Genomic DNA, 114,420 nt, shown 5'->3' on the forward strand with positions numbered 1-114,420 from the left:
AATCACCAGAAGAGGATTCTGCTAGATTTCATGGAACACGACACGTCGATATGTCAACAAGAGTTTACGAACGGAGGGATGCTAGAAAACTTGACATTTTGTACCACGCTATTTTTATGCCAAACTTGTTATTCACTGTGTTGGATTTCATACTTATTTTTCAGATCTATCCATGAAGACTAACGAAACCAAAATGATGGATTTTTTAATGTATTTCAATCAATGCGAAAACTATTTCATACACTCGTTTCATGTCGTATCAAAAATAAAAGTAGATAAACATCGGAAACATTGCAGAATGTCCCTCATTTCTCGAAAAAAAATGTTAGTAGTCCATCTCAATAACTTTACGTTACACTGCATAGAAAATGCTTCGTTAAGGTACTCAAAATCACTAGTAAAGGAATATTTCTAATTATGTAATGTTAGTGGAATAAACTCCTGCTGTTAGAGAAAGAATGCGCTGTTTTCAGAAAATCATTTTGTATACATTTCTTGTAGTTTGTTTTTTGAACATTTAAATTTTTGCATACTTTTTAGCCAATTGTAGTATACTTTAACAACATTTACTTTCCATGCTCTACATTGTACTCAAGATTTGTCATAAAAGCAATGTCTATTTTACCTGTTTGTGATTATTAGTCTTGAAAGTACAACAAAATTCTTTTATCCATCAGTGAAACTTTGTTTTGCCTATTGAAAACAATTGCTTGATCATCTTTCCATTGCTGCTTTTGTTCACTAGTTTTGACGAGCCGTAAACATCACTTTTATCACCCTGAAATTATTGTTCTAGGAAATTAAACTGCAAAACCAAAACAACGCTTTTGATTACAAAATCTTTAGCCACGGAGCCCGGATTTCATGCGAGCATTCCAGCGGAACAATTAGAATACGCCGTAAAGAATGCCGAAGCATTTTCTCCTCCATCGCCCGGGCGGAGCATTTCCCCGCCGCCGCTGGCCATAATTCGGCGAACTCAGTGGGGATGGATTTCGCTGCCATGCCGGAAATTTGCTTTCTCCAGCGTCGATGAAAAAAAAGCGAGTGGCTGAAAATGCCAATCATTTTCACCCGAAGCATTACGCCCGCGGAAAGCAGGCGCGCGAGCGTTAAGCCAAACGTGGTGCCAAGATTTTCCCATCATCTCTCCCCATCAGTCGGCCGGTCGAGGGCGAGGGAGGAAGAGGGGTGGGCCGTTCTGTTCTATTTGAAAAAGCTTTAATCACATTACACCCTCACCCGGAAAGGTTCAAAGATTTTCCTGTCACCTTAAATAGCGTGTTCCGGGAAATGAGCGTTTTCAATTCGGCCCCGGTCTCGTTCTTTTCGTGCGTTTTTCCCCCCGTGATCCACAGCGCGTCACGGCTCAAGCACCCGGCAAATGGGAAAGCTGAATGGAGGGGAAAAAAAGGGGGATCATAAGGCATCATGTTATTAGTGTCGTAAAGTTCCTTTTCTTGTACTTTTCTTCATCGGTTGCTTCCCAACCGCCCACGACGCGTGCGATTACCGGGAGTTGTAGGTTTCCCGGGGAATCCAATCTCAATTTTTCACACGTGCGTATTGGGCGCCCGCCTGTCGGATTCAATTCAACCGAACGGACGGGTCTCGGACGAAAATGGAAGGCAACGCGCCGCCCGCAAAAAGAAAAGCCGAAAGGTCGACGCAAAACACTCCCAGGAGCCACCTTCGCTAGCATCGAATGAGTTTCGACGGCCGCCGGGGGCTGATGAAGTCTCGACGAGATCTCGTAAAGACAAATCCCTTAAAAGCCTCTCATACATATGTTTTACGAGGCTAGTGGCGACGACGACGACGACGACGACGACGACGACGACGACGACGACGACGACGGTGGTCTTTCGACCCTTGCCCTACGGCCGTAAATTCTAAGCAGAGGGACTGGCTTCCCGAACCGCTCCGTGCTTGACGGTGAACCCCTTTTTCGACCGAAACCGAACGACTTGCCAATACCGGGGTGGTTCGATACCAGCGGAACCATCTCTCGAGGAGCAAGATGGATTGAAACGAGTTCCGACAGGATGAAGGGTTGATGGCAGGATTTCGTTATAAATTTATTAAAAACAAAATTCGTCGGAAGAAAGTTCAAAGCAAAGTCCACCCCCTCTCCCGGGCGGTGGAGTCATTTTTCCGAAGTCGAAGGATTATTCACGCCAGCAAAGCCAAGCCGGTGGCGAGTGAAAATTTGATACCTTCTGATTGAAGTCGCCTGACGAAGGATCAATTTGTGACGATAATTATGACGAAAAGCGACAGACGCTGTCAATGATTTGTCGTCTTTGGTCCGTTGGGTGGGTTGAGAGGGCGGGGGAGTGGTGGGGAGAGGGAGTTCCTGGACACCTGCCACGGACAGACGACAACCAAATCCGGCAGAAAAGCTGATGAGAAGCGAACCAGACCAGCATCGATCGAAAGTTTTCTGCCGATGACTCGTGTTGCGAAACACTTTCAAGCAGGACGCGAAAAACGATACCCCCTCTTTCCCCCACCCCTTGATAGACGCTTGGTTGGTTTGAGTTTCCGGCGACGAGTTTCCGGCGACGGGGCGGCTGTTAAAATAATGTGCCTTTTGGCATTTCGCTGGCAGCCGGGGTCGTTTGATCATCCCCGGGCAGATCATCCACGGCGGGGGAACCGCCCCGGAGAGCTGACCCCCGACCACGGCGTACGCCGGTTGACAGTTGGCGCATGGTGTTTGATGGGCGACCCTTTGGTCCGCCGGCCGAAAGTGTTTAGCAGTTTTAAGAGCTTTGCTTTGGAATTGTTTTAACATAATTGAAAACATTTCGCTTCCCCATGCCATCGTTCCGGCTCTTCCGGACGGACTCATGGGTAAAGGGGAAGCACGCGCGCGGGGTACATTTATTTTAAATAATTTTTCTTCTTTACCAAATTATAAACCCCCTCCCCGCTCCACCGCTCTCGACGAACGTTTCCCTTCGAACGCGGCTTCAATGTTCCACTTAGACGTTCACGTTTTCCATGTTTTTCCCGCGTTCCCTCCCCGACGCTCGGAGGCTTTTGGGCGCGAAATCGCTTTAACAGTGCGCTTTATGGGCAAAGTTAATAGAATATGTTTTACGGTCCCCTGCGGCCATAAAGGAATAAAAGCATAATTTACTTGCCATAAAGCAGCGTTGCTCCCGACAGCCCGGCAGACGCGCTGGCGACACCCGTGATTGACATGTACACACGGATATGTCTCTGTGGAAGTGGTAGGCAGGGCAGGGTAGGGTGGGAGGGGAGAAAGTTTTCATTTTCATTTGGTGGACGAAATTCATCGATGGTAACCGCGGATAATGTTCCGGCTCTCATTCGCGTGGGCAGAAACAGATCGTGCGCTCCGAAAGTGGCGAATTATGTCCCTTGATGATCGTCGCCCTGGCAGACGGTACCGGACACAGAAGGTTTTCTCGATGGGAGAGGGAGGGAGGCTGGTGGATACAATGGTCCCACCCGAACCCGATGTCCATTGAGCGCAATTGTGCAAGCAACAAAAACTGGTGCTTTTTGGGCAATTTTTGGTCGAACGCAGATCCTTTGGTTGATTGTTTGTGTGAGTGTGTGTGTGTTCACGTGCCCTCTTCTCCCCTTCCTCCCCTTTCCCCCTTCCTAACCGAACTGACACCGAACCAAACACGGGCCCAACGCCGACAGTGGAAACGTGTACAAGCCGTAGCCAGTGTCCATGGAAGTCATTTATTCAAATTAAATTTCACGTCCACCCAGGTTGAGCATAATTCATATTTATTGTTCAACTTTATGCCCCACTGTAAGCCATAAACTTGCTGGGCTTTTCACGTAAATCGCTCCGGGCCCGGGGCCGGCCTACACCCGGGCAGCAATCCGTCGGCCGTTGCCATGGATTTCCATGATTTTGGGGAAGGCCGTTTTCCTCAAATGGTAGAGGAAAAATTGGTGAGAGAGAGTAACGGAGAGATTTTCTTCGAGGCCATGTTCTACCAAAGCCAACCCCAGACGAAAGTGGCTTTGTGAAAAAAGGGGGAACGAGTGCTTGCAGCAGTAGAATGTTTGTAAATTTAGCCGTAATTTATGATAATTTTTATTTGAGTACAAGGCATTCTCGCAAACCGATTTCGGCCGGTATGGGTAAGATTCTTTGCACAGGGATGGGAGCAAGTGACTCATTGTCAAATAGAGGAGCATTACTCATGCATGGCATAAATCGATGTCTCTTAAAACAAAATAAATCGAAATTCGAATTTCACTCAATTCTTTTCTGCAAGTTATAAATAAACAATTGCACTTACAAAAAAAAAAAGATGTAAAATAACATCACAGCAGACAGGGAAAAACGCAGCAAGCAAAAACAGAACCCATCGGCAGAGGCTGTAAATTGATTAAAAATCCAATCTGTCCGACATGCAATCCGATTCAATGTTATTTTCTGTTACAACAACTTAAGCACCCGATTGTCACGGATGGTGCCACCCGGCTGGCGTTATTTATTTTCCACCCGATCTCAATTGCATCCCGATGGTCACCGATCGTTATCATCAGTTCCCTTTTTGCGTGTGCTCTTTTTTTGCGAGCGCACCCGCGAGTAGATTGATTCATGAAGCCCACCGGGAGCGCAAGTGGGACGCCGCGGGTTGCATACAATTATTGTTGCAATAATGCAGAACAGCGGACCGGATAATGGGATGCGATTGTGTAATGAAGCCAGCTGATTATACGGGCCATCCCGGAGCGCCGCAACCGAACTCGGACCGGACACCGAACGGATGTCAAACGGGCTTACCCACCCTCACAAGTGTTCCGGTGGGGTTTCATTATTTGAACAGTGTTTCTGTTGTTCTACTGGTTTTTTTCTTCGCTCAGCTATTACCGACATCCATCCCTCCCATCACCCCAAAGGACCTTCCCAAAAGGTTCGACTACCGATGTTACACAATAACAATCGTAGCTTGGAGTGAGCGGCTATTTTTTTGTCGCACTTCCAAATGATTCCAACCCCGCAGGGGGATGCGATTTTATAATCGTTTTATCATCCACCCAATCTCGGCTCCACCCGGGGTGAAGTCGGTTTTCGGTTTTGCAACTTACTTCATAAACGATTTCATGGATTGAATTTTTATTGAACCAACTCCTCCATCGATGGAGTGGCGGCTCCATGGGTTTGGGTTGGAAGAATGTGGGAAGCAAAAAAAACTTGGTGCGGAAAAAAAACGCAAGATGTGCCTATCCAAACACTCGGAAACGTTGGGCCTTTGTTGTGAGGGGATTTGTTTAGCTTAGCGGTTCCGGTGCGTTGGCGAAAGGGGGGAAGGGGCTGGATGGACACTGGCGGTAGATACTGTTAAGCCCACAATTGGGCACGCCAAAGGACGAAATTGCGGCACCCGAGCCAACCAGGGTTGGCCGATTCGTTTCCTTCGCATTTAAATAAATAATGAGAAAGGATCAAGAAGGCAATCCAAACAAAGGAAGTGTACCCTTTTTTTATAATATTCCACCTTTTCGGTGGATAAATCCCACCCGGTTACCGGTTGTGCGGGAGCGGAAAGGCGATGCGGGGTGTGGATCCGAAATGGAAAACAATATGCGTCCCGGATCCCCGCGCCCAGTCCTCGCCCGGAGGGTATGAGTGTCCAATCTGAGGCTTTTGTTTATTTGTGACCCGGATTTTTGTTTTTTGATTTCGGGTAAGCGAAACGACACGGGTCCGACTCCACTGAACTCCTCCCCCCCCCCCTCCCTACCCCACTCGTTCCCTACCCTGCCTCTACTGTAATGGCTCGGTAATGGTAGATCAACGCCCGAAGAAAGGACATCCTCATTACGCGGTGCTCCCGGTTTGTTGTTTTTTTCTCTTATTATTCCGTGTCGGTAGCAGCAATGTGACCTTCGTGTTTTTATTTTCTTCCTCCGTGGGAAGAAAAGTACAATCTTTCAGCACCCGAAAAGGGGGGCGCAATCCGTCATTCCGGCGCGACAGCATCAACCGTGGCTGGCACCCGTCAAGAATGGATGAGCCTTTGGGTAAACCCGGTAGGAAGTGGGAAGCGGCATAAAAATGAAAAACCCGGAAACGAAAACGCACCCGGAAAAGCCGACAGTAAATGTGAAAAATGCTGACCCACTTCATGCTGGAAGCAGATGGTCAATCTTGCCCGCGGCCCCGGCTGACGGAAGTGACTACTGAAGGACGGAAATTAGTAGGTAATCAACTGAAGGATGCAAACGTAAGCCGGCGGCCATTTGGTTAGAAAATGGGGAGGTGTGGGAGAGGGGATGGAAAAAGATGGCTTGAAGTGTGTCCACAATCGTTCCGCACCCGCCGGTTTCCGTCCGGTTCCCTATTTTCCTTCCCTGAGTCGGGCCATTTAAATGAACCTATTTCAACAACGGAAAGATTTCTTCACCCTTGACGGGTGGGAGTGAAAAATCATGATGGCCACTTGCGGATGATCCGGGAGCCTACCGAGTGATTTGTGCTGGCGTCGGTACCGGCCCGTTTGTGCAGCCGTCCGTATTGTTCTTATCTTTCCAGCTCGCGTGCCTTCAGCGTGTTGGTGGCACGGGTAAGTTTGAATAATGACATCAAACGGAACATAAAAATGGCACCAACCCGAGGATAAGGTCGTCCGTTGTGACCGTTGTTTCGCGTCGGCCATCATGGATGCGTACGGGCCTGGAGGCGAGGGGGGCATATTACATTCACCGCGAGTGAGGACGGTGATGCAAAAGAACGCTTCGCATTCCGAAAGCGGTCCACGCGGACCGACATTAATCGGGTTACCTATCGGGCTAGGCTTGGGGGAGCTTGTTAAGAAAATTAGGTTTTACAGGAGATGGTGGTGGGGAGGTACCCCAAGGGGACAAATCAAAGTTCATGACACCGTAAAGACCGAAAGCACGGAGCGAATCCTTTTGAGCTGGGAAGATTAACTGCCGCCTGGCGATAAAGTTGATGCCGGTCCGAGTCTCGGAGGGTGGGCCGAAAATTTGCCGGCACACACACACCGACATAAGTGTTTAGAATGAATTACGCACATTAAATCGAGTTGAGTGTTTGGTTTTTATTTTGCGCTAGCCCCGTTTTGGACGACGCTATGGGAGATCAAGTAGGCGAAGAGATACATCAGAGCAGAAAATAAATCCACATAATGTGTACATCGGTTTGGTTGGAAGTTTCTTCGTTCGCAGCTTCTTATCTGATCCGAGTGGTCCATCACCCGACCGTTTGTGAGTCATTGGACAAAGCAACGAACTGCTCGTTTCACGCTCTCCCGGTTCGGTTGTCAAACAACAACTGTTTATGTTCACCGATGCCACTAGCAGGCATTGTTGTATGCGCATTGTCATTTCTCAGCTTCGACGCCATCGATGCTTTGATGCACTCGAGGTTGGTCCATTGAGGCTGGAACTTCAACCCCAGTTCATCGAAAGGAATTCCATTCTATGGAAAACCCGAAGAAGACCGGAAAGGATGGAATTTCTACTTCTCAAGCAGCCGGATGGAACCGTCTGCAGGAAATTGTCTCTCGGTGTTCGATGAGCCGTTCCGGACGGCGACGAGCGGTGTGTTTAGCCGACGCCGGAGGGCTGGAAAATGCCACATAAGTGGATCGTCCCCCCTCCCGTATGGCACTTTTTCCGACGGCAGCAGAAGACACGCCGGCCCGCTTTCTCACAGGTTTGTTTTCTTCGGCTTGCCAGTGGTGCGTGTGTTGACTCGGGTGTTCTCTTCTTGTGCCGTGTCGTCGTGTACAAACGTCAACCGTTCGCCGTGTGGGTGATGGACGTTAAAGGATTGGCCAACGGTAGGGCAATTGAAGGGCTAGCGTCAGTCAGATCGGTATGGCTCTAGGATGACCCCCGAGTTGGTATGACGAAGGTGAAGGTCTACAGGAGAAAAATCAACATTGCGGTGTTTCTTTTGTCCACGCTTTATTTGTACACCTTCGCTAGGGAAAATGATGCATTTCTCTTCGGATGAATTTTCTTGGCTGAACCGTTTGCATGAGTAAGGTAGCACATGGTTTGGAGTGATGCTTTTAAAATGTCAGTCGGGGAGCAAACATCTTCTTTAACATTTTCATTTCTTCCATGGGACGTGTGTTGCTTCAGTCTACACTTATTCGATGTCTACATAAAATGTGACTAAGGCCATCTTGAATTCCATTGAAAAACACTAACAGTTATTTCTGTTGATTTTTTCCTTCGATAATTACGGAAAACAAAAAAGTGGCCTCTATAATGCGGGAAACAGAAAGTGGCTGATTATTGGAAATAAAAACCCTCAAAATACAAACCGATTGGAAAGCGGAACTCAATGCAATCTCCCCGTTCGAACACGACCGTCGCTGGGAGTGAAACGATTTAACACCATCTTTCACAATCAATTAGCTGAGAGTGGTTCGGGTAGAACAAGACGCCAATGAGCTTCGTGCAAACTACTTTCACACGGTGCGGCACGATACAAGCGGTTAAGAAATCGTTTTATTGCCCCCGGGCCGAGCCCAACAATGGAGGGGGAAAGTAATTTTCCCTTTTCCAACCAAGCTGTTGCCGGCAAATCTTTCATACTAAGTTGGTTGTGTTAGCTGGTTGGACGTGTGCTGTTTTTTTTGTGCTTTTGTTTTTTTTGTGCTGTTTTTTTGTGCTGTTTTTTTTGTGCTACTCCACCGCTGGGTTTACTTTTTTTTCACCCAGCAAATGAGGCGAGAACGATTTTCCACCTAATTTCAACGCCATAAAGAAAACTCCAGCGGTTAGAAAACGGGGCCGGCGAGTGGAAAGTTTTGTACAACCGATGTTAATGTAAGAAAATGGTCTGGTTGTTCGAGAACGACTTCATGGTTTTTTGTTCTCCACTTAATGTTTTATGATTTCTTCGTAGCTTAAGCTGCTCCACAATAATAGATGAATAATGTAAAATATGGTGATGTTTTTTCTAAACATTTGAACCTAATCTTGAATTTTTTGACGTAATGTTATTATGACAAAAAAAATCCCACAGTTTGGTGGTAAAAAATCGATACCTTGAAATGTTTTTATTTCGTCGAAACATGTGTTCTCATTGCAAGAAAATTCACCGGTGGAAAACTGTTTCCTCTGTTATAAAAATTCCACCAGCAGTAGAATCATGTAAAACGTACAATTTTATGCTCTCGTTTGTTCCCTACGAGATGTCAGACCAGCACCAACCATTCCTTGTTCTCGATTATGTGTACGCAGACCACCCGTGTACGACCGGAACAAATTTTCCCTCCAACGGATCGCAGCGTGTTGGTGTGTTTTCTTGTTTAATTAAATTAAAGCAAATTGCTCGCTCCAAAGATTCTCGTTTTGGAGGCGCTGGACTACGGTCGGCCGCACGTAAATGTAGTCGAACGACATTGACGACCCCGGGCGACGCTCCGTGGCACAAGCGGCTAATGGGATCAGCACTTTTATCCGCTTATCCCATGTCCCTTTGGGAAGACAATTTTTGGTACGTTCTCGGTGAAATTTTGAGTCGGTGGGCTTGGCCGGCGGGGTTCCACGGTAAGCAGCTTTGGCAGTGGAGGTAAATGTTTGACATGTTCCGTTGTCGATGTTAGTATTTTTGAAGGTTTATTCATCGCAGAACATGTTTGCTTTTTAAAAATTAGCTGTTAAGGAGTATACTATATTTTTCACAGAGAAAAACAATTAAGAAACATCTATCTTCAGACACGATTGAATTTTTCACGTTTCACCTACAGCAAACCTTGTACGTTAATGACGCAATTCTGCTTGACCGAAAAAATTCACTGTTCATGTTTGCGGACAGCAAGTGAACCGTTCGGTTTGTCTTTGCATGGTTTCATATCGGTGGGATTCCATTACGTTCCAGATCGACGCACAAATTGGAGTCCGAGTCTTACACCGTCCGCCCAAGCTTTTGCGGAAAAGGTAATTAGAATTGCTGATATTCCCGTTCCCTTTGCAACGAGCGGACAAAGCTTCACCAGCTTGCTAACATATATCGCCGCTCCGTTCGAACCTCGACTTGAACCAGTTTCAACCGGAAAGTGATGGAACATGTGGCGATTGTACCTTTAACCTGCACCCTCGAGGGGCCGCTGACCACGGAGTCGATGGGATGGGTGGACGCGTCGGACGCATAATTAATAAGATTACAGAAGTGAGGCAAATGTGCACGGTTTAATACACGCACACACGTCCGCTCGGTATATGGCGGCAACGTTAGTTGGTAAATCAAGGCCCGGAATGTGATGAAGATAAAGGATCCCATCTTGGCGACTCGATGGCGATCACGATACGATACGTTGATTGTTATCGGCCCATGTTCCCGATCAATGGGGGAGGATGTCGGCACAGTTTGGTACCGGCCATGTTCTACCCGCACGACCCGTGTTCCCTTTTAATTAGCATCAGTCAAGGTTATTGATTCGATTAGAGAAAATTAGTTAATGCTCTCGGATTACGGTCGATGCTGGTGGGTGCCACTCGTGCAGCCTATGTTCCGGGGGGAGGGTTGAGTTTGGCTGGAAGAAGGGGTGATGAGCCTCGGCAATGAGGCGAAGTGAATTAAAGCAGCAAATTATTGTTTGCTCTTCTGGGAGGGATGCGGACGATGATGTTTTGTAATTGAGAAAAAAATGGGAGGTGATCAAATCAAACACCATCGGACTGTTCGCATCGGATACTCTCTGCAGGTGAAGGTTTCCATCCCGAGGGTTTTGGGGATCACTGAAATCTAATTCCATTAAATGTGACTTTCGATTGCACCAAAAAAACGATTCACCATGTTTGATATTTAATGCAACGACTTTCTTTAATTTACTGTTATATATTACTGCGTTGATCTTCTTTCCGAAGTGTGTTGTTCAATTGGTTCAACTAATGCTACATTTTACATGTTTATTACGAAAGTATGCTACTTCAACGTTTTAAGACATTAATATATAAAACTAATAAATATTTATATCAAGATTTCGTTAGAAGTATTAGGTTTGTTACTTTTGTTAGGATATCCAGCGAACTTTGGTACTATCTATTTAAATATTAATTTTAAACCAGCTTTAAAATACATGATTGCAAGTGGAGCCAAGTTTGCAACTTGTTTCTTACATTTAAAAATAAAAGCCTATTGATGGTAGTCGATTTGAGTGAGTTGTATAATAAATCAAGAAGAATAAAATAAATAGAACAAATGGAGTTTATTCAATTTTAGATAATCTATTGACTCGATAACAGAGCATAAAAATATGTCATTCAACCACAGTGGGTAAAACTCTTCCATCAACAATTAGTTCCACAAAATGCCATGCCATTCAGAAGACCAAAGTTCAGTCGTGGCTTTTGCCCTTCCGTTAAGAGGTGAAAAATTTGTATTAGATTAGGTTCTGTTGTTTACCAAAAGGCAATACGGCGATAGGTGATGAAGTTTCGCACAAGCGGACATCTTGTCCCCATCGATAAGAGTAAATCTGATTAATCGTTCCCGCAACCGTTGTTGTTCGCCGCTTTCCCCCCGGTGGGTTGCCTTAAACGAGTTAACGAGTTTGCAGTGAGTTTCTGCAGCACGCTGGGAAACCTTTGCGCCACACGGTGTCCCACGTGCCCAGCGCACACACACACGCCCGCCCTCGTTGAACACCATGTGACCCAGTAATGAACATATCACCGAACACAACCCACAACGTAGGTGATAAAATTCTATCGCTCTCGAACGCTATCGAAAACGGTGCGCGCCATCGAGAAAAAGGCAGGCAAGAGGTCAAATCATGCGCACGTGTGTGTGTGTGTGTGTTTGTGTGTTTGTGAGCACAGTTATGCTTGGCATGCCGTAGCGCCCCGTGCGAGTTTCTGCAGGCACGTCGTCGATGCTGGCCGACGCGTGTATCGGAGAGCGTTGAACATTGTTGATCGAACACGATGGCTCGGAGACGCGCGTCGGGGGCCAACCGTAAGTCTTCCAGCAGCCATTCGGCATAAGAGCATCTACCACCTCGTAGCATTATCGCACGACATAAACAAGTCTCCGGGAGACATTTGCGAGCCCATATAACGCAACCGTACGGCCGGTCGGTCGTTAGCCGTGGCCGTGGAGCCAGGCGCACACATTCCACTTTGCGACGCTGAACGCAACAGCGACGCGCGGCCACCTTACGTGATTCTCCTGCACCCGAGGGGGGAGCCACCGTATCGGAAAGGATAATAATAAAAATGAAGCTTAGCATCAACAGACCGACGAACACACGTAGTGCCACTCCGTTATCATCTTCACATCAAGAGGGTCGGGCTCGTGCAATGCGTGCCTCGGTCGTTGTTCCGCCAAGGTGGGAGCATAGTTGAGCATCACCTTTTGTTTGCTCGCCGAACGGCACGGTACAGTATTGACGAAAGTATTTTTCACTTTACTGCGTGTGGGAACTGTGGTGTGTATTATTTGTACGCTAGAAAGAAAAAGAAGGACAAATTGAATATTCTTTAGAATACAATTTAACGAGAAAATGTTAGCCTTAAAGAGTTGGTTGATAGCCACGTGTGAAATTTTACTCAATTGCTCCAATCAATATTTATAAGATGGTTTTAGTTCAAACAGTCCTTCGGATGACATACTAATGTTTTGCAATTAAAAGAGCTCAAATCTTTAACTTGCAAATACTGTAAATGCTACTGTAGTTTCAAATGCGCCCAACAAGCCTTGGCGGGTTGTAGAGATACCGCTTCGTACCTTTATCGTTTAGTTGAATGCCTTGCTCATGTCCAACACCCACCCATGTCCACCTCATGCGGAGGGAGCACTCTCGAAAGGATCTCGAAAGAAGCCCGCAACCGTTTCGCATCGGTGTTATTGTTTATTTACGATGCCTATCGTTTGCGGTGTGCAAAATATGAACATCGTACTCGCTCGTTGTTTTTGCCGAGACAATGTCGGGCACCTGTTTCCCGGCGTCACCTGGGCGAACGCCGTTCCCAAAACACACACACACACACACACACACACACACACACCCGAACCGTGCGTGTACGTGTGCGGATGGGGAAACGGAAAAGCGGAGACGCTTGCCACTATCGTTTTCACTATCTGCACGGTGGGGTGTGTGGCTATGCCCCGGGAAGCGAGTCGGGTGTATGTATTTATGTGTGTATAGTTGTGTGATTGGAGGGTAAATCCAATGCTCGGAAAGTTTATTAACAGTGCCTACGAGCAGCGAATGGAAGGAGAATCTCATTCCTCCGAGCCGGAAGGTCTTTCGCTGTGCGGGTGGGATGAAATTTTTATGCACCAAATACCATCAACAGACCCATTCGGCGAAAAGAGTCCCCTTGTGTGCGGGGAGGGGGGGAAGAGAAAAGAAAATGTACCGCTTTTTACCCCCGAGGGCACTGCTTGCCCCACGCAGCCTCTTCCCCACCCAAGACGCTAACGATAGCTTTCCTAACGGCCACCAAAAAGTAACGGAATACCCAACATACACACACACACACACATATGGCGCACGTTGCGGCTTTCCCGGTGCGGTGGGGAGTTTTTCTACCGCACCTCGATTTGAATAGGCTCGACCGCCGGTGGCCCCCCGGTGGAAAGCCGTGGGAACGGAACACCGCGCGTAAATCCGCAGTAAGAGAATATTAGGGGTTATCATGAAATCGTCGTTTCGTTTTAGCGGTCGCTAAAGGTGCTCATTTGTTCATTTCAGTCGCTAAAAGTTCATTATAATGAACAAATGAGCACCCTTAGCGACGAATGAGCGCCTTTAGCGACCGCTAAAACGAAACGACGATTTCATGATAACCCCTATTATCTGTTAAGTAAGCTAATTTTACGATCATAAATGTTTGTACCCTGCCGAGGGGCAAAAACGCACCATGAAAAAGGACGCGGCTGCCGGGAGGCTATCATATGTTATGGGAGCGCATTAGCTGAACGTATGTGGTGCTTCTGGTCGCTGAACACCGATGGAATGGGGACAGGAGACGACCGCTGGGATTGCTCGTCGCTTTGCGTTTTGGTGAGTCCTATCCAAAACAAACATTCCATAGCATCTTACATCTGCTGCGCTGGTATGGCTTTTTAAAGTTCATATCCTCACAAATATTTCATTTCAAACGAAGCTAATTTAATATGGATTAAGCGAAGTTATGAAATTCCCCGGGATGATGACGACTACTTAACGAGACGCTGCAGTAGATCGTGGGCAACATATGAATAAAATTACCTTCATCCACTTGTAACTGTGACCGAGCCATGGTAGCAAAGGAATCCGAAGCGATGGTCACAAGCAGGCAGCAGCGTTGGACATATGTCGCCGAATAGCAATCGCTTTCCCGCTTGCAAATCGTGCGCCGAATGTTCGTTGGATAAATTGGATTTTCTGTAATAAGTTGACTTCACTTGAGTGCTGGAATTTACGTTACAAACATCTTATTTTAAAATTTGATTAGCCATTTGAACAAACAACTTTCTTCTACAATGAAGACTGTTGTATTGAATTGAGGACTTTGTTGACTTTCAGTGTTTGGTGCTCTTTGTACAATTCATGGCAACTATAACCATGTTTATTTCATATAGTACAATTTTGATAATTTAATATAGCTAAAACTTTCCAAAACATTTCTTTGAATATTTTTAATTTATTTTCTCTGTGTTCCTTTCACCAAAGTAAAATAATAAACACATATCCGTGGGATGGTAGCGGATGACACATTCTTAGTTTGGCCCCGCGAACCAGGGTCATCGTCGGCATGGGAAATTCGGGCGTGTCATCAATGTACGCACATCTTCGCGCCGAACGGAAGCTCGTAAAACGCTGGGCTTCATTACCGGGAAGAAACGAAACGGCGAAAGTGGCCACGACCGAAAGGAAGCGCAGAACCGATGGTGGCGGTTGATAGCGTCGTTTCATAAATCGACCAGATGGAGGCATTAACTGGGATCATAAAAAATGGATACGGCCGATGCTGTGTGGGGCGCCTGGATGTGGTTGCCTCGGTGTTTACATGGCTTTGAGGCGCGGCACTACAAATATCGCGAGGGCGTTGACAAAAGCGGGCGCAATCCGAGCAGCCACCGAGAAGCTGCCATCGCCAAGATGTAGTAATAGGCGTGTTTTATGACTAATGTTCACTCGTAACCGGGAGTTAGGCTGTGTTTTAACTGAAGATCGACATAAAATGCGCCACTATAAACTTTTGCGGCTTACTCGATGACAAATGCCGTGCCGTTGCAGGAGTGGGCAAGTAAGCCAGGGTCATCTTGCTTGTAACCTAGCAAGTCTTGGGAATCTCTCTTACGAACTTACAGTATCGTTTTACCTTCTGCAGCTTCTTTAGCATGGAGTGAATAAATCAAACAATTATCCCAAAAAGTTCAAGGACTTGGCATACAGCGTCGTGGGAAATATAAATTCCAAAATGGTTGGCAATTCCTCCCAAGTTCACGCCCTCGTTCATCATTTTCCATCCCGAAATTGTTGAGCTCTCATAAACAGTTGAGGGTCCTTCAGTGTTGAGAGTTTGTTTGTTGATTAAAACAAATTAATACAGCTTTTTATGTGGCGGTTATGAAAGAGAGAGAGTCTGGAACGGTTGGAAAAAAGTGGCTAAGTGACGAACTCAACTAATCTTGAAAAATTAAACTTAACTCGCATGGGGGAAGCCATCGACACAGCTATGAGGAACGAAAACAAGATCATTCCTCGAGCAGCTGCTCGCGGGTGTTCTTGCTGGAACCCATGTGCCACACAGTTAACTCCAGCAATCATATGTACACACTTCACTGGAAAACATTGCTCGCTTGTTGAAAACTTAGCAGCACTCACCACCGGAGGGAATTTCGGAGCGGACGGGACGCCGCTTTGCCGGGAGACGCCAGAATTAATGGACTTTCTTCGCCCGGAATTAAAAGTTCAGGCCAAAAGTGATAGCACTCTTTGCTTGCTGTCCACACCCACGCCCGCACACATGCACTTCGCTTGCTCTCTTGTTAAACTCCCGCCATGTTGAGGTTCCTCCGGGAGGGAAAGCTGGCAGATAGAAAGCACATTCATTTTATCTAAGACGAGCAGCATGACAAACAAAGTTTAGTTTGCCATGTTGTTTTCGGTGTACTTGCACTCCCATTTGGACTCCCCCACCCGGCACGCCGCATCCCCCCGCCTCCCCAAGGGCCGCCCACTGTCCGCAAGCTTTACATCACGAAACTTAGCAACCTCACACTTGCCATTTTCATCCATCTCGAGACGGGAACTTTCTTTTCGATTTTTGTTGCTGTCAAAATTCCACCACCCCCTCTCCCCTCCCCACGTCCTCCTCTGGACATTACGGACGTGCCTCGGTGGGGACAAAGTTGGGTAGAAAGTTGTGAGCGCTTGTGTAAAGCAAAAATTAATTTAAGATTATTTTACTCTGCTGCTTACCACGCGGTGGTATCGGAAGTGTTCCGTATCCTTTAAGGGGCCGGCGTAAAAAAGGGAGAGTCGGTGCTAACGTCTTCTCTTGCAAATATTAACTACCTAATGGTTTTAAGCATCAATTTGCAGCAGTGTTGGTCTTAAGTGTTTTTATATAAACAGACAGCTTCTGACCATGGGAACTTTGGGATGGATCCCTGCACATTGGATAGCGTATCAGAAAGTGTGCAATTTCAGGAATTAATACTTTTGAAGCAGGACTATTTTGGGTAATACTATGTTTCGGAGGAACTGCTTATATTTTAATGTACACAATTTGTTCCTTATTCAGTTGGAGTTACTTTTTTTATTTTAAGGTTTATTATATAATGTTCAGCTCAAAATAAGCAGATACAATATGAATTCTGAATTCTGCGGTAAACTGGTTCCTCTACCCTTTATGCATAACACATTAAGAACTACTTTTCAAAACTGTATATAAACTAAATTATACTATCCTGTAATATCGGTCAATATGAAGATGTCTTCAGAATTTACAAAACCCCATACCCACACTCGACAACGGCAATGGCTAGGCCACTCCCGGAGCGGTCAATTTATGCCCGGAAGTTGCGCGGGAGGACTGACGCACGGGCGAAAGCGGGAGAAGCTGTAACAGTGAAAGCTCGTACCCGGGTAAAACTCCTGCCAGCACAAAATGCATTACTGACAAGATAAGAGATTAAATTTAATTAATTTAATTTGGAAATTAATGCGAAAATTTCTACTGCGCTTAAATCAGCTCGAAGCGAGCAGCCCCCGGCTTTTCGAGAGAGAAGGAGAGAGAGAGGCTGTGCATTCATTCCACTTCCCACTTCCACCGGCGTTCTAGTTCGTTTACTCTTGGTTTTTTCCTGCCGTGCCCGGCTGCCCGTCGGCCTGTCCAGCGTGTCCCGTTTGACCGGTCCTGTAGGACCCCGGTCCCAGAGCCGGTCGAAGAGCTCGGAAGCAGATGAAAGCGAAGATAGAGCCAAGGAAGGGCGAAATGAGAAAAATAAAAAAAGATTAGTTTTGGCCCAAAACGGGAAAAGCGTTCGTTTTGTCGCGTACCGTCAAACCGGCGGGGGCCTCCGGGATGGGTGGAAAACAAGTCATCGGTTCTCACGGACAGGAAGCGTTCACCAAGCAGCAGCAGAGGCGGGTCGGATCGGTTCGGTCAACGTCGGTGCGGAGGCTTTGGAATTTAGCGCAAAACTTTGCCAGGAAAATTCTCGGTTTTTTCTACCAGTTTTCCTCCCATCTCCCACTCCCTCTCTCAGCGGTTGAGCTTTCACTTCGGCTTGGGTGCTTGAGTTTTTGAATGTTCGCTCGAGAGACTGCACGCGAGATGGAACGCGCCGGCTCCGATAAGGCGCCCAAGGAAGCGGCGATGCAGCTAGGCCACGGAGGGGGGGTTGGGCTGGAGATGTTTCCAACCGGACGTGATGAAGATGTCGGGCGAAATATCGGCCAGAATGGATGCATTCCATAAACTTGGCCGCTTTATCGACAAGGAAACTTTTATCGAGCTAATCGCTTGTGAAGCATTAAAACTCCTGCCCACAAATCACCGGAGCGATTCGTATCGGGTTCTCCCTCCCCGGGGCCAGGGTTTATGATTTATTTCGCACCATGTTTTTCGGATGGAAAGTATGGGCAAAATCATAACTCTTCCGCAAGCGAGCGAATTTTTACGCCGGTTGTCTGCTCGTTCGATCTCGTCTTATCTAATAATCTACAAAATCTAACCATTTCTTTCCTTAACTTCTATTTTCAGGTGACTCTATTCAAATAAGTCGTGTGAATTGAGTAAGTTTATTGTCTATCTTTCTTATTTATATGTTAAGCACCGTATGTTCCTAAAGAAAATCCGATTTCTTTTAATTTTGTTCCATCGCTTACTGCTGCCAACATACGTGAGTAAGCGATGCAATCAACTATCTGTTATTTTTCTTCCTCCCCCCAACCCATGCAATTGATCGGGGCTAGGAAATCGTGGCAAAAAGGCAACTATTCGGCCATTGACACAAAAAAAAAAAAAACCACTCAGCTTCCATCACATGACTTAGCGCACACATGAGTAACGATTTATCATCAGCTTCCGCTGGCCAATCACGGAATCGTTGAAAGCTGGCGAACCGAAATCTTGGCGGCTGCTAATTGGATTATGAGATAATTACGCCTCTTCATTATCCTCTTGCCGAATGTCAGTGCCAGCATCGGTTTCCCCCCTTCCCGCGCATTGTGTCGTTGCGGAGTTGGAGCCCGATCCGAACCGGGTTCGATCTCAAGACGTGCGCCGACTCTGGCTCGAGACGCAAAAAAAAGGACGCACCCGGCTGCAGGGGAGCCAAGGGGAGATTTGTGTTGTGAGTGTTGCGTCCCGTCTTTGCCACACGAAACCTTGCTGGCATTATTTGGCTTCATCCACTTAAGCTTTCCTTCGTTCCCAATTACTGGAGCGTGGCACTAACACAGCCGAACGCACGAACATTCGCCCTCGAAAGCGGGACTTGCGGTGGCAAAGAAATGGTAAACAATTCTTCTTGCACTGCCAACGCCAGACACCGAAGCACACAAGCGGCGGGTGAAGAATGATTGCTTGACGCTGGAAGTAATATGTAGGTACTTGGTTCGAGGTTGCTCCCGAACTACCGTAGACCTGATGTCGACGGGAAACGCAAAAACGAACGTTGAACAACGGTGTTTGACGGTCGTACGGTCACGGGACGGCAAACGGACGAGATGAAATAAAATATAAAACACAGCGTTTTCCCTCCCAAACTGCCCCCGGGTTGACGTGGAAGACGACGCAAAGTCGCATCGAGAAAATGGGCAACGTTTGGCAGTTGGAATGAACTGTTTACACTCCCATGCGGTGGTTTGTTGCCCAGGTTACCCTCTTTTATTCTCCGGTAACGAAATAGAGAAGTACATCGAACCCCATGCCGAAAGGATCACCCTTGTCAACGGTTTTTTTTGAGTGAGATTTTTATATGGAATTGCAGACGATGAGTTTCAGTCGAATCGTGGATCGTGACAAACACGGCGGGGGCCAAGCGTAAAACGGGTGGAAATACGCAGGAAAGTCTCACGACACACACACGCATGTCAAGCACAACAATAATCCCTCGTTAGGTGGTGTTTCTCGTACGGTTTGTTGACACTTTAATGGCAAAGTAGATTTACCATCGGGATAAACACCGGGGTCGGAACGGGCATGGCTGCAAATGTGCTGTCGATTAGACGCTGACAGGCCGAGCACAAGCGTCTAAGCTTGCGCGTGTCATTCGAGGACGCCCGGCTCCACCCTCCCATACACCCTCGCACACGTTGAAGGCATATATAGTTTTATTCATTTGATGTTTTGAACGGAGTTTTGTTTTCGTGTGCGAACGAGATATGGTTGGAAATTAGATATTCCATTCGGGTGCGCTGACGTGAGCGGAAAACGGCGCCATCGAAGGTCCTCGACGGGTTGGGGCCTGCGACCGATCGAATCTTAGCACACATCCCCCCACCACCCCTGGTGGGGGGTTGAGTGAACATCGGAAAAGAAGAAATCATACATCGAATTTGGCAACACAACATAACACAAACAGAATAGAAAAAATCGGAAGGATATGAATACTAAAACATGGCGAATGAATCATTCATAGCTGCGTGCATTTGATGAGCGGCCGAAGTCACTTGCCGCCCACGAAATTCTAAAGCGTGTCGGTAGAGAAAAAAAAAAGAAAACAGATCATCCCATTCGCTTCTAGCCCGGGTTCGGTGGTTTAGTTGAGCCTCCATAGTTTTTTTTTGTTGCTCCTCTACATATTCATTCAACTGCCTATTCAAGCTTTCCAACCCAATCCACGGATCGCTCGGCAGTAGGCCTTGGGGCGGTGCGGTGTGTAGGAAAATATGACATGATAATCCCACTAAAACGCAAACATCACAATAGATCCATCAACTGCCACGATGAAGTGGGAAGCTTTTGGGTTCCGCTTTCTTTCTATTTCTTCGCCGTAACGATCTGTTTGTTTGGCGTTTTTAGTTTTGTTCTCGCCTTTTTTAAATTTATCAGTGTGTTCACAAGGCTCATAGAACGGCAATTGAAGATATATTCCAAACTGAAGTTATAGGATGCCGGTGAAATGTTTAAACACCCAATCAAAATGTCGTGTATTGCATTTTGTTATGATGGAAGTATATTCCTGTTGAAGGGAAAATAAGGCGACTTGTCTTAAAAGTACGAAAATTTTATTTTTAGTTATCAAACAATCAAGTTCCAGCAACTTCTACAGTCTCCAGTGTATAATCCCATGGGGTCCTTCTAATACCAAGTTGTAACTGACACCACGGTGAAGCTTTATTTGCCTAGCTTGCTGCTGGCTTTCAGGCTGTCTCTTGTCGGCAGCTTGAAAGCAAAGAAAAGCACAAAACCACCCTCCAGCTTTTCGTGACGTGAAGTTGTGCCAAGGGTTTCCAAGTGGTTTTGCAAGAGGCCCTCGCCAGCCTTCCAGTCATTATGATACCATCATTTATAACATTGTTTATTTATACGATTCGCCATTTGTCTGTGACTAATGTAGTTGCGCCTCCGTGTTTGCAGTGTGTTGATGAGCGGACCGGGACTCCCGCCCAATCGCGGAGCAGTCCTCCGGGAGCATCTCACGGTGGGGTGGGTGCACCACCTAAGACAAAGTGCTCCTCAAAGGAATCCTTCTGCCTATTTCCGGGCTATTTCCGCATATTTCCATTCCAGCCCGTCCGTCCGACCACCTTCCCACCCTTCAACCGTGCCCAATGGTTTGCGTGTAATTCGATATCGGTTCACAACCCACACACACACGTACACACACACTCGGTGCATGTGGGCGACATCGATGACGAACTGCGGGAGTGTGCTTCCATGGTTTGTGGTTCTGTTTTTCTCCTCGCGTCCGAAAGCAAAACCCAATCCCAGCCAACGCGCGCACAATGCCGGACGTTGGCTTCTTGCGCTGGCTGCGTTCACGGACCGTTCGGATCCCGGGACAACTGTCAGAAAAACAAAAATATGAATAATAAAGCGCCAAACATCAGAAACAAGAGTAAACGAACGTTTGAACATAAATAAAAATACCGGACCGGAAAAGCAACCACTAATTGGCAATTCGCCTGCGGTTGAATGGAGCTGCCGGGACGGTACCGCCCCGTTTGCGGGATGAGGGGGGGTGATGCCACCGAGACACGGATGGGGGTGCTATATGCTGCGTTGTCCCGTTGCGGGCGACAGAACTCCGACAAGGCGGGGAAAGGCGAATTTTATCCTGAGTAAACAGAATCCCTCCAATGGCTAGGAAAATAGTTTCCCACCCGGATCGGGTCACGCGCCGCGCCGCTGACAGCTTTCCTCGCGGTGCGCCATTGACCAAAGGCAGGCCCGGGCGTCCTTCGAACCCGGTTCCCATAGCGACGAAGCTGCCATCGTTACAATCGCCAAGGGAGTTTTTCGTACTTGTGTATGTGCACCCGTATGGCCGTGTACGTGTGTGTGTGTAAGTTTGTCGAAGCGAAAGTATGCAGCAGGAGAAGAACCGCAGCATGGTTCCACCGATGGAGGCGCCTGGTCGTTGGTGTGCGCGGAAAGGACGCGATGGTTCGGGTGGGCGGGTCCCAGGGTATCATTTGCTTCGAATGGTCTGCCGTTGTCATATCTTTTATTTCATTGGGCATCAGCGTCTTTACTGTTTGTGATTCCATTTTCCGACTGACTTTGCTGGTCCCCCTCCGCCTCCCCCCTCCTCACATGCCACATTGGTTAGCAGCTTTCGTTCACAGTGCAAGGCACACGGATTCAATACTGGTTCTGTGTGTTTGTTTCCTTTTTTGATTCCTACCCGTGTGTAGTAGTGGTTTTATTTCGCCGAAAAACTGATTGGTACCTTGAGTGCCCTTGACGATGTTGGCGTCGTAGTTTTGCAGCATCTAGGATTTGTACTCACGGTCATCTCTTTCGCTTTGGGAAAGGGCATACTCGAACCAGCCTTGGAAGACAAAAAAAAACAGAAGTAAAAAGCGATATGTTTACCGGAGACGAACAATGTCGGTGGAAGCTGATTTTAGAATAGAACTATGTGCCCAACACAAGGTCATTTCACATTTGGACCACCAAGAAATTACCATAAACATCCTCAAGAAGTATAAACCATACCTTTCGTTTCCATACTCACATCGGAGGTAACGTTGTCTTGTTTGTGCGAAGGAAAGTAAAGCTTCCCGCGCAGGACCAATTTAGTTTGGAAGTAAAATTTTACGGACCAACTAGATGGCACCACCGTAATCCGTATATTGTGATGTAGGTGAATGGTTTCATTGTAAGTGAATGTGGCCGGATCGTAAAAGAGGCTACATTGTGGTGGCCAACTTAATGAAGCAAACGAGACCGCAACATCTTAGGAAAATCCAACGACGGTGCATCTAAAACACTCTTCCAAATTTCCCCATCAGTATGCAGGGCAGAAAAGAAAGAACGCTTCTTCCAGAAAGTTCGACAGTTTATGTCTTAACACCTGCACAAAAACGCAAATTATTGGGCGGACGGTGCTCGGTTGTCTGTGAAGGAGTTTCATCAACCTTTTTCAATCTTAACCATCTTCACACTATCTGCTGTCACCTTTATTTCTGAGCTTAAGTGGTTTGTAGATTTTATTTTTCTTGTTCGTATTAAACATATTCAATCAAGCTCAACGATTACTTTTTCCCGTCATCCTTCACAATCAATTAACGTACCCTTCAAAGCGGGTGCATAAGGTTCGAATGGAGTCCGTCGAGATTCAGATTTGGAAATAATTTAGTTTTCAATCTGCATGAAAAGATCCGTACGAAACTGATTGAGCAAAGGCATCCACGAGGTTCGAAACGGAATATTCCCTTGAGGTGAAATACCAACGACGGAAAAAGAAACCTCCAACAAGCTTGCTGATTGAACGCGATGTAGTGTCGCAAACATTCCCTCGGGAGGCTGCTGGAATTTTCCTTCTCGAGAACCCGGACGAGTCGTTTCCGGGTCTCGTTTCATTCACCCGAAGCCCGTTCTAAGCTTAACTCTTTTGCAGGTGTGGGATGAAAGGGTGTCCCGTTACGGTTGCGGGAAAGAAAAGTTGAAGTATTCAGGCATCTTTCCTGGCAAAGCTTGGTCCACCGTTGGCCGCCGTCGCTAGATTAGGTTGCATTCTTCTACCATCAATCCATCCGGCGCTTAAATCTCCGTCTCCCCGGATCACTTTACATACCACACCACCACCACCGTGGGCGCCCTTGGTTTTCCCGAGCTAGCCCGCCGAAGTCAGCTATCCGTCCCGCAGGACAAGCTTTCTCGCTGAAGGGAGAAAAATCGTGCTTTTCACAAATGATCTCCATGATAAATTATACATTCTTCCACGGGGATCAAAACTAGCGACTGGCTACGGTATTTTTGTGCCATTGCGCCCGGATGCGAAATCTCAATCTTTCGCCTCCGCTCCAGGGGCTCGATGGGATGCTGGAAGACTTAAAACTTCGTTGGCTCACGGATTGGAAAAGCGATAAAGCGAATTCTTTGTGTTTGCGCTGCATCTGGTTTTCCATTCCATCTGGCGGGTTATTTTATCTCTTTAAAGCAGTGAATCACAAAGATAAAGGTTTGAGGATGATTAAAATTGATTTTTCGGAACACTATTTCTCTTGCAAAAAGTTTATGGTGAGCTTTTGATGTGCCTAGAGTTTATTTTTAGCTGTTGAAACTTTTCATATTCATGGAATATGTATCGTGGATGGTTTCTTTGATATGTTTAATCCAACCGTTTAAGCGCATACGCAAAACAAAGAGAAAACCCGGGCTTCCATATGGGACGGTAGTACGAATTGTTTGAGATCTCTCCAACCCTCAATAGGTTTAATCCTGGCTTAAACACGCTTTCCCATTCATAACCCCACGCTGGCCGCAACCGCAAGGAGAGCAAATTTGCCCGGATTTAAACTTTTCCGTGAAGCTTCCCCGACAAACAGGGGAAGAAAGAAGGCCTGAAAAACACAATACCTCCGGCACCCGCTGCGAAGGATTTCGGCTAGCTATCTCGACGCCCTTCCTGGCCCGCCGGCTTCTTCTCCAAAAACCGAGGACGCACCTGGCCAAATTGTGCCACTTTCTGTCACGTTGTGCGCTCGCACGGATTAAATCATTCCAACCTTCGTGCTTTCGTTGCCCCTCCGGGGTGGTTCCAAACGGACGAACGGGATGTGGACAGTTGGTCGGATAGGCTGTGGCGTGATTACGGAAATTTGATGCCCTTAGACATACACACACACACATTCATTCCGATGTCTACGGTGTCATTATCGTCCCGACCACTGGCACCGGTAACGATTTCAGGATGCTGCCTTTTGCATTTCGTCCGTGCACTTCCCGGGATGTACTCTTCCGTCTGTCGGCTCCCTCTCCCTGAGGACAGTATAGTGTCACAAAAGGGTGGGTTTTAGGCGAAGTGAATTTTTTATTCCATTTTTTTTTTCTAGCGCCCTTCGCTCGACAAACGCGCGTTCGGTTCATCCCCAATCCGAAGGTTACATCTTCGCGCGGCGCCATAGAATTTACGAGCTTCGTTTCCATTTCAACTGGAAAAGGCCCAGGGCGGGGCGTATGAGGGGACGGAAAGGATGAAGTACGGTCCGGAGAGTGCTGTACAGTCCGCGGGTAATCGAGAAGTTTTGCCGGTCGAGGGCTCGCGACCATCGGAGAGCGGAGCCGGTGGACGGAAATCAAATAAGTTTCAGTTTACAGCCCGTGAGCTGTTTTTCCATTTTCTCGGGATTTTAGGCACCCGGTATATTTATGGGGAACACAGCAACAGGGTAAGCAGCTCGCCTCGCTTTCAGCAATTTGGGGATGATTAATAGAGACGGGTGGGGAATGTAAACGAACCGGACAATATGGCGTTGATTCGTGCATCGGCGTGGTGAATGCATATTCGTCGAAATTGATCGAAATGGTAGAGCTTTATTCATTTGATTAAATTTGCTCTAGCCGGTAATTGAAAATTGATGAACACATCCGTGATGATCACGTTTTTTCTCTTTGATGTGTTCGACCGAACAGCTTATGAATGGGTTTTTGTTTGGAAAGCCATATATTTTTTATATTGTAATTTAAATTCATTTCTTATCAATATCAGCTCGAACAATAACTTTTTCAATGAATAAATATGCTACACTTCAGATACATACTCATTACACCAGATTTTGCTGTAATTGCTTTAGATTTGATATCATAGGAAGAAACCCTATTGTGGAATGTAATTAAGTTCAATCGTAAATCAACAGTTTCTCCTGCTCAACCCTCAACCATTCTTCGTGTGTCGCATCGATAACAGTAATAATATTTGTTTTTTTTTGTGTTCATTTCACAGATCATCCACCGTCATGGCATAACAGTATTGATGTCTTGCAGGCAATAAAGGTCAGTGCAAGCCTTTTCCTTCTACCACAACCACCGTATATGGGTAATTTCTGCTGAAACATTCCCAGGATTTATGCCTCACTTCATCCTCCCCGTACGGCTGCCTTGGAACGGGGCAGTTGAGTAATCAATCTAAATTCTTCAAATTAGCAAGCGTATAGCGTCTCGTTTTATCTATGCACACAATTCATATCAATTACTCCGGCCACGGCTGGCGAGCCATTTTGCTTATGCACTTTGCCCATGGGCGGTCATAACAGTTATTCGTTTCCATTTTCCGTTGAACCCATTGGTATCGTGGGGCTGAGCGATCCCACCGTTGTTGCCTTTGACCCCCTGTTTCCCGCCTGACGGATGCGCGTTGTTTTGTCGGAGACGGACAAAAGTGAATCACACATCGTCCCGCCTAGCGCATCCTAGTATCACTAAGCGTTACGTCGCTCTCCCTTGCGTGTTGTGTGTTTGCCATGCAAACCAACCATGGGGTCCTCCACTCACTCGCCAGCGAACCTTTCGTAACGGATTAATTTAAATATTTCCATTCAATATGGTATCGGAATGTAGTCGGTCGCAATGCTTTTTGTGCTAACCTTTTCCGACCGGTCGAGCGGTCGTCCGAACCGAGCAGATAGTATTTATCGAATGCTGCAGCTTCGGTTCGGACGGACGGACGTCGTGTGCGCCAAGCGAATGGGTTGAGGAGGAACCATTTTATCTGCTGCTTTTAACAAATGACTGCCGCGATACAGGAGCAAACCCGGGCCGGAGTGCAGCAGCGCTGGGTGGTGGACCGCCGACTGGCCAGAACAAAACGCCCAGGAAATTGCTAACAAAAGCGAAGCAACGTCCCCCGAAAAAGCGCACCCGATTTCCGTCCGATGGTCTTGTTGTGAGATTTTTCGGGGTGAAAATGTTTGCCTTTCGGTGAAGAAAGCGAAACCGCTCGGAAACGTGCAAACGGAGCACGGGGGCGAGTATCTGCTCAAGATGGATTGGAGGCGAGCATTCTGGACAGGATCGGAAATAGTGCAATTTATCTACGGTCTAGTAGCAACCTGGGGCAGAAAACCACGGCTCAGACCGATGTACTCACTCTTGTTCGATGCGGGAGAGTATTTTTTAAGGACAGGAATACAACGTTATGTTGCTCTTCCCTTATTCTCTTAAATATATGTCAACATTATGCAATTAGATAAGAAATGTTACCAATTCAATAACTTAACATGAGGTTAAATACAATATTCAAATAATTAGGTTTAGAAACGATTTCGAAACGAATCGAAACGAAGTCTTAATTATCAACACACTTATTTCAACATACTCCTGATTTAATATTCTTAATTATAAAACTATTCTCATAACATGCCAATATTTATCAACTGGGACACATAATTGTTTGGTGGAACTAGACTTAATTAAAATTATTGGTTAGCTTGTTTGTTTTTATTTCAACAATATAACCACCCGCTGTAGATATAGGAAAACCTCTTTCCATTTTGAAATTATCATAATAACTCATCAGACCATAGAAACATAGCTCTTCTGATTCAATCATTTTAGTTGGTTCAAAAGATTTATTCAAAAGATATAGCATTGCTCAAGTAATAATCGTAAGTAATTGAAGTAATCTTACATCAGATAGATGTTTCAACAAAGCACAATGAAATCAGTACGCTAAAAAATGTAATACGGTATTCTTAATAATATCGTAATGAACGATAGAACGAACAATGTATCTTAGACCTTGTAGCTTTTCCAGGAAAACTAATAACCATCCCTCTAAATGGAATCTACAACATCTTTTCCATTTCACTCGGCCCTGCTGGGCATATCATAATACCTGTGTGCTGCTGTTGACACCTGCAAAGAATGAAACCAATTTCCTAGTTGGCAGTATCAATCATGTTCTATAATTTAAACCAACGGATCCGTGAAAAATAACTACAACACTCGCCCCCTAAACCACTCGCACGGTGTTGTGACTGGAAAAACAGCGTGAAGCATGGATTTATTAAGAACATTCAATCGCTACCCGAATTGCGACTCCTAAAGTGCTATTAACTGTCACTGTCAGGAATGGATGTTATTTCCTGCTTGCTTCCCCAACCCAAACCGTACTAGTGATACATCGTTCCCGCGGCGAGAGGGAGAGAGATTGGGTGGGAAGAAAACTCTTCCCCTTGCGACGTTGTCGTTTGCCACAGTTCCGGTTGCGTGGGGCAAAATGGAGCAAAGTAATTTCTCATGCGGTTCCACTGACACAAAACTGTTTGGCTGGAATCGCGCGTGGAACCTTGACGTTGCTGAAGCTGTGCACTTCCTGCGGAGTGTTTGACGTTTTTCACTTATGTTTTTCCCCGCACTCTTTCTTTCTCGAGCCGGGGACGTCAAAGTGGCGCCCGGGTTTCGATGGGAATGGTGATAATTGGTTCGTACGCTGCTGTGCAATAGCTGTGCAGCCATCCGAAACAGAAAACGCATTGCAAGATGGTTGAATTGTGGCTGCAAGTGTACAGTTGTGCGCACTGAAAACCCGACTCATGGGACCTCTGGTTGCACTGGAATTCAAGTACGCGGCTGGAATGCGAAAGCTCATAATTTTAGCCACCACTCCAAGGAGGTACTTCGGTGAATATGGAAGGGCAAAGAAATGAACCAAAGCTACGCTCGGTGGGGAAGCGAGTAAATCCTTCAAGACGGTAGACAGATGCGAAGTCGGGAGTGGACAGCTCATCAGAAAGATTGGGGAGGACAATTTCCAGCGCCCTAAGACAAACCATTCGCAGGCAACGGGAATGACAAACACACACACACGTGCACGACAAAACTGTTGCGTAGTATGTGACCCCGGATGCATACACACCTTCCCACTGCCGGTCAATGTCACGCCGGCCGCGCCACGGCATGCTGCACCAAGCCACCATTCTATCGAAGCAACCATCCGGAAACGGAACCGAGCGCAGTCGGAAACAGCCGGCGGATAATTCGGTCGGTTTGAGGGGGGCACTTTAATGGAAATTGGAAGGAAAAAAGTGTGTTCCTGCTCACTGAGCAGGCGACAGTTTGGTTTTATTTCTCATCCGCTTCCCGTTGGCCAGGGCCCCTCAGCGGTCGCAGCACGCTTATCGCGGGCTTGCGAGGCCAAAGGTCCACCGCTCCGGCGTGGCATTAGTGTTGGTGATCCAGAAAATGCTTTCCACCGGAGGGTTAGGCTCTTGCGGTTGGCTGCCACGCTTCCGACTACTCCTCCGCTCTTCCAACGGAACGGCACGATTAGGTGGTCCGACGTCAAACGGGAAGCCGCACGGATGAGAGAGGGAGGGTGGGGGGGGGGGGGGTTGAGGGTGGCGAAAAAATAATACTGAAAGCCACTGGAAAGATGGAAAAGCATAAATGGGAAGGGAGGACGCCGTTACGGCTCGCTTGCTGCTCACATTGTTGTGGTGGATTTGTCGGTTCAGCAAAGCAGTCGTCGTCGTCATCGTCCTCCTCGGGGTGGGAGGACAGGGATGCAGGGAGGCGTAAAATGGCACTCACCCGAATGGAGGGCAGGATAGTGCAAGATTTTGGCCCACTAGTTTGCCCACGATGGCGGAAAGATGGAAGCAAGACGACGTCGGATTCCTGCCATCCCAGTTTCGGCCGGCTGCGGAAATGGGGGGAAAACAATTTGTCGTGTGTGGTATAAATTTTAAAGATTTATCTTCATTCCTGGGCAAACACACTCCAACATACACACACACACACACACACATAAACCTCCCACACGAGTCGTTTTTCCTACCGGTCGACGTTTTCGGGACAGGGCTTGCAGTAGTTTTCCTTCGAAGCCTTACTTTCACGGGCTTGCTTCCTGCTTAGAAATGGGACATACCAGGAATGGTGTGCCGTGGAAAGTAGCGATGCGCACACTTTCCCCCCAAACTTCTCGGCGATTCAGCAAAAGTTCGGTTTTATGGCGTAACCCGAAATACTGACATACTCGCTCACGGAAGCAACAAAATATCGGCCTGTATTGCGGGGTGGGGGTGAAAAATCCCAAATTGATAGTTTGCAATCCCTTACCGGAAGTGGCACCGGGGCCCGATGGATAAACCGCGATGCCCGAAGGAAGTACGTTTGCCGTCGCATAACGTTCGGAAAATGGACATCTTTTTTCGGTCATTTCATGTGGCGGATGAACCGTCCCGGGGAAGAAAGAAAGGCAAAACGATGGGTTCAACGCTTATATCGGAACATTTGTTGCACGAAGTGGAATTAAAAAGTAGAACTGTCTCTTCAACAAAGCATTGCAAGCAACAAAATACAAGGTTCAAGCCCATGGATGCCACAGGAAACTGCTTCTGACGAGCAGTAATGGAAGCAAACATGTTTGCTAGCGATGTTTTTTTTTTAATTCATAGAATTTTACATTTTCTGGACATTTGTTGCCTGACTTACAATGTTTTTTCTTCAAGTTTGATACTTGACGATAATTTTTAATTCATTTCATTGTGACATTTGAACATTGCACTTGCTTTCACACCCAAAGCAGCATGAAAAGGGAGAAACACAAAAGGCAGATTAAAAGCAAAAACCAATGTTTGTTCGTTTTAATGTAAAGTAAATATTGTTGCTGAAAAATGGACAGAATCTAGAATGATGTTAAAGCGGTAAATGCCATTTAACCTACAAAAACCACTAGTAATCAAGAAAAAAGCCAGAAATATCTTTTTACATTAGAAGGTATTTACATAGATAGTGTAGAATTAAATTGGTCTATGTTTTGATCCGAGGTTTGGGTCTAAAGCATGCAAGCAAACACATATGAGCACTGATAATTATGAGCGCCAGGATAAAAAGATAAAATTGTGTTCAAGTGAATTATAATACTTAAATACATCTTGGTTTAGTGCTTCACGTATACTGTTGATATTTTCCTCTCGGAAAATCAAACCAGAATAACTATGTTTTATGGAAGGAACAAATAAAAATACAATAGGTTGTCTATCGGCACACATATCTTCAGAATTCAATCACATATTTTACGTCCCGCTGTGTGCATTGTTCCTGCATCCTTTATCGGAGTTTATTCGCGTCTGTCAGTCATGAATCATTTATGCACCCGTGTAGTTCTCAATGCTATCAAGTCCTGCGTCCCTCTTTTGCATACGAACTATACAGCCATTCCGTACCTTCGACGATGGACGCTATCATGCTTATGGGTGGCGTTTCCATTTTACGGGCTCCCTGAAAACGGCTCTTCTGCCTGCCAGCTTTTTATGCGTCTTTTTTTTTTTGTTTCGATTTATTCTGCCCATGGCCTGGAGTGCGCTCCACTAGCGCTCCAAAACCGAAAGTATCGAAATCCTATAAAGATCAAATAAATGTCTTTCTGCTGATAAGTGTCTACGTGAGAGGCACTGTAGCCCGACGACGACTTGGTGCACACACACACACATACACACCCACACAACAGTTTCAGAACATGCAGCGAACCACGATCTATGCTCGCGAGCCGGTCGGATGTTGGAAAGTGTTGCCAAAACCATTATCGTCAGTATCGTTCGAGCGCGCCGAGTGTGAGCGACGCCAGGACTCGGGGCTTGGTGAGGGGGGGTTTTGGGGAAAAAAATGATATCAGGAAGCGATAATGGCTTTATTACATTTTCTACAGCTCTCCGAGGCGGAAACGGAATTTTTATTGCCAGCAATCCGGCCGACGGACGATGATGGCTGCCTTTCGCACGCTACCTTTTGCGTTTCGCGAGCACGGATCATCTCAGGGACGCCGTGATGAGCGGAACTACTGCGAACGGCGGAGATAGTTATCGGTTTGATGGAATCGAAAGACGGAAGAAAGAAAGCAAAACCGGCGGGACACGACCGTGCTGAAACTCGATTGCAAGCTGATTAAGCGGGCTTAAGCATCTGCCGGCAAAGTCGGCAAGGCAAGTGTGTGTGGTCGCGCGGAAGTGTGAACCGGAATCGGTCCCCGGTGGTTCGTCACGATTTCACGTTTCACGGCGATGGCGAAGACGATATTTGGGCCGGGAGGGCATCCGAGGCGGATGGAGGCAGGGGAAGTGATATGGCCTCCGGAAGCGGTAAGACATGCACAGATTGCTGTGGGAATCTGTGATGAATGGGAGATTATCGGCGAACAAGATTGTAATGAGATTTTATTTGGCTCACATGAGCTGTTTTTCCGTACCGTCGGTGAAGTGAAGATGAAGTGAAGTGGATGGGAAGTGTTATCATAATCATTTCCGTTTGCCTCACAAGGGGGTTTGATTTTGATGGCAGCGAGATAAATTGGAAAATTTAAACATAAAGGGAGTGAATGATTGGTTTGCCGACGTTATGGTTGGATTCGTTATTAGATTTCGTTTCGTTTTTCAAAGGAAAGGATGGCAATTTTCCACCTCGATTTAATGTGAAACGGGCAGTGATGTTGTGAAGTTTTGTACAAACAATATTCAAGCAAGTTATGCTGTTAAATTAAATATCAGCTTTTATCATTTCAAAAGGAATGAACATTCGTTCCAACATTTAATGTCAATTTTGTCTTATTTTATTTATCATCCCACTAGCAATTTACAAACCGTTCAGAACTACAAAATGTTGAGTACGAAAAGTTTCAACATTTTACGAAACACCTCCAAGTCACTTCGAAAACTTCAACCAATCTGTGCGTCAAAGATTTATTCGTCAAGCAAACAACATGAAAGCGATCTTCTTGATTAGAAAACCAACAGCGATGGGAAGGAAATTCAAATTCAAATTTTTCCTACGATCGGGGTAAGCAAATAAACCGGCATTGTCCCACTTGACCTTTTCTCACCCCGAACGCCCATCGGTAGGGGGTGAAGGGGGAGAGGGACCGGAGCAATCGCGTGGCTGATAAACTTATTTTTGTCCCATCGAATTTGTCCAAGAGATCATTGCTGTATTCATTCTACCATCACGGCCGTACGTGTTCGGTGTACCAATCCGGCGTCGGGCCGGGCTGGATGACATTCGGGGCAAGTAGTAACTCGCTGGGAGCTCCCTTTCCTTCTACGCCCGACCCCGCGAATCGGATTGTGTGGAGCCGAAGACAATTACAACGAAAAACCGTGCTCGAAACCCGGTTGGGGAAACAAGAATGGAGTCAGTTGATTTCGTGCGGGAGCCAGAAAATCAAACATTCACAAGATGGTTTCCCTTTGCCACCGTGTGTGTGTGTGTGTGTGTATGTGTGTGTGAAACTAGCGAAAGAGAAGTCACCAACCAATGTCTTGGCCACGTACGTGAGCAAAGGTGCTGGTGAAACTGATGAATCACGAAAACCCGCCGGCACAATGAACAATTTGGTTTGGACGAAAACTTTACCCAAACGTAAGTCACTCGCACTGGAGGAGCGCACGGTGGAGGAGTTTCCAAGAGGAAGGAGCGGTCGTTTAAGTTTGTAGGCCCGGTTCGAAGTTTGCGTTTGGTTTATTTGCGGCAACCAATCGATCCTGGGATGTGATTGGACTGTAACATGAGCTGCCCAGTCACGTTAGTAAGATTTTCACGAGACGGGAAGGTTCATGATAGTTCGAACCACCACGCATACTTGCTCCTTCAATATGTCAAATGGAATTAGGTTTTGGCATTATTTCGATACCGTAGGAGTTATAGTTGTAGCAGTTCCCCTTTTCATGTTCTGATTGGTCCCAAGTGAAATAGAAGTATGGTAATGTCATATTGGGATTTAGTTTGAAATATATAAATGAACCTAAATTAAAAATGATAGAAAATATTTGAGTGATAATTCATTTTAATTTTATATCAGTCCTTCATCTTTCTTTAAAATGTAAATAACAGGGACACTCCTTGAGTTAATTGCATAATTACATCCTTCACGATGTGAGCTTTGTGCAGACCATGAACGGATTCAAAATCACCGAAGCGATGCACTTCGTCGTCGGCTGGCGATTTATGAGTGGCTATGTTAATTTGTACACACAGCAAGTTTCTTTGGCCCCTTGTCGTTGGCCATTTTGCGCAGTGGATCTGCAAACGATCCCCGCTGTGTGCAGGCACCACTGCAATCACGTCATAGTGTAAGAAACGGTATGCAAACTAGGCCCCAACACCACCCAGTACATCCTAGGCAGCCCCGGTGGGGGGTCGGTGTGCCATTTTACGATGCGCTGCTGGTAAAAACATGCCCGTTTAGCGATACATTCTTTTCCCGCCTTGGGGAAAATTCGCTTTCTTTGCCCGCTCTTTTTTGCATAAGCCATTTCTCTCAGGAGCAGTCGACAAACTCGAGGTCATTTTACTGACGTTTTAATTCGAGGGAGATAGAAGTGAACAAAAAAAAACGAAACGTTATGATGAGCGAAGCTAACGGAAACGGTCGAAAAATCATACCATGCTTACACGCAGCGTAGCGATACGGGAAAAGAAGGAAAGCACACTGTTTGTTCCAACTACACTGAGGATTTAAATGTTATAAAACTGAAGTGGAGCACAAGTTTTTCTTTGCCAAGCTTCCCCGAGTGCATCATATTTATTCAACGCCGGCCTCAGCACTCGCAGCGTGTGGTAGCAAGCGAGCCTAAGGGATTCGTTTATGGTTGGCCATTGTTTGCCAAAACGACACCCAGCAGAGCGGCGCGAAATTCACACACCCCAAAGACATGACGAAAATAAATACTGCCATGAGTGTGGTGCAGTTTTTTCATGGCGCCGCTAAGGCGTCTCCGTTTCTCGGATTTCTCGATTGTTTTATCGGTATTTTTTCGCCGAGCGGATGTTTTGATTTTCTTCCTCCGCTCGTCTCCATAGCGACAATCCAATCGGGGGCAATTATGTCCAACACTCCAATGAACTAACGGGGCGGAAATTGTTTAATCTGATGAATCAAGGGCAGAATCATGGATAGAACTATTTTGCTAGGATATGTTTTATGCTGAGACAAAAGATTTTACAACTAACATTGGGTAGCACTAGAATCCAAACAACGGTCATTTTGAGCAAAACGCAATTTTCAATTTTAATTCTTCGAAAACGGCTGAATATTTTTCAGCTAGAAAAACAAAAAAATATTTTTATAGATTTTTTCAGATATTTCTGTTCGGCATGATCCAAGATCCAAATTGACTACGCTTATAATGCTTTTCAGCGGTCATTTTTAACTCTCTTTTAAGACACTATAGCTTCTTTATTTTTGAAGAGCAATTCGATCATTTTTGCTTTACACCGAGCTAGTGGAATGATGAACAAGGGCGTCAAAAAATTAAACACGCAAAAGAATTGTAAACAAATATTCTGAAAACTAGCCATTTACGGATAAGAAAAATGTTTAAAGTTAAAGTTATAGCGTCTTTAAAAGAGATTCTAAAGTAAAGTATTCTAGAGCTAATATAAGTTTTGTTTCAAAACATCCAAATCATCGCCTTCGTTTTGGCTACCTTTAAAACAAGGTTCCATCGATTTTACAGATTCCATTTCAAACGAGTTTTAGGTTGGAAATTTGAACCCTCCTTTAAAGGCTGACAATTCGCGTTTTGCCACGTGACACCGTGCCCCACAGACGCTGGGTACGCAAGACAAAGCAACGTTAAACCAAGGAACTGATTTCCTCACGCCCAACAAAACCTGACTCCACGGTGCCCGGATGTTTTTGCCATTTCCATGCGAACCAACACCGACTAACGAAGGCTTCCCGTAACATAAAGCCGCGCGTGCACAATGCCAACCATGGCATGCCACTTGCCGGCAGCTGCCACCCGAGCAATGCTGGCACAATGCTAAAGAGCGCAATCCATCCACACAACTCCCAAGTGCTCGACGTTTCCAGCGAACCGGTATCTACGGGGGGCTCTCGAGTGCGTCAAGCTGTCATCGAGCCGGCTTCAGCTAGCGCTGCCCGCACAGGCAACCGTCCCCTCAGCTAAAACACGGCATGGCGGGTGACGCCGTGGCCCCACGTGCACACACACGATGTAACGACAGCACCGGGTGGACCTTTGTTTCGGAGCATCACACAACGCCGCGCAAAACTTGGAGGGCTCAAGGACCTCGCACTACTGCTCCCGATGGCTCCGGTGGTCGGTGCACGGTTGAGCTGCATAATGCACTTTTAATAATGAATCAGAAGCATTCTCATCTTGTGTGGCGCCTTTCTTTCGCCCTTACTCACTTCGCTTTCTTCCGCGCCTTTCGGCGTGCGCCACTTTAGACAGCAGTACAGTTACGAAAATCTGTTGCACAGCCGCTTGTGTAAGCAAGTGCGGTTAACAAAAGCATCCGATTCGAGCCCTAAGAGCGTGGAGCGAGAAGGAGGGCGCACACTTTCAAATGTACAACAATGTGTCACGCGGGTGCGCTGGTTGCTCCAGTTTTGCCTTCGCTTTTCTTCAAGCTCCCGCTCGAAACACTTCTCATCCGAGGGAAGCGAGGCCGTCCGACTGACGGAAGGCGATGATGGTTTGAACATTTGCTCACCACATTACACTGAAGTGTGCACTCTGAGAGCGCACGGGAAGGGATATATTGTTACCTCGCGACAAGGGCCACGAGTCGATATGGTTCGCTGATGCGAATTATGTTACTCGAGGGCAAGGCAATCGACGTCAGCAGGCAGCTTACAGGGGCCACGGTAATGAGCTGCTAAGGACAATCGAGGTCCCGGGTGTCCTTTAACGGGTTTCTCTTTTTATTTTTCTACATCTCCGTCGAACGGATGTGTGCCACTTGCGCTGCCGGAAGCATATTAATTCTACCGTGATTAATGAGGGCGATGTATTTCACTTTATTTACAGGTACTACTACTGGCATCATTTTAACATGAATAAAAACAAGCCCGTTTCCGTTCCGAATCTTTCAAGAACCAAAGTTTTAACTGGATGCACAGAACGAAACAAATCCAAATTGAAATGTATCGCAAGGAGGTGGCTTTCAATAGCAGTTGCATAATTCTTCTCTCGTATGATTATTTCAAGCAGTTGTACTCAACAATTAGCTGACGCGAAAAGTATGTTTCACTTTTCAATTGCTATATTTCCTCCATGTTTGCTTTACTAATAGGAACATTTGTATTCCAAAATAGGTGAATCGATGAATTTGGAAAAAAATACTACTCTTGCAACTATTATTTCATACCACAATTTGGTGAAAGAACATAGCGATAAGAATTTTCAGGATGTGTACCAGCTTTGAATGTCACGCATCGAGTTCTCACTGAAATGGAGGCGCCTGGTTATTTTCGTGCACACGTTTTTAGTTTTGCTTTTCTCGAACAACAACATCTTCACACAGCATGATGTGAAACAATACAAACTAAATATAGACTGTGTAGATGTTGCGCGATAGCACGAAAGTTTGTGAGCATGTTGGATGGACGCTATGCTGAAGGTCTGAGGAAAAGAGCGAAGCGAAGACACCATAAAACATCCACACATCCTTTCGAAGGTACCGGTTTTCACCGGAAACTGCACGGAAAAGCTTAGAAGCCATGTAGAGGTGATTGTTGATGCTAGTGTATGTGTTTGTGCTATTTCTGTCCGTGTTTTTGCTGTTCCTTTCCACGTCGTGGTCGGAGCCGGAAAAGTGCAAGACGAATAACTTAATTAATTTGTATATAACAACGTAATTAAGTGAAATTTACAGGCCTATTGTGAACCCGTGGGCCGCTGGAAAACAGTTTCCCCTGCTCGTCCGGACAACGACGCGCTAGTTAGAATGGTTCGGGGTTATAGTTCTTTCAGCTTGGAGTGCCTGTCCTGGAGGATGCAGTAAGAATGAAGTTTCCCATTTCGCAGTACCGCTGCTCTTGCCTTCCAGCGCTTTTCACTGGCCAGATGATACAAACGCCGGACTGCAGCGAAGTTCGTGGCGCAACTTGCAAGGTCGAGTTGAAGCAAAAGTTCTACCCTGTACGGTTCTGGACGAAAGCGGCGTCCCCTAAACGGTACGAGGCATCGCGATCGTTAGCTTGGCGTGCGCATACGAGCGTAGTAATGAAAATGGACGACATCGTCTCCACGAGAAGCATTTTAATGATGAGCCTGTTGAAGTGGCACCTTTTAGATGCACGCGCTTTTCTTCGTGCTCTTGAGCACCGTACACTTCTTTTGTTCGTTTAGTACAACTTAGAGCATCGAAAGTGTCCACTTGGGAGCGTAGAAGTTTATGCTCTATTTTATTCAATTGTCTTCATTTGAACTTTGAAGATGCGGAAACTTTGTGTATTATGAATGTGTCGAATTGAAAAAGATGCACCCTGGGACTCAGTTGAACGCGTCTGGCCACTTTCTTTCCACATTTGAACCCACTTTGATTGGAGAATTGGCTATCAGTTTAAGTGAATCTCCTTAAGAGCCCGAAACCATCACTTGTAAATTTAAATTACACAAGCATTGTGTTCAGTTTGATTCGTCACCATGGTTATTTATGTTCATGGTTACGATGTTTAAGAATCATTTAACAATAAATGTTAAATGAAATTGACTATTATTTAAAATAGGTTTTAAAGTCTATTTATAAATAACTCAATACGGTAATAATTCGCAAAGACTACGAGCACATTTTTTATCAACCCGGCAATGTGGAATATCATGAACCATGTCAGAGAGGAACAAAGAATGTTAAGCGGAGCGTATCTGGAATCATTTTACCTTTTCATAAAATATCCACAAATAAACACACACAAGAGCGTTGATTCATTACGCCCGTTTTGACGAACTAGTTCGGTTTTAATTGGATATTCGAAAAGTTTGCATTCAAGGAGCAGCATTTCCCCTTTTGTTGACGTCCGGTCATAAATTTTCCTCGCCTCACGCAGACAGATATTAAATTACTTAACGGATGCCATAACTCACCAGGTAAATTCACAGTCCGGACTAAACCATCGCACAACAATGTCTGCCTCGGTCAGACACTTTGCGGTTCGGGGTCGGAGGACGTGGGGGGAAGTGAGCTCTGGAAAGGAGTTCAATTTTAATTTCTCCACCAGCCTCTTAGCATGCTCCGGCGTTTCTTTTCCTTCCCCCGGGGGAAACTCAAATCACCCGAATGGCGACCACCTGCTGCCGGCACAATGGCGGCGTTTGATCAACCTATCGAAATCGTTCATTAACATGCGCAAATGAAGATTCATCCACCCCTGGAAGCCTCCCGCCGGTTTTACTCCCACCCAGAGTGGTGTTTTTGCTTTCAGCGTAATTAAAGTCCGGTTTCATTAAAAATACAGATAATACTTTCCCGTTGCGCGTCGCGGTGAAGCGGAACGACTCGAAAAGCTAGGACTTCGAGACAGTTTTCCGTCTTTTCATCGTGAGGGTTTTTCTTGCTTTCACCGCTGTCGGTCGAAAGCCGACTCACCTGCCCACCCCTGTGTGTGTGTGTGTGTGTCGACGTTTGTCCATGTGTAAAGAACCGAGCGAGTCTTCGCAAACAGCAGATTATCGCAACCCGCACAGAACGGAGGATTAAAATGTAATCCTATTTTACAGTTTCCCCGGAACTGCGAGCGGCATAACAAAGACGTTCACCACCGAACGCTGGATGCGCCAGCACTGTCCAAACTGGATGCAGGATGTAAATCGAGGATAGACGCCCAAGCGGTGGCCAGTGCAGTGACGTGCGGGAGCTGACGACCGTAGCACAACAAAGCAGCTGAAAGCTGGTAGAACAACATCATTAACAACAGCCCGCCCGGTCGGGACGAGCCCCGTCCAGAGGGCAACAATAACACTAACTCCCTCACCCGCCCCACCACGACTTCCGCCCCCTTTGGATGCCAAAGTTCGGACATTTTGAAACATTTTCACTTACTAAAATGGAAAAATACGGCTTTCTCATCACGCCGGCCCCCGTGTTGGGTTCGTGGTTTTGGAGGCGTGGAGTTTGCTAAATCTTTTGGCCCGTTTCGCGCCCTTTCCCACTGATCCTAGATGAGGTTGCCGTTGGCCTGAGTCCACTCAGACCGGTACGCTCGGGGGCCAACCACGGGAACAACCGTACGCTGGACTGCAGCTAAAGTGGGCAGGTTCCCGGAACAATGCAGCGGGCAGGTGGAGGCGAGTCATCGTCTGCAACTCGGCGACTCTGCAAAACCGCGCCAACTGGCACTCTCGGGAGTAGCGTGTTTACGCTACCGTGGGCTCATGCATTAATTCATTTTCGTGTGCCTTCGGAAAATGCCGGGTGCAACTGGCTCAGTGTGCGGTCCTAGTATCTGCCCGTTTCATTACAGGAATGCTACTTCAATGGGGCGACTTCGGGTCGCCACCAACGGATAGAACACCCTTGTTCCGGGCAGCATCACGTTGACCAAAGTCCACCAGGGTTAGAAGTGAAACCCGATCGCACCAGACTATCCCGGACGGCCTATTCGTCCTGTTTTATTTGTCCCTTTGTTTGTTTGTTCGTTGAACAATCGCTTTTTCTGACCGCATTGTGTTTCAAGCATCCAAAAGTCCGTGAGTCCTGGAAGTATTCACTATTATGTATACTAACTCTCATTACTGGTAAGAGAATCGATTGTGCATCAAACCTAGAACAAAAATATAGTTCATTAGGTATTATTATTTTGCTCTCTAGTTCAAGTTAGATAAACTAAATATTCATCGATTCACTCGAACATGGAGGACGGGGAACCATCGGAATGAGCGGTAAATCGATGTGTTATCATTATGTTGAAACTTTGTTTATAATCCAATGTGTTTTTTGGAAAAATATATGAAAACAAATTAAATTCGTACAAATATTCTTTGGAACTTTTGAGTCAATTTAAATATGATAAACTTAACTTTATCAATTCCTATATTCAGTAGTATTTTAGAGGCGAATCGATGTTATTTTACTGTGAGTTACAAATACATTGGATCGTATACATACACGGAATTGGGTTTTAATAATCTATGATTTTTTAGGTTCGACTTATCGTTCTTATCGAGATGCTGAGAGTATGACAATTCACACATTCTCAAAACGATTGTAAGAATCTTGTAAAAATATGTAAAATATTGAACCAAAACTAAATGAGCATGTAGACTAGAGTTGTGTAAATCTGATTCAGATTCATGAATCTGAATGAATCCCTGCCTTATAAGGGATTCATTAATCTTTCGTCGAGAGATTCATGAATCCCAAACACACCCCAACTGATGAAAAGTCACCAACCAAAAATGGGTTGAGCGACCCCCTTTTTTTGTCGCATTGTCTACGCCTATGAAAGAATCAGGGAGATTCATGACAGAGCCATGAAAGATTCATGAAGATTCATTAGGGTTTCGAAAGATTCATTAAACATTGAAGATTCGAATCCGCAAAGATTCATGAATCCATCTGAATGAATCTTAGGTGAATGATTCATATGAATGAATCTCGCCAAAAGATTCATTAAGCACAACACTAATGTAGACATTTATTTTGTAATTTGTGAAAATCGTTGATCAATACCTAGTTCGGTTACATTGGCAAATTTCCCAAAATTGCTCTTCATTGCTCTTTCGTCGACAAACGTTTTACAAGTTTTTCGTAACAAACAGTTTTTATTCAAGTCTACTCCTTTTTTTATACTTTTCTTTTGATTCCTCTTTTGATGCTCTTATTCTTTATTTCGAATTTCATTCCCTGGTTCATCAGCAGTGTAAACTTTTGCAATCACGTCTTCTGGGGGTACCGCAGAGTCGACCACCCCCGTGCCGCAACGAACGTCAGCGGAAAGAGAATTTGAGTGAAGTGGGCTGATGATTTCCATTTCCTTCTTGCTGTGGTGAGCTAATTCCATCAGCCTTGTCGAGCGATGGTGGTTCGTGCAAAAGGGGCTTATCCGGCCCGCTTTCCAAGACGGTGTGAACTTGCACTGCTTAAAGCAGGCTTGTTGGTGCATCTTATGTTTTCTTTCTTCAACCTCGAGCCATAATGGTCGGCACGTTATTTTTTTTTTCTTGCTTTTCTGCACTAAACTGACGTGGAGGTTTTTTTATCCTCTCTGACGCCCACAGCACCTCCAATTATGCACAGTGTCCATTTCGCTCGAAAGGAAGACTACTTTTTCAACTTTAATGCCAAGTAAGAGGGAGCTCGGCTTTTTTCGTGCCACAAAAAGCAACAAAGTAGAGCCGAGACCGTTTGTGTGGAAGTTCGTGTGCCTTTCGTTTCCAGCCAGCGGCCAGCAGTGATGCAAAACTTTTTTTATGGACTTTCTTTCCACTGCAGCGTGGGCAGGGTTGAGGTAAAAACAAAATAATATTAAAAAGAAACCGGCAGAAAGCGTCGAAGAATTCCCGGGCTTCAAAGCGATTCCACTTCCGCTACTTCGAGTGGAGGCGCACGTTTTCGTTCTACTCGATAAATCCCATTCTTACTCGCTCGCATTCGGGGCCCCCGTGTGGGGAAGGGATGATGTGAACGCCTGTGAACAACTGGGAATGTACGGTGCGATGGGGGGAGAGGGAGGGACGGCGGAAGACCCAGCTGAAGGCTGAGATTCTTTCACCGTGCAGTTTTGTTCGTCCTCCGCAATTTGGTTCGAAAGGGACTGTGGATGGCGGAATGGGTGACATTTTTACGGCTTTCTTGCTTGCTTGCTTGCTTGCACCCCCTATGCACCCCCTGTGTCCCATCTACTTCCGTCCGCCCGAGTGCCATAAACCTTCCTGGGATGGGCCAGATGGTGCTGGCTGGTTGGGGTGTGCGTTTTTTTTTACTCCCCAGCTTCCATTCCCTTCTCGTTTATGGCAACCAAGAGAGGATTATTGTGATTATTATTTTTATGATGCGGGAGGATGTGAGTTATAGTTGCATTCCCACAAATGGAAGTTACGCTCCGGCGGGTGCACTGGTCATCGTGTTTGTTTGTAGTTTTTTTATTCTCTCATGAGCCAACCTACACTTTGCCGTTTCTTCTCCCGTTCTTGTGCCCGAACAGGGATGCACTTTTTGAGCCGTCCCATGGACAGCGACTTGTCAGGGCGCTGTTGTTGGTGACACACACTAAGAAAAACAAACGGAACGTTCATGGTTCGTGACTCACCCGTTTCGTCTTTGTTGGTGACGAGCTGGGCTGGTGGAAAACGAAAGATTCAACGAAAAAATAAAACACAGAAACTAGCGCCAGCTTGACTTGAAACTGGCTAGTTGAGAAAATCCAAGCCGTATTCCAGAAATCTGGGCCCCCCCAGTCGACTCCCGTTATGACAGGAATGGGCTGAGACTGAGATTAACTTCATGGAGACATTCCAATGAGTGTGAGGATTAAATCTGGCCCGCAGACGGTGGAAATAAAACTGAAGACTACACTCCGCCCGGAGGAAAAACTTTCCGCCCATGAAACGGGATCAGCGGCCGAAATTGAATGGGAAAAGTTGGCCGGATTATGATCCGCTGGCGCGCTCAGGGGGGAACTCTTTCTTTGTGGAATTTTTAACAGGTTTCGTAAGATTTTTGCGCCCCAACTGTGGACCATAGTGGCATGATAACGACATCAAGCTGCGAATTGGTAAATTGAATTAATTTTCCTAAATTTGAATATTTCCGTCTCTGAAAGACGATTGTTGTTGGAGCTCACAATAGGCGGAAATGGTGTTTTAATTTCTGCAAACAAACTCTCCTCTGTTTAGTTAACGGCCGAAGACCAATTTTTTTACATTTATTCGATCGTAAAATAAACTCACGGCTACAAACCACTTCAGCGTTAACGATAGTACGTTCTGTTTTAGCAACAATTTATGTAGGGTTTCCGAAGCAATTTGTGCCATTCCGAAGCTACACAACGGCGGGACACTACGGGCCATCGTCCCGTAACCCTCCCGAAACGCCGATCCGGTCGCTCTGCGGACTAACCACAATCCATCTTCACTTGTGCTGCAAATCCTCCGGTATCAGCGCGTAGAATACTGCGGAAAGAAAATTGTCTCTAGTGGATTGGTCGGCCCGCGCACTCCGACTCCGACTTCCGCCGAGCCCATTAATTCCAATCAGGCAGTAAAAGGGCGACAGACGCTTGAGCGTGGGCTAGGGCACCGAATCGAGATTGGGCACCTTTTGTCATTCGGTTTTCGGATATGGCCTTTTTTTTATTTGGCTAAGAACCCATCGGTGGTCGGTGGATGAGCCAGAAGTTGGGACTGTCCCCGGGTTTTTCTTATTCCCAGTGAAATTCGGCACGAAAACGTCTTGTTCCGCTCCTGCCCTCGCCATTACTGGTCGATTTTTATAGCCCCTCTTTATTCCCCGCCCACGGGTACGCTGGGCCAAATGGCGCAGAAAGACGGGCATGAAAATTTATCTCCTATAATTGTCTCTTTTTTTAAATTAAAAAAATTATTATTCTCATAAGTTTGCATTGAGAGTGCCGCCAGAATTGGAATGGGTACTTGCCATGAGCTACAAAAGGGAGCCCAGGATGAAGCAATATTGATGGTCAAGGCAGTAATGACAGAACTAAGCACAATACTGAACAGTGAGAACAGGACAGACGTTATGATTCAATACAAAGCATTGACATTAGCAAGAATTTCCGGTAATATAGAAATATTAGTTTTGAAGGCCTCACGTGAACAAGGTTTCCCGTTTGCGGTTACTCCAACCAATTCCCATTAAGCCGAAGAACGAATAGTGCTATCGTTGGCTCAACTATTTGTCGTCGACGCTGCTCACGTAACGCGGAATGCACAGACCGATGCTATTCCTCAACGTCGTTCCCTACGTCCCCTCCAGGGCCCCCCTCCAAACCAAACCGAACCCGACATTTGCTCGTTTGCTTAAAATTTACGGCTCGCTGCATATCGCATGGTAGAAAATTAAAACTGTGGGAAAATACCTCTCCGAGCCACCCCGCCTCCCATTCGGAGCCCTCAAAACAGTGACTACGTGCCGGTGAAATAATGGAAAATGAAAATGCCAGCGCGAGATGGGAAAAAGAAAAATTGGAAAAAAACCCCTGCTCCGGGGCACCGTTTTGGCTCGCGTCGCTTCGATGACCGAATCCCATTTGAAATTAACGGAAAGTGGTACCGAAGAATAACGATTTGAAATTAATGAAAATATTTGTTTTTCGCCCAACTGGTATGTTGGTTGCGGATGTTCGTGTGCCGACGGGTTTTTGTTCTATTCGTCCGGCTGCCGAATAGAGGAGAAAGGTTGGGACGCAAAACCACGTGAACTGCAAGTTGAATGCGAGTCGGTTGAAGCCAGCCCGACGAAGAGAGATCGAGGGAAAAGGAGTACCGAATTGCGATTTAACCGAAGCCATTTTCTGAAGTTGTCCGTTCATTAGACTTGTCGGAAGTGAGTTGTTTTTGCCCTTAAGTTAAGAAAATTTATGGAAAAAACCCAAAAAAAAACCCAATGCCTTGAAACAAAAACTAAAAAGCAATCGACATGGAGTGCTTAATGACACAAATTCTCGAGCTTTAAGGCCGCGGCGAATATTTTTATAACACATTTAACAAGGGGAATTTTTTAATGATCGCATACTTCTAGCGCCATGGACATCACGTTCTGCTGCCACACGCTGTACAACATTCCACCACCAAGCTGGCCGGCACACTCACACAAAAGAGCCAACAGCCATCAAAGCAAATAATCATTTGTTTTCCGCCGCGCAGACACGGAGAGCTAATTAATGGCAGCGAGTAGGATGTCTCCGGGAAAAAGCTGCTGCTCGGAACTTTCAACCATGCTTAGCATAATTATTGCCCTAGTGATAACGATATCTCGCGCTCCTATTTGCGTCCACTTTTCGCGAATTTCCCAACGGTATCGGTGCGCTCGGTGGCGGGCGCAAAAGTTTGTTTCGGAACAAAGAACAAGGCGGTTCCCGTTGGTTGGTGGTGGTGGTGAACCTCTGGAGCGGGCCGAGCGCCGGTGGCTTTTCGCTTCGGTCGGCAGTTTTTCTTTCCGCCGAGCCGGATGCTGGCGGTGTGATGAAGTAAATCTCGAACTCGTCACTAGCGCACCGCGGGGCATTTCGGTCGTTTCGGTCCGAACAATGCGCAAACGGAATACGCACAAGGGCTCTCTATCGTTGACTGGAGAGTGCCAAACTTTTCTAATATCTAATAAACTTTGCACCCCGGCCACTGTGTCCGTGAAGTGGTATAGTTAGAGGGCGTCGGTAGTTAGGCGTTCGGATGCGTGTCAGCGTCCTCTTTTCGCCACTCCACCCTGCGTCTGCACGACCATAGTTTTCCCGTGCCTAGCGGGAGAACATATTTTCACCGACCCGTCGCCGCTTAAGTAGGCTTTCATCTTTCTTTTTTCCTTCCTTTTTATACCCTGTTGTTGTTGTTATGTTTGGGTCCGAGAAAGGGAAACACTCCACTCCCAAGGGGCCGGGGTCTTTCCTCTTATCAGCTGCCGTTCATCTGCAGCTCCGGAAAAAGGAAAGGGAAAACCCAGTGTAGTGGCCTCTTCGGGCATCAATCCGGAGCGTTTGATGGGCGCCTGAAGGGCTTCCCTTGTGCGCTGTTATTCTTTAGCGATTACTTGACTTTTCCAACTTAGCCAGTAATTTATCGAGCTCGGCCAAGGAGCCAACTCCTCGTTGTTGAAAGCGTTGGAACAATCGTTGGGCGTTATACCGTTAACCTTAATGTATTTTATTTACCTTTTCTTTTCTGCTCTTAAATAAAATTAAGGTTATTATTAGGTTTAAGTATCACTTGCAGAGTTTGTTTTGAACTATTTTTAGAATTTACAAATCAAAATTATATTTTTGTTCAAATTGCTCTCCAATTAGAAAAATGTCAATACGTTGCAAGCAGTTGCATGATAATGTCTATATCGATCACACAAACGCGCATGTGTCGATGGAACAGAAGCTACAACTTTCTCTCGCATCACCTACTTTACGACATGAAAAGTCCATAAGTTCCACTCCGAAAAGCGCCAAAGCCATCCCCCGCCCGCTCGGCACGCCACGCGGAGCGGCCCTGGCACCGGAGGGCAGCCGGGGAATAGTTGTGAAGAATACAACCCGACATATTGCTTCCATCATATTTTACGAGATAAGATAGGGGAATTAGCGCGCCGTTCAGCGTTCGCCGCTTGCACGATAAACTAGGGCAGAAATCATAAATACACATTTTGTGCGCCGAGCTGGATGGATGCGGTTGGTTGGCTGCCCATTCAGTGTCCTCTCCATCGCCCCCCTCCCTCCCTGTCCATGGATGGGTACTCGTGGCCGTCGTCGTCTGCACGTGGCTGGGGTGGTTTCTTTTTATTTTCGCTTCCCTTTACTGCCCGTCAGTTCCTTCTGAGTAGTTATTTTGCCCGCACTTCCGGCACTCCGAGCCGGCACACGTACGTCTGCCGTTTTTCTCTCGGGTCGCTCTGCGAGGGAATATTGTTATTGTTGCTCCCGGGAGGATTGCTCCCAAGCGCGAGCGCTCCATTTTTCTTCATCTTTTGCCGATTTCAGCTCGGCCGAACGATGCAGGCGGTGCTGCGTGGTGAATCCGAGTCGTGGATCTCGGCTAGTTTACTTTCTGTCAAGCGAGTGGTTGGAAATGTCTTTCGAAAGCACGAATCGGGCGGGAAAAACATTTGCTACAACTGGGTGAAATAAAAGATAGAAACGTTCAAGAAGCTTGAAGCAACTTCACAACCATTAACTTTACACTTTAAGCAACAATTTGAGTTTAGCGTAAAAAGTTATCTTAGTTTTTACTGAAAATGTTCATTTCTTACGAATGTAAATCTTTCAAAGGTGTTTTGCATTAATTTCTTCACGATGCTCCAGTACGACTTCATGGCTACAGCTAGGTTCTTGGAAAACGGAATCTTCCTATCATCCTTATTCAGTGTAACAGTTAGAAGATGAAATACGTCTTTTCTTTTACGCTCCTTATTAGCGATAGTCTGGGTATTTTTCGTTTTCTCGTACTTCCCGACACCATGCACGTTTCCCGGGTTTAACCCCGAGGGAAGCAAACAGCTCGACAGATCTTCTCGTGCTGGCGTCTCGATTACTCCGAAGCGTCCTATCGGAGTATATTATGTGGAGGGTAAATCTCGAAGGGAAAACGTTTCAGTAGAATGGTAACAGTGTTTTCTCGACGTGATGCTTAACCAATGCTTCAAAGCAACATCCCACGTCATATCGACTGCTTCCACGGCTTTGTTTTAGTTTAAGAAGGCATTGGATAATTTTGTGTCTGCATTGGATGAAGGATTATTGACTCAAGTACGATGGTTCTTTGGTTAATTGGCTTTAAAAAAGTAGTACTGTTTGTAGCTTTTCAATTCAGGAAAACTATGTTAAAAAAAGTTAAAATCGCATTTGATAAAATCATCATTCTTTGGGCGAATAAATTTTATTTATATCCTCTCCTTTGCACTCACACTTTTTCCCAACTTTTCGCCCCACACAAACATAAAGTTGCAGCTCACTCCCACAAAGGGTCGTCGCGTGCAAGTGCAGTGGTGTAATTAAGATTTTCAGCATGAGCTCGGGCTCGTGGCTTGCGCAATAAATCGATTTAAAATACTTCACCATGGCGTCATAAAAATCATGCACCATGATTCTGACGGGGAGCTGAACGGGATCCAATTGGGTGTGTGGCCTGGTGCCGCCGGGATGGATGCGTTTTATTCGCGCTCGGTCCCGGTTTCCCAACGAGAATTGAATTTGCCCGATGACAAATTGATTTGCCTCCTGCGTCCCTCCGTCCGGACGCATCGTCAGAGTTTGTGCGCGACGATGCGTGCAGGGGTCGTGTAGGCTCTGCCAGCGCCACCGGTAGGACAAAGCCTGGTCGGTAAACTGTGCTGCAAAATACAGTTATTTGCAGCAGTGTCGATGCCAATCTGATAGAGCGCACCCGGTTCGTCCGGTCTGCAGCGTTTGAATGGGTATGTTTGGTTGTTTTATTTGCTGTCTCTTTTGTTTTCCCCCACCCTCAGTGTTGTTTGTTCTGTGCCGCTTCCGCCTTCGGAGTAAGTCGTGAGCTGCAGCAGTATCCATCACGTTTGGCGAGCTTTTGATGAAACACACAGGAGCTGCCGCCCTTTGGAAGCAGGACGAAAAACAGGGGGGAGGGGAAATAAACCACCCATTGAAACTCGCTACAGTTTCGAACGTGTCGGGGAACAAAAGAGAAAGGAAAACTCTAAATAAAACTAAAACAAATCACGAAAACAAATAGATGGAACGGAATAAATCATAGACATAGATTTACATTCAAATCCAATAACCAACCCCCCGATACCGGGAAGACCAAGGGCAGCGGCAGGGTTTGGCTGTTCGACGGACGAGTTGTGCCTCCGAAAGGGTTGAAAATAAAATTAAACCGCTTTGAAATTCAATATATTCTTTTAAATGCTTTACAAACACGCCGAACCGGAATGAATTCACTGCGTGGTAGCAAAACGCTTCCAAAAAAAAAGGGCGCTACTAAAATCCCATCGCACACACCTGTAAATATGGCAACGATCGGGAACGTTTCCCAGAAACCGACGCGATAGTACAAACTCGCTGTGGACGGTCGTATTATATGAAATGGCGGTTGAAAGAGCTAGGAAATTCGATTACACTATTTAATTCCCGTTTGTCGCCGGGTGATGAATGTGCGCATAAACTTTCACCGAAACTCACTTAATTTATAGCTTGTTGGAACTATGAAAATTTATTCTTCACACCGTTACAGCGTAGAATAATATCTTTGTTTTTATTCAATCGTTGATCGCAATTTTCGGTTTTGTATGTGAACGAATAGAATTAAATGTTGAGAGATGTCAAACGAGGTATATCAATTAATCTTCAGAATGGGCATTTTTAAAATGCTGCGTTAAAAGAAGCACGACAGTTATGAATAATGTTTTTAATTATTCGATAAATTGAGAAAATCAAATTAAAAATGGTACTAAAAATGAAGAAATATTAAGGCAAGCTACAATAACAATCAAAAGAAACCACATCAAGTCAACGAAGAAAACATATTATCAACAGGCCAAATGTCATTCTGCGCTCCACTCATTACCATCCCCCGAGGGTTGTAAATGCGTTTTGCAGATCTTTTCTTCCGCAAAATTTAAAAAAAACGCCCAAAATACGGCTCTTGATAAAACACTCCGAACCACCAGCATCATCATTCTCTTCACTTTCATCATCATTGCCACGGTCGGCAGGGTGGGCTAGGGCTTTCTAGTCTAGGCTACCATGCCACTTGACTGCCAAAGTCCTAAAAAGAAAGTATGACTCCTTCGGGACCAGCTCCGGTCGGTTTTTCGAAGCCCGTTTGCCGGAAGCTGCCGTGATTTCCACCGTACGGATGAAGTTGATTTCGGCCGGTGGTGGTGGTGGAGTGTGAATCTTACAGGCTCGTCAAGTTTACGAGAGCTTCCACCCGCAGATTCACACAACCGCCACACCGCCACACCGGTTTTCCGCTCCGAAGGCGCCGCCGAGCCACACCACATGTCCCGGAAGTGGGCCGAGCGTGCGGCGAAATGTACGGTCTAGTGTTCCCATGCGGCCGATTTGATTTTATTTTGTGGTTCTTTAAAAGCTTGTATGTGAGGGATGTAATCTTCCTTTTTTTTGGCTCTTCTGTTTCCGCCACTTCCTTCGAGCGTCGGAAGTGGCCGGTGTGATGGGTTTTGCGGGCGTCGGGCGAACGAAGGCGAGATTTTAGCGGGAAACAATGAAGTTGAATGATTGGCTGTCGCTCGGCGGTTGGTGTGTAGCCTGCTTTGGAAGTCGGAAGGAGCAGGAGGAAGGAAAAAAAATACGCCGGGGCTCCCAAGCTGCACAACACTCCGGCAGTGTCCGGAAGTGTAATAGGAAAGCCGTCAGCTGTCAGAGATTGAAAGCTGGCGTGGCCTCAGTGGAGTGGAGGTGCTGTTTCGCGAATGGAGCCTCCATATAAAATTCTCCCTCGAGGGATTTGCTGGTGTGAAAAGACTTTTTCCTTCCGTAACACGTAGTTAAAGCTGATGCTGGCAGCGATCCCTGGGTTTCCTTGGTTCAAAGCTTTGTATTGGAACAAACTGTACTAGCAAAACTAGACCTTTAATGTTTGGCAAAAGAAAAAGGAAACCCGAAAGTAAAAGATAAATTAAAGTGGTATGAAAAAGGATCAACGAAGTATATTAACAACAAATTAATAAAAATTCTTATCCTTATTTAAAGATAATTTGAAGAAAGTCGGAACCAACTAAGTATGCAACAGCAAGCAATATTTACACTGATCTGCGATACAACTAGACAGTACGGAATTTGTACACAAACATAATCAATTGAAATAAACTCTTATCAATCTGTTGTCCAAATATTTGCTTTCATTGTTTATTTTTGTTTTTATGAAATTGTACCAATCGCAGCCGAACTTCAATGGCTTGATAAGTTGGGACCGAGGCTTTGATTTCACATTGCTCAGATAAATACACTATGCGGCCGAATTACAAATTGTGTGGTTTTTTATTTGCCCAATATGGCCCCACAGACCAAGCCCATCACCGGTGCCCTCGGTAACTATCAGGTTGATGGCGTTGAGATCGTTCACCAACGGCTGTCGTACGTACCGTTTCCTTGGTCGGCACGAAAAACCAACCCACACCGATAGCCCCGGTATCTGGTGCGGCGTCAGGCGCACGCAACGACCGGTTTATGTTGACTGTGCAATTTCGGTTTATGTGCAGTTAACATACGACACACTACGACGTACCCTCCGGCTTCCGACACTCTTTCTTTCTTTCTTTCTAATTCTCTCTACCTCTCTCTCTCTCTATCTCTAGTGTGCCCTACCCATTTGGATACGCTCCTCACCCGGGGGTTTTCTTTTGTACGCCGCCCTAATCGATAGTGTGAACCATCCATTTTATTGTAGTAGCAACGATTTGTGCCGGGAGTTGTGTTGTTTAGTTTTTGGCTGTACGCCTTTCGCATTGTTTTCCACAGCGCCAGACCCTGAAAACGCGCGGGGGCGAAGTAAAGGATGGGTTCGTGGGTCATGATTTTCCCGCACGCAGACAATGTGTCTCCCATGTGGTAATGTTATTTCATCCCGCCGGTTGCGGTGGAGTTTTGGAGGGGGAAAAACCCTTCGCTACCCAAAATGGCGGACCGGTGTAAGCTACCAATTTTGGACCGAAAATCACGATGACATTTCGAAGGGCGGGTGTACGGAAGGTCGAGTACGCTCGGTGGAACAGCGCGGGGGGAAAGCAGGAAGGGCTTTGACTACAACAAAGCGTTGTTTGTTGACGGATGAACTTGTTGTTCATTGCCGATTCGTACACATGTTGGAAGATTAGATATATGAGCAAACAGCTGAGAGGAAACGCCCGAGATGGCGAGGGGACGTGAGGCTGATAGGGTAGAAATTTCTCTGATTCGAGTTGGGATTTGATTACAATGTGTGTGATATATTTGTGACACAAAACCCGAGCCGAATGCTCACGAACGTTACATTAATTGGTACATGTTTAATCTGCTCTGATAAGAGTCAGAAGTTGTTTTAATGCAGTCACGTTTTCATTTTAAATATTTTTTATGTTTCAAATAAAAAAAAACATTTGCTACTTTAAAACATTAATTCGTCATTCTTAAAACAGACAACCGACTTAAGTGCAGAATTTTGTATATAGTGCAGTTTATTATTTCAGATATTTATGCTGGCAATTCAGAGACTTTTTACTTTATTTTGGACGGTTTTCTCTCAGCAAAAGTATATTAATATCCAACAACTTCAGATTTTCGAACCGAACCGAACACTACCTTAAAATTAAATCACTTACTTTAGGGCTTTCGACCAGAATATCATTTTGTTTTTCTAAATCACTTCTCCTTCAAACTTCATCAACTGTTGATTTGATTACAGTACCCACTTCAACCATAAAGGACGTTGTTGGATGGTGTTGAATCCATTCACCAAACACATTGAACACATTTTCCAACACAACTCACGCCACATTACCTTTGCAGCCGTAAGCACACAATCAATCGGCCCCACACACACACACGCACTTGCCTCGACAAATGTGTGACCACGTGCTCTGACATGGTGCTTTTCAAGTGTTAGTTTTTCTTGGAAAAAAGGACCACCAAAGGTACTTTGAAACGATCATTCCATCGAATCTAAAACGATTCGCTCACTGACGCTTGGAAAGCGGAAAGGAATGAAGAAAAAGAAAGAATAAAAAAAAAACAAAAGAAAATGGCCGCAGGTCAATTCGCTGCTACATGTTATAGCTTTCTCTTTTCGGGTGCGCTTAACACCGTCGCTCGCCACCCTGCGCCACCGCAAAAGTCCCCCGCAAGTCAACCACGCGAGCGAAAAGCTGTTAAGTGTTTTCCCTTTTTAAGGCGATCCGTGGTTGTGTTTTTTTTTATCCTCCTTTCCGTTACTCCCATTTTCATCGTCGGACATAATTCATGTGTCTGCCCGGGAGCGGGAAGGTAGGGGGTTCGATTTTTCTACCGCATCCTGATTTTCCACACTTTCCACACAAAGTGTGTCCATTCGGGTATGGGCGCCCAGCGGATAGGAATAGCTATCCCCGTCCTGGAATCCTTTCCCCTCTCCTTTTCCTTTTCCCCCTCCATCGCCCGTGGCGCAAGAAATATTGATGACCGAAAAAAGGTCGGCGACGGAGGAAACTTCGTTGATCCTTAAAATAAGTGAGGGGAAGAAACAGTAAAATTTATTAATAACGCCATTTATTTTTCAACTCTACCCCGTACCCCGATTGCGAAATCAAATGCAACCACCAGGCGCCTCCATCACCATCCGTGGGGCGGTGCGGTCCGGGCACGACGGGTCTGGCAGTGAACCAATTTCCTAAACCAAAGAAGAAAATCTCACAAGTGCCCCGGGCTCTGGAGGGTCAAGGGAAGTGTGTGTGAATGTGTGGGTATCGCATACAAAAACAACAAGAACAACAACAACAACCACACATCTATATGAAAGCAATATGAGCGGAATGTAGGCTTTCCACCAACAAATATCCAACATATCAGTGGAAAAAGGCCCATCCTCGCCCAGTCTCATGAATCCATAACGTGCGCGCGGTTTTTGGCTTGATCCTTGTTCGCCGCCCGGCGTGGGATCATAAAAAAGCAAAATGTCGAAACTCGGGAGTCCCGCACAATCTCTACCGGCACTCTACCCGCCTCCTCCCCTCCCCATTCCCCCGCCATCGAGCCACATTATGCGCCGGAACGCCATCCTTGTTCCGTGTATATATATTTCATCACCACTTTATGTCTGGCGCCATCGAGGAGCCTCGTCCGGGGCATGAGGAGAGTCAGGCGGTGTGCTAGTGTGTGGATGCTCTCTTTACCGAGCCGGGGTCCCATCCAGCGTTTTGCTCCCGGTCCCTCCCCGTCCCCGTCCCAATGTTATTGGTTTAGGGTAGGTGCCATTATGCGTGAACATAAAAATGATTTTAGACTCTGTTTATGGATCGTATGGTGTATGTTTCGCCGGTTGCCGGAGGAACCGCGGGACAAACGAGAGCCAACAAAAAAAAAATAACAAGATAGAGAGAAGCCGAAGGAAAAAAAATAATCCCGAGAAAAGTAACGCCCGGTAGCGGTTTGTATGTTTTTGTTACGCCTCGGCGCTACGCTCCGTCATTGCGGCCCGCAGCGGGTTGGTTGTTTTCCTTGACGAGGTTTTTCCCTCCGTTTGATTATCCAATGGATTCCGGAAACGGTGAAAATAAAACAATCAAAAAGTTCGCATTGGAAGATCCACGGATGGAAGGTGTGTGCGCGTGTGGGGTCGATCGTTGAGGCAAACGTCGAAAAAATATCGGCAGACACTTTTCGTGTCCTAATGGTTGGGCATTTAAGATTTGCGGTTTGACTTTCATGCATATTATTACAGAAATGTATTTCTTGCGAAATTTGAGCACGTATGTTGCCACTGTTTCTTTTTTGCTTTATGCTTGGAAAAGGCAAACTTTACTGGTCATCGCTTTCTTTTTACAATGATATATTTCTTTTAGCAGGAAAAACATTATTTTTCTGAGATTCTTTTTCCTTTCTTTGCTTTACTCTTTTGAATGTATTATTTACAAATCAAGTGGTTTACTTGAGACTAAAAAAAAAAATAGAGCAGTAGTACAAACCCAAAATGCCTCTGTTAATTACAGCAGCCCACATTCGTAAGCACCCTATTCGTGATTGCTTTTAATGCTGTTTTATCGTCCCGAGGCCCGCCGTCTTGTCTCATCGGAGCTAATGTTGGGTAAAAATAAAGCCTGCACATCCCGCTACCGTCCTTCCCGCATCAAGGTTTCCGAGTCGAGAGGCGTGCTGGTGTATCCTAATTTTATTGGCCATTTTTATGTCGGCCCCATAAAGCGGCGACCACCCCACGGTGGCCACTATTAATAACACGAAAATTGTTTAATAACTTGTTTATTCGAGGCGTATCGTAAAACTCCCCGGGCCCGGGCCGTTTTTCCGGCCGCAAACGTGTCCCTGGCTGCGTCGTGCGGGGTTGCATTGATGTTTATAGCATCTGGCATTAGCTTTTCCCTCTTGTTCATTTGTTTTTTCCTCTCCTCCCCTCCGCTAACTTTCCCTCTCCTTCGGCACTGACTTACGCCACGCGTGGCTACTCCGAAGACTCGGAAGAATGGACGGCAAGAAGCTGTAATAATCATAGGAGTCAGGCCCGGTGTGTACGTCTGCTTCGAGTGCGGTTTGGTGTGTACGTGGTGCACTGAGTTCCTCCCTTTCCACCCCCCCCCCCTCCTCCTCCTCCTCCTCCTCCTCCTCCTCTTCAGAAGGTTGGTTGTGGGTGGTCGTGAGGAGAAACGTCTTCCATCTGTGGCGTCGTACCGTTCGGCTCACGCCGGGCTGCGGTTACAAGGTCCAGCCGGGGCGAAGTGTGGATTAGTTCGAGAAAAGCCAAAGCCAAGGCATCGGCGTGCCGGATCGGTGGTAGTAAACGTACATATGCTGCCGGCCCCGGTTTAGTGCTCGGAAGGGCAAACGTGCTCGTGTTGTTTCATTGTATGTTGCTTCGAATGACTCGCCACCCGGAAGAAGATAGAGAGCGATGCCTACTGTGCGACCAAATCCGGTGAGGTGTTTCTTGTGAGTGGCAATATTTCGGAAAATGTTATCCTCTGCCAGTGTGTTTTATGACCTAGTGGGAAGTTATTCGTTTGATCTTGTGAAGGTGAAGATGTTTAACTGTGGCTATGGAAGTTCAAAGAAATTTGCAATTAATCACTTGTGCACTCTTGTTGCTTGCGAAAGGAAACTCTGGTCACAAGTCTTCAAACGAATACCGTTTTGGATAAATGTTCCGCTGCGAACGTGCACAATCAGGCAGGAAAGCACGTGATAAGTTTCCACCCGAGGGGAGAAATCCCCGCCAGCCGTTCGACTGCTGGAAGATTACAAATTTCCGTTCGACCCAATTCGCCGCCTACATCATCCTTGATCGATGATAAGGGGGGCCTCCATCGGGGCATGAAATTTGTCAACTCCATACGCTGAGCGCTCGGTGACGTTTATCGATCGTCCGCACATAAATCAGCCATCACAGTGTGGCTGTGCATTGCCGAGCGCCCAAATGAAGTTAGGTTTCGTTCGATGGCTGCCCGTGTCCGTGTTTCGGGGTATGCATTTTAATCAACGACAACATACACACACACACACATCACTTGCACTTGGCATGTTCCCACCGTACGCAACGAAGCAAATCACGACAACAAGCCGTGCGTTTCGTTCATTCTGCGATGCGTTTGTTGCTCGGTTCGGTTATTTGTGGCAAAAATAATGAATAAGCGTTCCTTCCACTCGTCACCCAGGCCACCTATCGGACGGCCATCACCCGTTATCGTCATCGGCAGCATCGTCATCATCATTATCCCCGGCCCCGGGGAGAAAACATGGCAAACAGTAACAACAGGCACGCGCCTGTGTTTGTGTGCGTAGAGTTAGCTGTGAGTGGGTTGATCCTTGCCATTTAGTGCGCCGTGTCCATTTTCCAACCACTCATCGTCCCGACTCGATGAAGTCAGCCTAAAGTCCGACCCCATGTGTGGGTAGGAAACGCGCCAGAAAATGGGGGAATCGCTCCCACGTACTCCTGGGAGGAAAGGAGGCAAACATTTATCAATCTGTCGATAAGTTATAACTATTACGGCAAAACCCCGGTCCGTTTGAGCCCGAGGGCTTCGAGGATAGACCTCACCAGGCCGGGGTTGGCTGTTTTTTTGCCCTCGTATGTGTGAGCGACCGACCCCAACTGAACCGAGCCATTCAATTCCATCCGTCAGTGCACGAGAGCCCGATCGGGGAGCACATTCGATTAATTTATTTCAATTTTTCTTGGACTATTTTCTCCATCCGTTCCGCCCCGTTAGGATCTTGTGGTTGGCGTACTCGGCCGGTAACGGAACGGGAAGGTCTTTCTGGATGAAAGTATTTTTTTTTTCCCCCTTTACGAAGGTTTCCCGCTGGAGCACTCCACTCCCATGCTGGACACACAAAATACGATATCGGGTTGCATTTTTTTCTCTCACCCTGTCGCAGTTTTTATCTCGACCGGGGCAAGCAAATAAATGTTTTTCATTCCACTAAACGAATGAATCAACCGAATCCCGATGGAAATGAAGCCGCATACTGCAAGTGCACGCGTGTGTGTGTGTGTGGGTGTAGTGAGGTTCCATTCCGGGGATGATGTTTCCCGGAAACGGACGATATCCGGAATCCACCTACCCTGAGAATTTTTCCGAGTGGTTCAGGGCTTTAGAAAGCGGCATCCAACCGCACACACACACACTCCGAAATGTCCTTTATGCAGTGTGGCCACTCCATCTGGTTGCGGGTTTCGGTTCGCAGCCCGAACCGTCAGGTGCACATATTTCCGTGGCTCGTCGATGGATGTCGCTGAAAGCTTCATTAGAACCGGTTCGCCGATTATCGAGTGACGCGCGGTTGTGAGCGTTGAAAGTATGCGTGCGAAATGGGTGGGGGTGGGGGGGGGAAGCATTGGACATATTGGACAGCCCCGATGACGGTAACGATCCGGGCGGGTTATAATCCGGTCAACGGTGGGCTCGTTTGCGATCGTTGGCTCCTGGAGTGAGCGAGAACCTACGAGCGATTCGGCGATATGGTGGTGGTGATTGTGGAATTGGTAAATAAAAATAATGCTACCGTACGCGTGCTGAAATGGGCGGTTCGGGGACCGGTGGCTCAGAAAGGCCTACTTTTTCCGAAATGCTCGCCCCCCTCAAAACAACCGCCGAGAGGCAGCCAAAATCCGAATTTCAATCCAATAAGCCTCAACTATTCCGCCTCCGTAATGGAGGGTCCCATTTAGAAGCGTATCGTTTCGGTCGAATTTTCTGTCGTCTCGCAAGTTGATACGACGGTGCGAGGGGGGGGGCATGTTTGGGGGCTGGGGGTTGGAAATCGCATTTCGGACTTTCGTCGCTTTTCCGAATCGAGCCAAGCGTCCCTAAGCGTGTCATATTTTCTCATTAGTGAGATTAAATTTCACTCGAGTCGGCGGAAAGCGGGTCCGCCCCGGTCCAGGGAAATGTCCAGCTGCCTTTTATGGGCCAATCGGGAGTTGGTGCGTGGTTCCTTCCCGCCGTGCTTGTGAAGGGATCGGAAAAAGATCGTAAATCTTTTATTCAGACAAAAGCGATACATCCTTTCACCGGATGACGGGAGAGCGGGAATCTTCAATTGGTTTCGATGACGTGGGTCGGTCATCCTTCAAAAGTGATGCCCATTTATGGCAACCCTGGAAGAATTACACACATAATGCTATTCGTTGCCCAAACGTTTTCCGTGTGCACATTTGTGTGTTGAAAGTTTTTTGAAAACCCTGAAAAGGACAAGTTTATAAAAATTCAAACAAAAATCTGAATTGAACGATAAGAATCTCATTTTTGCATCACCTTTCACTTTTGATGGTTCATAATTTGGTTTTCATTTCGATTTCCAATTTTTTTTTTGTATCAAAGCATTACTCCCATATCGATAAAATTGGCAATTTACGGACGCCCAAAACCGTTCACTCGGTTAAAGATTATTTGAAAACTTTTTTTTTACCAAATCAGCGTCATCCTGCCGAACAATGAGCGGACGAACGTTTCCCAAACCGTCTTGAATCTATTTTGCATACTCACGCAGTACGCTTATCTTAATTTCAGATTCATCGTCTTTTCAAACACCCAGAAATGGTCCCATCATCAAAAGTCAACCTGAAAGTTTAGTAACATTTTGCCCCCCGCTTTTCCTCCCTGGTGACTCTGCCCCCTTGCGGTTCGTTTTCTTTTCTTACCACCAAACCCTATCGAATGCCCTAATCGTTTTGTAAAACCATTTGACTGGCGCTCGCACGCGGCAAGTGTAGCTGAAGTGAGTGTTTTCTTTCGACCAACATTTTATCTTACTTTTTCTTCTCTCTCTCTCTCCCTCCCTTTGCCTTCTTTCAGATAATGCTTTTCCGCCCACTCTGCCGATAGAAAAGGTGTGACGAACGAGACAACCGAACGAAAATGTAAGTGCTCGATGGCTTATTAGAATTCATCCCCATTTTAATCTATCACATTTTATTCGTTTAAATCTGCATATCGGAACCGTTTGCGTTTCGCGAAAGAAAGAAAGCTGCTCCTACAGGCCGGTGCCCAAGTGGAAATGAGTTCGATTCCGGAGCGGACTGATCGAGAAACGGAAGAACAAACCCACGCCGTATTGAAAGTGCATTCGAAAAACAAAAAATAAAAAAGCGAGCTGGATTGAACAGAAAAACTCGAAATCGAGAGAAAAAAAAAACCGGGAACAAACTCACCGAACCAAACACACCGCCATTTCGAAGAACTTCGTTTGGAGTGAATTGGGAAACGACGCATGAACGAAGTGAGTTGATTACTTTCTGAAAAACTTTGATTTGAATCCCGAACGAATGCCGGAACTTGCCGCGCTTTCGACGCTGTTTACGTGCTGAAATGAGGAGTCGAAAGCGCAGCCGAACGTGGAGCTAGGAAGGAGGAAAGCGCGCGAGATGATGAAGAAAATGAAATCGCGATCGCGGAAGAGTAAAGTTGCCAAGAGCAGTAACAGGGAGAATTCGTTTGATTTTGTTTGCCACTTCGGTCGGGCGAAATGATTCAACATTCGGAAAACGGTCCATTATAAGGCTTTGAAGTTTGCGCTCGAATGCGATAGTGGTGCTCCACTATCCGCTCCCACTGTTGGAAGTTGGCAGCGCCAAATGGGCGCATTCGGGAAAAACAATAGTTTTGAACGCTGCAAACTTTGCACACAGCTTCAGTCGATCGGAATAGCGTATTGGAAATGGTTTTACTTTTTTGTAACTAAAACCGATTTCCACATTCCGGATCGGACTGAGTTGAATGAGAGACATGTTTAGTGTTCCAGTGAAGCACAATGTTTACAAACCCTCGGTGAAAAGTAAATGAGATCAAACTCGCTTTTCGCTTCGCTTGCACTCCCCGGGAGAACAGATGAAATATGAGCCAAATGTTCCTAATAACGCCAGCGCCATCGTGTGACATCTGTTTCAGCAGACCCGATGAGGCGAGGAAAAACTCGTCCCATTTCCCCGCCACGCGGGCCAGTGTAATGTAGCAATCTGAGTCAACTGTTTGTGCCAGCTACGCAACAAACAGCTGACGGATCGCAGGAACGAGTTGAGGAGGCGGAACCCCACCCGAAGACGCTCCGACAGAAACGCGTAGCTCCATATTGTCCTCCGCGAAGGCTGGCCCGAGGATGACTCTTGAATATTAAGTAATCATTTATTTATATACACTTCTAGCCGGAGGCGCGTAACCAGCGTTATCTCATTTTGAAAGATTGCAAATTTATTCTGCCAGCACCCCGGGGTGACTCCAAATGCCAACTCCTCCTCCACGCCAACCCCTTCGGGGAGAGAGAGAGAGTAGATTGGCTGAAATGGTGTTGGCTGAGATTTTTTTGTTTTACACTCTACTAGAAGGGTCGCGTCGGAAAATTCTGATCCAACCGGATTGCTACCGTTAGTTATGAAGTCGCAGGACATCTCCTGTCACACCGTGCCAACCTCTGCCAACGAACGGTGGAGGCGCAGGTGGTTGGAGGGGGGATGGGCTGGAAAAAGGTGTAGAAATGAAAAATGCCCACATTGTCATTTTCCGTGCGTTCCGGCGGCATGCAACTCGTTGCCGGGGACGGCGGAGGGTGGTTTGTTTTCCTCCTTCCGCCCTAGCTGGCAGATATTTATTTCTGTCGCTCAGCTCATCCTAATTTATGGTTGAATTTTATTCGTTCGTCTACTGCTGAGTAGACTGATTTTCGGATGGGTTTCTTTTTTTTCGTGATTCTCTCCCCGATTTTTTTTCTTTTTCTTCTCCGTATTCGGAATGAGACCCACGGTTTTGAGGGGGTGGGGCACCGGGGAAGGAAGTTATGGAAAATAGACACAGGGAAAGGTAAAATCACGTAAATGTGATGAGCATGCAGAGGGTAATTTAAATCTATTGGATGGGACACAATAATGCTGATGAAGACATTCGTGGGTGAACCCGAGCGGACCTACAAATGGAGGCCTATGAAGTATTTTATGCGCATCTTGAAGTGTTTCTTTTTCTCAGAATTTGTTTTAAAGTTTTGCATGTCAATATCCGTACGACTTTAATAGAAAAAAATGGTAAAGGGAAAAATTATTCCGGAAGTACTTGATTGGAATATTCTATTAAGGCATACTTAACTCACTTTAACAAAACATCCGCAGTGAAAAAAAGAAGAAACTTTTAATCTATTATAAGTCGGATGAAATAAAACACCCCTAGTGAAAAGAGAACTTTAGTACACCTACAGCAACTTTTGCATACTTCCCAATGCTATTGAGCCGATAAATATCGCTTAGTCACTGCTAACCATGCTTCGATTTCCAAAAATTTTCCCCTTGTTTAATGTGGTATTCCGAAGGCAAAAAACAGTACGTCATGAGCTAGCGATACCCTGCCAATGTTAGTCACAGTCACCGAAGTAAAATATTGCTCCCTCAACGTTGGCCCATGTAGAACCAGAGAAGCAACAAAGCCTCGGTCAGCGGTTCGCTAGGAACACACCCATCGCCCATTGGCAGCGCCCACAGATTCTAGCGACAATTTGTTGGTACTGAACCGTGAGGAGGAAATGTTTTCCCCGCCATTTGCAGGAACGAATCCTTATCGGACGGTGGTCGATGGGAATTTTTTTTATTGTTGCATGCCTCAGCGACAAGTTCGAAACAGCGAAAACTCCATACGAGCATAATCAACATAACCACAAGCGATCGAAAACACGCGAAAACTAAACGTGATCCCCTTTTTGGTTTACTTGTAAACGTGCGCTTATTTCGGCAACCAAAAATCCATAAAGTTTAAAAAAATAAAACACCAAAAAAAGGTTGTGAAACTGCATATTTTAGGACTTTTCACTATTCCAGTTCCAAGTAAACTAAACCATATTTTGAAACGTAGCATATTTGGGTAGCATAAGTTATTTCCAGCCACCAGTTGTTACTGTAATCGCAAAAACATTTGTGCCCGTTCACCTTTAGCAGTGTGCGCAACCTCGACGAACCACCCGCCTGTGAGTCCAACAAGTTTAGGTGCATTACCGTTGACGGATGAGGACGGGCCGATAAATTGTGGTTGTTGAGTACGGGCGGGCCAACCCATCCGGCAGGCCGCAAGGTCAAGCATACCGCTCGCGGGAACCCGGATGGAAAGGTGAAACGGGAGCTCAACAAGCAAACACAATGAGCCGTGTGCCCGACGGAACGCCATTCCGACTCGAATACCACATCCTTCCACACCGTTTATGGTCCTTTGTGTCGACGCGGTCGTCGGCCATCAGGCGTCGTCGTCGTCGTCGTCGTCGTCGTGGTCGTCACTCAACGAACGAGCCATTGTTGTGAGGGCCCCGCGGAAGAAGTTCACCACCGGACGGTAGCTTTCCGGATTGACGGATTCGAATGACGGTGGTGCAATTTAGCGATATTAAGTCCATCCGCCTGCGGGCCCAAAGCCCGGAAACGGAACAGGTGTACTCCGGGGGCACCCGGCGGAAGACTAATGTAGTCTTTGCACCGTTCTCGGAACAGTTTTGTGACAATGGATGGCGAAGCAGCAAAGCATTTAGCTTTGCGCTGTTGTGTGGCTTTTTGGTTCAGGGCCATTTCTCTCCATTATGTTAGGCACTTTTTTTTTGCAAGCCGATTGTGGTATTCTGTTGTTGAAGAGCGTTTGATAGTATTTTTTAAAGTATGTTTTCTATGCTTTTAACATACTTATTTCGTCTAGGATAACTGCAAACATATTTTTATTCTCACAAGCACTGTTTTCACGATCGCAATTGATAGTCACTGGCAGTCGTTGCAGGCAATTGAATTGTCACCTCCGGTTTACTTGTTAGGGTTTGAAAGGCGGAAAAAGAACGCTTCATAGAACTGTCTCAAAATAAGCGACCGGAGGACGTGGTTAAACTGCACATCATCAGCAACCGAAGGGAGCGTACCCCCGGAACGGTAGAAAAATTTCTGAACACGTTCATCACGTCGGTTATGCTGTCACATCTCGATCGGAAAAGCGGAGGGAAAAGTTTACCACCGGGCCGCAGATTGGAACATTTTCTATCCCAACCAAGCTTCTCCCGTCGGTGAACAGAATCTCGACCCGTGCAGAATTATATCAGTAGTATCGAATCGAGTGGGTAGAGGGAACGTCGCAGAGACGGCCATTGGCCGCAATCATGCTTCGTTTGTGGTCGGACAAACTCTCCTCCTCCCCGGCCTCGGATGGACGGGTAGAAACTTGTGGAGCTAATTACGGCGTTGTTAAGACTCCGGCCGGCAGAGCATACTTCCGAGGCACGTTCCGTCGGATTGCCGGTAGCCGACGCGACGAGGAAGCATGCTGGAAAATCAAACGCAAGCCCGCATCAAACGATGCTGACGGGAACGGATTTGCGGGGGACCGGAAGTGCAGTTTTAAGTTCGAATATCCGTTCTAAGCCAATTACGAATTGGTGGCGTTTTTGGGGGGCCACCGGCACTGGTTTCGAGCGTTCGTGCCAAAGCATGGAAAGTACTTTTCCCGGGACTACAAACTGTGCTGCTTACATGCGATTTTGAACGGAATATCACCGGCAGTGTCGTTCGTTTCTTCTCTCGTCGAATTCCCATTACCGAAATCGTTTCCCCTTTTTTAATACCGGCTCTTATTGACGATCTTTCAGGGCAGCCGTGAAATTGATTTTCAATAATCCCGCCGGATTATCGTAATCCCAAATGGCATCTCATCATTGGCCTGAGAGGAATCTTCTTCCCGCTTAAAATCAATCAAAACAACTTCGCGAATGCAGGGAAAGCAGTACCGCGAGCGAAGGAGTGTGAGAGAAAGCGAAGCAAATAAAATGACAGGTTAAATCGTCGACCGAAAACCTACAGCGAAGCACACAAAACTCGAGTGGATTGAAACGTTTGCGATTGGGAAAAGGATGGTGCCGATTCTCGTACATAAAACCATCGCCATACAACTCCACCCATATCTGGACGGGATAAACAATGTCGTTTGCACAATTTCGATTGATTCGTTTTGCCGAGCGCTTGTCATCGCCGGATCGTCGCACACTCGTCCGTCGGAGGAAGAGAGAGTCATTAATTTTTTAATTAATTTATTTCACCCAAATAGAGTTCTTCATCGTCTGTCCAGTTCACCAGTGAGGTGGGAGTTTTGCTGACGCGTTTATGTTGATGGTAACGTCTTTGTGAGGTGAGAGTTGTTCACCGTGATGGTTCGTTGATGGCTCTAACAGAGACCTTCACGAGGAGGTATCAATAGTGCAATGGAAATGATAATCAAATTGATAAAAAGGATACAAAAACATTTGGTTCAACATTGTATGTATTTTCACGATTGAAAAACCAAAATTTCCTCATGTTAGTGTAACAATGTTTTCACATGCCCAATCTATCATTTTTGCAACGAACAAATATAAAGAATGAAATGATAGCGCCTGCCAAAACTCAAAAAGACATCATAAATACACCCATCGGATTAAAATAATACCGAATTACATCCGCCGGCATAAACAAAACATAAACAAGCTCCATATCGTTAAGGGTTAAAAGCACATCATTCAGCGGGAAAACAAGGGCCCTGCCTACAGTTTCCAAAACCCGTAACGGAGGGAAGCAAAGCGGGGTTTTCACAACGAAGAGGCAAAAAATAAATTCGCTTACACTTACGCCAGAGAAACACACACACCTCTTTTGCTTGGACTGCGATTTTAACAACTGCGATCGCAACAAAAGGACCGCGAAAGGCTGTGAGAGAATGGCGAAAAGATATTTAAACAACGATACAGAATGGGGAAGGGGGTAAAAAAAAATCTCTCACCGTTAAAACTCCTCGTCGGTGTGGGTTATTGCCATTTTGGAAATTTATCTCTCTAAAGCCTCCACCGTGCCCACCGTTCCCGGGGTGCAGGTGCTAGACCTTCCGAGGCTCAATCCGGTCGAACGAGGGGGGCACACTCGCCAGCAGGAAAGGATAAAAATATGGCGTAAAATAAATAAAAACATAAATAATAGCACCGCTTTTCGGGTAACAATCGGAGTGAATGTACTCGCTCGCTCGTAGACAAAAGGCCAGCGAGTGGCGCAAACGGCACAATCCAGCGGTGAAAGCAGCGAACGGCAGGAAAAAAAATGACTTCGAGCTCGGTTCACCAGCGTACAAATGGTAAAATATTACGAAAAAAAGCACTACCATATCGTAGAAAGGTAGAACAAAACAAAAAAAAATACCACAAATAAAGGGTGCAGAAGGAAAGTAGAATTTGGAGTTGGAGCGGCACGAAGGGAGAGTGCAATGATCGCACTTGTCCGCGTGTGAAAGCAGCAGCGAATTGCATTAAGGATAGGTGGTAGTGGCCAGAAAAAGGTGTTCACCCGGACCTGCCCGGGATAAGGTTGTTTCGATCACGATAAATTTGGATTATGGGACTTATGATAAGTTCGACAGTGGCCGCATTGTTGGCAGCTGACGGCGCTAGACGACCGTAGCACTTCATTGAAAGCGGCATCAACCGGAGCCCACTTGTCTCGAGATTTGAAGAGCCAAAGCCCGAAGTAGCGAAGTGTCAATCGAGGGGAAGGATTCTTATCATCCTTAGTACGTGAGCTACCGTTTTTGTACCGAATTGAAGAACCGTTTTTGCACACTGTAGCGCCGATGCGCCACTGCCCGGGTATTCCGACAGAACAATTTTTCACTGTCGGCAGGGACATGATCAAACTGTGGTGCTCGAACCGGAGTGCAAAATAATAAAAAAAAGAGAAAGTACATGGGAAACGTACGCTACAAACCCGACGCAGAAAGGATAACAGCAAATGAATGTGCCTCGACGCCGGAGCCTTTCTCGCTGGTTCATCGTGTAAAACTGGCCCAAGAAAGGTGTTGTGCTATGTGAAACAAACGACAACACAAAAAAAAACACACACACACAAACCCTGAGCGAGAAAAACAGAGAAAATAACAAAATCAAAAACAAAAGAGGGAACGCTCGGAAACCAGAGTAAAATCGCTTCATGAAAATAACCACTCCTCGCCGTTGGCCAAACGGGTGAAGAGAAAAAAGGAGTTAATCCTATCGAAACATTAAATCTTCTTCTTCTTTCGCTATGCGAGTCGGGGTATATCCTCCTACGCTAAGTCGAACGTTTGTTCCCTTACTCGTAATCAGAGGCGTACCGACTCTGTCCGAACTCCTATGAAGGGGCTCGTCCTTTAGGACCGGCTAATAATAGCCATATGTCCACCCGCCGGCCACGGGAGGTATAATTCCTTCCGTTGTCAGGACACAAGAACTCGTGGTCCGCTTGATTGACTCAAACAGAACGAGATGTGCGGCAGCTAGGATTTTTCTGACCTGAGCTCCAGCTCGGCGTGACCACGCGGTCGTGCCGTAACCTTACTTTTCCGCTAACCCTTTCAGGAACTGCACTGCTAACCTCCGCTCTGATTCACTGCCGAACTGAAACATTAAATCTTCCTTTCTTTTACCGATTGCCGTGCTTTTGTCCGCCGCCTTGCCCACCCGCCCCGCTCGGTGCGCCCGGTGATAAACACTCTGGCCGTTGTCAATACAACCTGACCACCCGGGGTACCCTCCCTGCCGGTGAAACCAACGGGGTTGGCCCCATGCTGCACCACGTATACACCGGTGGCAGTGTTTTTCGCGCGGGCGAACGGACGAACGATGCCTTTGCCGCCCGGTTGGACACGTGCTTTGTTACCCGTTAGCAATTAAGTGGGCAGGACAGGCTTTCACTGGAACTTGCTTACGGCGAGAGCTGTCGGTCCCCGGTCCGGCCGGGTGACGGGCAAAGTGTCTACTTAGCTTAGGCACATGCTTCAGTTTTAATGCAGCCATTCTGCATCGGGCTTGGAGCTGCTCGGCGTCTTTTATCCAACGATGCCGTTCCGATCCAAACTGTCAACTTTTGGGACGGGTCACGGCTTTGGCGAAGGCGGTGGGAGCGCTGGGACCTGCCGGCCGTGGATGTCCCGGATGGCCGATGAAAAGAGTGGTTCGCAGCGGAACAACAACGTCGCTAGTGTAGGATTAGACCGGATCCCTTGCGGAGCGTGCATTTGTGAAGAATTTAATTACCATCCCTTTCGGGATAATCGACGGCGGAAATGAGTGCAGCTTTTTGCAGAAATCCTTTTGTGTTTTGTCATGGGGACTATGCAGATTGTTGTTACCGTATTCAACTGACCTTTTTATGTAAGAACTGATGTTTGCTGAGCGTTCGCTTAACTGGTTCAACAGTATACTATCCAACTCATGCGGTATACTTTTCAAGGTTGTATTTTAATAATTTTACTAAAAATTGGAACTGATTGTAACAAAATTATACAATTTAACAGCAGTTGGTTCCCAGCGTCATAATACATTTCAGTACCACACTCTTGCTTGAGGTTATTTTGGTGTTCACACGCACCGTGTTGATTTGCTGGCGGATATTTTTCCGAACCCGGACGAAATTTTAGCTACTGTCGATTATGATTTCATATCAGAACTTCAATGTAAAGAGCAAAGCTTGAAAATTAATTTATTAAATATGCTCACTTTATGCTAATTGCTGAAACTCATTGAGCTGATACGTTAGTGTGAAGCAAATTGTAGCTTTCGTGGCAGATAATTATTTAACAATACATTTATGCAGAATATCAATTTTACCTCTCATTTATCAAGTTTTGTTACATAATTACAGCTTCTATTAAGTCAATATTCATTGCAATTATGAATAATTGTACTGTACTGATGGGTACTGATTTTAGCAAAATAATAAAAACACTATTGCACTGCATAAACATGTCATAAAACGGTTCACTCGGTCCGTTCGCGTCAGTGACCGCTAAAAGTGCCGACTCCAGAAAAGCCTACCAGTGCTGTTATAAACAACATGCTAACAGCACTATCGTAGCGCAAACACAAAAAAAGCCCCCAAAATACTTTCACCCAAAAACAAACATCAATCATTTCCAGCTTTTTGAGAATCTCATTTACTCAAGTTTTGTGCTTAAAACGCTGATTAAACAGCTTCTCTTGCGCCCGGCGTTCACCCCGAAAACCCGTGCACCGTTTCGACAGACGTCGTCGACTTTGGTTTCGGTGGTTGGTAGCGCCATCAAACACGTGCCATTTACCGCAGCGTCAGAGCCGGAACGGGGGTGCGGTGGGACGAAAAATCATGACAGTACAAGACAAAAACTCCATCTACGCCACACGAAAACCCCTTCAAGGGGTTCAACTAGCTGGCAAATGAGGGAAGGAAACTCGTCACTCCGGAGGCTTCCCTACTGCCTGCCCGATGCCGAAACCCCTTTTGCGGAAGTTCACACCATCCGTCCGCGCCAGGTTCAACCGGTGGGCTGGCGGGATCCGGAACCCCGGGGAGGCTGGTTCAAGCTCTGACGGACGGATGGATGATGTTACTTCTTGCGTACACCGTTTCTAGTCTAGTTTGGTTGCCACCGCTGTCCCTGCACCAGTACCATCGTCATTACGTCGGACGAAAGTTTTTCTCGCCCTCCCGCGCGGTTCGCGGGTCGGTGGAAGGAACGCTGGGCGGGTTCTCTACCGCAGTTGTACTGGAATAAATTTGCATAATTTCACTTTTTCCAACCGGAAGGTTATCATCAAATTATTCCGTTCAAAACTTTTCACCTTCCTTTTCTCCGGTTGGTTTCAAGTGCTGTTCTTGGCCGACATGGTTTTTTTTTGGTTCTCTTTTTATTTTTTGCTTCGACTCCCACCGTTGATGTTGCTGCTGTTGTTGTTGTATCCTTTTTCCTCCATATTTATCCTTAAGTTGTACAGTTTCTCCACCGGGACCGGGTTGGGAAAGTGCGCCCCCGGGCGAGGACCGACCGAGGTAAGTTTCGCTGACGGTGTCCAGTGGAAACAATGGTGAACGCTGGTGATTTGTTGTGGAAAGCATAGTGTTGGTCGTTTCTTTTTCCTTCGCACGGTGAGATGAGCGCGTGCGGTGAAGTGGGTGGCACGTGGTCGAGGTACTAGCTACTTGTTTTTTCGTTCGTCCCTCGCCTCGGTCCTCCTCGTCGTTCGGTTAGCTAGTTTTTGCTGATACTGTTATTTTTCTGGCTCACGTTTGGCGAGGCAAAAGTGAAAAGTTTGTATGGTCATAAAATTAGCACCGATCGATGGTTAGTGCTAAACGCTTCGGGTGAAGTTGTGCCATCCATCCTGTCCCTTCGATGGTCAATTTCGGGTCCGATGGCGGAAATATTGCCCGTAAACTAAATTATCCGTTTCGGTAGCCACTTCAGTAGCCGGAAAAACAAACTTTCACACAAAAAAACAGTTTTACTCAAAGTAAACATTCGTCTATTTGGCATAGTTGGGGTTTCGCATGCAGTAGTGCTTTATTACTTGGAAAAATGAATCAGTTAACGCAACTGTTTGTAATTTGGCCACAGAAAAAGTTATAAAATACCAGTCTGATATGAAACAAAATTTGTTTAAACTATTTAAAATATGACAAGATTGATTATTTTGGTTAAAAAACACAGTATTATTGAATTTAATTAAAATACTTTTATAAAACATATTGATTCTTTAGTAAAGATGGAGCTAAAGAGGGAGGTTAGCAAACGTATAAAACAATCTATCCATGAATAGATCATCCGTTTTTCTCTCTATGAATTCGTGTAGTAAATAAAACCACATGCTGGTACCTCAAACAACAGGATGAATGACCTCATAATTGATACCAATCTTTTCTTTTCCACCTCCATTGCAGGGAGCTTCGATACACGATGTCTAGGCGCAGACAATCTGGTCATGGGTGGTTCGGTTCCTTTGTCGTCTGTTTAATAGCTTTAACGGAATTAATTTCGAATGGTAAGTATGATGCATTACGTACGAAACAAGTTGTTGAAAGGTGAAAAAAAGATGAAATTGTAACCATTATCAAAAAGTATTCCCACCATCGTGCGATGATAATATTCGGTTGAAATGCGGCACCATGGGAGGAGGAACTACAACTTCAAACACTTCGAAAACACTTTTCCCCGTGAAGATGCAAACGATGTCAACGGGGAAAAATTACTCACATTTGGGTTGGTGGGACCGGGTCACCGGAGTAGGAAGAAAAAAAACCACGGAAACAGAATGACTACCACAAGCCGCCCCTTGAAGCCAAATGACACTACAACTATGCTGACGAGCCTGACGCTTGGGCGTTGATCATACCGCAGACACTTGCGCCCTCATCCCACGGGACGAAAGCATAACGGCGTGTAGTGCAAATGATTATGATACGATAATGGTGGATAATTTGCTGCTAAAGAGCGCACCATTTTCCGGCTCCCTCGTGACTGGCTGGCTGGCTGGTTATCGGTAGTTGAATAACTACTTGACCCTCCGACACGAGTTGCTATCGAGTGTTCAAGCCGATCGGACGTGTTTTGCCGGAGCTCTGCAACGAAGCAACTAAGAAAGTGCCGGAGAGTAAAAAAAAAAAAAAAAAAAAAACTGTGCCTATTGTGTATTGTAAGGCAAACCGATTGCCCGCCTCGTGCGAAACGCATCGAAAGAACGGAAAGGCACGAGAAAGAAGGAAGGAAGGGTTCCGAGAATGCCCGTGCACTGAGGTGCTACGGACCGTTACACGGGCCAGACGGAGCGTGGCCTTGATAGAACAGACTCTGTGTTGGGGAAAACAAAAAACAAAACAAAACGGAACCAAAAAACAAAACTGTGACAAAAAAATTCAGTGCGCGCGTGTGTGCACCATCCGCCGCTGGTTTATTTTGCTTGTGGCAGTAGGGTTATGGCTTGCAACTGAAAGAGGAAGGGGTTGACCCCGAAAAAAAAAGCTGACCATCCCCCCCTCCCACCAACTGGCAACGCGAATATGAACATCGATATCGGGGCAGAGACGCCCAAGCGCGGGAATGTCGCAAAGAGGATGTCGCTGCGCACCCGCGAAGAAATGTCAAAAGGAGGGCAGACAAAGGAGGAGGTGACGCGAGTGTTGCGGTCTCATTCGCACCCAATCTCCGGCCCCGCCCGGCAGTCCCCGTGTCAGAAGATTGGGGATACCAAGCGGAGGGAGCTGATGCGGCCCTTGCCGGCGCTTTCGCAGTCGCCGGTAGCGACAGCGGCGTCATTGACGCCCACGAAGTCATCGGCGCCAGCGGGGGCGCGAGAGCCAGCAACAGCAGCGTTGATAAGCGTAGTGGACAAGCCAGCACCCGCTCACCCGGTGTCGCCCTGCACACGACTCCCCACGAAAGTGGATGGGGCGGCAGAGAATGGTCAGACACCTGAAATTGAGAATCACCAAGCACTGCTGAAAATGCTAGCGGCGCTGCAAGCGGCGTCGGAGCAAAGCACGATGGTCACACAGGAGCTGCAGGTTGTGATTAAAGATCTTCGATCTGAGAACCGTGTACTCCGCGCCCGCATCGAGCAGCTCACTGACCAGCTCGGTGACATAATGAAGGGCCAGAAGGACCAGCAGAAGCGATTGTACCATGATGGTACTAGAGCCGTGCAACAAATGGTAAACGAGGCAATGCGAACGAATTCTAACCCGAAACGCGGTAAAGTCCAAAAGAGCCAGAAGCCGGGCAACAAGCAGAACAGCGAGCCCCAGTCGCTGGAGGAGGAACAAGGCCTGCAAGAGGTGCACCCGCAGCAACAGGAGCAGCAGCAACCGGAGCGGAAACCAGAGAAACCGAGGCGGAAGCAGCAGCAGAAACTGCAACAGCAGCAGCAAGAGCAGCAAGAGCAGCCGTGGCAGCTGGCTGGCAACCCTCGAAAGTCCAAGGAGCAGAAGGATCCGTCGGGTGGGGCGGCAGCGCACACCGTACAGCAGAATCTGCCCCCAACTCCCTCCGATGGGGAGAACGAGAACGAGAATAACAGCGGGAAGACTGCGAAAAGGCGATACAGGCTCGACGAGTTAGTCATCACCCCCCCAACCGGCAAGTCCTACCTGGACCTCTACAGGAAAGTACGCGAGGATGTAGTGGTACGAGAGGCCGTTAAGGAGGCATACCGGAGAACCAGAGACGTGCTAGTCCTGATTTTGAAGCGTAGCACAGACACCCAGGAGATCAGGATGCGCGTCGACGAGGTGATGCCGGAAGGCAGCAAGGTGCAACTGCGTGTTGATACCGTGCCGCTCCTGATCAGAGGCATAGACATGCTAGCAACACAGGGTGACGTGGCCGAAGCCTTCACCACCAAGCTAGATACGAAGATTACAGAGGAGGCCGTGACGCTGCAACGCTATTTTCGCGGGGATCAGCGCGCGATGGTACGAGTTCCGAGACGGCTCGGAGCTGCGCTAGTGGGCTGCCGGGTAACCATCGGCTATACCAGCTGTAAGGTCGAGCTGGAGCCACCCAAGCCACTCGACGAGTTGCGGTGCAAAAGATGCCAACTCCGAGGCCACATTGCACGCACCTGTCGCGGGCCCGACCGATCCAGACTCTGCCGCCGCTGTGGATCGAAGGACCACCAATCGAGAAGCTGCAAGGCCGCAGCGAAGTGTCTGATCTGTGGGGGTCCTCACATTATAGGGTCAGCACTATGCAAGACTCAACAAGATCTTTCGCGGTAATCCAGGTCAACCTGAGGAGGAGCCCGGCGGCCCAGGATCTGTTTGCCCAGAACGCACGTGAGTTGGGAGCCGACATTGCTTTGCTGTCGGATTACAACCGCGTGCCGCAAAACAATGGCAACTGGGTAGCAGACCCTGCCACGAGAACGGCGGTCGTTGCGCTCGGTCGATACCCTGTGCAGAGGGTAGCAAACGTAACGGAAGGGATGGTAGCAGTCGTTATCAACGGTGTACTTTACATCAGCTGCTATGCACCTCCATCATGGGATTTCGCCAGGTTCCGGACCTTGATGGAATCCATCGTGGCGACGGCACACGGCCATCCAAGAATAGTCCTGGGGGGCGACTTCAACGCGCACTCTGTGGCGTGGGGAGGACGCAGGAACAGCCAGCGTGGGACGGAGCTACTCGCAACGGCAGAGCACCTCGGTCTCAGATTGCTCAATACGGGGACTCTCTCGACATTTTTGGGGAACGGGGTCGCTCGGAGCTCTATAATCGATGTTACATTCGCGAGTCCAAACATCGCTGGGCCAGGAGACTGGAGGGTAGTCACGGAGTTCAACTTTAGTGATCACAGGGCGCTACTCTACTCCATCGGCGCGCCAACCACCCAGCAGCAGCGCGAAGGATATCGAGCGCCCCAAAGCCGGCGATGGGATGCCTCGTGTTTTTCGGCGGACCTCTTTGTAAACGCGCTTGAGAGCCTCCGATTCTCTGAACAGGCGGTTGACCCTCGAAGCCTCACAAAAATAATGACAAAAGCGTGCGACGAGACGATGCCGAGGCACACAGCAGGACACACCCGGACAAGGACCAGTGTTTACTGGTGGACGGAAGAAATAGCAGGGCTGCGCACGTCTTGCAAGCGTGCCCAAGCTACTCTTCGGGGAACACGGTCTGCAGCGCTCAGGTATGTCCGGGCCGATACATTCCGGCGGGCCAAGAAAACACTACGCAAGGCGATAAACACCAGCAAGCGCAGATGCGCGGAGGAGCTCTCAGCAACTCTGGAGGACAACCTTTGGGGAGATGCGTACAGGGTCGCCATGAAGTGGGTCCGCGGCGCGCAAATACCACCAGAGCGAGACCCGCAGCTCTTGGGGGAGATTGTCGACGAGCTGTTTCCCACGCATCCACCGATGGAATGGCCGGAGCCAGCCGATGAACTCATCGAAGCCGGCCCACCCATCACGGAGGAGGAGCTCCTGAGGATTGCAGCGAGCCTGAACCCCCACAAGGCCCCAGGACCAGACGGCATTCCAAACGCCGCCGTCACCGCAGCAGTTCGTGCCTTTCCGGGCGTCTACCGAAGGGTGCTTCAGGGCTGCCTTGATCGTGGAGTCTTCCCCGACATCTGGAAGCACCAGCGACTGGTCCTACTCTCGAAGCCAGGAAAGCCACCGGGCCGGCCATCATCTTACCGCCCACTATGCATGCTCGACACTGTCGGCAAAGTGCTCGAGCGCATAATCCTCGATCGCCTCAACGCCCACCTGGAGGAAGATCCAGAAGGTCCGCGACTCTCTCCCCGTCAGTTCGGGTTCCGAAAGGGGAGGTCGACGATGCAGGCGATCGAGGAGGTGGTGGCCCGCGGCAGGGAAGCAATGGCCTTCGGTCGAACCAACGCGAGAGACCGAAGATGCTGCATGGTCGTAACGCTCGATGTCCGCAACGCGTTTAATTCCGCGAGCTGGACAGAGATCGGGGCCGCTCTCAGGGAAAAAAGAACACCGGAGTTCCTGATGCAGATCTTGCGAAGCTATTTTGAGGGGCGTGTTCTGCACTACTCTACGGAAGCTGGTACCTCGTCGCGCGACATCACTGCGGGCGTTCCGCAGGGGTCTATCTTAGGGCCTACCTTGTGGAACGTCATGTACGACGGGGTGCTGGACGTCGAGCTTCCCGAGGGTGCAAGCATCGTTGGATTTGCGGACGACCTCGTACTTACGGTGGCAGGGCGAACTCCAGAGGAGGCGGCGGAAGGGGCGAGTGCTGCTATCATCGCGGTCCAGCAATGGCTCGATCGCCACTCATTGTCCTTAGCTCTGGACAAAACCGAGATTGTAATGGTCAGCAGCCTCCGCAGGGGACACCCGTCAATCCCGGTACGAGTCGGTGACACCATCATCCGGTCGCAGCGGAGCATTCGATATTTGGGCGTGAGGCTCGAAGATCACCTATCATGGACTCCCCACGTGAAGAGTGTGACGGAGAAAGCGATGAAGGTGACGAGGGCCTTGTCACACCTTCTGAGGAACCATGGCGGCCCGTCCAGTATCCGAAGGAAGACCCTTGCCAATGTCGCAACCTCAACGTTGCGGTACGCGGGACCGGCGTGGAGCGGCGCACTGCGAGTGCAGAGTAATCGCCGGCTCCTTAAGCGCGTCGACCGGGCCTCAGCCAAAATGGTCTGCAGCAGTTTCCGGACGGTCCGGTACGAGGTCGGGAACGTAGTGGCGGGCATGCCGCCAGTATGCTTGCTGCTCGACGAAGACGCTCGGTGCCACCGGATAAGAATGCAGACGGGAAGGCCGACGAGGGAGTCCCGGGGGGAGCAGCGAGCGATCACATATTCGGAGTGGCAGTCCGAGTGGGACGATCTCGCTGCCCGGCCCCTCGCTAGTCGTTTCGTACGTTGGGCCCACCGGGTGCTACCAGCAGTCGAGCCTTGGGCGGCCCGGAAGCATGGATGGGTGAACTTCCATCTGACGCAGGTTATCACGGGACACGGATTTTTCCGTGAATATCTGTTTGTCAAGGGGTTCACCCAGTCCCCGGACTGCCCCAACTGCCCAGGAACGGTCGAGTCAGCGGAGCACGCCGTGTTCCACTGCCCGCGATTTGACAACGTTCGGGGCCGCCTCCTGCGAGGACATGGAATGGAGCCAGCAACACCGGATAACCTACAACTCTACATGCTTCACAGCGCCGACTCGTGGAGCCGTGTCGTGACCGCTGCCAGCGAGATTACGCGCCAGCTTCAAAGCGACTGGCGAGCGGAGCAGCACCGGCGCTCCACGGCAGCAGCGGAGGCGACCAGAGCGCAGGCGGCCGAGGCGGCCGCTCGGCGAGCGCGAAACCAAGCTCGGAGACGGCGCCCTGAGCTCACTCGTAGACTTGCTGCGTTGACACCTGCGGCGAGATCGGAGTGGTCTAGGGTGCTGCGCAACATCCAGCTGCGCATCCGGCGGTTACGCAACAGGACGACGAGACGAGCGAACCACGAGATCCTGGAGAGGAGGAACGAAGCTCTGCTCCGGGAGCACGAAGCAGTTACGGAGGAGGAGCTTCTCGCTGCCCGGAGGGACCTCACCGCCGCCGATGCAGCGCTGCAGGAGGCAAGACGACTGCAGCGTCGGCGCAGAAGATGAGGCTTTGGTTTTGGATTGTCCACAGAATGTAGCGAGGAAAAACCGCCACATTAGGCTGCGATGAAGGAGGAGAGAAACTCAGCTAGTAGGGCCGTGGCCGGCACGATGCTCGCCCCACCAAACTCTGCCGCTAAGGAGTGCGTTTGGTGGGGCAATTACACGAGCTTCATAGGGATTAGCACGTTTATTATAATTTTGTGATATCTAAAAAAAATAATAATAATAGTATTGTAAGGAAATAAACGGTGCGAACCCTACGCAAAAAAAGACCCTCCGACACGGGCAGAGTAGGGAACAAAATGGGTTGCCATCCAGGTTGCTCTTTTAAAAGACGAAAAAAAAATGAAACACTCAAAAAGATGAGGAGCGGTCACGTGGAAAGGGTAGAAAGACAAATCGGAGGACAAAAAGACAGTTGTTTGGAGGTGCTCTTAAAAACCGCAGAGCAAATGCTTTTTCAAGTGGAACAAGGTTCATGTTACCTGTTCACGAGAGCTGGTACAAATTGTGTTTCCCTTTCTTCTGAAAATGTTACGCTAAATATGAAAACGTTTTTGTATCCTTTACACAAGCCTGGGAAACACTAAGAAGAGACTGAAATCGAGGCTATCAACTATGTCGCCCGGAAAGCCTCCGCGAGACTTGCATGTTTTCCCATCATCTGACGGAAGGAAAATCATTTCTGCTGGTGTACACGCGAAAAAGAAAACCAAAATAATGTACCTGTATGTCGGCGGCCTTTCCATTCGCTGCACGGGTGAGAAAAGTTTTCCTGCTTGATGCTTGCCACGGTTTAACTAAAATCTCTCATTCTCTTAAGCTTCAGCGAAAGTTTTCACCCCCTATGGGTGCAGCATCTCACACACTCATTGCGTGGGCTCATTGTTAGAAGATGGGCCACCCCCTTTCCCGAGCGACAAACGGAAGTGGAGGCAAAGTTTGCACAACTGAATTTGGCAAATATTTTAAAATTTAATACAAAATTTACCCGAAACAGCGAACCGGGCAATGGTGCTGCCGGAGGGGGCTTTGCGTCGGTCGTACCATCGCAGCGAGGATGTATGTAGGTACATTCGTGCTGCGTTTCCGCTGCTGCTGCATTACTTTTAATTGAAACTGGTGGCACTGGATGTTTCTTCGCGCTCGCGTGCCACAATGGCGCATGCACGAAAGTTTGCTAAACCAATTCAAAGTTATGATGGAAATTTTCCGCAGCATTGTTTTCCCTCGGCCATTTCCAGTGCGTCTGTTATCGCATCGCCCGGCAAGTTTGACGTGATGGGTGCGCAAACATCGTAAAGGAGCAATTCTTGCCAGGAAGAAACACTAGCATAACACTAAGCAAAGCTTTGTAGTTGCTTGGGTAGAGATGGGTGGGAAGAGGGGTAGTATACTTTAGGATACCCATAACAAGACGCTTGTTGCTGCATGCGGAGGAGAGAAGTTTTAATGTTCTTTCATTTGGAGTCTTCAAAAGACTGTTTCCAGCTTACTTAGCTCAATAAAAGTTTTATCAATTAAATAAAACAACAATTATGGAAACGTGGATTTATCTTATGTAACGAGATTTATATTTCGGTGCTCGGTGTATCGGCATCCCAATGAATGAGTGTTAGTACGTTCAGTTAACAGCGTTGATTTCGGCCTCCTTCTTGTGGTAGATCATCGTGTCGAGATAGTACATGTTGGGCGTGAACCACACCTTCTCGTCGATCGGGCGATCGAACGGATAGCCGAATGGCAGGGAATCGAGATAGCGCGCACCGGAACCAACGCCGCAGTTCAGCGTGTAGTCGTAGCCCTGATGGTGCGGCACGGCCGGGGCGTGGTACGGCGAGACGATGAAGTACAGCTGGAACGGCATGCCACCCTTCTTGCCCTTCGGCAGCATCAGGCGGGCCGGGAAGCCGCAGTGCGCCTCGGTCATGTCGAGCGGGAACTCACGCTCACCGTTGTACGCATCCATGACCCACTGGTACAGCTCGAAGTAGGACGTACGGTCCTGGACGTACATCGGGAACTGGGTGGATTCGCGCGTGAACGCGTTGTTGCCCTCGGTGAACTCGTGCTCGAAGGTGTCGAGCAGGACGAAGTTCTCGCGGTTCTCGCCCACACCGTACACGTGCCCGTACTGGTCGTACTTGGGCCCGAGGTACATGCGCACCACACCCTTGACGGGCTTGTCGGCGTGCACGAAGTACTTGACGCTGAACGGCATGTGGTTCAGGCGCCACTGGCGCGCCTGGATGACGAAGTCCGTGCCGTTGTGGTGGGCGAGCTTGCCGGACTTCTGCAGCTTCGAGCCCTTCATGGTCGTCTCGTCGAACACCTCGATGTCGACGACGTTGGTAATGTCGGCGTCGAAGTGGTCGAAGAAGGTCACCAGCTTGTCGACCTGAATCTCGTCCACCTTCACCCCGTCGAAGGCCAGCTCCTCCTTGGTGTACGACGGCAGGTGGTCCTTGAACTCATAGTACCACTGGATGAGGCGCTTGTACAGCTGGTAGAACATCGGGTCGCGCAGCGACGTCTCGTAGTGCTCGAGCACTCCCGGCAGGACCTTGGCGTTTTCGAAGTGCTCCACCGAGCCGCCGAGCAGGATGCGCGCGAAATAACCGACGTACTTGTAGAACCGGGTGTTCACGCTGTCCGGGTTGGCCTGGATCAGGTTGCCCAGGTACTCCACCGACTCCGGCTTGGTCAGGTCGACGTGGCGCCCGTCGGGCAGCACGATGTAGCCCAGATCGATCGCCTCGCGGATGCGATGCTCGTACTCGATCACCTCCTCGATCTCGTGGTAGTGCTCCGGCGTGTACACCTCGTAGTAGTTGTCGCGCGACGGGAAGCTAACGCCGTTGTAGTAGTGCATGTTCGGGTAGTACCCGGTGGCGATCGGTTTGTACAACGAGAACTCCGGGATCGTGCCGAGATCGTTCGACAGGCGCTCGAGGTAGTAGCGGGCCAGCAGCTGCTGGTGCTTGTACAGGTAAAGCTCACCGCGACGATCCTTATACAGCCCGTACTCCTTGCCGCCCATCCAGAACGGGTAGTCGGCGTGGAAGTAGTAGTAGTACGTGTTCAGCCCGATGTCCTCGGTGAAGTAGGAAACCTTCTGGTCGACGTTCGTGTGCACATACCAGCCGGTGTAGTTGGTCGGGATGACGACGGTGTACCAGTCGTTGATCTTCTCCACCCCGGCGAAGCCCTGCATCTTGTACTGGGCCGCCTTCTGGATCACCTCCGTGTTGAAGAAGTAGTACGGATAGATCTCGTACGGTGGCGGCAGCTCCAGCCCGGCCATGTCCTTGCGGTGCAGCACGGCCACGGTGACAGCGTACACGAACATACCCTCGTTCACGTGGAAGCGCGCCCAAACCATCGACTTGTAGAACGTATCCCAGTCCTTGGCGTAGTAGAACACGTGGAACAGGGCGACCGCCTGCTCGCGATGGTGCTCGTTCAGCACGCTGAAGATCTCATCGAACGGCAGCAGGCCGTGCTTGTACAGCGCGACGAACTCCTTCACCGCCTCGACGTTGCTGTAGTGATCGTAGTTCTTCTCGATGTCGTACTTCTTCGACACTTCCCACAGCTCGCTGTGCACCTCGTGCTGGTGCACGTACTGGAACACCTCCAGCAGCTGCTTCTGCTTCCCCAGGAAGTCCTTGTCCGCTTTGGTTACCTTTTCCTCCGGCACGACCACGTATCCTGCGGCCAGGGCCGCCAGGCCGACCAGTGCTACCACGGTGATGCCCTTCATCTCGACTGAGCAAGTGATGCGGTTCGGTGCAGCGCACCGGGGCCTTTTATAGGGGCCGCGGTTTATCTGGCCGTGGCGTATCAGCCCCGCAAAGGTGGATGCACCCACCGTTCACCCTGGCGATAATCGTGAAGGTGCCCGCTGTTGCTATTCGGTGATCAAAAACAAATATTTTTCGTTACTTGTTCACCGCCGAATATGGCACTGTATCCGTGCTTGATACTGATAGGATTTATGAAACATTTCCGTTGATTTATTCGACGAGGACTTGCATTTAAACTTGTGCCGTTTGTACTAACACTAATTAGAAATGCTATTCAACAGTGATAGATACTTTCGCAACCATTCTTCCATTTTATTCACCATAAATCATTCAAGCAGTCCTTCAAGGAACTAATATTTGAACTCGTTCTCTCTCAAACACACACGCACACACCCACTTCCTATGAGCAAGGAAAATTTATTCATTGCACCTTCGATCGTACATTATGCCCGGGACCAAGCCGATATTTTATTACCCCAGTCAAAGCAGCACCATAACGTTTTGCACGGTGCCTTGATGGCGATAAAGGTTTGATCGCAAGGAACCCGTTATTCAATTCCGTCCATGATGATACTTCTCCCGCTCCACTTGCCCCCCTTTCTGACACACTTTGCATTCAGTCTTGGTGACGTTTATAGTGTGGCCAACGGTTCGACGCTCGCAGAGACAGACCGTGGGAGGGTTTGTGTAAGGCCCGCGCATACATTACCCCCTCGCCGTGGGATCGTTATTGATTTTCCAAGCTCCACGTCCACGGTGCATACACACTGGGAATGGGAAATGCTTTAGCACCTGTCGGTTCCGCTCTTGACCTTCCCTCCATCGTCAATGCTTTTGTGCTTTCCACCGGACGTTTCTTACGAGCGGTCTGTGATTTAAGAAAGTCGTACAAATTTCCCCAAGCAAAGCTGTGTCTTCAGCGCAAATCGTATAAATTAAACTCAAAGGTTGTGCCGGCCGAACTATGGGCAAATCTATGGGTCAGGTTAGTTTGATGTAGCTAACAATTTTGCTATCAAATATTATTCTAGGTCAGACTCATGTTATAAATTGCTATAAATTACACAATGATATCTCGTTAATGTCGCTCTGAATTAAATGTGTATTAATAAATTCTCTTTTCATATACGGTAAAGTAATCTTTTAACACTAGATATGAGTATTGCTAGCAGTAATGATGAAACATTGTCCCGTTTTGGTGCAAATCGTCCCACTATTATCGCACAACGTGTTTCCTTTCAAACAGCGCCGCTCGAGTGCGGCGCTACCGCAGTCCCAAAGTTCAAAAGTTCCACCGACCGATGAAACAATAACCAGTAGCAATTGCAAACCAACACCCCAACCGCCCGCTTACCCCGACTCGCCGATGATTGCACCGGAACAAACAGGCCACCGTTACCGGTTGGCACCGTTTGAGCAACCTAACCGCAGGCCCAACCCAATCCCCCATGCCGGCACCGGAAGCTGGACGTTTAACGTTGGGTTTGATATTTTGCTCAGCTGGTGCTCGGGTTGCCGTTCAAGCCCTTGCCTTGCTATGCGCCCGTCGTCGGTCGGATGAATTATGGTCGGCCGAAGACGATGGCTGCCATATGGCCGTGAGGGTGGTGTGTGTGTGACTGTGTGTGAGCGTCGTCCAGAGGAAGCGAACTGTGCCCGGTGTGCTGGTGAATGCTAATCGACGCCTACACCTTGCAGAAAGATCTGGCCGATGGCAGATGGCTGAGGCGATCGGCTCCATGCCCTGACGTCAGCGCACACAATACTTCGCTTCGAGTGGCGGAGCAATTTCCGTTTCGTAAAATGAAAATTCCTCATTCTTACTGACGAACAGCTCAAGAAGGATGGGTTCTGCCGAAATGAACGCTCATTAAATTGTGCCGCTTTCACAGCGTCCTCTCCGTGCCCTGCCAAACGGCCCCTGCTTTCGTCATCGACCATCGGTTTCGATCGGTTTTCACACCGCCGGTCAGAGTCGAGTTCGTTGTAACCGTAACGGCATCAGCATGTGCCCGGTGTGAGATAAGGGTCATTAGATTGGCGAAACGTCCGATCCGTCTGGGAATTCTTATCAGCGACGCTCACCCGGTCGGCCCCGAAAGTGTGTCCGGTGGATTTGAGTAATGCAACCACATCGGCAAACCGTAGTTCAATGACACCGGTTATGCAGTTCGGCATGCATCGTCGTCCGATAATGCCTATGTTGATGGTGCACTCAAGTGATTTTGTTTTGCCTTCCCTTCCACACTTGTTTTGCAGTTCGCAGCTTGAAGGATCTAAAAATATTCGTCCCGGAGGCGGTTATCATGGGCAACGCGGCCACACTGTCCTGTCAATTCGAGCTGGAAAAGGTAAGTGAAGAGAACAAAAGACACCTTATGATAACTCTTGAATATATCAAGCCATTTTATAACATAACTTCTATATTTTCTATCAATGATTCTTTCTGTCTCTCCAGGCCTCACTCTACTCCGTTCGGTGGTACTTCGAGAGCGAAGAGTTCTACCGCTACGTGCCAAAGGAATCACCACCCGCACGCACATTCCCGGTGTCGGGCATTACCGTTGACGTGAGTAAATCGAATTGTCCACCCTCTCCCCTTCCTCTACCCCTCGTGCTAGCATAAACAGAATGTGCAGATAGAAATACGAGTCAACTTCGGCAAAGTCTCAGCCAGTGGACTTATTGAAGTAATCCCACACGAAGATTATTTACCTTCAAAGAAGAAAATATCCATCAGTCTGTCGATGAATGGAAAAGAAAAACATATAATCCTTTCGTGCCACCGGAAAAGGGCAAAGTGGCAGCATGGTACAATCGACAAAAAACAAACGCTAACGCTCTATATGATTTCTTACGGAAGGATGTAAGCAGCCTTTTTCGGCGAAATGAATGGCTACAAACACTAACAGAGAAAGGAACTTACTTTCGAAGGTTCTCGGAATGCGAACTAGGCGTATCGTACGTGCACGGGAAACCTTGTTTCTTAATTAAAATAAAATCCTTACGTCAATTTCCATCCAGGCGCCGGATGCTCTCTACCTTTTCCTCGCCTCCGACCAGATGAAGACGTATTACTTTTTTCACGCTAATGAACCGCTCCATTTCGGTGGGAAACTTGGCTCCCATGGTGGGAAAAGCCTACGAAATTCCCTAATGGAAAGATTGCAGGAACGATCGATGGGAGAGGGTGAAAGGTGGAAGCTGGGGCGGGAGGAAAAACAAAATTAATGTACACCCATTTTCACATCCATTTACAAAGAGGAAATCTGTCGATAGTGATGCGTGTTTGCGTCGAGGGTGATGGCGAAAATGAATGGCCCCCGAGCACGCACGGATCGGTTTTGTTTGGAAGCGACATGGAACACGCACGCACGTACGGTAACTTGCGGGTTAGAATAAGCTCGGGTTTTCCAATCGCCTCCGGGGGGATTATTGTCACTTGCCCCACCGTTTCCGGTGAGCATTTCCCTCTTATTCATTCGTGTTTCCAGGATTACTTGGATTGGAACAATCGGGAAACCAACGGTTGTCTTAGTGGTGGTGGTGGTGGTGATTGAGGTGGTAAGTTTTTCCTCGATGGCAAGTCAATCGAATGCTCATACAAGTGCCAAACCGAATGGGAAATGAGGCCGATGGTAGTACGCTGTACGGTTCCCGTTCGGTTTCTTCGCCTTGCGCCGACGGCGTTACACATGTCTCCAATGTTTCCCCCCTCTCCCTTCATTCCCCAATAGTTTTGCGGGTAACCAATCGACGGTCGGCGCAGATGGTGCATGAACGGAAAGGGCGCGCGACGGGATGGGGGGTCGGAAATTTACGACTGTTACAAATATTTTCCGCCTGCGGCCGTAGAATTCTAGCGATTGGAAATTTTCCAACCGAACGAGAATGCCACTTCACCTGGGGCACATAATTTTCTTTGATTTCCCCCCACGTGAAAACGTCTCCTTCGTCCCACAAGCACTGTACGACAAACGGCAAATTGGGTCCCATTTCCCAGCGCATTATCGGAACACTTTCGGTGCGATGGTTATTACGTCGAACTGGTGATGCGGTGCGGTTTTCTTCGATCCTCATCTCCGGAAACCGAGCGGCTTCGGTTGGTGGACCGGGTTTTTCCACTCTTCCTTCCGCCTGTTGCGAAACATCTGTGCTTCGAATTCGAGCCGAGGGTTTCGCGGTTTATGCTCACGCAACGGGTGTGTGTGTGTGTGTGTGTGTGTGTGTTCGGGAAAGAGGTGGGCCCCTTTCGAAGCACCATATAAATCCAATCTTATTTAGCCACACACTACACTCAACCGGAGGTTTTTCCCCGGCAACACTGGCAGGGTAGGAAACCCCTAACCCGTTCGGCAGAGTTTTCAAAGGCCCCGGCGATGATGGAATCCTTGCAGCTGTCATGGAAATGAAAACATATGCCGCGCTCGGTTGGGCGCGGATATTTGGGTCCCCTCCCTCCCCAAAGTCCACTCCTTTTTGGGAACCACCGGTTCAATGTCGCCGCCGGAGGCACACCGTTGTCGAAAAGTTGTTGTGACACATTTTCACGGAAATTCTTTCGCCGGGCATCAAACGCACACATTCTTTTGACGAGGATTTTGTATGCCGTTGTTCTGCGCGTCGGAGTTTGACGTGCGGCGACAAATCGCGACGTACACCGGGGGATTGGCCTGAGTTTCATCCCCGGCACGCTAAACATTTTCGCTACAGAACGAGGCCGATGGGACGAGTGAAAACGCCATTTCGTGTGTTACGACGGTTGATTGGTGATTTGCTTCATCAACAGAAACCCTCATTCGAGGTTTGGATTTGGGATGAAAAGGCAATTGAAATGGTTTTGAATTTTACAAAATTTTGAATTAATTGGTTGGATACGAAAGCACCTTCAACACATATTGAGGGGAGACAATTGTTTTAGTGGTAGGATTTTTTTTATCTAAGAAATGATTTGGTAGAGCTTCGTTTAAATTAAACTCTGCCGAAAACCAAGGATTGGCTGGAAAAAATTAAAAGCATCAACCTCTTTACCAAAACCAGTTCCAGAAGAAAAAAATCACTTTCCCAAAAACTCTGTTTGTAGTTTGATCACTTTTCGGCAAATTGTACAATGTTTTATTTTGTTTATTCACTACATAGGAGCATTCTTCTTTACCACAATATACAGAGGTTCATTAAAACAAAAAATATGAACAACACTGTGTGTCCTTCTAAATTAAGAAAATAAACATGTTGATCCATACAAGCCACCTCTCCAAACGTTACAATAGGAACATCGAGGAGGAGATCATTCAATTAAGTAACACTTCAAAAGATCTCCGAACTCACCGCAAGCCGCTCGATCTGGCGAGGGTTCCAATCCCTCGACGCTATCTACCATCGATGCCGAAGATGCATTGTACTGCGATGTGTCCGAGAGCCATTATTTACCATTTCACACACATGCACACATGCATAAGCAGTGCCCTTTAGTGGTTTACGATGGTCGCCTTTTGTCATTTAGCAAGTTGTCTCCCAAGGCGCTTTCCAAGGACCAACGAGACGAAACCAACTGTGTCGTACGAGCCATTATCTAACCGGGTCGGTTCTGATGGTTCAGACAATGTCGCACCCTGCCCCCTCGACTGGGCTGTAAGGTGCGGGAAGGGACGGGGTTGTCTTAAGCTCAACTGATTTTACTACAATATCTTACCGGGTTTTCCCCCCATTGGTGCCGTTCGACAGGGAACGCAAAACATCATCAACAGCCATATTAAAAAGGTGCTACGTCTTCAACTTGTGTCGGAACACAGTCAAGAAATGGATCCAGGTTGAACTCTCCGGAGCTCCGAGCAATTCTTTTATGTTTGCACAATGGCTTTAAGTTTAAATTTACCCTAAGTTACCTGAGGCACCACATGGTGTAAATGCTCTTCGGACCACTTCTCTTGTGTGGTTTGTTAAGGTTGGTTTTTGCTGGTTTAAATCACACATACACACCATGGCCCCACCCGGGTGCGTGGGGGTACTACGGTGCGTACGTTCGGATGTGCGCAGAAAAGAGCGCAAATGAAGAAGGTGCCTGCCCCGGAGGTGAGTCGCCCCTGTTTAGGGTTCGGTTATTAAACCAAACCCTTGGCCAACCGGGCCGGGTACGGTTCGGTCGGTTTAAATTAAGATGAGCTTGAAAGCTAATCAAAGCGTCATTACGAAAAGAAAGGCAAAGGTTCAACCCGAAGGGGGGATGATCACGGGAAGGGCTGAGGCAAAGAAGATGATATTAAAAACGTTCCACGTTTTCGTCTCTCTCCGGTATCCGGCTGCAAAAAGCTGGGTCGGGCGCCACGGGTCGAGCGTGAAACAAATTAACCAAGGCAGGTTCTAGGATCTGAATATCGTTCGTTTGTCGTTCGTGCGAGCTAAATTATGAGCGTGCGGCGCTCGGAAACAACGGAATGCTAATGAAGATGCTTAGGGAATGTTTCACCGTCTGTCGCCGAGACACATCAAGCGGCGAGAGGATGGGCTGGGGGTAGGGAAGATTAATTGGGGGATGGTATCGAAGAACGCCAGAATGCTGTCTCCTACCAATCACGACCCAAATATTGTCTAATTGAGTGAGTTGAGCGATTCTGGCGAAAAGATTTCGGGAATCAAAGGTTTGCGGCGTGTTGCGCATGATTCGCACGATGTTTTCTGTAAAATGATTTTTCATTTGCGTGATTTTTCTGTAAAATGTTACATGTTTCATAAGGTTTGTGGCGTAGGTTACATACAATCTATGCTAATTGAAAATGTCTTTTATTTGTGACATAATCTATTACAAATTTTAATATTTTATGTAATTTTGTGTACACTAAAAACTCTACGAATACTGAACCGTCGAGTCTGAAACTTTCCACACATAAATTTTAAACACTACAAAAGTTGTTGAAGATTTGTTTAATCACTTCTTTTATCTTCACTACTTCTAAATTTTACAATTCTAACTCAGACAAACAAACATTTGTCAAGGTTTATTCACCAAAGTTATTAAACAAAGCTTGTAAGAAATATGAACCATTTTAAATATGCCGTTATTGTAACTATTAAATTAACTATAACTTTTAAAACATAACATTTTTCAATCTCTTCTTCATCGAGCATCGCCGAAGCGTCAAGCTAGTTTGTTATATTCTTGGTCAATATTTGGCCCCTTGTTATGTTAAAACAGAATGAATGGGAAACCGAAGAAGAAAGAAGGAATACGATTCTAAAACCTTGCTGCTAAATGAATAAACGTATAGCTAAATGAGTTACTAAATATAACGTCCAAAATGCTCAACTTTCTATCTTAAAAACATTCCACAAACAGTTCCAACCTGAACGTATAAATGATGAACTCGTCACTCGGCAACACTGGCGAAAGGAAAGAGGCATAACAAAAATAAATGAAAAGTGCTTCAAGGAAAATACCTTCGACCTATCCAGATAGCAGATAATACGGTTTCCGACTGAAAAACCTCCACGAGGAGCGAAAAACGAGCATCCGCCGGGCGCAGGACACTTCATTCCAATGGCGTGGGCCTGGATTCGCTGGATCTTGCCACTTCCGAAAGCGTTCGCAACAAAGTGTAACCGGTCGGCTGGTCGTAATTGCTTTTCACTATCGTAAAATGGAAGGAAAAGTGAAAAACAGGCCAACCCGGCGATGCCTCGTGTACTGTGGCGTACCTTTGCAGGCCGTCTGGGTTGAGTGGCACCGCCTATTGTTTCAATACATGTGCTTTGCCGGCATGAATGAAGGCTAATCCCAGCCCGAGCCCGGCCTGAATAGGACACGCGCGCCATCTGGCGAAAGGTTATATTGCTGATATTTCCACAAACCGCTCGTACCGGGTTTCCGCCTCGGACAGGGGGAGGGTTGAGTTCCACACCTTCCAAACCAATCGCTCGAAGGGACGGCGAGAATTATTACATGCCGATGCCACTTTCGCATATCCTCGCTGAATGACGGACCGCTGGTCCATTCACATTCCCTTGCCGATCGAGGTGGGAAAACACACTCGGGCTCGAGCTGACGAACGCTGACGTGGCTAGATGGGGCCTTCCGCAGGGTTCAGGACACTCGCCTAGCACTTCCTTTGTGCGGTGCCTTCCGGTGGAAACCTTTATCAACGTGGCAGGCGCCGGTCCTAGGGTCGATTGTAAAAATACCGCTGGCCAACGCTAACCCCCGATACGGTGCCAGACGTCGAGGGTTGAAAAAGAATACTCGTCCCGACCGCTCACCTCAGGTACCCTTTGAGTGCCATTTGTTTTACCGCCAGAACAAAGGGAAAGCTCGCCCTGCCGACGACCGGCGTGGATGAGTTTTCACCTCGCGATGGGCGTAGAATAATACAAAGTGCTTTTTAATTAACATCCGTCATACGAATACACGGCACCTTGGTGTGAAACTATGGCGGTCTGGGGTTTTTTTTTCTCCTCTCCGAGCTCCATCGAAGAGATAGATTAGATGTTCTTTCAACCGCGGATTGGCTCATCTAAACCGTGCACGGGGCCAGTTTTTCCCACAACAATGGAAGCACTTTTCCCATGCATGATAGTCTGATGCCGGAAGCAACTTTTACAGCATTTAGTGCATTCCCATCATTCGTGTGTTCGTGTCAGTGTGAATCACTTAAAAGTTGCTTCACGGCGCTGTCATAACAGCCTAGTTTAAATTGATACTAAATAATACGATGGATTTAGAAAATATTCATAGGGTTAGGTTTTTACACTTTAGGGCAGACAGTCGAATTTAAAATATTTGATAAAATTTCAGAACCGTCGAAAAAACCGTCGGAACATAGCTTGAAAACAAGTATTACATACTATAGGAAACGAAGATTTTAAATTTACACTCCACCCAAACATTTTATTCGTGTAGTATGTGTTTGTATAGTATGTGTGTTCATAGAAGCTAAAAATTTAATTAAATCAAATATTAATTTAAAAATGAACTTAGCGACTTAGAAACAGTTAGAAGCAACAAAAAAATTAGAAAAATTTAGAATGGCAAGTAGATAACGGTGTCATTTGATAGCTCAGAATATAGTTTTCAGTTCAAAACACGCTATTATGTGTTTGAATAAGGAAGGATCTGTTTTTTGTAATTTAAAACACAGAAAATAAAGACATGTAAAGTCTAGTTTAATTTGAATTCCCATTATTTAAGTTGAAAAAATTACAAATTTTGCGACTTCTGTCAGTTTCATGAAACGAATGATCACAAACTTTACTTTGGACGCAAAGGAAACTTTCAATCGTTAAAAATTAAAAGTTTTCTCTCTGATCACTGCCCTGATGAAACGATTGCTTCTGGCAAACTAGCACCAGTCCATGCTTATCGGTCGCTGCACGATAGTAATTACACTTAAGTATGGTAGAATTCATAAACATAATGAGGGAAATTATGATCATCTCGCTGGGAACAAAATCCTAGCACAATAAAAAAAACCACATTCCTTAAATGAACTCGTATTGACTCCGGCTGTAAAGATAAAAGACAAAAAAGGGTAATAAGAAATGATAACCATTTCATTCCTATTCTCTGCAACCGAGCACAACAGGTCCTCGACCACAAAAGAGGTCCGTTGTTACCGGCGCGCTGACGTTGTGGTAGGGATTATTAAAATCCTCTATCACTTGATCAACCCACTTTATCTGTTCCTCCCCTCCCCCCTCTCCCACCTCGTAACACCACCTAACGATCCCATCGCCCCATCGTCATGATGGCCCCATTGTAGATCTTGTTCCGGCCATAAAACAGCTGCGTGATAATTGAGCCCTAATTTCGAACCCGTTCGCTCGTTCTTTCGGCCTCGGGCCGTGTCGGCGCAAGCTCCCTCCTCTGTGCCGCACGCCGTCGGAATCCGCCGATCGGGGATTATGCTTTAGGATCTCTCCGGAGGAAAAACCCCATCTCTCAACCACCCACTTGGTGAATCCCAGTTCGGTTCGAGAGGGTGGACCACTATTCATCGTTTTAACTATGATGTTATAAAACGATTTTACTTCCGCTTGACTTCGCACACTTTCCCTTGGACCATTCACCGCCTGTCTTCCAGCAAACCTCACCCTCCCTCCCCCTGGTCGTTCCTGCGTTAACTTCCATTTGTGTGTTTCTTTTATTTTTTTTTATTTTTTGTTCGCTTCCTCGACGCCATTTTCCCACTCGGTTGAGATCAGTAAAGGCTTGTTTGGTGTGGCATTTTCACACCCCGAGTGCGAAAGGCAAAGATGGTTGAAAAATATTAGTGCAAAGGGAGTGGAGCAGGGTAGACAGGACCGGGGAGGGGGCAGTGTCGGCCACTCCGCCGTAATTAGTCGAAGCACCCCGGTTAGCCGGTTCCTTCGAACTATACAGAGCGGGCGCCTTTGGCGTACGATATCTCGACCATTTAGCTCTCCCACGGACTCCGGGAGCGTCGTCGTGCGAAAAAACTCATAAAGCACCACGATAATTAAAGATAAAAACGGCGGAAATGAGTGTAAAAAAGTTGAATTGCTTCCGAGGAGCCCAAGGGTTGGCGCGGGTCGTCGGCTTGGGAGCTACCGGCGCTGATGGCGCTGAACTTTTCGTTTCGTTCGGTTCATTGTCGGTGTCCCACCGGCTTATGGCGGGTTGGTTCGCGCATCCCTCCCCGGAGCACCCTGTCCGGGGAGGAGGGGAAAGTGTAGTTGAATGAAAGCTGATGTACACTTGCCCCGCGGATGCACCGCTTGGTGGGTAATTTTGGGAAAAGTTGGCCAAATTTGCTAGTTACCTTCCGGCCAGCTCGCCGGAACTTCGCAACTAGCTGCTGTTTATTATGTAACGTTTCCGGAGCTGCTTGTTTTTGCGGGATTATCGAGATTGGGGTGTGTTTTTGCTCTCGTAAATATAGTCAAATAATTACTGGTGCTCTGGGAAAGTTGGGGCAACTGTGCTCACCGCTGTTTGATTGTGTGATTAAAACAAGATGGTTAGACGGCGAAAACATTCGATTATTGGAATCGAATAAAATATAATGTGATAATACTATCGGATGGCCAAAGATCGACCATTTCAAAACGGGACTTTAGACTTTATCTTAACTACTCCAAAACTTCTCCCACGCAAATCGCATACTTAGATCGTCCATGGATAAGCACTAACGCTCTCCGTTCATCACTGACAGGGTACCCAATCGGACGCTACATCGGTCACCCTGCGGGGCGTAACGCGTGACCTCACCGGCCAGTTCCAGTGCGAGGTATCCGAGGATGCGCCACTGTTCCACACCGACATCCGGCAGGCCCGCATGCAAGTCGTCGAGCTGCCGAAGGAGGACCCCCAGATGCAGCTGGACAAGACGCACATCACCACGCTGGACAGCTTCCGGTCCGTCTGCACCGTGGGGACCTCCTTTCCGGCGGCCAACATAACCTGGTACATCAACTCGAAGCGGGTAAGTTCGCGAGTTTGTGCTTTGAAGACCACCAGTTTCTAATTAAGCGAACAAAATCAATCCTAAATATGGCGGTTTTAGTTATTTCATAGTAAGTTTGATTAAGAGTTTTGTACACCATTCAATGTTAACCGGGAATGTTGGGAGATACGGACATACATATGTGTTCTCAATATCTCAAGGGCACAGGCTTAATACTAATATGAACAAAAGTGAAATAATTTCTTGATGAGTAAAATTGTTAGGAAATAATTTGAAATAAAAGAAAATAATTGATACACATTCCTTGATAAACCGCATCTTAGCCAGGGAGATATACATAACATTTCTTCGTATTCTTCAAAGAAATGATAATTAATTTGCTATTGAATTCAAACATGTTTTTTTCAATCTTTGGAATTTTTTTTAATACGCACTGTAAACGGTAAAAAGTCAGCCTTATTAATATTTATTTAAAATTCATACTAAACTCTAATATTAGAAAAGACCTCTTTTTGACCAATAAGAATTTGAAAATTGATAGGAAGTATCTCCTAACACACCAAAGAGTGCTTTCCGGTACAATTTTCGTATTTATGGTGTTCTCATACCATGGATATCCAATATGTCCTCCAGTCCAGATGGAGACCTTCCCGATAGTTTTATCCCACAGTTTTCCACTATCGTGCGGCGAATGTTCTCCCGTCGGCCTAACGCTTGTGTACTAATTTTCTTTGTTTGTCTACTTTCCTTCCCCTCCACCCCTCCAACCTCCTCACCCATGCCTCGTCAATATGCTGGCGAATCCCTTCCGGGTGTATTGTAACGGAATCGTCCAATCAAACCGTATCGGCACGCCAGATCCATCGGACGCCGTACCAGCGCATCACGTACCGGTCGTACGAGGGTACGCCGACGTTCTCGTCGCTCGAAATGCTCCCGCACAGCCAGGTGCTGCAGGACATCTACCAGTCGATGCCACCGTTCCACACCAGCCTCACGGTGATGTGCGAGATCTCGATCCTGCACATCTACACCAAGAGCGTCCAGCAGCGCATTCTGGTGAGCGACCTGGTGACCACCATCTCGCCCAACCTGCTCGGTCTGGACGGGTCGAACAATCGGCGGAAAAACAACGGCGACCCGGACAACTCCCCGCTTACCGGTGCCGCCCCCCGGCCCCCGGTTGGGCCCTCGGCGTGGCTACCATTGTTTGTGCTGCTGTTGCCCTCCCTCTGGATTGCCGCCAACGCCATCGTCCCCCATCAGCTGCCGGTTCCGACGGATCGCATTTCCGGCGTGTGATTGGCCACCGGGTGGAGCCTGTAAATAGGAACGCAACGCAACTCGACAGCAAAAAAAAAACACACAGGACACACAAACACAACAATAGTGCGAAACATCCTGTGCTGGTTGTTATGCCGATAAACATAATACTTGTAGTAGAAATGATACTCAGTGTACGAACAAAACTAAATACAAAATTGATACATCCCGGTCGGTAGAAACTACCTGTTTACCTTTTCTGTTTCGGTTCAGCTTCCCGCAAGTAGGAGGATCGTTTCCACACCGTATCGGTCGGCGAGACTTATTATGAAACCGTAGGTCCCCGGCATGATGTAAAACAACAATAATTGTATGCCGCATTGCAAAGAAAAATAAACATGTTTCGATCTCATTTCCCGCAACTAGAACAAAACAACAACAGAAGAAGAAAAAAAACAGGGGAAAGAAAAGCTCCAGGGCAGGTATGTGTGTATATTGTATATGTATTTGAGCTTTCTATTCCAAAACAAACATTCAGATGTACATTGAATCGAGATCGGATTGCAAAAGTGGACAAATGCGCGTGATGACACGCGCGGAGAAATAAAAAGCTATGTCCGATCGCTTCAGCACGCTGCAAAAATCGTAGGTTCGAAAAGAGAGAAACATTGTTTTTCTCGTGTGCGTTGTGACAAACAAAAACCTGCGCCAGGTCAGTAACGATTGCTGTAATAATCACAGAGTATTAAGAATTAAATAAAACACGTTCCCCTACCATGTGCCGCTTGTGTTAGGTTTTTCCCGTTTTACAAATAGATAAAATCAATTTTACTTTGCAACGGTACGTCGTGCAGGAAAACATAGGAAAAGCAAACACTAAAAAGTAGTTGAATCAAACAGTTGGAAGGCTTAAGCAGTTTATAGTTTTCGGTTACATAAGGACGTTTAATTTTCCTACCGCGGCTAAAGGCCAGCCATGGACGGACACGCGCGTGTCCACGGTGTAGTTTTATACCACTAAATTGACTGTATAAACAAACAAACAAACAAACAAACAACTTTCTATCACTCAAACATTCAGCGTTGTGGAAGCTTGGTTCAAAATTTAGTAAGGACACAATCGGAAGCACCAATACCCTAAGGGTGTTGCAGCTTTTGGGTGCATGGGGTGGGCTTCGCTGTACAAACCAATCCACAACGGGGGGGCATAGGGCAGCAGTAGTACACTTGAAATTACTATGCAAATTTAGTTAAAATATGCTCCGATTCATATAGCGCGTGCCGTAAAATATGTTGCGAGCAACAAACAGGGAGTTTTGTGGTGGGGCGCATTAGTTTGTAGCGTAAACGAGATGTAGAGTAACGGCTGGGGAGTGTGGCGGCATGGGGGGGAAAACAGGAAATGCCTCCGGGACAGTTGTTAGTAAGTGGGACTGTTTTCCCGCAGCATATGCGAAACTTGTAAGTATTACTATTTGTTAGCAAACCTAAATGTACTGGGAATAATCAATAAAAAGAAATTAACAAAAAAAAAAAAACAGAAACTCAGCAGGAAAATAGGAGCAGATGACAAAACAAAAGAATGGACGGAGATTACGAGAAAGAGGAAAATGGTAAATAAAAATTCGTGTTGATTAGATTGTTACTTTCGCCTTTCTTTTATGATTCGCAACATTCCAAACGAAACCGGCGCAAAGTGAATGTGAAGAATAGGAAGCATTTGTGTTTTGCAATCCAACATTATACTCTACCCCGAGTGATTGACATTGACCGTCAATTGATGATGCATTAGTTTGAGCCTCAGTGGAGCTAATGTTAGCGCCGGCAGCTGGCGTCACGGCGTAAAGGACGGTATAGTTAGCTTTGCCTAGTCCCACCAGCAGGCAGAACATACGGTACTTTAAACTCCACACCACATTACGGCAACGAAAAACCACTAGTCTAGGGCATTGAAAATGATCGCTTGATGGAAGGAAGTAACCTGCAGTGTGGGAGGATGAGGGCAGCACAGTAGCTAATGATGGCGACAGTGGCAGCAAATGATAAACTACCGACTAAAATACACTAGAACAGGTGAGCAAGAACAAATAAAACAGGATGCATCGGTCCACAAGGACGCAAGGAGAAATTTACTGCATAACAAAATGCTCAATAATGAACATGCAAACAATAACAAACAAACAAACAAACAAACAATCCAACAAACAAACAAACAAACAAACGAACAAACAAAAAAACAAAACAAACAAAAAAGATGGATTGAAAAATCAGGTGAAAACCTGTTCTAATGTAGTGAGGGAAAAAGGTCTACGGGGATCCCCCACAGTGGCCGACAGTGCATGTAACGTGTAACCGCATTCGCTAATATGTCCGAGAAAATTTGTTCAGAGAAAGAAAAAAAAAACACCGTAACACTCAAGCATAAAATTGTAAGCAGTAACGAGCGATTCGTACAACTTTAAGAATGCTGGACGGACTGGAACAGCAAAAGGTTATGAAAATAAAGTATTATTATTAATAAAAAATCAATTGAAAGCTCCTTCTTTAACGTATGCGTAGAACCATTTGGAAGAAAATTGAGATGGAAAACTTTACATAACGAAAGTTTTTTAAATTTAGATTTCAAACAGGTTAAACCACAGCAAACTATATGATATGGGAAGAGGGTGTCGTCTGCTTTGCAAATATTGCATAGTTCAATTATACTTCGTATTAGAAACTGATAATGACGGTAGACAAGAAAGGAAAGAAAACATCTCTAAACGGTAGGTACTAACCTTAAAAAAAAATGAAGTATTTAATATTCTTAAAAGTATAGCAATGTTCTTTTCACTATGCAGTAGTCTGCATGTCTATCAAGTTCTTGGTGCATTTTTTTAACAGCTTCAATGTGACCGTGTTATCACAAGGGGATGTATCAGCTGCGAGATGCTACCGCTTATTCTTTCATACTTTGATGCCCGCTTATCAACTGCACAATTGCAGTCCAGCGGTAAAGTGCCAAAAACAAACAGAAAATACATTTACCCCAAGTGACTGTACACTTACGTTGATTACGACGCGTAACGCCCGAAACCGCACGAGAATGTCAAAAGGTCTAACCGTAGCGGTTACGTTGCTAGCTCAGGATAAGGATGATCTTGAGTCGATCGCAGACCCGTTTTCGGCTATAAAAGCAAGACGGCGCCCGACGAGAGAGTAGTCTGCCTGGGAGAAGCCTGCGTGCCACCGAGCAGTAGGATCTTTAGTCGAAGGGCCCATCAAACGACGAGCACGATGCGATCGTTCCTAGCGGTCACCGTGGTGTGCCTGCTGGCCTGCACCGCCAGCGGCTACTACATGACCAAGGAGGTCAAGTACGCCGACAAGCCGTTCCTGGAGAAGCAGAAGGCCATCCTGGAGATCTTCCAGCACGTGCACCAGCCGGAACTGCACACGCACCTGTGGGAGGAGCAGAAGACGTTCGATCTGGCCGCGTACAAGGAGCACTTCACCAAGCCGCAGGTCGTCGACGAGTTCATGCGCTTCTACAAGTACGGTCTACTGCCGATGGAGGAGATCTTCTCGGTGTACAATGAGTACCATCGCGAGCAGGCCGTCGCTCTGTTCCATGTGTTCTACTACGCCAAGGACTGGGATGCGTTCTACAAGACGATGCTGTGGTCGCGCTTCCACGTGAACGAAGGCATGTTCGTGTACGCCGTCACTGTGGCCGTGCTACATCGCCAGGACATGCAGGGCATCGTTCTGCCGGCACCGTACGAGATCTATCCGTTCTACTTCTTCAACGACGTGGTGATCAGCAAGGCCCAGCGCTACAAGATGCAGGGCTTCTATCGCATGAAGAAGGCGGACGGTGTGTACAGTGCGTACGTACCGAGCAACTACACCGGCTACTACGTCCACAGCAACCCGGAGCAGCGCGTCAGCTACTTCATGGAGGACATTGGTCTGAATTCCTACTACTACTACTTCCACGCCGACTACCCGACGTGGATGGGTGGCGAAGAGTTTGGCCTGTACAAGGACCGCCGCGGCGAGTTCTACCTGTACCAGCACCAGCAGTTCCTGGCCCGCTACTACCTCGAGCGCCTGTCGAACGATCTCGGCACGATCCCCACCTTCTCGTGGTACGAACCGGTCACCACCGGATACTACCCGTACCTGCGCTACTACAACGGCGTCCCGTTCCCGGCCCGCGAGAACCACCACAACGCGTACGCGGATAAGCACGAGATCGTCCAGGAGATCACCGACTACGAGCGCCGCCTGATGGAAGCGATCGACTACGGGTTCATCATCCTGCCCGACGGAACGTTCGTGAACATCACCACCCCGACCGGCGTCGAGTACCTCGGCAACCTGATCCAGTCGAACGGCGATAGCGTGAACCGTCGCTTCTACGGCTACCTGGAGAAGGTGGCCAAGTTCTTCCTCGGTGGTTCGTTCGAGATGTTCAACGAGTTCCGCGCGGTCCCGAGCGTGCTCGAGCGATACGAGACGGCGATGCGCGACCCGGTGTTCTATCAGTTCTTCAAGCGCATCATCGGCTTCTACTACCGCTATCTGGACACGCTGCCGAGCTACAAGTACGACGAGATTAACTTCCCCGGCGTGAAGCTGAGCGTGGTCGAGATGGACAAGCTGGTGACGTACTTCGATAACTTCGACGCCGACATCACCAACGCCGTCGATGTGGAGGTGTTCGACGACACCACGATGAAGGCGGGCGAGATGAAGAAGTTCGGCAAGATGGCCCACTATCAGGGTGAGGACTTCGTGCTGTACGCGCGCATGCCCCGCCTGAACCACCTTCCCTTCACGTTCAAGCTGAACGTTGTCTCCGACAAGCCGCAGAAGGCGGTCGTGACGGTGTTCATCGGGCCGAAGTACGATCAGTACGGTAACGTGTACAGCATCAACGCCAACCGGGAGAACTTCTTCCAGCTGGACCACTTCCTGGTCGACCTGGTGTCCGGCGACAACGTGGTCACGCGCAACTCGAAGGACTTCAGCTGGTTCGTCAAGGACCGTACCACCTACTTCGAGCTGTACAAGCAGGTCATGCAGGCGTTCGGCAGCGAGGAGTACAAGTTCCCGCTCGATATGACCGAGGCGCACTGCGGCTTCCCGGCCCGTCTGATGCTGCCGAAGGGTAAGAAGGGTGGCATGCCGTTCCAGTTCTTCTTCATGGTTGCCCCGTACCACGCGCCCAAGGTTGAACGCTTCACCGGCTACGAGTCGACCATTTCCTGCGGTGTTGGATCCGGTGCCCGCTATCTGGACACCTTGCCGTTCGGCTATCCGTTCGATCGCAAGATTAACGAAGCAGTCTGGTTCACGCCCAACATGGCGTACTACGATGCGGTAATCTACCACAAGAGTGAAACCGAGGTTAACTCGGTCGTCGTTTAGAGTGTTTTCGGGTTAAGTGATCGGGTGCAAGCTACTCAAATTACAACAATAAAGAGCTTTTCATTATAACTTTATGTAATGAATTATTTGCAAGCGATGAATGATATTTACATTTCCATGCGTTTAGAGTTATTGAGCTGCTTTAATAATCAACTACTTTTATGAATGTTTATTATTGTTTAAAAAAAGTAACATATTTTTAAAACTATATTTAATGGATGCAACTCTTGAGAGTTAAATACTGTAAGTAGTAAATAATGTTGGTTTGGTGAGTTGGAAAGGTATCTCGAATTGAAATCCCCAGCACCCTCAATTCGTCATTTTACATTTGAAGTTATAGCTAAGTATAAGTTACACAAATTAACACGCATTAACAGATGCTAATAGTAAAGAGAAACATTAGTTTCTTTTATAACCACATTATGGCCTGAATTGGATATGTTCCACATTCGAATACAAATATTATTTCTGACCATTTTACTGGTTCTTTGACGTTGCATGTACGATATTTTTATTTCACTTGAGCTACCCCTTTAATCTCATTTTATTTCGCTATCTTACTACCAGCTGAGTTTACCTTGTTTACATTTATTTTGATTCCAACATGCACAAAATACAATACAAATTGAATCGAGAGTGATTCATACATTTTAAATGCACCATGACTGCTGCAAGGAAACACCGAAAACTTTACATACATATTCTACCGCCAGCTTTCAAACTCGTTTCCTACAGCGCACGGCCGGCCCGAGCTTCAAATCATGGCATCCGCATTTCGTCATTTGTAATTCTAATCCAACATGCGCTGCACTTTCGAAGGTACCTTCGAAAGTTCCCCAGCGACTGTCAGCAGGACGCTGCACCGGAGCGATAGGTGACATCGAAATTGCATTTTGACGCACCGGTCTTTCGTTCCCGTGTAATCGTCTGTGGCCTGCCGGTAAGCTGCCGAATCAGCGTCCGACGGAAGTGTGCACGGCTAGTTTTGCTTTCCATTTCGATAGCATTAATGCGGTGATATTGTTTGCATGGACACCGGACCATCTGGCCGAGCGTCGGTCGTGATCTGTCAAATTCGTACACCATTGCCAACGAAGTGCTTTCACTGGTTCTGTTTCAAATGTTATTTGAAAGTAACAATGTTGAGCGTAATTCTGAACAACCTATATAAAATAATGCTACTACACTAAATGCAGTTCGAAGTGTTCAACCGACCTTATGATCCCGAAAATGTGATGATACATACGGTTTTCGTCATTTTTCATCCAAATGAGGTGTTTTTTAATAAATTTCTATCAAATTGTTTACGTTTTAGTTTTCTTGATTCAACTTAATATAATAAAACTGAACAATGTATTCATAGGCTATATTGTTTATATAGATTCATTCTTTATAGTATTGATAAATGATGGATATAGAAGAATGAAATGAAATAGTATATAATATCACCAATTTGTCTATGTAATTGTCTATAACAATTTAAATATCATCACAAATAACTTAGCATTCATCAAATCTCTCAGCTAATGTTCGCTTAGGCATTCCAGAATGTGGACTTTTTTAAATCAAACAAAATCAGTTACGACATCACAAAAACTGATTCGGGTATTTCCACAGGAAAAGGTAATTTAAATTATTTTAAATCTCCTCAAAGGTGCACTATCTCCGCGGGAGTTTAGAATCGTACGATAGAAAAAAAAGAGCTTTAGGGAAAACGTGAGTCATTCCGAAAGTAGATGTGATGGTCACAGGACGCCGAAAGAGAGTAAAATTAAAAACTAATTGCATTTCTCTCCCCTTGAAAAACTCATTACCCGAACCGTTCGGGCATGTTCGAACGGTGTCTCGAAATTATGAGATTCTAATCCTCTTTGGTGTCGTTTGGGAGAAGCTTCCTGGCGTTGTCATTTTTGGGCGCTTCTGTTTTGTCATATAAGTTTTTAGAAAACTAAAAATCGAGTTTTAAGTATGGATATAAAACCAAGCTTTAAGCTTGAGAACTCGTAGAAGGACCTTCACCATGCTTAATTGTATGTTGTATGTAAATTGGTCCTACTTTTCACAATTTACCTTCACATTCAGAACCATTTCTTGGACAGCAAAAAAGAAATCCAATCGATAGGCTTAACAATATAAAATCAATACTCAACGAAGCAAAAATAAACGATCGTATGCAGATGAGTGTCTAATAACTGCTTTTTCCCAGCACCAGTTTCCCGTACGCTCTGGCCAACAAATGGCCATTTGTGTGCCCTTGTCGATTGCATACGGAATGACTTTCTTACCCGTCATCGGCTACACAGCCACTTGCAGCATGTGCTGGACCGGAAATCTTATCCCGGCTCGCCCCGGTGGCTCAAATTCAATCAGGACACGACGTTTGCTCAGCTAGCTGAAATCTTGTCCAATCTTTCCGAAACCCTCCCCAAAGGGAACGATCTCTCGTGCTTGTGGCCTGGGGCCTTAATTACTGGCCCCTCGTTCGATGCAAATCGGTGGAGGAAATGGGCGACCGGCTGGGAGAACCGGTGCCCGATAGGATGAAAATGGTGATTTTATCCGCCCAGTTAGAGACATGGGAGGGTGTGGCCAGTTGTGGCTTGCATATGCTGGGCACGTGTTGATTGGATTTTTATTTCCGCTCAAAATCAAATCCTTGCCGATTGGTTATCGATTCAATTCGACCAGCTTTAATTTTAATTTTAGAATGCTGCTATTTGATTTTTGGTTTTCAAAAGTCTATATGGCCTGGCAAAGTGGCTTTATGATTTGTTTAACTATTATCCGATATAAAATGTAGCTTTCAAAAGAAACAAAACGCTCAACCATATGCATTTGCATACGTTGCCTTTTTTCATACGTTGAATAATCTACTTCCCACTATCCAACGTGCATAAATCATCACATCCGATGCATCTCTCAACAACCCTTGGCGTTATCGCTCTCCATCAATGTTGGCGATGGACACAACTTTTCCCTGCCACTTCCAGCCTGTTCACCCATCCACCCCCATCAACCCGTTCCGGACCAAACCACACACCCGGCCAGTGACAACTCTGGAGTGTTTAGTAATTGATTCCGATGGTGCTCTGCTCGGTGCAACACACGACGCCCACGACCACTTCCGTCCTTTCTTTGCGCTCTTCGCCAGCCAGACCACCCCGGAAAGGCCCGTATTGTGCAGTTTTATTGCAATTTATGCCTGTTATGTTAACCGCTCGCTGATTGTGCATATCCAGGTCAGTGTGGTGGTGGTGCCGCCGATGCCGGCCGACGAAAGTGTGCCAAAGTGACAAGTGGATACAAAACAAACAAAAAACGTATAATCGAACACACTGGCACACAACTGCTCGTTCCCAGCTCTCGGGAAAACGCGGTCCGAGCTTCCCACCAGTCCCGGTGACACTTTAATGTTAAATGAACATTTTAGCGCGCATCGGTAAAAGGATTCGATCGGGAAGCCGTTCGGGTTCCGCCGAGCCGTTTGGTTCGCGCTGTGCCAGGTTTAATTCACAATTTACATAATTCATTCCGAAAGGTTCCTCCCCCCCCCCCCCCCTTTCGGCGCCCCAGGGTTTAGGCCAGGTGGGTTCGATTGATTTTCGCCCACAACGGTTACCCACGGATCTGTGTATGTGAGCGTGTGTGAGAGCTACCCTAAGCCGCCCGCTGAGCTGTCGAACGCAACGATAACCCCAAACGGCCCAGGAACCGAGTGCTACAGATGCCGGACCCGGGCCATGGTGATCGTCGGTGCATTTGAAAATCAAATCATAATTAGATGAACAATCCGGTCAAAGGTGGGACGGTGGCGTTGGTGCGCCGGGAAGCTCACGGTTTTAATGGCGGATAAAAATGGCAGCCTCCGAGTGGCGGACGACGTTTGACATGCCATCGAACCCGACCGCGCGAACACAAAGGACTCCCTCGGACGGGCGAGGGCGAGGTAGGTTTTGCGCGGATCGGTTGGCCCGTGGGTGCATTCAATATTTCAACCATTGACTCTGGCCAATTGTTAGCATCCGCTGATGGCGGCGATAATAATCATTTCGCTCAACTTAACTCCGCACGCGGCCGGGATCAGAGGCTGAAACGCCGAGGGCCGGGAGGGCTTTTGGGAGGGCTTGAGCCTGTGTTTTTGGAATGCCGCGTGTGGGAATCAATTGGAATCAATAATTTAAATAGGTTTAACTATGAATGGTCTTGATATGTGCCTTGACGTTTTATCCGATTAAATGGGGCAACTTTGCGGTCGGCGGTCGGTAGGTATTGTTTGTAGCTGGGTGTGTGTATGTGTGTGAGTGGTTGTGGTATTGTTTTAGTTTAATCAACCCAATAACTAGGAGAGCTTTGAAAATATTTCGATATTCTAATTTATTCGGAGCGAAGAGGCACTGGAATATCATTTTAGCGACACAGGTATTTATAATCATCTACTTGTCCGACATTTTGAACAATATGGTCGATAAAATCCAAATCAAACTGAACATGAGCTCAGTGATTTTATTAAAAACAACTTTTTTTTATTCGAAGAGCCCCAGAGGTTAGCTTTAGATGGGAATGTGTTGTTTTCAGTGATTAGTGATATTGAAAAACAAACAGGTACAAAAGTATACAGTTCGGATGAAAATTGTTTATCCTTACCTAAAGATACGAGAATTTCCCAAAACTAACCATCCCATTTTGCCAAACTTAATGCAATGACTAGAAAAAAATATATCATTGCAAATATAAATAACCTTATTTTAATTAAACAATATTTTCACAGTTTTTTGGAAACTAACTCAATGCAATAACTAGAAAAAAACAATATTCATATTATTGCAAATATGAAGAACCTTATTTAAATTAAACCATTTGTTTGAATTGTTTAAAACATGAATAACTAAAAAAGAAAACCCCAAACCATCGCTAATATGTCAGAATAACTGACGAAAAATAGCAGAACTAGTTTTAGGATGCAACGCTACGTACGATCGGTTCGACAATGATCATGTTTTACAAATTTTATCACATTCAGACCCGTCAAGCTAAACGGTGCTAGCAAAATAGGTAACAAAAACTATGGTTTCATTTCAACATGGATTAGGGATTTTCATTTGCACATTTTACCACATTCGGTTGGCTTCACATTTGCTCCCCCTCCTCCATCCCTAAAAATAGCCGTCCCCCATCCACGAGCCCCTTCGTCCCAGCTTCTGCTTAATCCAATAAAATGCACCAAATTACCCAAAACCATGTCACCTATCGTGTACACGAATCTACAATCGGTTATGAAAACCATCATCCGCTCCACCCCTAATGTGTGGTATGCATTTTGGGGAAGGATACCATAGGAGGCGGACGGCCAACCATGTACATGCATACACGCACACACACGAGCGTCAACATGGGCGACTGAGCGGTCGTCTGAGGCCGTTGTTCGCTGGCAAATAATCGTATTAACTATTGTGCCGATTATTATGTGGGCGCATTGACACATGCAGTCAAATCCGGACGTAATTGTGAGTGGCCATGTATTTGTGAGCCGATTTGGTAGGGTTAAAAAAAGGAAGGTAAACCGTCTCGCCGGCAAAGGGTGATCCGCTGTTTTTAGTGGGACACATTGTTTTTTTTTTTTTAATGCGTTTTACAATGGCATATCCGACATCAAAATGGCAGAGGCTGAAGCCGCCATAACATAGCTGTCAAGCGGATTATTTCGGTGTACCTCATCGTTGTGCCCGCATGTAACTAACATTAGACCGTGCGGAAAGTGGGAAAACCACGACCTAGCGGACAGCATAACAATCGCTTTCCTTTTTTCATTTTATGTTTTTTTCCGGATGCTCGCGTGTCCTCGTTCCAAAAAAGCCAGTCAAAGCATTGACAATGGGGACAGGGCTGAGGGAGGTTAGGTCGCATAAAAAGTTAATTACTTTTCGCGGATATGCCTCCGTGCGTGTGAGTGCGATAGAGAGTAGAGAACGTCGACGAACGTAAGGCAGATCACTGGTAAAGGGGATGTGGGAAATTCCGTGTCTTACACGCCTCGAAAGTCGGTAATCGGTCTCCGAGGTCGGGGCCTCTTTTCGGGGGCGAGAATTTAGAACGCCCAAAATACACCTACACCATACACTGTCATCAATTCGCTTCGCTTTCGGGGCGGGCGTGAAAAGGAATGTTCCAGACGTTTAGCCCGTTTCCCTCCACACCGCCGGGGGAGCCGTTTTGTTGAGGAAGGCCTCTAATTCCGGCCCAATACGATGAGCTTTTTTCCGCCATCGACAGAAGCCAACGAACCGAACGTTAAGGAACCTGGCACCCGGATATCCTCATTGCTTTACCTCGCGGATGGCTATTCATAAAATTGGATCGTAATAGTTTTTTTACACACACACACAATTCTATGGGAAGGTAAGTACATATTATCGGGCGTTCGATTTTATTTCGTGGAAAACCTTCAAGTGTACGGTGGACCATTTTGCGATCCGGCAGGTGTCCATGGCTCGGATGACGTTAGCTTTATTTCCGTGCCGATGTTTCTTCGATACGCACCGCCTACTGAGCCCTGATCGGAGCGTTTTTCCTAGCCTCAGTCACACGCTGACGTCCGTGAACGTCACTCGAGCCAAATTAAACACATCATCAGAAACGAACCTGAAGAGTGAAAAGAGTTCGACACCGCGTTATCAGCAAATCGCTCGCTTAGCAGTCGAGAGTTGCGTGTGTGTGTGTGTGCAAAGGATTTCCTTTCTCGTTTCATATTATTGTTTTTATTCTCTGGTGTGTGAAAACTTTCCACCCATGCCATCGAATATCTTCATCCTAAAGGATAATTAATTTGTGCTCAAAACGTCTAACCAGCCACCCGGAGCGGGGCTATCGTTGCCAACCGCAGAACTGTGCGACATCCAATCCAGAACGTGTTACGATCTCGGGTCGCGGGAAACTGCAACCTACCCCGTTTTTTCCCCCGAGGCCTTAGCCATTATCCGGAAGTCATAGTGGAGTTAACTTTAACGTAATAAAACACGCCGACAAACAGCTCAGCACTAATTAGCCCCATTGAAGTGCGGTGGTGGTAGTGGTGGAGGCGGTGATGTGTGGACGAGACACCCGTGGACGATCGGATGCACGTGGGAGGGCGAACATACGTGCCTCGGATACAGACGGTCGTGACGTGGTCTTCCCTAGTGGTGGAGAAAGACGGAAGGGAGAAAATTCCTCTGAACGCCGAACGAAAAAGGATTCCAAAAAATTATTCGTAGTGTTTTTTTAGTGCAAGAAGTTTTAATACAAATTATGGCAACAATGTTCACATGAAAACTCCTGTCGTTATTATCAATGTAACGCCAATCGTTATCTTTGCTAACGTATTTTAGCAGAAAGTTGCAGTTTAGTGCATGCTGCTATTGCGAATTTCGTTGTTTTTTTTAAATAAAATTAGATTTTCGTGCTGTTTGGAGAATCCCAATCGGTGAAATTGGTTGTAATTTAATTTTGCAAGAACAGTGTTTGTGGTATTGATGACTTCAAAAACAACTATAATAACTGAGGATACGGTTATCATTTGAGGTACCGGAAAATACTCCACTCGTTACGGTGAACTGTAACAAATGGAGTATTCGAGCCTGATTTGTCTTAATTAACATGATATCTTTTGTGATAAATGAACGAAGTGAATTCTCGTCTTTCATAGTTCGAAAATGAATTATCAAAACATAATACATATGCGATAGCAGAGGATAACACCGAGGGCTTTTTTAATGCCAATACTAACTGGAAAGGTTTTTAGCGAAGGCAGATTTTACTAAATTTGAAATAATGATTGGATCCTACTAAGTGTTTCTAGTGTAGTTTTATCCCCTCATTTTCAAGAATGCGTGGAAAATCGTGATCTAGAAATATATTTCATTTACTAGGAATTTCGGCTATTTCTCGAGTGGTTGGTAAAAATTAATTTAGTTTTTCGCCTAAAACCTGCACCTTGCACGTTGCCTCTCCTTACCCAACCTGTAAAAACCGAAGAAAACGCCACGAAGTGCCTCCCAAATCCTAAGTGACGTTATAATTTTCCGAACTGGCTGCCATTCCCGAGCTGTCGGGCGCGTTAAGATAGTGTCTAATTACGGCATCAACAACTGAACAGGAGGACTCCGGGCCACCAGGATCAGGCAGCAGCGACATCCTTTCACTAACACCCGTTCACTAGCGCACCGTTGTTACAAGGGCTTCTTCACCCGCCCGATTTCGATGCTGTAATATCCGTGTGCGCGCGCTAGGGGTTCGCTTAAAATTCTGGCCATGATCTTTGGTGATTTAGTATGCTGCGTGCACTTTGTGGTTCTGTTTCAAAGCTGCACCGGTGCTGCATTGGCGGCGGCGGCGGCGGCGGCGGACTCACCGTCGGTGGATGCCCACGTGGGAACGGTCGGGCCGTGGATCGTGGCGTCAGCGCAGGTTCGACAAGCGGGACCCGGGCTGGCCCCGAACAACCGAACAGCCGGTCGGTACACGAACTCGCAGCCGGGAGGTAAGTCGCGGGAGAACCAAACGCATGGTAGAACGTGATTTCGGAAGTGTGGCCGTACGGTGTTCCCCAGACGCGTCCGATTTCACCCCTCCTCCCTCTCTCGATTACTTCGGTCTTGCACGTGCATCTTTGGGACTGCGGGTACGTGCGGGATGTTTGAAACTACTCGAATCACCTTCATTAGCACGAAACCGTTCGGTGCTGGGAAAAAAAACGACTAAGGCGAAATTGTTTTGGAAACAAATGGAAGCTTTTTGCCGAGCGAAGGGTCCTGCGGGCAACCCTCCGAACGAAGCTGTTTATAATTTCGGTGACAGTGAACTCATTTTCTCCGGCGCAACTGGACCAGCTGGTACGTGGCACCTGCACTTTTCGTGCGGTTTAAGCTCTTTAACTTTTATCGAGAACTAGTTTTTACTGGTCTTTACATTGCGTACTCTTCAGTTTTAGCCACACCGATAGATGTTTGCGAATGTAAAATATGGTTTCCTTGTTTGCCACACAGCATGGATGTGAAAAAGCACCTCCACATAATGTGATTACTCCATTTGCCTTCACTTCAGTCCACCCGAATTTTATAAATATTCCACTATACAACGCACTCTACCCACCGCAAAACATTGACCATTTTTACCTTCCCCAGGGCCTTAATAATATTAAGTACTTTACTCGATACACTTCGGGGAACAAACCCAACCCCGATGTCGGTGCGCTTCGATATTGGACGCTAATAAATTAAATTAAACTTGTCGATCCGCTGAAATCCATCCGGCAGGATCATTCCGTGACGAATGGCCATAATTCGATCCAGAAACAGCGGATACCTGTAAGTGGAAGCGCCAGCACTGCATCCGAATGCAGTCGTCGCAATGCGGTGCATGTCTTGTGGAGATTCTGATGAAAGAAAAACAACTACTGCCAACTCACCAACCGAGGACATTATCGTACCCCGCTTTTAGCATTATGCTCATGATTAGGTTCTAGCGTGGTACAGATCAATCTTGGCCATATAGAGGAAGTTCCATTACGGATGTAAACTTCATTACGTTCGTTCGTTCTTTTCGAGAGATGCTTCTAATGAAAACATGAAATATACGAGCGAACGATGTATCTTTGGAGGGTATGGAAACACTAGGATAACTTTTTAGCACACAAAACAAAGTATTTTTTCGAATACGCTTCTCCAAAGTCAGACCCAGTAGAATAATTTGGGTTGTTTCATTCGTTCAAGGTGGAGTACAGAGCTGTGACACAACTTAAGGCAAAGCTTAAAAGCGGTCCATCACCAAACCGTTAGTTTCAATCAAAGCCTCTCGTGTAGCACTGGTTTGTCTCCTTCAAAATTAATCGAAACATTCTGTACAAAATTGCCATTCGGCTCCGCTGGTTCGGGCGATAATTAATTTATTCGATTAAGACACTAACGATGGCCGCTCGGGTCGACTGTCTTTGTCCTCGTCCTCGGTGCCACGATCAATCTCCGCCGTGCAGGAGCAAAACAAAAAAAAAAGGAAATGTGAGCGGATTTGCAGCGATTCGATTTTTGCCCATCCGACCATCGTCTCCAGCTAGCGAGGAATTTCACGGCCCCATTTCCGAGAAAGGGAGAGAGAGAGAGAGGGCCACGAACTAAAAAAAGAACACCCGGCTCTGAACACAAATCCTTATGAAGCGTCACCGTTGTCTTGTTCCGTTTTCTCTTCCATCGTTCCGCTCGCCCACCCGCGCCTACCGGACGTGGCCCTGACACATGCGACTTTGTCTTCCTGGCTTCAACGCACGAAAGAGCTGAACGAGTACTGCAGGACGTCCCAGGACTGCCGACAGCACGCCCATGACTGCGACGGTCGCAAGCAAACCTGCACCTGTGCCGAAGGATATCGGCCGGACGAGACGAACCGGGTCTGCCTCGGGGGTAAGTGTTGCGGGCCCAGTACCGAAATAAGTGAATTTTCGTTTTCGCACTTCACTCACTCGTCCGAGCGCACGCACACGCACCAGCAAACGACGATTTCCGGCGCAAGGACGATCAAGAGGAGCTGCCCGGCCGATGTGACGGATGATTGGCCATTCGAATGCGGGGACTTGTCGTATCTCGTCCTCAAAGGACGGAGGAAACGGGGGCGACATGATTGAGGCCATTGTATCTTAATAAATACGCACGGACGTTGGAGACGTCTTTACCGGGGCGGGCGTTCGGCTCTAAACGATGTTCTCGGACTCGTCTGTATCGCCACTGGCAATGAGTCAGAAGTGAGCCTGGCAACCGGTAAACCCATTTCAAGAGCCTGCTGCTGTTGGCCCGAGTCCAAACGTGTCCGATTTCCTCCTATTAGTGCGTGCTCTGGTATGGCACTGATAGAAGAAGAGACAGTCCGAGCATTCTTTCGAACCCTTACGACGACAAAACGCGAAACGAAAAAGGCGTTTATACTCTTGGCAATACTTTGCCACCTACCTAAAACGCATAGCATATGATTTTACGTTTATCACGTGCGATTTTGCGACAATGATGAAGTGAAAACAACAATTGTAAATCCGAAACATACTCATTTTATAAATCAGAGACATACTGATTATTTGTTTGTATTAAGCTGGCGTTTTGTATTCTTAAGAACTTAAAAATATATTCTGATAAAATTAGGTTTCGAAAAGTTACAACCAGTTCTTAAAGCATGCACCATTTGGACCTGGTTTAACGAGTTATTTCATTGAAAGGCTCTTGAACATGACAAATTTTTGCGTTTTGTGAGGAACGGCATGTTCTGTGTTATCAAATATAAATGGGTTGATTTAATAGAGACGACCAAACCACCCGAAGTAGTGTAACTTTAATGAATCGTGCGCTCGAATGGTATCTAAACCCTTTTGAAATAATTCCGAGGCTTTTCCAATCAACATGAAGTCAAAAGTAGGTCTTGGTACCCTTTTTAGACGTGGGTTTTTACCGTCAAAATAGGCAGAAAACCTTCTGGCATAGTATCCGCCTTTCGTGTAGTAACAGAAAATTCTACCAAATGGGTTTTGCAAAAACCCACGTCTAATAATGTCCATTACTATTAGAAGGACTGGAAAAAACATACATTCAACATTGAAATAACAAATTTCAAACATAATAGAACATCGATTACTTCAAAGAAACTTATGCAGAGATGATGTGTAATAGATTGAAAACAGATGATGACTGATGAAGTCGTAGAACCAAGCATTGTGGAAATACTTGTGAACTCTAGATACAAATATTTTAAACATTGTCTAAAGAGTTTCGTAATACTACAACAACCTTCGGAAAAATATACGTTGATATCAAACCATCCTATTAACGATATCTTCCTGGTACTATTGTTTGTGCATTAAGGAGCTTTGAAAGCTCATCCTTCCTTCACCCAAAGAGGCTCAACTAAAGGGGAAAAGAGTCCCCCTCAACCGTACAGCGGGAAAGCGTTTTACTCGCACCAGAACGACAGTACGCTATCGACAACACTCGAAAGCGTATTTAAATTGCGTTATTTGTTTGTACGTTGGCGGAATAATGCCGACACAGTTCTAATGGTGCCATCTCATATGCTTAGCCGCCTAGCTTGGCTCGGCTAAGCTGCTAGCAGTGTTGCTGTTTGTTTTAGCCCACCGCCTACCACGATGGCCACCATCTTGTTCCATCGATGCCATCTTCGGAAACCGTTCGGAGTGTGTGTTTGTATTTTTTTCCTGCTTATCCCTTGCACACTGTCTTCCTCGAAGGACTTACTTAGAGTCACATTTTCCGACCGGTTTCCTTACCGTTGCTAGTGTGAGGTTCTAAAGCGGATTGGAATGCGCTCCACTGTTTGGATTCCCGTTTATCTTTGCGAAGCGATTGTCTAGACATTTTTTTTGTCTCGTTCCCCTTCCATGTTCCTTCCGCTACCTGCCCGCTGATCGCGGGGAAAATAATTCTGTGCAAATTTGCGAACAAGCGCCGGCAGCGAAACCAGCGCTGTACATTGAGCGAATCATGTCATCGATCGAACAAAAAAAAACAAGAAAACCGAAATGCAGCTTGATAATCCTTCCCCTACTCTCTCATGCCTAGTCATAATGCACAGCGAGCCGGGAAATGCGTCCCTTGCTTCTTTGAGGACCTGAACAAACAAGAGAGCAACTAATCGAAGCTACACTTCGCTGCGGATCGATTTTCTCCAGAATAAATGGGAGCACGTTGCGTTTTAGGGAAAGGAATTCGATTCCTCTTCGCGTTCTGTTGCACTTTGTTTTGTCGCCTGCAAATGCTGCTGCTTTCTTTCTTCCGCCATTTTTTCTGCTTCTATTATTTCCTTTGGCACACGGTTTGTGCAGCCGCATCCCGCGGTAGGGCGGCATCCGGAGGAAGGATAATCGAATTTGCCGACTGCTCCACGGTAGAGAACTGCTGAGCGAAGAGTGCTCCTGCACACCGATCCGGATGATTGGCTGTTTGATTGGTTGCCAGCTTTTCCGAGCAGCAGCAGCAGCAGCAGCAGAACCGTTATAAAGTGCACTAAAGTGCACCGAGCGCTTGCATCCATTGGCCGGGCCGGAGCGCCTTCGGTTCCTTTGAAAACGCAAACGACAGTGTTTCTGTTTTGTGCGACGTATGCAAAATTTCATATCATTTGTTTGTAATCGTACCATTTGTGAGATGCTTTTCGATTGAGTGCTTTGAGGATGGCTTGGTAAAGAAAGGCGCACGCACCTATTTTGCGGTTGTAGGTTCGTGATCCATATGGTCTGAAAATGGACAAACTTATTTTTTTCTAAAATGATAAAATTCCAATGGTAGAATGTAATGGAATACAATAAAAAAATAACTCAGTTGGCGTTCGTTAACAGTATTTTAAGACTTTCTTCAAGAGAGGCAGAATAAATCTTTTTTTAAAACAAAATCCGAAACCTTTTTGCACTTTATATTGCATCCTTAGGATGGAGAATACAACAGTATCCCCACATCGGGTCCGTCTTGTAACGCAATCCGAAAACCTTTCTTCTTGTCTCATGCCAATTTTTCGCTCCACTTATCTTCCAGCCGTCGGGCGTCGCTGTCTGTACGATAGCCACTGCATCACGAACGCGTACTGCAAGGGACAAATGATTTGTACGTGCAAACGTGAGTACGGATTCCTCGCCGACGATAACTGGTCATGTCAAGGTAATTTTTCAACATATTTTACGTGCACTGTTGCAAACGCGCAGACTGAGTGCAGGCATCGTTTGTTGACTTGTGAGAAAAAAAAAGTCGTTGGAGCTTTTTTTTTGGAGCTTGTTGGAGAGAAATCCCAAGAAGAACGGCATCTGCATTTTTTTTTTTAATTTCCACGCCATTATGTTTGCTTCGCTCTTATGGCTTTGTTTGTTTTCTCTACTTCCTCCATCATGCAGCATCGTCCGGCAAAGCATCCCCACGGATCGGCACGTCTCGGATTGGAGGCTTTTACGAGCTGCGTCGTTTGCTGCCACTTCTAGTGGCCAGTGGTTCGCTGTGGACGATTTGCAAGCGGCACACGTGAACCGGCCCCTTCGGTTGGGGCAAGTACATTCTTTGACCGTAAGACTTAATTAAAACTACAGCAACCCCTGCAGCTATAGCCGCCTTCGCACTCATCAAATTGTTCCATATTTCAGACGAACTTATGCCATGCACCTGTGTCCCATCATTTGCTACCACTGCCAATTGATTCTTCTAACGGATTCCCCATTCTTAAAACACACCAGCCCGCACGATGCTACCGGACGTCAACCGAGCACCGATCCGGATACTCTTCCAGACAACTGCACCAACATCCTTTTCTCCTCGTCGAAGGGCGCAGGACCGAGACCGGTGGGGTTGAGAACTCTATTGAACTGCCTGAACTAAAAACCCCTCGAAAAACCCGTGCCACAATAGGGGAAAACAACACACACACTCGGTACGGTGAGGGCATCAGCTGTCGATGTAAAATCGAAATAAGATTAGTTTATTCGTGAAGTGCATTCTCATTTCTCTTCCTTCCGAGAGAGAGCCAAACAGTGTGCGCCAGCCCACCCACCCACCGCTTGTCGGCGTGGCGGCTGGAGGCACTTTCTTGGCATTGGTTCGCGAGGAAAAATGAACCCGGAAACCTGAGGGAAAGGAGCGCCGCCTCGGGCGTGCGCTCGTGCCCAGCTCGGATCCGTATAAAATTGCTTCCAAGCGCTCGAAGAAAAGGGCAACGCCGTCCACGAGCGCGGCACGAAAAAGGATGTGCTAGAAGGTGAATAAATATTCCAACACAACAAATAAATGTCGAACCCGTGGACGGGCGAATGTGTTTGTTTGCGCCGGCAGAACAAATGTTGAACTTACGTGTCCGGACCAACTTTCTTTGCATTCTGCGACTACGAACGACAGCGGCTTTCTGCAGCCTCGCCCTCACACCACATGCCAGCGCCAGCGCCGAGTTTTATCGTTTTGCCCGCGTAAGTTCTTCGGTCCGTTGTATTTTGCACTTTTTTTTCGAAAAAAGTATATGTATGAAGTGTTGATTATGTCAAATATATAGAAACATGAATAAATATTAAAATATGCTGTTCGTTTCCCTGTGTTTGGATTTTTTTTTTTGCTGTGATTTTGAGTCAACTCTACAATTTAGTGTCCTTTGGAAATCTAATGTTTACTGTCATTTTATGTTTCCGAGAATGGTTTTAGATTTTTCTCGTTCAAACAAAAATAAATGTTTAAAACTAATGCGATTAGAAGGAACAAGAACAAATTGATAATGAATACCTGCTTTGAAGTGAGACAAATATTTGATTACACATTTCAATTCGATGATATTTTAATGTCATCAAGGGTGTGAGCTGTTTGACTAGTTCGTTTGCAAACAAGTTTTTAGATTGATAAAATAACGGTTTTTTTTGTTTCCCGCAAACCATTCTTCGGTGCTACAATTTGTGCACATCTAACTGATGGCAAATATTTGAAATTCCAATGTCCCGCTGCGATGCAGAATCGCATTGGTTTTTGATTACTAATTTATGCAGTCCCATCTGTTCGACAAACGCAATGATACCTGAAAGTCGAAAGCTGATTAACCCGTACTTAAAAAAAACCGAACCCAAATGGCTGGTGTGCACACATACACTCACACAATCATACACTGCATCACTACGGTTAATCACTGTACGGAAAACGTTTGCGCACGTAAACACGTGTGTCATTGGGTCGTTTTTCCTTGCACCAGCCCGCGCCTAATGGGAAAGATGTCAGAAAGGAAGACGGCAACACAAATTAGCGCACAATATTGGAATTATATAAATTTCAATAATTAATTTTATTTATAAATTTGTTTAAACAACCAAAATCAATTATGCTCTCACGCTCACCCTGGCCAGCGTGTCCGCTTGCGTACACGGATCAATATCGCTCCTGCCACGGGCTTTATGTGTCTGATCCGTTTTCGAGCCAACGCCAGTCCAGTAATTTCCACGGCAGTTGCAGGTGCCAACCGGAAACCGCCCCTTCCCTCGAAATGCCACTCGACGGGTTGATGAGTATCAGGTAAAACGCATGTTAATCTGAGCATGGAACGGCACCGCTGCTGGAGTATGGCAGATTCGGCGGTATCGGCCAACTGGCCAGGGACGGTTAAGTGAAAACATAATTATTCC

The 114,420-nt window shown here is 46.9% G+C and overlaps 4 protein-coding genes across 4 annotated transcripts; 3 read left to right on the plus strand and 1 right to left on the minus strand.

The window, feature by feature from the left end:
• Positions 1-51,284: 51,284 nt before the first annotated feature.
• Positions 51,285-92,888, plus strand: LOC131284339 (uncharacterized). The gene is made up of 6 exons (XM_058313195.1): positions 51,285-51,367; positions 70,164-70,264; positions 82,432-82,523; positions 82,631-82,741; positions 91,335-91,604; positions 92,445-92,888. Exons 1-6 carry the CDS (start codon positions 51,285-51,287, stop codon positions 92,886-92,888), a joined length of 1,101 nt encoding a protein of 366 aa, XP_058169178.1.
• On the minus strand, positions 77,991-80,129 carry LOC131288434 (hexamerin-1.1-like). The gene has a single exon (XM_058317567.1). The coding sequence runs from the start codon at positions 80,127-80,129 to the stop codon at positions 77,991-77,993; it is 2,139 nt and encodes a 712-aa protein (XP_058173550.1).
• Positions 92,889-96,125: 3,237 nt separating the features above from the next.
• LOC131288880 (hexamerin-1.1) lies at positions 96,126-98,264 on the plus strand. Its single transcript, XM_058318058.1, has one exon. The coding sequence runs from the start codon at positions 96,126-96,128 to the stop codon at positions 98,262-98,264; it is 2,139 nt and encodes a 712-aa protein (XP_058174041.1).
• Positions 98,265-106,550: 8,286 nt separating this feature from the next.
• LOC131284340 (uncharacterized) lies at positions 106,551-112,301 on the plus strand. The gene is made up of 4 exons (XM_058313196.1): positions 106,551-106,779; positions 108,566-108,694; positions 111,821-111,943; positions 112,174-112,301. Exons 1-4 carry the CDS (start codon positions 106,551-106,553, stop codon positions 112,299-112,301), a joined length of 609 nt encoding a protein of 202 aa, XP_058169179.1.
• The last annotated feature ends 2,119 nt before the right edge of the window (positions 112,302-114,420 follow it).

The sequence above is a fragment of the Anopheles ziemanni genome, chromosome 3 (genome assembly GCF_943734765.1).
Source record: "Anopheles ziemanni chromosome 3, idAnoZiCoDA_A2_x.2, whole genome shotgun sequence".
Lineage (NCBI taxonomy): Eukaryota > Metazoa > Arthropoda > Insecta > Diptera > Culicidae > Anopheles > Anopheles ziemanni.

Coding starts and splice junctions, on each gene's coding strand:
- LOC131284339 (XM_058313195.1), top strand. CDS start 51,285: ATGGCCCCACAGACCAAGCCCATCACCGGTGCCCTCGGTAACTATCAG. Junction 82,524..82,630: donor GTCAATTCGAGCTGGAAAAG/GTAAGTGAAGAG, acceptor CTGTCTCTCCAG/GCCTCACTCTACTCCGTTCG. Junction 82,742..91,334: donor TGTCGGGCATTACCGTTGAC/GTGAGTAAATCG, acceptor CATCACTGACAG/GGTACCCAATCGGACGCTAC.
- LOC131288434 (XM_058317567.1), bottom strand. CDS start 80,129: ATGAAGGGCATCACCGTGGTAGCACTGGTCGGCCTGGCGGCCCTGGCC.
- LOC131284340 (XM_058313196.1), top strand. CDS start 106,551: ATGATCTTTGGTGATTTAGTATGCTGCGTGCACTTTGTGGTTCTGTTT. Junction 106,780..108,565: donor CACGAACTCGCAGCCGGGAG/GTAAGTCGCGGG, acceptor AACGCACGAAAG/AGCTGAACGAGTACTGCAGG. Junction 108,695..111,820: donor GAACCGGGTCTGCCTCGGGG/GTAAGTGTTGCG, acceptor CTTATCTTCCAG/CCGTCGGGCGTCGCTGTCTG.
- LOC131288880 (XM_058318058.1), top strand. CDS start 96,126: ATGCGATCGTTCCTAGCGGTCACCGTGGTGTGCCTGCTGGCCTGCACC.